The sequence below is a fragment of the Leucoraja erinacea genome, chromosome 22 (assembly GCF_028641065.1).
Source record: "Leucoraja erinacea ecotype New England chromosome 22, Leri_hhj_1, whole genome shotgun sequence".
Classification (NCBI taxonomy): Eukaryota; Metazoa; Chordata; class Chondrichthyes; order Rajiformes; family Rajidae; genus Leucoraja; species Leucoraja erinaceus.
In genome coordinates, this window is record NC_073398.1 from 12,284,173 (window position 1) to 12,416,012 (window position 131,840).

A 131,840-nucleotide genomic window follows, 5' to 3' on the forward strand; every position below is an offset into this window, starting at 1 on the left:
CCATAAATTTACAATTCTTTGAATTTGCACAATTCTGTTCCTCATAATACTATCTGAAAGGAAATTAATATTTCCTGTATCATTTGTAAGTGGCCAACAGGAGACCACTTGCTGGGTATGCTGCTCAATGGCAGCGCCAAACAAGACCAACCCTTATATATCTGCACATAATCCGTATCGCTTTATTGCATGCATATCCATGTGCCAATCCAAAAGTCTCTTAAATACCACTAATGTATCTGCCTCCACCATCAACCCCGGCAGTGTGTTCCAGGGATTCACCATTTTTCAGAAATTTCCCAATGAGTTAGTACGTAAATCCTTTTCACCCCTTTTATGTCTTACACTTTTAATAAGGGATATATTTTAATAAAGCTCTTTCCAAATCTATTGACCTCCCTCTCCCTCTCTCTCCCCTCTCCCTCTCCCTCTCCCTCTCCCTCTCCCTCTCCCTTCCCCATTTGGATCAACTTCTTACGTTTTTCCTATAATTATACAGTGTCCAGTTATGGACTCTGAGAATCACCATTGAACATTATATTTTGTCAAATATGCCTTAAAGAGAGCTTGGTGTGTCCTCATAGCTCCAGCAACCATGGTTTGATCCAGACCTTCTTTGCTGTTTTATGAACATGTGGGTCACCATAGCTTATTTCTACATCCCAAAATATAATTGCCCCAGTGTAGAGTGATAAAGTGACTAATGAGCTGTGCCTATTTGTCACAGAGTATGTGCTGCTATGGCAGACTAGTATTTTTAAAAACTTGATTTTCAAATAATGAGTTTTTAATATTACAAAAAGATTAATTATTTTTCAAAAAACAATTTATTAACAGCACTTTTTAGTTTTCAGCAATGTTAGAATAGATTATAGGAAAATTAAGGGGGAATGGGAAACATTGGGCTGAATGGCGTGATAATGTTGCATAGAAATATGAAATATAAAACAATAAAAAATCATTCTTTGTGCCTTTAAAAAAACTGGAGTACAGGTCCACCACCGATTTTCTGGTAACTGGTGGTCTGGCACCTTCTTTAATCCAGACCAAATTACAAGAGCCTATTTGAAATCCATCGTGGAAGTCCCCCCGATAAAATGGCAGCGAGGCCGGGTGAGACGACCGATCTCAACCACATTGGGACTTCCATGGCCGATTGGCGATCACTGGAACGAGATAATCCGGAATGGTTTTGGAACCAAGGGTGCTGGAAAATCGGCGGTGGACCTGTATTACTGTGCAATTGTGTACACATGATTCATAAAGGTAAACCAAAGATATATGGATTTCATCACAATTTAATTTTGGTGAACTTCCTCATTTCATTCAAATTTGCCTGGGAGTTGTTGAGCTATAAAAGAGATCAATAAGAAGACTGCCACAGAAGGCTCAGTGTGCTGAAACCATGAAGCACCCAATACTTTGCCTATCCTGGTTATTGGTCCTCCTTAAAGGTAGGCTATTTTCCAATTATACTTCTATTTTTGTATTGTATACATTAACAAATTAGATGGCAATGGAGTTAACATTGTTAGTAAATTTGCAGATGACATCAAAATTGGTGGTATAGTGGAAAGTGAGGAAGGGTATCTAAGTTTACAACATGATTTCAATCAGTTAAGTAAGGAAGCCAAAGAATGGCAAAAATAATTTAACTCAGCTAAGTGTTAGGTGTTACACTTTGTAATGTCAAACCAGAACATGGTGAGGCCTAAAAGAGTTTTGCAGAACAGAGAGATCTGGGAATAAAGGTGCATGATTCCGTACAAATGGTGTCATGTGGATAGTATGGTAAAGAAGGCAATTGGTACACTTTCCTAGTTTTGGGTGCAATGGTTGTAACATCATGATGCATATGTGCAATTTGATGGTGAGAGCACAGACTACAGATGCGCCCCTACTTATATAAGGATTACATCCTATGGACCCTTACTTATGTCAGATGTTACAAAAGTCGGAAACAGAAGCACTACAGCAAATGTGTAAATTTACTATTCAGCGCGGAGATCACATAGGAGCATCCATGAGAATAAATGATTGGCTTGCAGAAACGGCTGGATGCGACAGCAATAGAGCTCTGCAACCGAGACTATTGAAACTCGCAACTCAGAAATAAAACAGTGGTTGTTTAGTAAAATTGTTTAGTAAGTGTGAGTTTATGTAAGTCGCCTTTTACGTGTCAGGGAGTGCCTGTACTTTGTGCAGTTCTCGTCACCATGCTACAGGAAGGATGCCATTGAATTAGAAAACGTGCAGGAAACATACACCAGGATGTTGCCGAGCCTTGCAGCCTTGTGTTATAGAGCGAGATTGAATACAAGGGTGGCACAGTGGTAGAGTGCTCCCTTACATTGCCAGGGACCTGGGTATGACCCTGGCTATGACCCTGGCTATGGGTGCTGTCTATGCAGAGTTTGTATGTTCTCGGCATGATCTGTGTATGTTTTCTCTGGTATCTCTGGTATCCTCAAACACACCAAAGACATACAGGTTTGTAGATCGATTGGCTTGGCATAATTGTAAATTGTCCCTTGTGTGTGTAGGATAGTGTTAATGTTGGGAGATTGGTGGTCGGCTTATACTCGGTGGGCCGAAGGGCCTGTTTCCACGCTGTATTTCAAAACTAAACTAAACTGGGACTTTTTTCTTCAGAGTGTAGGATGCTGAGGGGTGATCTTATTAAGGTGTACAAGATAATGAGTGGCATGGATAAGGTGAATGCTCAGTCTTTTTTCCTCAGAGTATTCAAAAACTAGAGTGCATAGGCTTAAGGTGAATGGGGAAGTATTTAGGAGGGAGCTCAGGGGTAACCTTTTCACCCAGACAGTAGTCTGGATCTGGAGTGAGCTGCTAGAGGAAGCAGTGAGAAACAGGTACAATTTTGACTTTTAAAATAAATTTGGACTGATATATGGTTAGGAAGAGATAAAGGATAAATAACAGTGCAACTCAAGAACAGGCTCTTCAACTCACAATGTCTGTGCCAAACATGACGCCAAGCATGATCTACATGTACAACCTCTTTCTTAGACGTAGTTCCTCCCACACTGTTCTGGTGACATTCTGAGTACATGTCCTGCAAATTTCATCCTGCGTACCTCTATGTCCTGGCTGAGAGACTTTTTTGCAGGGAAATTGCATATAAAATGAGCGACAATGCGCAATGAAAGGTCTCTGGGCCATATGCATTCTATGATCTTTGGTTTAATCAGTGTTGTGGGAGAACGGTATGTGGGTGTTTCTGTGTGAGAGGCAAGGTAGAGATAATAGATTTTAATGTTCCCTCATGGATCAGAAGCAACTTTGATTTAAAGCAAATCATGATGTACATGAGCCATTCTCATGATGTACATGTCATAAAAGCAATTATATTTGCCTTTTTTTTGCCTATAAGATATGAACATAAGCCATAAATATATGCCATATATTTATATATTATAAACACGTATATATGTAATATATATACGATACACACACGTATATAAATGTGATATTAATGTATATAATTATATAACATGCACATTTCCCTAGTTTCTTATATATACACACACACATATATTCATTATATATAAATGAGGCGTATATACATGTGTGATATATATGTATATAAATATATAACACACACATATATATATTTCTCTAGTTTCTTTCTTGTGATCTCTAATTTTGTTGAACCTTTTTTTCTTTCTTTCATTCAATCTCTTTTTTTCTTCAATTCCAAGACTTTAGTCGACACAACAAATGATACAACAGATCAAGTCATAAACAAAAAGAAATTACATTATATCAAGTGTCATTATAATACAACATTACAATAATTGTTCACAATACTCTCAACCCCACGCGGTGACCAGCGCCCACGGGAAAATCTCCAAAGTCCCCGTGAACACGGCATGTTCCCTCTCCAGGGACACACGTGCACGGATGTAGGCCCGAAAGAGGGGCAGGCAGCCGACTCTTGCCTGACCATCAACCGCCTGCTGCCTGGACCCGCGTATGGCTATCTTGGCCAGGCCCAGGAGTAAACCAACAGGTAAGTCCCCCTCCCCCCCACTTGGCTCTCCCCACACCCTGCCTTGTGTCCAAACACAAGAATCGTAGGACTAAAATGCAACCAGAACTTTAGGAACAACCCCTTCAGAAATTGGTACATGTGCAGTAGCCTCTCACATTCCATATAAACGTGGAACACGGTCTCTTCCTCGCCACAGAAAATACAAGCAGCGGACGAGCCCGTGAACCGACTCAAAAGTTTGTTACATGCCCCCGCTCTGTGCAGCACTCTCCACCCCAGGTCCCCAATGTAAAGGGGGACAACTCCCTTGTAGAGGGACCCCTACTGGGGACCTTCCCCGCCTTCAGGTGTGTCGGGACGGGAAACGAAGGCAAGGAGGTGCAGAATGTGCAGGAACATTCTGTACAGTGAGCGTCTCTTCGTGTCACAAAATGGCACGCTAATCATCTCAGAAATGCGGCTCAGGTTGTGTGGAGCCGGTGCCTGAGATATATCCCGGAACCGAGGCCCGATGAGCAGATCTGATGAAGCGGGTAAGAGCTCATTCAAAACCACTCTAGGCGCGCGCCTTTCCTCGACACCCTCCATGACTGGGTGAAGACCGGCCACTCCTGCAGCCGCAACATCCCGCTCCCCTCGTGGAGCAACATGCTGGCTGAAAACAACCAGATTCCTTACTCTTAACACATCCCGAGGACTGGCCGCCCTCCTCTAACGGGAGATTCAGGACAGCTGCGGAAACCCAGTGCTTCCTATTTCCCCAAAAGAAGTCCACCAGTTTCTTCTGTAGAGCATTTACAAAAATGGAAGGCGGGACAAGAGTAGCCAGCCGGTACCATAACATGGAGGCCACCAGCTGGTTTATGACCAACACCCTCCACTGAAAAGAAAGAACTCCAAGCAGGCCTGACCAGCACCCCAGCCTGGCAACCACTTTTGTCTCCAACTCCTGCCAGTTTGCCGGTCAAGCATCCTCAGTGGGACTCAGGTACACTCTCAGATAGAGGAGGTGCGTGGTGCTCCACGCAAACATTGCCATCTCCTCTGACAGGGAGTCCACCTGCCACTGACCCACTAAAAGTCCAGAGCACTTGCTCCAATTAATCCTGGCAGAAGATGCAGCCGAGAAAATCTTCTGGCAATCACGCATCCTCCGCAGGTCACCAGGATCGGTGAACATAAGGAGTACATCATCGGCATACGCCGAAAGAACCACCTCCACTCCCGGGCCCGGTAGGGCCAGGCCTGTCAACCTCCTCCGAAGGAGACACAGGAACGGCTCCACACAGACCGAGTACAACTGACCTGACATGGGGCACCCCTGACGGACCCCCTCCCAAAATGAAAGGGAGCCAACAACGCACCATTAATCTTCACAAGGCACTCCACTGTAGCATACAAAAGGCGGACCCGGGCCACAAAATGCGGTCCAAATCCAAACGCTTGCAACGTCCCGAAAAGGTATTCATGCTCTACCCTATCAAAAGCCTTCTCCTGATCAAGAGACAGAAAAGCAGCTGACTGACCAGTACCCTGTGCTAGATGAATCAGGTCCCTAACCAGGTGGATGTTATCCTGGATGGACCGGCCAGGGACTGTATTGGACTGGTCATGGTGAATCAATTGAGACAGCACGGAGCCCAGGCGATTTGCCATCGCCCGTGCAAAAACTTTATGTTCTGTGCATAGGAGAGAGACCGGGCGCCAGTTTTTCAACAAGCGGAGTTCCCCCTTCTTGGGCAGCAGGACAACAACTGCTCTACACCATGAGAGGGGCATCTCCCCGGTCGCCAGGCTCTCCCCCAGAACCAACATGTAATCACCCCCCCAGGATACCCCAGAAGGCTCTTACAAACTCTACCGTCAGCCCATCCAGCCCGGGGGACTTACCCCTCCTGAGCTGATGCAATGCACGAGTCAACTCCAAAGATAAAGGGCCATCAAGAAGATCGGCCACCTCCCTATCTACAATCGGTAGACCCTCCCACAGGTCCTGCTGAGCTTCCCCGCTGACTCCACCTGCGGAGAACAGGGATCCATAAAAGGACTTGACCAAGGCACTAATCCTCTCTGGATCCGTGACAGAGGAGCCATCATCTGCGAGCAGCTCTACGAGCTGCTTACGGGCTCCCCGCCCCTTCTCCAGAGAGAAAAAGAAAGGCGAAGCTCGATCCAGATCGTGCAGCATCTGGACCCGCGCCCTCACGTAAGCGCCTCGGGACCGCTCAAGTTGCAGGTTCCTCAAGGCTTCCTTCTCCTGAAACACACCCCATTCGCAAGAGTCACCTCCAACCTGACCCAGGCGAGAATCTGCGTCCATCAGCTCCTTCTCAAACCTCTCGACCACTGAGTCACACTACCCGGTCGACCCCCACGTGTATTCCTTACAAAAAAGATGTGAGCTTTCCCCACATCCCACCACTGCCTTAGGGAAGAGAAGCACCTCTGCCTCTCTCTCCACCTCACCCAAAACCGACTGAATGACTCCCGGAAACACCGATCCTCCAGCAGTCGGTTGATAAAGTGCCAGTACGCAGACCCGGCCCGAGCGTGCGCTGGATTAAAATCCACACGCACCAGACAGTGGTCGGAGCACGGCACCAGCTGCATTGAGGTCGCTGAGACACGGGAAACAAACGCTCGGGAGATATATATTCGATCAATGCGGGAACCCCCACCCTCGGACCTCTGCGAAAAAGCAGTGGAATCTGGGTTGAGGCCCCGCCATGCATCAACCAACTCAAAAGAATCAATCAACCCTCTCAGCTTCTTCGCTACAGCAGGGGCACACTGAGTACCAGAACGATCTCGCACCTCAAGTGTGCAGTTAAAGTCCCTCCCAAGGAAGGCACAGTCTCCCCGATCAATAGTGCTCAACAGAGCACTCAACACCTGAAGTAGGCCGGCCTGCATCGTGCCGGAGCTGGGGGCATACACGTTAATGAAATGCAACGGCATGCCGTCCAGGCTCACGGGCAGATGGAGCAAACGTCCTGGCACAACTTCTTGCACTTTTATAACATTGGGCAGGAAATTCTGAGCCAACAGAATGGCCACCCCACTCGAATTTGAGCTAAGATGACTCATAGAGACCTCATCTTCTCACTCCAATCTCCAGGTGGGTTCATCACTGACAACAGTATGCGTCTCCAGCAGAAAACACACTGCAAATTTCCCCTCCCTAAGGACCGATAAAAGCTGGAATCTGCGAAAACTCGCTCTACTCCCATTTAAGTTTAATGCAGCTAACGTGAATGCACTGGCACACTAAATTGAAACCCTCACACTTCTCCTCGTGGCTCTGTAGCCCTCTCTCTTAGGAACTCCAAAAAGTCCCTAAGCTGGCCCTGCTCAGAGTCAGGATGATCACTATCCTTGGTGGCAAGGATAGCCTCGAGAGTTTTAACTAATCCGGCAGATCAGCCCACCGTCTCTTAACAGCATCAATCTTTGTCCTGCTGGTACGGCTTGTTTTTAGAAACTCCCGCATCAGAAGTCGAAAGACCAGAGCTCTCTGGAATTTCACTAACTCCTCCACACAAACTGGCCCCATCACTCTTCCCCCTCCTCCGGCATGACACCACCCCCAGGAGCAATGCCGGGGAAGGATCCCGAAGCCCCTATCCACATCACGCAGCCCACTGACTGGCTGGGCTCCTGCGCTCTGCCCTCACCCTCTACATCTGGGCCTGGGGAAGAAAAAACAAGAGGCACCCCCAGGGTCTGTGGTAAACTGACACCCCGAGAATCTGAAAGAGGATCGCTGCCTGAAATAGCTCCGACCTCCACAGCACCTAAAGCACCCCCTCCACTGGCAACACCCAGAGGCTCTCCACTTGCTTTTTTACTCTCCCCTGCCAACTCAGCCGGCAGTACAGTACACACCTCAGCACCTCCATTGGCTCTAATATTGAGCACAGATTGGTACACCATTCCCCCCGACCACCCACCCCCCCACCTCGGGCTGACTCTGCTCATCCCCTGTCTCAGGGTCCACACTATCAGGCGAGCTTACCCCTCCCTCTAGCGTGCCAACACCCTCAGTAGGCCTCTGAAACGAGGGGACCTCCTCTGACCCAGAGGACACACCCCCAGGGGAGCTAAGCTCAACACGCGATGAGATAACTCCCTCAGAGGGCTCCTGAGACGAAAGGACATCCCCCCGCCCAGAGGACACAACTCCAGAGGGGTCTACCCTATCACCTGATCTTGTGGTACCCTCGGGAGATCCCTGAAGTGGAGGCTCAACCTCCAACCCAGAAGACGTCATTTCCTGACCTCCAACCACATCGGTGGTGGAACGTCTGGAAAAATACACCCCCCTAACTTTGGACCCACGTCCTTGCTCTTCCTCGCCAGGCCCAATCCTCCTTTTTGTCCCACTAGCATGCGGCGGTGTGGTGACCTCCATAAGGAAAGGGTCTTCCTCTTCCACACTACCCCCAGCCACTTTACCACCCGCACGTTTTGCCTTCCCTCCCCCGTCAGAGCCACCTCAGCTCCTTGCTGCGCCACGGCAGTTGCACTCTGGACCTCACTGAAGCTGACAGGTGCCCCTTAGGTGATCTCCGCACTCGGCAGTTGCACACCCGCCTGCTTTTGACTCGCTTGGGTGATCTTTTTCTGCTTTTTCTTCTTCTTCTGCTGTCCCATTTCTCTCCACCCTCCCCCTGTGCCTCACCTTTCCCCAACTCCAACGCATGGTTCTAGGGAGACACCTACACCTCAAAGCTCCCCTCATCACATTCCCCCACCCCCACCTTCACAAACACCCTCTTGAAACTGAGAATCCCTTTTTCCTCCGGGTGCATGAGCCTAAAGCACTTAGACCACACCTCCCCAATCTGAGACAGGTACGGAATGAGTGTCGCATCCGGAATACATGTAGGGCAACTCCGCAGGAGAACCTATCTCACCCTGGACACCCCTGCGTCCACCTGTATATGGACCCCCCCCCACTGAAATCCCCCTCTCCAACACTGTGGCCACATCCTCCCGGGTCTTCAATATCATCTCAACCTTTCCACTCTCGAACTCGGAAGAGACAATAGCCCCCCTCCCAAGAAGGGCATTCATAGCCTTCGTAATTACTCCCTTGGACATCTGGGGCCCAATTTGAACCGAGATACCAAAACTGTCCCAGTCCAAGTCAACATGAGGCTCATATTCAGATGGCCTCGTTTCCGCTGCTGATGTCACCACTGCGTAACTCCTCTCCATCAGCCGAGCACCCCGCCATCGCCATCCGGACAGAGGCAAAAACCAGCTCCTGGCACCCCAGCAGCTCAGCAAATTAATTCCCAGGGACAGTCACAGTCCAAAGCAATCCTCTCCCCTCTCTCCCCCCCCCTCCTCCCCCTCACCCCCTCACCCCCTCTCCCCCTCTCTCCCTCTCTCCCTCCCTCCCTCCCTCTCCCGTACCATAGTTTAGTCTTGAATTTAACATATATTTGAGGGAAATCTAACATATATTTGTGTGAAATGAGTTGCCGTATTTCCCGGCCATGAAGACGCACCAACATTTGAGTTGCTACATTTTGAAAAAAAGGCTGGCGGGACAGGATTGAGGGTTTGCTTTAGTTCAGTGGTCGGCACCCTTTTTTGCATAGGGGCCAGTACCCTCCGGGACTAGCTGCAGTTCCCAGGTCGCTTGTGAGCCCCGGTTCTAGCTGCAGTTTCGCTGTCCAGTCCCAGTGGTCGCTCGCAGCCACCCGAGCTGCTGAGTGAGTTTTTAAATGTGAATATCTCATAACAACACATTTGTTGGTTAGCAGTATATTGCATCAATCCATTCAATTATAAATAATTTTTCATTAAAATTCATAAGCAAGGATAACATTTTTTATTTCTGTCATTCATGGTAAGATTTACATAATTTACATCGTTTTATGTGTGAGATATACAGGGTTGCAGTGTTTCACATATCAGCTAACCAATGAAAGTGATGTAAATTTCAACGTATTTCGAACAATAATACCCCCACCCCTGCTTACCCCATAGGACAAAATGTCCAACGTATATACAATAATACATAAATCGTCATTTACATTATTTTGTGAGGCTAACAAATCACAATTTCCTGCTTTAAAGGCTTTGATGCAGATGGGAGTTTCTCATTCTTCCTCTTGAGTATCCTGCATTGGGAAGACAGACATTTCGGTGGGTTAGGGATGTCAAAGAGCTTTGGAACTGCATTCCAATTTATCCTATTCTTGGTCTGCTTGTTGGAAAACTGGTCAAGTTCGAAGTGTTCAGAACAAAGACTGCAGTTCTTTGACAAGTACTCCATAGTTCGGTGTAGGAGGTCTTGTCGATGAGTATTCTGGACCCACTATCGACATCTGAAATGACAGTAAAATATCATATAGAATTAACTTATAAGAACAAATTTGATTATAACTACATACCTGTAGAAAGGATGATATCACTTAAATGCAATTGTTTTCAGGGGTGGGGAGAGATGTATATTGAAAATGCATTTTTTCTCTAATAGGTCAATTTATCTTAAATGTAGAAGCGCTTACATTAGCATGCATGCCTTACAACAAGAACAAAACCAAAAACATACAGCAGTGTAAAAATTGATACCTTTATTATTGTTTAAGAAGGAACTGCAGATGCTGGAAAATCGAAGGTAGACAAAAATGCTGGAGAAATTCTCACATTTTAGTTTACCTTTATTATTGTGTCTAGATCCATACAAGTTAAAGTTTCTAATAACTTGCTCATGTACTAAAAAATGAGGTCTTATATAATATAATACATTGTTGGGATCATAAGAATAGAATTGTATATGTTAAAGTCATCATACATTGGGAAGGAAATTAAGGCTTTAATGTGTGCTCCTCGTGGCATGTCGTTGTTCCCTATAACACCATTTATCATGTATTTTAAACATCATTTCAAAGCGGCTTAAACACAAGCCGATTCGGGACCTCCGCGGCTTGGAGGTCCCAAATCGACGGCTTCCTACCGGAGACCAGGGCTTCATGGTGTTATAGGGCGTGGTCCAGCGGTCAGAGCTCTTCACCGGCGAGGAATCCCATACTCCGCGAGGGAAGGTCCACACTGCGCCCGTGGCTGTAAGCGCCACAGACCGCGGCTTCAGGATGTTATAGTCTGCAGGCCAGCAATCAGAGCAATTCTTCTGACGATCTGAGCTATAGGAAGAGATCGGGCAGGCTACACGACAGAAAGTAATAATTTTTTTCTTACCTTTTCGTCTTTAGTGGGGAACCTGAAGAAAGACAGGTCGGGTCGCTTACATTGGCGATTCGAGCACTTTATAGCTGACCAGCACGCTACGCTTGTAGATGTGGAACCCATGAACAAAACCGATTAAAAAAATCGTGATATATATTTGATTCCCGAAATAGTGCGAAAAAATGACCCATGACCAACTACGGCTTTTTCGCCTAGTGGTCTATCTTGCTCTGTATCTTTGGCTAATACCCTCTAATCCAGGTATCGTTCTGGTAAACCTTTTCCGCTCCCTTTCCAAAACTTCTAGGGTAGGAACAGGAAGATAGGTCCGATGGTGTATGGATGAAGAGTTGGTGCAGGGGGCAGGGATTCACATTTGTGGATCATTGGGATTTTTTCTGGGGCAGAGGTGACCTGTACAAGAACTACGGGTTGCACCTGAACTGGAGCGGAACCAATATCCACCAGATAGGTTCTTTATTTATTTATTCCTTCTTACATCTGGGCATTAATGACAATACACATATTGTCCATTCCCAATTGCATTTGAGAAGGTAATGGTAAAGCAGCCTTTTCAGAAGCTGTAATCCACAGGTAAAGATGCTCCAACAGTACTAATCAGAATAGAGTTCCATCATATGTCCCATCATAATATTATTGTAGCCTTCATGAATATCCTCCATCTCCACTGTACTAAACTTATTGCAGGTGCCCTTCCCTTTCAGTCCCTTCCTCTATGACTAAAGGTTCTAAGACATTAAATATTTTGCAAACGATCCAATTAATAATAAAGCTTTTATCAACATTGTTGAAAATGATTTTGCAAGTCTAACTTTTAAATGATTGCTAAGTTTAAATGAGTGTTTTGAAAATCCTATATTTTACTTTCACAGATATATCTGCGCAGATAGCTAATTCAGACAAAGGTATGCAAACTCCTTCTGAAGTTTATTCTTTTCCAGGACTTTAAATAGTGGAAGTTATTATCTGACACTAATCAGTAACTTTTTTTATGCCTGATATTTTTATCTTCATGTAAAGCATTTTGAGAAGTGTATGTTATTAGAGATCATAGAGTTGTAGAGTAATACAATGTGTGAAGATCACCCCCTCATCCTTCTGCGCTCCATGGAATGAGACCCAGCTTACTTAACTTCCCCCTATAGCTCACAACCTCTAGTTCTGGCAACATCCTCGTAAATCTTTTCTGAACTCTTTCAAGCTTGACAATACCTTTCCTGTAACATAGTGCCCAGAACTGAACACAATATTCTAAATGCGGTCTCACCAACACCTTATACAACTGCAACATGACCTCCCAACTTCTATATTCAATACTCTGACTGATGAAGGCCAAAGTGCCAAAAGCCTTTTTGACCACCTTATCTACTTGTGACTCGACCTTCAAGGAACCATGCACTTGTACTCCTAGAACCCTCTGCTCCACAACACTACCCAGAGGCCTAACATTCACCGTGTAGGTCCTGTCCCTGTTTGATGTCCCAAAATGCAACACCTCACACTTCTCTGTATTAAATTCCATCAAACATTCCTCGACCCACCTGGCCGATCGATCCCGATCCTGCTGCAATCTTTCACAACCATCTTCACTATCTGCAAAACCACTCACTTTTATATCATCAGCAAACCTGCTAATCTTGCCATGTATCTTGCCATGACTAACAGTAATGGGCCCAGCACCGAACCATGAGCACACCACTAGTCACAGGCCTCCAGTCCGAGAAGCAACCTTCCACTATCACCCTCTGCTTCCTTTCATGAAGCCAATCTGCTATACATTCAGCAATCTCTCCTTGGATCCCATGCGATCTAACCTTCCGGAGCATCCTACCATGCGGAACCTTGTCAAATGCCTTACTGAAATCCATGTAGATAACATCTACAACTCTGCCCTAATCGACCTATTGGTCATGTTTTCAAAGAAATCAATCAGATTTGTGAGACACAACCTCCCATGTACAAAATCATGTTGACTATCCCTAATCCGCCCTTGCCCATCCAAATGCCTTTATAATCTATCCCTCAGAATATTCTCTAGTAACTTTCCAACTGCAGATGTTAAGCTCACCGGCCTATAGTTCCCAGGATTTTCCCTGCAACCCTTCTTAAAAAGAGGCACAACATTTGCCACCTTCCAGTCTTCCGGCACCTCTCCAGTATTTAAGGACGATTCATAAATTTCAAGCAGGGCTCCCTGAAACTCCCTCTAAAGTTTATTATTTTTCAGGACCTTATATTGTGGGAGTTATTACCTTCTAACAATCATCAGTAACTATTTTAATGCCTGATATCTATTATTTTCTTTGTCATGTAAAGCACTTTGAGAAATGTATGTTTTTAGAGGTGTCATGTAGATATACTATAGGTTGCAGTCACGGTTTTCTTTCTGTGATTTACATTTGATTATCCCATATTTAAAAAAAAAAGTATTACAGAGTTAGTATTGTAGATGAACAAAGATGATATGTTAATTATTTTTTTGTTTATTTATCCATGGTTATTTATTGTTAATAATAATAATAATACATTTTATTTATGGGCGCCTTTCAAGAGTCTCAAGGCCACCTTACAAAAATAAGCAAGTAGAGGAAAAATATGTAAGAGGAATGAAATAAATAGTAGAGACATGACTAGTACACAAAATTAAAGACAGAATTCAATTCAAAACACAATATGATGCAATTCATGCACAGATGAAAAGGGAGGGGGACGTGGGGCTAAGGATAGGCAGAGGTGAAGAGATGCGTCTTGAGGCGAGACTGGAAGATGGTGAGGGACGCGGAATTGCGGATCAGTTGGGGGAGGGAGTTCCAGAGCCTGGGAGCTGCCCTGGAGAAGGCTCTGTCCCCAAAACTGCGGAGGTTGGACTTGTGGATGGAGAGGAGACCGGCTGATGTGGATCTGAGGGACCGTGAGGGTTGGTAGGGGGAGAGGAGGTCAGTGAGATATGGGGGGGCCATATGGTGGAGGGCTTTGTAGGTGAGGATCAGGATTTTGTAGGTGATCCGGTGGGAGATGGGAAGCCAGTGAAGTTGTTTGAGGACTGGAGTGATGTGATGCCAGGATTTGGTGTGGGTGATGAGTCGGGCGGCTGCATTCTGGACCAGTTGGAGTCGGTTGATGTAGGTGGAGCTGATGCCAAGGAGAAGTGAGTTGCAATAGTCCAATCGGGAGGAGATGAAGGCATGGATGCGTCTTTCAGCAGCGGGAGGTGTGAGAGAGGGTCTGAGTTTGGCGATGTTGCGGAGATGAAAGGAGGAGGTTTTAATGACATGGCGGATGTGAGGCTCAAGGGAGAGGGTGGAATCAAAGATCACGCCAAGGTTGCTGTCCTGGGGCGATGGGGAGACAGTGGTGCCGTTGATGGTGAGAGTGGGGTTATTGATTTTGAGTGTGGATTGTTGTTATCAGTGTTCCTATTCCATATGTTTAGATGCTATGTGGAAAAAAACAACGTGGACCAGATTTATTGTTAGTAATTATTTCTTCTCTGCTACCTTTCATTAGATGCCATTAAAATTGAAATAGACACAAAATGCTGTAGTAACTCAGCAAGACAGTCAGCATCTCTGGAGAGAAGGAATGGGTGACGTTTCAGGGCGAGACCCATCTTCTGAAGGGTCTGTAGAAAGATCTCGTTCCTCCAGAAATATTAGAAACATTGCCAATCGGACTGAACCAATTCCGCAACTTATTCATGAAAATTATGTTAATAAGTTTAATCTTTTGATCGTTCCACCTACAACCTGGGATACATTTAAATGTCAAAATTGAAACCTTTTAATAGCAGGTCTTCCTTTACATGTTGACAATTTCATCTATTTGCCTCAACATATCCCTTCACTACATTTAGGCACATCTACTTATCTCCTGAACATAATTATGTTACTTGTGACTCTTGAATTGTGAGCAAACTAAATAGGAATATTCCTAATTGATATCAAATATTGCATATTACTTGAATAATAAAAAACTCTTACTTTTAAAATGTTCCATCCAATTATTATCCTGTTCAATATGTCTTTCCTCACTGTTAGTTTTTCACTACAATATTCTTCTAAATTAATGAATATGATCTGATTCAAAATATTTATGATGCAGTAAAAATTAATAGCCGTTTAAAAATTACAACTTACCAAGAATTGTGGACAATAAGCGTATGTGCTTCATGTGGAAGTTAGTTAATAATAGTAATGCCATGGATTCTGAAATTACACTGAGACATTATTATAAAATGTAAATTAATATTTCCTGACGTTTGTCCCATCATTATTTTAACTAGTGGGTTAACCCCATTAATTTAGGTTATGGATGTTGTTGTTAAAGCTTATTACATATGTATTTCTAACTCCAATGAAATTACTTTGAAATAGAATGGGTCTCTAAGCCAAATCCAGAAACTGCTCTCACTGCTTTGTTACCAAATTGGAAATACCGTGAGTATATTTTTCCTCTCTTGTTGTGATTTTTGAATATCCAAAGATATCATCGATAACATTGCATCATATTGAATAGGTTTCTGTTGTTTTAGTGCAAAGTTATTATTTCCTTTTTTTCAGGTACTTGTACAACATGGGGGAATGGAGCAGTTAGAAGATTTGATGATAATTTCTACCATTTTACTTCAAATTGCTACTTCGTTTTGAGTTCCAATTGCCAAGACCCAAGTAATCTGAACGTGAAGATCCTCCGAGGAAAATCTGGCCATCTGCGACATATTTTCATTGAAATAGAAAGTGTTATGATTGTTGTAAATGAAGGGAATATTACAGTTAAGGATCAACAGTAAGTTATGTTTAATATTTTTGCTGATGCGTTTTCAAGGTTACTTTCAGATCATCTTATTTAATGTCCATCTGCCCTTAAATTCTGACCCTCCCTACATTGATGCTGCATTTGAAATGTTGCATGGAGTTCTGGTCACCCCTTTACAGGAAAGATGTGGAGGGTTTGGAAAGGGTGCAGAAGACGCTTACCAGAATGCTGCACGGATTGATGGGTTTCATCTACAGTGAGCGGTGGGATACTTGGATTGTTTTTGTTGGAACATCAGAGGTTGAGGGGAGACATGATAGAAGTATATAAAACTATGAAATGCAAGGATTGGGTGGACAGTCAGACCCTTTTTCCCAGCGTGGAAATATCCAACACTAGATGACATAGGTATAAATTGAGAAGGGAAATGTTTAATGGAGATGTGTGGGACGAGTTTTTTCCACAGACATTGGTGGTGGCTTGGAACGTATTGCCAGGGGGGTTGGTGGAGGCAGATATGATAATAGTGTTTAAGAGGCTTTTAAATAGGCACATGGAAGTACAGGGAGTAAAGGGATATGGATCATGTACAGGCAGATGATATCATTCTAACTAGGCATCATGGTCGGCATAACCATTTTGGGCTGAGGGGACCATGCCTGTACTGCAATTTTTCTATTTTGTTCTAATATCAATGTTAGCATTGTTGGACCATAACTACTTTCGTAATATTGGTTGAGAAATACATATTGACCTGGGACAATCCCTTCTGCTTTTGTCATGTGACAATTTTTTCACGTTTAAAGCCAGACTAGGCATTATTTCAAAATGAAAGCCGATCAATGGGATCTTCAACTATACACCGCTCATATGGTACTAATGCTCAAGTTTCAGGAGGAAATTCTAAGCCCTTAACACAGGGGGAAGAGTCCTTCCATCAATTGTAAACTATTTGATAAATGCTGGAGTAACTCAACAGGACATGCCGCACCTCTGGAGAGAATGAATGGGTGACATTTCGGTTTGAGACCCTTCTTCAGACTGATGTCGGGGAAGAGGGAGATACATTGATAAGGAAGTGTAAGGTGTGAAAACAGGACAAAGGGAATCAAGATTAAGGGAAATGTAGAATAGATGATCAGTGTTAGCTCGATGAAGGTCACATCAAAGCAAACAAAGATAAACTGTAGTCGGACACAGTTGGACTGGTCGGAGAACTGGGAAAGGGGTGGGATGGAGAGAGATGGAAAGCAAGGGAGAGCTGCTTGAAGTTAGAGAAGTCAATGGTCATATCACTGGGGTATAAGCTGCCCAAGCAAAATATAAGGTGCTGTTCCTTCACGTTGCGCTGGGCCTCACTCTTTCAATGGAAGAGGCCCTGGACAGAAAGGTCCGTGCGGGAGTGGGTGGGGGCGTTAGTGTTTAGCAATCGTGAGATCAGGTAGGTTTAGGCAGACAGAACAGAGGTGTTCAGCAAAACAATCGCCAAGCCTGCGCTTGGTCTTGCCGATATATAGGAGTCCACACCTGGAAAAGCGGATATAGTAGATGAGGTTGGAGGAGGTGCAAGTAAATCTCTGCCCCACCTGAAAAGACTGTTGGGATACTTGGATGGAGTCAAGGAGGAAGGTATAGGAACAGGTATTGCATCTCCTGTGGTTGCAGGGGAAAGTACCTGGAGAGTGGGCAGTTTGGGTGGGAAGGGACGAGTTAACCAGAGAGCTGCGGAGGGAACGGTCTCTGTGGAAAGTGGAAAGGGTTGGAGGTGGGAAGTGGTGGCATCCAGTTGGAAGTGGCAAAAATGTTGGAGGATTATGTGTTGTATGTGATGGCTGATGGGGTGGAAGGTGAGGATTAGGGGGACTCTGTCTCTGTTGAGACTGGGGGAGCAAAAGCAGAGCTGCAGGATATTGAGGAGACCCTAGTGAGTGCCTCATCTATGATGGAAGAAGGAAACGAGGACATCTCCAATGTCCTGGTGTGGAACATCTCTTCCTGGGTGCAGATGTGGCCTAGATGGAGGAATTGTGAGTAGGTAATAGCGTCTTTGCAGGAAGCAGGATGGGAAAAAGTATAGTCGAGATAGTTGTGGGTGTCAATGGGTTTGGAATAGACATTAGTCAATAGTCTATTTCCTGCGATGGAAACTGTGAGATCAAGAAACACTAGGGAGATGTCGGAGATGGCCCAAGTTTATCTTTATTGACAGTAAAATTGTTTTGGCTATGAGAACTAAAGCACTTTTCATTTGATAATTTTTTACATTTTATAGCATAACAGTGCCATACGATGACAAGATAATCAGCGTTCAGCAATATGGGACTTACATAAAATTTTCAAATAGGAAGCAGACTATGTTTGTACTATGGAACTTAAAAGATGAATTATCGGTAAGTAATGTTCAGTCATTCCCTTCTTTTTGAGTTTGAATGTACATTCAAAATTGTAGATTAAGTTTCAGTCATTTGCATTGCTTCTGGAAATCAGAATTTCATTCCTGATGACTGGTAATCTACCCAAGTAAATACTGGTCTGGAAATTCAAGTGTTACAATATCCTCAATCTCTGCGAATAATATTTTAAGTAACATTACTGCTTTAAGCCTGCATCTTCACCCCTATACCATGTAAACAAGCAAAGTGTTCATTCAGATGTATTCAAGTACTTATATCACCTTACCTGGTATTTATAAATTTGTTGACATAGTTGTAGAACATAGGCTAATATGGCACCAGAAAAGCCCTTCGGCACGCAATGACTGTGCCGAAGGCGATGCCAAGACTATTACTTGCCTACCTGCACATAATCCATATCGCTCCATTCCCTGCAGATCAATATACCTATCCAAAAGTCTTATCTGCCATTAATATTTCTGCTTCAACCATATACTCATCAAACAAAAACTTGCCCCGCACATCTCCTTTAAACTTTGCCCCTCTCACCTTAAAGTTATCCTCTCATGTATTTGATTTTCCCATCCAGGGAAAAAATATTCTGACTGTCTACTCTATCTATGCCTCTCATCATTTTATATGCTCATAGACATAGAGTCACACAGCTTGGAAGCAGGCTCTTAAGCACAGCTTGTGCATGCAAACCAAGGTGCTCCATCTACACTGGACCCACTTGCCTGCGTTTGGCCCATAATCCCTCGAAACGTTTCCATCCATGTACCCGTCCAAATGTCTTTAAAATGTTGTTATAGTTTCTACCTCAACTACCTTCTCTGGCACTCATTCCATATATCCACCACTCTCTGTGTAAAAAAGAGTCCTATTAAATCTTTCCCTTCCTTAAAACCTATGTCCTCTGGTTCTGATTCCCCTATTCTGGGTAAAAAACTCTATGCATCTACCCCATCTATCCCCCTCATGATCTTATAAATCTGTACAGGATCACCTTTTGTGCTCCCTCACTCCAAGGAATACAGCCTTAGCCTTCCCAATCTCTCCCTGTAGTTTAGTCCATCAACTCCTCGCAACATCCCCATACGCGTATCTTCACTATATTCTTTCCAGCCTAACAACATCTTTCCTATAACAGGGTGACTAAAACTGCGCACAAAACTATAAATGTAGCCTCACCTATCTATTGTACAACTATAAGATGACCTTCCAACTTCTATACTTAAAACCTTGACTGATGAAGACCAATGTGCTGAAAGCCTTCTGACCACTGTATCTACCTGTGACACAACCTTCAAGTACCTGCGCTCCCCGATCTCTTTGCTATAAAATAGTCTCCAGAGCCTTACCATTTATTGTGAAGGTCCTGCACTGGTTAGACTTCCCAAAAAGTTGCACCTCACATTTATCTGCATTAAACTCCATCATCTGCCCACTTACCCAATTAATCAAGATCCTGCTGTAATCTTTGATAACCATGTTTGCTATTTACAATACCATCCACTCTAGTATCATCTGCAAAATTACTAATCATGCCTTATACATTCTCATCCAAATTGTTGATACAAACTACAAAACAATAATGGGCCCAGCGTTGATCCTTGAGGCACATCACCAGTCAAGGGCCTCTAGTCTGAAAAACTACCTTCTACCATCACCCTCTGCTTCCTTCCATGAAGCCCAATTTTCCATCCGGTCAGCAAGCTCTCCTTTGATCAATGAGGTCTTGCCCTAACCTCTGGCATTCCAGCAAAAACAATCCAAGTCTGTCCAACCTCTCCCTGTAGGTGATGTCCCCTAATTCAGGCATCATTCTGGTAAACTTCTTCTGCACCCTTTCCAAAGCCTCCATATCTTTCTTGGAATGGGGCTACCAGATCTGCACACTATACTACAAATGCGGGGTAACCAATGTCCTGTAAAGATTTCCAGACTGTTATACTATGATATACTAACAATGTTACAAAATTTTGAGATTTAAAAAATCAAGTCTTTAATTTATCCCACCAGATAAAGCATAAAAAGAAGTTTAATTTGATGCCTAATTTACTTTCATATCTTCAGTATTAAAAACGTTATGGCCATTTTCATACTCGGAAATTGGCATCTTGTTCCCTATTGCTTTTTCATTGACAACACAAAAGCTGTGATCGAGAACATTTAAAAGCCGATAACTTTCTTAAAATTTAAGAGAACTGAAAGAAATGATCAGTTATTTTAGATTGAAGCATTCTGAAACAAATATGAAACAATCTTACTTAAATGACTTGAAATTAAAGCATATAATTAGTTAGTTACCTAATTGTAGCTAATTACAAAATTCAATTACTAGATCTAAACATCTATCCATTTCTTAAGAATAGATTAACATTTTTAAATAGCCTAAGTGTACAAATAACATTCACACAATAATTCAGAATATAACATAATTTTAAAATCTCATTGTCATGGGTTAATAGGCCAAATGGAAGGAATTTAATGTTTAATACCTGTAAATTAATGGCCATTTCAATCAACTTGCGAATGGGATTTTCTGGAATGGGACCATTTGGAATGTTGAGGTTGCGGTGAATTTATACCCCCATATCCACTGCCTGTTCGTTTGGGGACTAAATCACCGTTTCGCAACTTAAAATGTGAATTAAATACATCTTAAGAAACACGTTTATACATAAAAATAAACTACTTTCTTTTACCTGGTCCTCCATAAAATCCATCCCCGTTTTCGGCATTCACGGCTTCAGAAGGTGATTTTAAAATCATTCCAGCAATTAACTTGTCGGGTGAATTGTTTTAAAAAACACACAGAACGATTCTTTAACAACATCTTGCACTCCAACAAAATATAATTCAGGACCAGGTCGGGAAAAAACCCCGTTTTAACCCCGCCCCCCCTCAAACGCGCCAAAATCGCGCACACAGACAGAGGCAGAATTGCAGCACCGCTGAAGGTAAGTTTTGTAACATACCTAGATATACTCCCGATCTCTGAAAGCAAGCATACCATAGGCCTTCTTTACCACTCTATCTACTTGTTCTGTCACTTTCAGTGAGTTACGGACTTGAACCTCAAGATTGTTCCTTGTATCAATGCTGTTCAGGGACATGCCTTGAATTGTACATTTTCTCCTTACATTTGACTTCCCAAAGTGCAACATTTTCCCTCGCTTGAATTAAACGGCATCTGACATTTCTCTGGCCATTTCTGTAGCCGATGTATATCCCTCAAACAGAAGTGTTGCCAGCACATATATCTGCGGAACTCTACTGCTCACAGATTTCTAGCCTCAATATTGGCCTTCCACCACCATCAGTAAGCCGAATTTATACAACCAAGTCACTATTAATCCCATGTGTCTTAATCGTCTGGATCAGTCTACTGTCGGGAACTTTTTCAAATATCTTATTTAAATTCTACGTAGACCACATCTATCCCCCTACCCTGATTGTACCCCTGTACTCCTACCCTGAGTTGCCACTTCAAAAACTCAATCATCTTAATAAGACACAACCTGCATGTAGAAAGCCATGCTGACTGTTGCAAATGAACCTATTCTCTTCCACATGGGAGAAAATCCTATTCCAAAAAATCCGCTCCAATAGTTGACGTGAGGTGACGTGAGGCTCATCGACCCATGATTCCCTGGAATCTCTACCTCCCTTTTTTAAATAAGGCTATTGTTGACAGTGTGGAATAATATATTTCTTTGAATTTTGGAGACATGGAAGTAGATTTGAAGTTTGATATTCCATCATTTAACACAAACCTTTCTGATGATAATGGCCCATGTGTGATAAGCAAATGTAATAAGATCCAAAAGCAGTAACATTTTTCCTGAAGAATCATCAAACATTTTACTTTACATTTGCTATTCAGGAGACCTAAATTAATCTTGCAGTTTGACGGTGATGGAATTGAAATAAAAGCAGAAAATGTTAGCACTACTTGCCAAGTCTGGCAACATCTGTGAAGAGAAAATAAGTCAATATCATTCATTCTGTTTCTCTCTTCACAGATGTAACCTAACCTGTTGAGTATTTCTCCTTTTGTTTCAAATTTCCAGCCTCCGCAATATTCCACTTTTGTGTGATTGAAAAGAGATATTTGTTTTTTTTTTTTAATTTCAATTTCAGTTCCATAAAAAATAGATTAGAAAATAAAATATCAATGTTTGCAGTTATTTGACTGTTTTGTATTTCAATAACCAATAGAATACTAGACTAAGTGGGATCCGTTGGGTCCCATGTTCACACGGGAGGGTTGGTCCCCCGACGCAATATTCCACCTCTCCACCAATTCCAGTATTGGTGGCCAGTGGGGGGGGGGGAGGGGGGGGTGCTTTCTGGAGCGCTGGTATGGGTGTTGTTGGCTGCAGTGACTACTGGTCTCCAGAGGGCTAGTGTGAACATTGTTGGCCAAATGGATTCTTGGGGTGGCAGCTCAGTCCCTCAAGCCTGATGTGCTGGTAGCTCACTCACGGCTGGTGGGCTGGCAGTTGACTCACAGTTATTCCTTGAAATTCCATTTCAAGCAGAGTGTTAGGCCACCAAATTCAAATCCATTTTCCTACCATTTCAAGCAGGGTGCAAGGCTATCAAATTCAAGTGCAGTTTCTTACCTCTTCGAGCAGGGTGCAAGGCCACAAAATTCAAGTGCAGTTTCATACCACTTCAAGCAGGGTGCAAGGCAGTGCCTTTTCACGTCAACCCAAATCCCCCAAACAACCATTTGCAGGCAGTGCCTTTTCACTTCAACCCAAACCCCCCAAACAACCATTTGCATGCAGTGCCTTTTTACTTCAACCCAAACCTCCCAAACAACCATTTGCAGGCAGTGCCTTTTTACTTCAACCCAAACCCCCCAAACAACCATTTGTAGGCAGTGCCTTTTTACTTCAACCCATACCCCCCAAACAACCATTTGCAGGCAGTGCCTTTTTACTTGCAACAAACCAACAATATTTTCATTTTCAAACAACATTAAGGGCACTCACAGTTGAGTAGACATGTGTTCAGTGTTATTCAGAGCTCAGAGAGATGGCTTCTTCTATCTTGCAGAGACTGAGTGAGGCACACCACTTCCTGTTTTTATAGTCCCTTCCCCTGCATGGGCAGCAGAGAGAATGGCAATTTAAAAAAAAACATTAATATGTCTCTGATTTTTCATTGATGGGAAAAATCCTCTGGTCCAGGAAGGCAGAGGGGGGCTCTGAGCGAGGTGGCAAAAAATGACGGCCATAGGTGGCGGCGTTCTCTCGGAAATCTCATCACAGTGGGCCAAAAGCGGTCAAGATCAGACTTTTAGTAATATAGATAACTAAAATGTTAATTTATCAAAATTAACATCAAGGAGACAAGTGCTGGAATCTTGAGCAAATGACAAAGTGCTGCAGGAACAGTGGGGAGAACCTGGGGAGCGGATAGTTAGACAATGTTTTTTCAGACTGAATGTAGTATTGGGGAGAAGCCTGGAAATTAGTGGCAGCATGGGACAAAACCTGGCAATTGATCAGTGGAAGGTGCACATAAATGCTGGAGAAACTCAGCGGGTGCAGCAGCATCTATGGAGCGAAAGAAATAGGCGATGTTTCGGGCCGAAACCCTTCTTCAGACTGATGGGGGGTGGGGGGGAGAAGGAAGGAAAAAGGGAGGAGGAGGAGCCCGAGGGCGGAGGTATGGGAGGAGCCAGCTCGAGGGTTAAGGAAGGGTGAGGAGACAGCAAGGGCTAGGGGAGTAGGGGATGGTGTCTTTACAGGGGGCAGGGTGGGAAGACATGTAGTCTAGATAGCCATGTGAGTCAGTTGGTTTGTAGTGTATATCGGTCAGAAGTTTGTCCCCTGCAATGGAGATGGTGAGGATACAGGTGAAGGGAGTTTCAAGGACTTCAAGGTAGAACTGCAATTGACACACCTCATTTTACATGAAGACTCTTAGTTCATCTTTCTGGAGCAATAAGCTGTTAACCCTGAACTCAGTCTTTCGGGTTTGTATGTTCCGTACTTTCCATACAACTGAGAAATCTGGGTAACGTATTCCAAACAGGAGCAGAGATCGATCATCTTCCACCATTGAACTTTCAGAAAAATTATTTGTCAATAAAAATCAAGAGATTATGAACATAAAGACATTGAAACTAGCAGGCTTTGTTGACTGGTATATGTGGAAAACAGATCTCAAAACAGCGTGTCGTAAACCTTGCTCTCTGGCCCATGGCACACCAAAGCTCTAACACAGCAACAAGATCAAATACTCAAAATAACTCGCTCTCAATAGCTCAGGGGTCACAGTTAGTGCAGTCAGGGTGGGGCGGCAAAGAAAACCCAGGCACCAGACCAGAAGTGAGCTAGAAAGTAGAATATTCTCCAGTCTGAAATCAATGAGGAGAATATAAATAACTAGCGATTTTGAGATTGACGAGATGGTGCTGAGGTGCTTGAAAAATATTAAGGTGGATTAATCCCTTGTGTCTGATGGGATCTATCCCAGGTTATTGAAGGGGGCAAAAGAGGATATTGCTGGGGTCTTGAGAAGGATCTTTGTTTCCTCTCTAGCCATGGGTGACATCCTGGAAGTCCATTGTTCAAGAAAGGAATTAGAGAGAATCCAGGGAAGTATAGGCTGGCGAGCCTCACATTAGTGGTAGAAACTATTGAAGACAATTCTTTGAGATAGAATGTACTCCCATTTGGAAGACAATGAGCTAATTAGGGACAGCCAGCATGGCTTTGTACATGTCAGGTCATGTCTCACTAACTTGATTGAGCTTTTTGAGGAGGTAACAAAAGAATTTGATGTAGATAGGCAGTAGATAGTTTTTTTTATACATGGATTTTAGTAAGACTTTTGATAATATCCCTCAGGATTCATGGTGACTTGGTTGTATGGATTCAGAACTGGATTATTCATAGAAGTCAGCGGGCTGTGGTGGAAGGTAGATTCTAGCTGGAGTACCGCAGGGATTTGTGCTGGAATCGCTGCTGTTTGTGATATATATTGATGACCTAGATGTAAATATAGATGGTTTAGTGAGTAAGTTTGCTGATGACACAAAAATTGGAACATTTTGGATTTGGAAGATAGTGAGGAATGCTGTCAGAAGATACAGCGGGATATAGATCAGCTGGAGAAATGGGAGGAGAAATGGTAGTTGAAATTTAACCTGAGCAAGTACGAGGTGTTCCACTTTCAAAGGTTGAAAGTAAGGAGAGAGTATACAATAGCAATAACAGCAAAATCCTTAACAGTATTGAAGTGCAGAGGGATCTTGGATTAAGTTCATAGCTCACTAAAGGTGGTAGAACATGTAAATAGGTTGGTACAGAAGGATATGGTATGCTTGCGTATGTGTGCTATGCAAGGGATATTGAATATAAGAGTCAGGAAGTCATGATGCAGCTCTATAGGCCTTTGGCTAGGCCGCATGTGGAATATTGGGTGCAGTTCTGGTTGCCCCAATATAGGAAGGATGTGGAAGTTGTGGAGAGGGTGTAGAGGAAGTTTACCAGCACGCTGCCTGGATTAGTGAGTTTCAGCTATAGAGATAGGCTGGATAGATTTGGATTTTTTTACTCCTGAACATTCGAGGTTGAGGGGAGACTTGAAAGAAGTATATACAATTATGAGTGGCATAAATAGGGTAGACAATCAGATTATTTTCCCCAGGGTGGAAAATCCAACAGTAGAAGGCATAGCTATAAGGTGAGAGTGAGAAAGTTTTATGGGGATATGCAGGACATGTTTTTTATACAGAGTGTGGTGGGGGCCTGAAACACATAGCCAGAGGTGGTGCTGGAAGCATGTACCATAGTGGTATTTAAGTCTTTTAGATAGGCATGTGGAAGTGCAGGGAATAGAGGGGTATGGATAATGTACAGGCAGATAAAATCAGTTTGACTAGGCATCATGGTCAGCACAAACATTGTTCTATGTAGAGTATCACACAATATGAATGCTTCAATTTTATGCAATATTCTACTACATTGTATGCATAGGACAGATGTTAAAACCATTCCATCTGATTTAGAAAGCTGTACAAACCATTGTTACAAACATTTCCTTTCCTGACAGTGACAGTCATTGCTAGAGATAACAGGAAGACAACACTTTCAATAAATGTTACTGCTGATAACAAATTATTTCCATTACATTGTATTCTTGTATTCTTGTATTCAAATTTTATTGTCGTTGCCTCACTTTGAGACAACGAAATGAATTTCCCGTACAGCAGTATCGTTAAAAAAAATCACAAGAAAAATAATAAAAATAAATAATAAATAAATAATAAAACATATTAAAAAAAATAAAATTGAAATTGAATTAAAAATTTAACAAAAGCACAAACACAAAAAGTCCACAACACAACATAACATAAATGGCACCCAGGTGAGGACGGCACCATAGTCCAGCCAGCCTCCCCTCCGTGTCCATCCGTAGTCGGGGCCTTCCGAGCACCTGCAGTCGCCGCCCCGGGTGGCCCGATGTTCAGGCCCTCACGCCGGGCTGGTGGAACGCTGACGCCGAGCCCCGACGGTGAGCATCCTCCTCCTCAGCGGCCCGGACCTTCTGATCAGCCGCCTCCCGCTGCCGGAGTCTGCCGCTCCTGAGTCCACAGGTCGAGCTGGGCAGAGTCACAGGACCCCGCGCTGTCCATCAGCGCCGCCCGCGTTGGGAGCTCTGCAAACCGCAGCTCCTTGATGTTGGTGCAGCAGGTCCAGCACTCCGGGCTCCAGACGGCGACCCCCGGTAAGGCATCGCCAGCCCCGCGATGTTCCAGCGCTGTCCCGCCGCTGCTGGAGCTCCGGTCGATCCCGGCAGGAAAGGCCGCGCCAATCCAGGTAGGTAGGCCGCTGTGGGGGGGGGGGGGGGGGAGGACGCGACTCGAATAATAGTCGCGTCCTCACCAGGAAGCGGCTGAAGGACGGTATCCCCCGCACCGTGCCCTCTTCCCCCCACATAAAGACACCAAAAAAACACAAAAAAAACAAAAAAAAAACATATCACATAAAACTGCGAAACTATAAATATTTCCATGAATTATATAGTACACTAGTTATAGTTAGACTTAACTATAGTTATTATTGCCTTTATTCAGGTCAATCTTCATTCTCGATATAATGCGAAGTTATGTGGTCTCTGTGGCAATTTTCCTGCAGGCCAAAAATTTGATGCCGTGCGTAAGTGAAATTCTAATTGGATATCAGATAGAACAATTAAATCATTAAATCTCAGTAATCATTCATATTTCATTGGATTGGCAAATATTATGTAAGCTATTCTACAAACTAATGAAAAAATGAAACTTACTTTCTCTCTGCAATGTTTTTTTGTTTAGTCACTGTCTTTCAATATCAGTTGAGTGCTTCAAATGACCCCTGTGAGACCATCATTTCAGAGAAAACAAAATGCGCAAAGGCTCAAGTAAGTTACATACTTTAAAAAGGAAAATGCAATACGCTCTGAGGAAAGCCTTGGGGGAATTACTAGATTTCTCATTTTCGAGGGGTTTAAAACTAATAAGGATATATAGATACATTTAAGTTGCACTCAGAACTGCTCTCCATAAGTATATATCTATAATCGTGCATATTACTTTGTACTTGGTGCCAAAATATTTCAGGTAATGTGTTTTTTCATTATCATTATCGATAACTATTATATTTGAAACTTTAAAATGTAAACATATATTTCTAATACAAGAATCTTCCATTAGAACAATTCCTCAATATTTAAATTACAAGCAATTAATTTATAGAAACCTTTAACTACAAAATGGATTAGACAGCAGCTGATTCATCCAAGAATTTGCCCATGGCCCATTTCTTCAACCCGCACAATTCGATGCTTCTTTCCACAAACTAATAATATTTCTGGTGCCTTTCACATGGCGGTTTGTTGGAGAGTATAGCAGGAAGCATTAATACATAGTCATTTTATCGTGACCAAAGCCGAATTTTGAAAGAGATTCATTTTGCCAGCTTGATGTTTGGAGGTATGCAATTGTTGGCTGGTTGAGGTGGTTGGCATTAATATAAATATTGTGTCAAACCTGAGGAATTTCTGGATACAAAATATTCAATTTCAAGAATTCTGGTGGTTAACAATTGTCAAATGCAAGGGAGGATAATCACAAACAGCACCATTATAATTAGGAGCATATGCTTCTTGTGCAGACCCCCCCCCCAAAAAAAAAACCAAAAAAAAAACCCATTACAGCCAGCAAATGGTCATTATGAATGACCCTTTAAATAGTGACATTGCATTTTTGGCAGATTACTTTGTAACTACCAGCGTAAAGGATTCGTGAGTGGCTAAATATGTATGCAACAAAAGGAAAATAAGGTAGATAAAGGTGGTAGTTCATGCAGGAATCAATAAAAGATGAGACAACTTTCACAGAAATATGTTGAAGTATTAGGAAAATAATGTAAATTATGTTAATTTATGGATTATTCCTAATATCACATGCTGGGGCATTTGCTAAGAATAAGGTTGTGTCTGTCTTCAGAAAGAAGACAAGGGATAAATTATGGAAGTAAAAGAAACATAAGTGTGACACCAATGTCTCCATTTGTGTAGTGAATGGATAGAGAAGAAAGTAAACAGATTACATATAGCAGAAAGGAAGGATCAGGAATTTGATCTGGAAAGAAGGAAATGAATAATTTAATATACAAACAAGAAAAGGCAATTTTAATATCAAACATCCATGAGGAAACTAGCAGAACTGGATGCATTGCCTGTTGGATTTTAATATCCGTAATAGGGAAAATAGCCTATTTAATATTCTCATATCCCTAGTAAGTGAGTATTAAACCAATGTGTGCTGCATGATATTATAGCTATTTGTCTGATTAGTAATATGAACATTATTTAAAATGTTACTAATTGCTAGAACTAGGAAATGCAGTATAGGGTGCTTTTACTCCCCTTTCCATCCCCATTCTGTTCTTTCTGTTCTGGGCCTCCTCCATTGCCAGGTTGAGGCCACACACAAATTGGAGGAATGGCACCTCATATTTTGCTATGAATTCACGAGTAAGAAAGGGTGAAAGAGTAAATTAGGGTGCACGGAATCAAGGGATATGGGGAGAAAGCAGGAACAGGGTACTATTTTTTGATGGTCAGCCATGATCATATTGAATGGCGGTGCTGGCTCAAAGATTGAATGGCCTACTCCTGCACTTAATTTCTATGTTTCTATGTATCCCTCTAGGGTTCAGACCAGTCTCTAGCCAAAAATTGGTCTATCAGGGAACTTCCTCCCCTGCGCTCATCTGTTGCTGACCCTGATTTGACCTGTGTTTTTCTTTCTTGCTTCCAGTTTTTTTTTCTCTCCCACTTTCCTTACTACAATTAGTCTGAATCAAAATGTTAAGCTGTTTCATTTAGGAGTGTTGGTTAGATTGCTCAGCATGTCATGCAAAATGGATAGAATTTGCCAGAGATGCTCAATCCATCGTCTGTCACCTATGCATTTTCTCCAGAGATGCTGCCTGACATGCTGAGTTACTCCAGCATTTTGTGCCTATCTTTGTTATAAACCAGCATTTATTTATTTTTATTACATTAATGATGAATTGAATGTTGTTGGGAAATTGTATCCATTTTGCATGATGCTGAGCAACCTAAGCAACACTCCCAAATGCAACAGCTTCATAAAAGATTAATTATTAATTTTACTAAATAAATTTTACTCCATGTAAATAATGTTGGCATAAATCTGTTGCAGTAACAACTGTTGGAAAAACAGGGAAGCTGCTAACTGTGGAGTTGAAGATGTGCAATAAGAGTGCAATAATTGTAGATATTTAATAATGAGTAAGAAAACATCCTTTGTAAAGAACATTAGAAATCCTATAGCTGCCTCACAGCTGGCATGGTCATTTATTACAATACTAGAGAGAGATGGAGAGGATTCAGCCATTTCCATTTATGTTGACACAAACTGAAGAAAAAAGTAGACAAAAAGTTGTGTATGGGCAATAGAAGTACATGAAGCTAAATTACCAAACTTAACCATATTGTACCTGGTACATGTTGCGCCCAAAATATGCCTCCTGTTTTAATCCTATGGGGGAGAATAATGTGGTGTGGGGAGAATAAAACTAGTATTAATGTATGATTAGCATAAATGGGTGCTTGATAGTTGCCACAGACATGGTGGGCCAAAGAGCTTGATTTAATGCTGTTCTTGTGGCCAAAGCAGTTTACATTAAGGACACAATCTCCAGCTACTGAAACATAAATCCATTCATGGCTAAAGAGATAAGGGATAACTTTATTAAAAAATATATAGGTAACTGGAAAAAACAGCCTAGAAACTGCCCACCAGGACAATACAATCAGCAACAAAATGTGATATAGAAATTTTACGCATGAAGAAATTTGGAAAGGAAAGCCAAAGAGATTTTCTGCATTTTGTGCAAAAAGAATGGTCAGGAACAATGTAGATATGTTGCAAATTGATAAAAGTGGCATGCCAAACATGCCAAAAAAACAAATACTGAAATTAGAAATTGGCTTCATCAAAATCATCTTCAGGATGGTGAAGTATCCAATGGACTGAAAAAGTGCCTGCTTTCCTGGCTCCTAAAGTTTCCTACCTGGATTTTAAAACATGAATATTACAGATGTCTTGACTTTAATCTATCTATGTCATCTTGATTGAGGAACTATTCAATTTGTTTATTAAAATGACTAAGGACTTTATGGCCCACTGAGTCCAGCCGGTCACACTAGTTCCATATTCTCCCATTTGCTCATCCATTCCCTGCACGCTAGGAACAATTTATGGAGGCCAATTAACCTACACAACTCGCACATATTTGGGATGTGGGAGGAAACTGTTCCAGGAGACAAAGGTAAAAATGTTGAAATTTCCTCATAATTGGCAATTAATTTTCAATGTGGGATTATTAGATTTTTGTTACCCAGAGGTATTATACAATGTAAATTTATGGGGAAATTCCACTGTTCAACCAATACATCACTGGCAAAATAAGCTTAAAGATAAATATTTCCATGTTACATTCATGCCTATCAGTTTCCTCCTCTCCCATAAACATTTGATATCCGCTTCAAATTGGCCGCATTCATATTGGACACAAATCAGAAGATATTCTAGGTTTCCTATCACTCCTTTGGATTCATCACCTTTAATTAGTTTTGATAGAACGGTTTTCCATATGTATGCATCTTCAGTTATTTCCTGAAATAAACATATTTCAGAGATGAGAATTTTTAAGGTGAGGGGGGAAGGATTTAATAGGAACCTGAAGGGCAATATTTGTACACAAAGGGTGGTGGGTATATAGAACGAGCTATCAGAGGAGGTAGTTGAGTCAGCTCCTATCATGTTTAAAAGACAATTGGACAGGTACATAGATAGGATAGGTTTAGAAGGATATGGGTCAAATGCAAGTGGGTGAGACTATTGTAGTTGGGGCTTGGAGGTTGGCATGGGCAAGTTGGGCCAAAGCACCTGTTTCCATGACTATGAGATTTCGGGTACCATTTGACACTCCTCAGGATTTATGACCACAAGATATGAATAGTGATAGTACTTAGGGTTAACTTTTTAAACCATGCAACCTATTTGAAGAGGGCAGTGCATTGTTTTCTGATACTGTTTGCAATGTTCATTATTGTGACTCTCCTCTTTTAATGTTCAGGACTGTAAAAAGTTACAGAACTATTTCCAGAAATGCACTACCAGCGACATTTTAAGGAAATATATGCAAATTTGTCTGAAGGATGTTTGCTCTCAGGAAGCTGGACAAATTAACATTGTATGCAATACTTTTGAAGAAACAGCACGCCAGTGTGCAACAGCAACTTATAGTCAATGGCAAAATTGGCGGAATGATTTAAAATGTGGTAAGTTACCTCAGCTGACTGGTATATTAACTTTAACTAAACTCTTTCAAATATCTGTGGATTTGCTATTTTTATTTTAATCTTCCTGAATAAGCTGACAAATAAGAATGTTATGATCATCTTTTAGTGCTGGACTATAGTTCAATTTATAAAATCAATTCTCTTTTTTTTTCCAGCACCACCTAGTTGCCCAGAGAATCAAGTTTATAAAGAGTATGGATCCTCCTGCATTCCAACCTGTACTGACCCAGATCCCCAAAGTCAATGTGATAAATGTGTGAATACATGTGATTGTCCAGAAGGTATGTTTGGGTATTAAATGGGTGAATTAAATAAAATGTAATCTATCTATATACTTTTAAAACTCTGTGTGGGTGTGTGTGTATGTGTGTGTGTGTGTCAGATGCAGCCTTTGATTCCTAGGTCCACCAAACCCACACGCTGAAACTCCGTGATTTCTTCCATTTCGCTAGCTAATTCACTTTTACATTCACTCATGCACTCCTCAAAACATTTAGACATTTTTATGTACACATTTAAAAATAAAATCCTCCCCCCACTCACTCATTTTGTCGCCGCCTGCTGGCCACCCACCATAACTCAGTACTCGAGGTCTGAAGCGCTCTGCTCGAAAAACGCCGACATTTTTCCATACTGCTGGTGCCCGGCCTGGCTCTGCCACGCTGCTTCAAGCCAAACATCGGAAGTTCAACCACTGCTTTTCGCCCTCGGGCGAAAAGCAGTGGGGGAACAGCCAGCGTGACAGAGCCGGCGTGTCAGAAGCGCCGAGGATGCGAGGCCTCACAGTCTCTGATGGGGCCGCTTTCACAGATTTTACCGTCAGCGGCACGGACAACTTCGGATCCAGTAGCAGAGTGGCTCCGTTAATGCATTCATCCCACAGTGAGTTCAGTTCGGTAACAACACCCCCCCTCCTCTCCCCCCTCCCCGTACTCGGGGTCTGAAGCACGTTCGGGGACCAGACCCAACGGGTCAGCACTTGCTCTAGTATACATTTAAAACTGTGTGTGTGTGTGGGGGGGTCATTTTGCCTTTGAAATGTATCTCCTCGAAAACTAGACGCAAAAACTTGTGAGATTTTTACATATTTCGGTAGGGATTTAACATGATTTGAGAAACCATTCCTCTCTAAATTTGGTCAATTATTACCCAAGATTTTGAATAAAATTGTTCACAAAACTCACTTTTTAAAATAGAATTGCCGCTTGCCAGCTGCTGACATCACAATGCCCACATGCCCACCAATCAAGCCCCACCTGCCCCCTGGCCCCGCCCACTGCCGCTGTGCATTAATGCAGCTGCTGTCAACGCGCATGCGCAGTTTTCCACGAGGTACATTATTCCACGCCCCCCCCCCCCACCGTTCTTTGAAAGATCGAGAAAGTTCTGCAACAAAGATCCTATAGCCAGTGGCGGACTGGGTCTAAAATATATGGTTTGTCAGGAGACAAAGGGCCCACTTGATATAGGGGGCCCACTTCATCAGGGGCCCACTTGCCATTGGGCAAGCTGACACTCTGGCTGGTTCGCCACTGCCTATAGCTCCGCTTTAGGACCTTTATTCTGCAAATCATGAGCTCAGAGGCGCCCACACGCTGAAGAACTTTTCTCGCTGCCAGTGCAGCTTGTGTAGCCATGCACCTTCCCCTCCCCCGCCCGCTCAGCTGCTGGTTTCCAGACAGTCAGGCCGCCGCGCACTCACTCGCCCCGCTCTCCCCCCCCTCCTCCTCTTCTCACCTCCTCCCCTCTCCTCCCTCCCTCTCCCTCTCCCCTCACCTCTCTACCGGTCACAGGGGATGATCTCCACTCCGTGTCCGCAGCGCAACCGTAATGCTGGTGGAAGCCACAATCGGCCGGTCCTCCACTGCTTTAGGCAGCTCAGCAAAGAGCCTATAGCGCGCTATAGGATCCTATAGGAGCTTTGGTCCTCAGATCGGGCCCCCTTGACCTGCCGCCCCCCCGCCCGCCCCTCTCCTCTCTCCCCCCCCTCCTCCTCTCTCTCCCCCTCTCTCCCCCTATCTCTCCCCCCTCTCTCTCTCTCCCCCCTCCTCTCTCTCTCTCTCCCCCTTCCTCTCCCCTGTTCCCCTACAGCCTCCCCTACCCCCTCCCTTCACCCTCATCCCCTCCCCCCTACCTTCCCCATCCCCTACCCTTCCCCCCTCTCCCTCCCTTATCCCCTCTCAGCCCCCCTCTCTTCCTCTCTCTCTCCTCCCCCCTCTCTCTCTCCCTTCCTTCCCCCTCACCCACCCTCCCTCTCCTCCTCCCCTCCACCCCCCTCCCCCTCTGTCTCTTGCCCCTCTATCTCTGTCCCTGCCTCTCTCTCTCTCTCTCTCTCCCCCCCTTTCTCTCTCTCTCTCTCTCCCCCCCCCTCACTCTCTACCCCCCCCTCCCCCCCCCCCCCCCCCCCCCCCCCCCCCCCCCCCCCCACGGGTCTGCACTTGGTTTAGTGACATCTTAAATTTCTGGCAACTGCACAGGGAAAAAAATCCCAAAACAATGCTGTGTCTGTGACATGCAGAGTATAGGGATTACTGGAACTCAGTAATATAAAAATGCATATAACACTGCAAAGATTAGTGGGAAGCATGAGGATTGGGAAGCTTTTAGAAAAATGATAGAAGGTAACTAAAAAGGAAATATGGGGAGAAAAAATGAAATATGAAAGTAAGCTAGCCAATAATAGGATATTAAGAGGATTGAGGATATTAAAAGTCTCTTCAGATATATAAAAGAGTAAGAAAGAAGCAATAGTGGACATTGGAATTTAGCTGGAAAAGTGATAATAGGGAATAAAGAAATGGCAGAGCAATTGATTAACCTTTTCCCATGTATCGTCACTGTGGAAGACACCAACAACATGCTTGAAATTCGAGAGTCAGGGGGTGGGAGTTAGTGGAGTGGCTATTACTAAGGAGAAGGTGCTTAGGAAGCTGAAGGTGGGTAAGTCATCCGGACCGAATGGACTGCATCCCAGGGTTCTGAAAGAGATGGTTGCAGAGATTGTGGAGGCATTCGTTGTGATCTTTCAAGAGTCAGGTGTGTTTCCATACGAATAGAACATTGCACATAATACTTTGTTATTCAAGAAGGGAGCAAAGCAGAAGAGTCGGTTAGCCTGACTTTAGTAGTTGGTAAGATGTTAGAGTCCATTATAAAGGATGAAGTTTCTAAGTACTTTAAGCTCATGATAAAATAGGCCGAAGATAGCATGGTTTTGTGTAGGGGAGATCTTGCCTGACAAACCAATTGAAAATGTTTGAGGAAGTAAATATCAGGATAGGCAAAGGAGAGTCAGTGGATGTTCAGAAGACCTTTGATAAGGTGTTGCATGTGAGGCTGCTAAAGATGATGAGAGCCTGTGGTATCGGGGAAGATACTAGCATGGATAATAGGTTGGCTGGATGGCACATGGCAAAGAGTAGTAAAAAAGGGGGCTTTTCGTGGTTGGCTGCCAATGACCAGTGGTGTTCCGCAGGAGTTGTGCTCCGGCCACTAGGTTGTAAATCAATTATTTGAATGAGGGAATGGAAGGCTTTGTGGCTATGTTTGAGATGATATGAAGGTAAGTAGAGGGGTAGGTAGTGTAGAGAAAGCAGGGACCCTGCAGAAGGCTGAGAAGTGACATATGGAGTACAGTGTAGCAAAGTATGGATTCATGCATTTTGGTAGGAGGAATAACGTGATAGACTATTTTCTAAATGGGGAGAGAATTCAGTAATCGGAGGTGCAAAGGGACTTGGGAGTGCTGGTGCAGGATTCTCAAAAAGTTAATTTGCAAGTCGAATCAGTAGTAAGGAAGGCAAATGCAATGCTAGCATTTATTTCACGAGGACTAGAATATAAAAACAGGGCTGTAATGCTGAGGCTTTATAGGGGAGACCATCAGACCACAGTTGGAGTATTGGACCCACATTTGAGGAAGGATGTGCTAGCGGTGGAGTGGGTCCAGAGGAGGTTACAAACAGGATCCCAGGGATTATTGGGTTTACATATGATGGTCGATTGACGGCACTGAGCCTGTACTCACTGGAATTTCGAAAGATATGGGGGAATTTCATTGAAACTTACTGAATAGTGAAGGGCCTGGATTGAGTGGACATGGAGAGGACGTTTCCACTTGTGGGAGATATGTTTCCTCCAAGACCAAAAGCCATATCTTTGGAATAAAAGGATGGACTTTTAGAAAGGAGAGGAGGAGGCATTTCTTTAGTCAGAGAGTGGTAAATCTGTGGAATTCATTGCCACAGAAGGCTGTGGAGCCCCAGTCAATTAATATTTTTCAGGTGGAGATTGATAGGTTCTTGTTAGCACGGGTCAGGGGATATGGGAAGGCAGGAAAATGGGGTTGGGAGGGTTGCGAGAAAAACATTTTTCACACAGAGAAAAACATTTTTCACACAGGAGAAAAACATTTTTCACACAGAGAGTGGTGAATCTCTGGAATTCTCTGCCACAGAATGTAGCTGAGGCCAATTCATTGGCTATATTTAAGAGGGAGTTAGATGTGGCCCTTGTGGCTAAAGGGGTCAGGGGGTATGGAGAGAAGGCAGGTACAGGATACTGAGTTGGATGATCAGCCATGATCATATTGAATGGCGGTGCAGGCTCGAAGGGCCGAATGGCCTACTCTGCACCTATTTTCTATGTTTCTAAGTAAAGATAGATCAGACATGATTGAATGGTGGAGTAGACTTGATGGGCTGAATGGCCTAATTTCTGCTTAAGAACTTGTGAACTTATGACTGCTGATTGGAATTTTGGTGTCACTCTTCCAGACGGAAGAGTGGTGTCCTGCAACATGGTCAGCCAATCTATTATTTTTTTTATCTATAGCCAATCTACTGATACATCCTGGTTTCTTGCACTAACACATTATTATTTAACAGAGCAATCATCTACTTTTTCTTGGTTCCTAGAGTTTCCTAAATGTTCTATATTCTACAAAATTCAGGTCAATCTATGTCATCTTCCTTAACTATCAAATCATCTTAATTATTTCATGTCAATTCATCAGTATTGTTTCAAATTCTACATGAATACTGATACAGAGACTTTGATCCTTTTGTCATTTTGTTATAACTTAAATCCTTGTCTATAGATTTATTCTTGGATTCGTCTTCGCTTCCCTTCATGTTAATTTCTTTTTCATGAAAAAAATATACTGGCCAAACTTATCAGATGTCACAGCATACATCACAATCAGTATAAACAGGATGATAAAATACTCTTGTGAATCTATACTTTCACTAACGTAACAAATATTGCGTTAGGCAAAAATGAATTAATCTTTCTATCTATATAGCAGGTTGATATAAAAGAGAAATAAAGTTTAAGAAATCCTGGTGAAGCTACATAACTTTAGCATGAAATCTCCAAAGATATGTTTTTAAAAATGCTATTGATTTCAGATGTGCCTTTTGTTCATCGATATTTCATAAATATGATGTCTTGCATTTACAGCATCAAAGTGCCTATTCACCATAATAAGTGATATAATTGTAACTCTCAGATATTGATTTATAACCTCTCTTTGGCAATCAAAATAATCATTTAATATTTTAATTGGAGATTTAATTATTTTTCAAAACAGTCAAACACATCCAAATGTGTATCTTTAAATCATCGACATGTACTTTTTAAGTGTTTATTTTTTAGGAATGGTTCTTGATGATATAAGAAACACTAAAAGATGCATTCAGAAAAAAGAGTGCCCCTGTACATGTGGTGAGAAAATTTATTTGAATGGGGAACTAAAACTTGACAACTGCCAGCTATGGTAATGATAACAAGTTTGAATCATGTATATTTTATTGATTCAGTTTTAATTGTTTAATCGAATAAATGTAGTTATACATGTATTTTTTCTTTTTGCTTCCAGCACCTGCAAAAGTGGGGAATGGATATGCTACAAATTAAAATGCCCTCAAATATGTAAATTTGAAGAAGGAAACCATATTACAACATTTGATCAGAAAAGCTATCAGATGATGGGTGATTGTACATATGTTGCTGCTGTTGTACGTGACTTTTACTCTTTCTTTGCAATGATCATTGGTAATTAATAATAGCCCTGAGGCCTTGTCTATTTCTGAAATTTGAATTTGAAATTGTTCTCTAGGCTTCTTCTTGGATAATAACTGTTGAGATGCATCCATGCCAAGAAGGTCATCAACAGATTTGTTTAGACAGTGTTACGTTCATAGGAAATAAGGCAAGTCTTTTACTATTGCTTCTTTACAAAATTGCTTCACATCTGCATTGAATTTCATAAATAATGCAAAGCAATATCAATTTTTCCATAGATTGGCACATATAATATCAAAAAGACTGGTGTTGTTTCCTCTAATGGAATTCCAGTTACACTACCATTGATTGAAGGTAAGATAAATCATTTTATAGCCTTAGAATTATGGAAATAAATTGCCCAACGTGAATGATATTATTTTTTGTTTTTACAGATCAGATAACTATCTTTCATCAGTCCTCGCAATTCATTCAAATAGCAATAAACAATGGAATCAAAATGCAACTAAACATTAATTCTGTAAGACAACTTTATATCACTTTACCTGATGATGCAAAGGGAACTGTGAGAGGTATGATTACAATTTAATTCAATTAAAAATAATGACATAACATTACAATAGAATAATTAAATCTAAACTAATTATTTGATACCACTTTTGCAGAAGCACAATGCTGTCTTAATCAAACATTGTGATTCAGTTGAACCATAATTCCCAAAAATAAATGATTAGACGGTATAGAAAAAGTGTTCATGTGATAACTTGCTATTATTCCATTATTCAGAGAAAACAATGAACAATGATGTACAATGAATGAGAGTCCCCCTTTTCTATGATAACAGTAAAATCAATAGAGCTAAAAGCAAGAACAGAATAAGCGGGGTCATCACTGTGAATTTCCACAGCCAAGACATTCCCCTCACAAATTATGTTGCAAAGTATCTATAAAAGCCATCACCAATATAACTTTGTTATAATGGACCACTTTGCTGTCCTTATATATGAGTGATGGGAAATCTCTATTACCTAAACTGGGCAATAGTTAAGTATGATTAACATTCAGAATTGTTTGAATGAATAGAAGGTCAATGTTTTACCATGTTTACACTTCATGGATAGCAAGAAAAGCAGCGTCTGAATGTTGAATAAGCCATTGTTAGCCAATTATCTTAAGGGGTGCCTAATCCAGAACTGAATTGCAGAGTAGTATATTTACAAAGGAGACATTGAGTTGCTATTCCACTCCCAACTACACTTCCCGCCAAGTTGCATTGATTATGCTACAGAATTAGCCTGTACTGAACAAAACAAAAAATGCCGAGGACGTTCCTGCTCCGTGAAATAGTAACTCAGTTTCTCTTTCCATAAAGCATGCCTTACCTGCTGAGTATTTCCACCGTTTTCTGCTTCTTAGCTGCCCAATAGCATGCAAGAATTGTTTTTAATTTCCATCTTAAATGTATATAGCCTTTTGTGGGGAAAAGTGGCTCTGGCTTCTTTCTATGAAGTGTTTTAGTTTTCATGAAGACCCAAACTACACTCAATGCACATGCAATGGAGAGCAGGTGGAGAGCTACTCACTCTGATGTCTTGTATTTTCTTTTTTTACAGGATTGTGTGGCAACTTCAATGGAAAGGTAGATGATGAATTTCTATCAGTAGAAAACATTTTCGAACCAACGGCTCTTTCATTCAGTCATTCTTGGAGAACTGACGCATGTGGCAATGCAATGGTCCCGGCCCCTGCCTGCATCAGTTCAGAAAATGGTGATACATTATTTAAAAATACCTTTTGCTACACAGTATTTTTTTAATGTGATTTAAAAAATATATTGAGTATGGAAACAGGCCATTCGGCCCAACTTGCAAATGCTGACCAAGATCTCCCATCTAAACTAGTCTCACCAGCCTGCATTTGGCCCATATTCCTCTGAACCTTTCCTATCCATGCACCTGTCCAACTTTCATTTAAGTGTTGTTATAGTTCCTGACTCAACTACCTCCTCTGACACCATGTTCTATATACTTATTATCTGTGTGGAGAAATTTGCCCCTCAGGTTCCTAGTGAATCCTCTGCTCTCATCTTAAACCTATGTCCCCTGGTTCTTGATTCCCCTACTCTGGGTAAAAGACTCCATATAATTACCTAATCTATGCCGCTCATGATCTTGTGCACCTCTATAAGATCACCGCCAATTCTGTAGAAGGACTTGGACAGGTTGGAAAAGTGGACAAAGAAGTGACAAATTGAATACCATATGGTCATGCACTTTGGTAAAAGGAATAAAGGCATAGATTCTTTTCTAAATGGGGAGAGGATTGAGAAACAGGGACCTGGGAGTGCCGGTGCAAGATACATACAGTATAATGTAAAAAGTGCACACCCAATGCCAAATCTTGCGGAACACCACTAGTCACCAGCCACCAACCATGAAAGGCCCCCTTTACTCCCAGCAGTCTACCTGCATATTGAAATCCCCCATGACTACTGTAACATTGCTTTACTTGCATGCCTTTTCCATCTCCTGAAGTAATTTGTAGTGTACATCATGGCCACTATTTGGGAGGCTATAAATAACTCCAATTGGGGTCTTTTTACTTTAGCAGGTTTTTCACTATACCTACAAGGATTCTATATCTTTTGATCATATATTATTTCTTGATAAAGATTAGATTTTATTCCTTACCAACAGAGCCACCCCATCCCCTCTTCCCAACTGCCAGTCGTTTTGATTGGATATGTATTTGTAGATATTCAGCTCCCATCTCTGATCCTCTTTCAGCCACGACTCTGTGACACTAACAGCAACATCTGGATTATGCATGCAGGCAGTTAAATATGGAAATCCAAAAAGTTGCTGACACTAATATCTTACTGCTCCAAACTGTGCATAAATACAAGTAAATTCATTTCCTTGGTTAAGATACTGAACTGCTTGCACTGTGAAATTCCCTAAAATTGATTTGTTGCATGATGTGCAATTGACTTTTTTAATGGTCATGTACATTTTAGAGTCATAGAGTCATTCTGCATGGAAACAGTCCCTTTGGCCAAGTTGTACACGCCGAAAAACCTAGTTCCATTTGCCCTTTCTTGTCCATGTGCCTGTGCAAATATCTTTTAAATGTCGTTATTGCACCTGCTTCCTCTGGCAGCTTGTTCCATATAAGATCACCACTTGTTCCTTATACCCTGTGTGATAGCCCCTTGGGTTTAATTTGTCCCCTCTCACTTTAAACCTACACCCTCTAGTTCTTGATTATCCTATCACCCTATCTATTCTCCTCATGATTTTATATACCTCTATCTCAACCTTCTGAACTCAGAATAAAGTCCTAGCATGCCTAACCTCACCATATAGCTTAGGGCAACCGCCTCATAAATCTTCTTTGCATTCTTTCCAGCTCAAAGGCATAATTCCTATGTCTTTGTAAAAGAATACAATACTTATCTGTGGCCTTACTAATGTCTTGTCTAACTGTAACATCCCAACTTTCATCTTCAATTACCTCACTGATGAAGGTCAACATGACATAAGCCTTCTTCACTATCTACTGGCGGCACCACTTTCAGGATTCTTTGTACTCCTAGATCCCTCTGCTCTACAACACTCCCAGGGGGGCCTATCATTCACTGTTCTGGCAGCAGGGCTTTGGGAATGCACTGCCTGAGGCTTACTCAGGCGGTAAGGATCTTCCACCCAAGGTTGCCACTAACTTGCTCAGATTCAGATTCAGATTCAACTTTATTGTCATTGTGCAGTGTACAGTACAGAGACAATGAAATGCAGTTAGCATATCCCTAGAAGAGTGACATAAATATGAGCAATAAATAAATCTATTTACGTGCAAACAGTCATAATATTTGTTTTCCTGGTGGGAGGAGTGTCCGGGGGGGGGGGGCAATTGGCAATCACCGAGGTACAGTGTTGAGTAGTGCAACAGCCGCAGGGAAGAAGCTGTTCCTGGACCTGCTGGTCCAGCAACGGAGAGACCTGTAGCACGTCCCGGATGGTAGCTTAAGAAATAAAGGTAAACAATATGAACACAGATAAGGCGTTGTAAAATGCATGCTGCAGGACATACCCAGCAGGTTGAATGATGCTAATGGAGCGGGGAAAACTGCACCAATATCATGCCTGCTCTGTTAATAATAGAAAAAAAAATTAGCAGCAGCAGTAAAATTTGATATTAAGTTTGAAAAGCTGTAATACTGTGTATGCACAGATGAAGCTGAGACGGTGTTCCTCTAGCCTACTTTTGGCTTTGTTAGAATAGTATAAGGGGCATATCGGAAGACCTGCATGTGAATTGCTGTTTCACCTTGGGTGGTTGTTCGGGCAAGTGGATGAGGTAGAAAGAGAGTGGAGGTGGAAATGCAGGTGTTGCATAGGAAGGTGCTAGAGGAAGGGAGCAGTTTCAAAACTGTGGAGCATGGTTACTGTGTCACTTGATTTTTCTGTAGTTTCCAAATTATATACAAAAACAACATGAACATCTGTAAAAATGAAACCCATTTGCTAACCGGGGACAACCTGTATGAGAAGAGTTGAGAGGGGGGCTATGCGCGATTGAAACAAATACTGCTTCACATATCCTACAAACGGACAGATGTGGCCCTGTTTGCCCTTATGTGTGTTTGGACTAACATTTTAATGTTGCTGAATTAAATGGTAATACATTCTTGTAAATTATAATTTTATCCTTACATCTGCTTGACAGAAATATATGCGATGGAATATTGCGCCCGGTTAAAAGATTCCCAGTCTGTTTTCTCTAAGTGTCATTCTACAGTGGATTTCAGAAACTACTATGAGGTAATGGTTTAGTTTAATCTTTTCCAAGTTAATTTCATTATATTAACATTATTTTGTACAGCATATGCAGTTTATTGTGTTTCCAAAGAGGGTTACTGGCTATCAGCCAGTCGAGACACACAGGTGTCAGACTTCTGCAGCTGTGCGTAATGAAGGACGAAGACAGGTTCACACATAATTTAAATGTAAATTATGTATTTTATTTTTCTAGTTCAGTGTCAGAGGAGCAGTGGGAGATTTGAACCTCTGAGATTTCAAAAGTCAGCAGTTGGATTGGTTGGGTGATCAAAATTGACATATTGAGCAGCCAATAAAAGGTGTAGTGTAGTGTCCGTATTGGGGGAGAGACTTTGATGCAAGAGGCTGAGCAGTGGGGGACAGGAGGTAAAGGTACAGACTGATGTTTCCTGCATGTGTTTGTTGTGTCTTTAAATTTTGGTTTTAGCGCAGCAGTGATGACAGGTAGAATGGTGCAATGTTCCACCTGCATGATGTGGGAAGTCAGGGAAACTGCTGGTGTCACTGAAGACTAAACACGTGGAAATTGTGCCCAGGTGCAGCTCATTGCAGGCCACGTTAGGGAACTGGAGCTGTAGCTAGATGACCTCAGGATCATCCAGGAAATGAGAACTTCATAGAGAGAAATAAAAATTGTTCATGCCTACTGTACAGGAAGAGAGTAGGTGAGTGACCAGGAGGAAAGGGAACCGGCAGAGAGTGCAGGTTATCTCGGCCTATTCATCACCAAAACAGATATACCTTTTTGGATACTGTTGGGGGGCATTGCCAGTAAGGGCTGAGCAGCAGTAGCAGTCAGGTCTGTAGCACCAAGCCTGGCTGTGGCACAGCAGGAAAGGGTACTGTCAGGTAGAGCAAATGTGGTCTGAGACTCGTCGGGTAGGGCGACAGACTAGAGATTCCGTGGCAGCAATCGAGATTCTGGGAGGGTGTGTGCCTCCCTGGTGCCAGAGTCCAGGATGTCTCGGAGTGGCTTCATGACATTCTCAAGGCAGGGTAAGCAGCCAGAGTCATTGTGCATGTTGGCACAAATGACTCAAGCAAGAAAAGTGATGAGGTCCTGCAAAATGGCTATTGGGCAAAAAGGTTAAAAGGCAGGCCCACCAGGGTAGTGATCTCTGGATTAGACCTGGGGCCACGTACTGGTGAGGATAGGAATGGAAATATAAAACAGATGAATGCTTGGCTGAGGAGATGCTGCAAAGTGCAGGGATTCAGCTTTTTAAACAATTAGGTTCTGTTGTGCAGCACAAGTGACCTACACAAGAGGGATGGGTCGCACCTGAACTGGTGAGGAACTGGCAGGCTGGTTTGCCAGTGCTACAGGGGTGGGTTTAGACGAGAGGCAAGATTCAGTGCATGACTGAGGCAGGTGAAAGGCTGGAAGTCTGTATGATACAAGATGCAAATAATTCATTAGCCAAGAATATAAGAGCATACCAGGAATTTGATTTGCCATACAGTCATACCAAAAAAGCAGCAAGACACACAATTACATACAAATTAACATAAACATCCACCTCAACGTACTGTGATTGAGGGCAATAACGTATTATCTTCCTCCCTCTTTTTCTCCCGTGGACGGGGAAGTCGAACCATCCGCAGTCGAGGCGATCGAAGCTCCTGCAGACGGCAATCGAAGCTCCCGCGTCGGGGCAATCAAATCTTCCACGTCGGGACAGTTGAAGCTCCTGCGGCTTGGAGCTCCTGAAGTCAGTCCCTAACCAATGGAACGCGAGCTCCACGATGTTAAGTCCACAGGCTCCCATGGTTGGAGCTCCCGAAGTCGATCCCCAGCAAGAGGCTACCAGCTCCACGATGTTAGGCTGCAGTGCGGATGGAGATACGATACGGAAAAAGTCACATCTCTGTCGAAGAAAGAGATAATTTAAAGACGTTTCCCCACCCCCCACTAAAGCTACACAAAAACAAAAAACTAAAAACAACAAAAAAAAGAAAAGGACAAGGCAGACTGTTAGCGAGGCTGCCATCGAGTGGCACCACCCACTATGGAAGATGATATTAAAAAGTTAAATGGTTGGTATAGGCAGGAGCAGGTCTGTGAGCGACGAAGGACTGTAGGATTAAGTTGCAATTATTTTAACGGGAGAGGCCCGACAGGCAAGGCGAATGAAGTCAGGGCGTTGATAGGTACCTGTGACTGGGACATTATAGCCGTTTCGGAAACCCGGTGAAGAGAGGTACAGGACTGGCAGCTTAATGTTCCTGGGCACAGGTGCTACAGGAGAGATAGCTGAGTTTTAGATAGAACTGGATATGAGCAAAGTACTCAATGAGTATTTATCCGTTGTTTTTACTGTGGGGAAAGACACGAAGACCGGGGAACCTGGGATAGTTAATGGAGATGTCTTGAAGACAGTCCATATTACGGTCAAGGTGGTACGGGATGTCCTAAGGGAAAAGAAGGTCGATATATCTCTTGGCCTGATCAGATATATACAAAGACACTGTGGGAAGCTAGAGAAGAAATTGCAGGTGCTCTGTCTGAGATATACGAATCATCATTAGACACAGGCGAGGTGCCTGAACATTGAATTCTCCAAATTTAGGTAGCCTTCATTGTAATCATGGAGACATAAGTAGGCCCAAGCACAGAGAACACAGTAAGGAGTAAGTTAAACTCAAAAAAGGTTTTTACTAGAATCATGATAAGCAAGAGTGCAAGGCTTTGCATGGGAGCATCCAAGATTGAGAAAAGACTGAGATAAACATCAGCACCTAAATAGGGATCGCAATTGGTCGACACTAGACAATAGGTGGAGGAGTAGGCCATTCAGCCCTTCCAGCAAGCACCGCCGTTCACTGTGATCATGGCTAATCATCCACAATCAGTCCCCGTTCCTGCCTTCTCCCCATATCCCTTGAGAGCTCTATCTAACTGCCTCTTGAAAGCATCCAGAGAATCAGTCTCCACTGCCTTCTGATGCAGAGAATTCCACAGATTCACAACTCTCTGGATGAAAACGTTTTTCCTCATCTCTGTTCTAAATGGCCTACCCCATATATTTAAACTGTGGTCCCTGGTTCTGGACTTCCCCAACATCGGGAACATGTTTCCAGCCTCTAGCACAGTGGTTCCCAACCTTTTTTTGGCCATGCCCCACCTAATCACCTCTAAAATCCTGATCCCCCCCCATGTGGTGATATATCATTCTTATCATTTAAAAAGTGAACTCCGTTTCAGCTGAAGAAGCTTAAAAAGCCAATACCTTGGTTTAAACAAGTTTCAAAAGAACATGGCATCCATGAAAAAGAAAAATGAAATAAACAAAAGACAGTTAATGTTCTGAGCAAGAAATTGTAAAAAATTGTAAAAAAAAAAGAAAAAAACATTAGGTGGTATTAAAATAATAATAATGATAAATATGATCATAAAAGCGTATTCACAGGTAATAAAGAGAGAGAAAATTTCTATATTAGAATATTGAAATATTTGTGGATTGTCTCATACGAAAAATCGAAAATTTGGACCCAGACCTCCTCAGTCGCGCTCAATTGCGCCCCTTAAAAATCAAATTGCCCCCCTGTGGGGCGTACGTTGGGAACCACTGCTCTAGCATGTCCAATCCCTTAATAATTTTATATGTTTCAATAAGATCCCTTCTCATCTTTTTAAATTCCAGTGTATACAAGCCCAGAATTTGTGGAATTCCTTGCCACAGAGGGCAGTGGAGGCCAAGTCACTGGATGGATTTAAGAGAGAGTTAGATAGAGCTCTAGGAGCTAGTGGAATCAAGGGATATGTGGAGAAGGCAGGCACGGGTTATTGATTGGGGACGATCAGCCATGATCACAATGAATGGCGGTGCTGGCTCCAAAGGCTGAATGGCCTCCTCCTGCACCTATTTTCTATTTTTCAGTCGCTCCATTCTTTCAACATATGACAGTCCAGCCAAACTGGGAATTAACCTTGTGAACCTGCACTGCACTCCATCAATAGCAAGAATGTCCTTCCTCAAGTTTGGAGACCAAAACTGCATTCAATACTCCAGTAACAAATAATAATGACACACAATTATACAAAAGACAACACAGTTTATGCCACCCTCAGTGGTCAGCAGAAGGATTAGCAGGTACTGTGACAGGACCCTCCCTTCTTGGAATGGTAGTTGACATTCCACCTGGTATCTCTGGTTTGCGCTGGTATGAATCTCTAATACGATTAGGATGCAGGAAGTCGCAAACATGGACCCATGAGTACTCATCAGGACCATACCCCTCCAGTCCATCAGGTACTGGGGGTGACTCCTAAAATAGCGAGAATCAATGAGGTGCTGACCAATATATATGCAGGTTGACCATTGTAATGCTCCGGTGAAGGTAGGTGGGGCACTCTGTTGGGATGGGGAACAGAAACAGTGAAGTTGAGTGATATCATGGAAGCTGCGACTGGTGTGGAATTCACCTGTGACTAGCTCTGCTGGAAACCTTTGATCAAAGACTGCAAGTTGAAGAGAATGTTAAGAAGCAGCTGATCAATGCTCCTTTGTAGGTCAGAGCAGAACAGAGGTGGTTAATCTCTGTGTAGGAAGGAACTGCAGATGCTGGTTTACGCTGGTTAGACACAAAATGTAGGAGTAACTCAGCGGGTCAGGCAGGAACTCTGGAGAAAAGGAATAGGTGACATTTCGAGGCAAGACTCTTCTTCAGACTTCAGGCTTGTTAATCTCTGTTGGATCCATGTTTAGCTCAGTCTTGCTGTAACAATATTGAGAGGTTAATATTTCCATATGAGACTTGGCTGAGATGATCTATGAGATGTTAATGGACATATTTGTCTGGATTAATTTCATTGTATTTATATTTTTAATGACTCAGAATCTCTGTTATATCTGTTTTATATCTATAACCTGCAGAACATCCTTCCAAATGCTGCTGTTGCTTTACTTTTAAGACTTTCTATAAACTTTTCTCAACCAAGCTTCTTGTCACACAAGCTAATATTTCCATTTGCTCAGAATTAGCGTTTGATTCTGCTTCTGGAATTAAATTTGCGCTTCTGTTGCTCCATAATCTTTTGATGACCTCATCAATGCATGAAATTGGTATTAAAATTATCTTTATGAAAATCATCAATCAAGTGTAGAACTTAATAAAATTGAAATGTTTCCATTTGTCATGGTTTACATGCATTTTAAACATTAAAATAAGTCAAGTCTAATTATTCAATTATTCCTGCTGTTATCCTGCTTTAACACTTGGTAAGACTGTAATCTTTGTTGCCCCTCAGAAAACCAGGCGGCTCATGCTCGTGAGCATTATTTAGACAACATTCACAAAGGGCTGATAGGCAGCATTTGTGACACATAGCAGATAATAACAGTCACCAGCTAGGAAGGGTGTAATAACCTGCCTTGAGATTCAGTTGCACAACTACTGCTGAGTCCATCACCGGCAGTAATCTGGGGTCATAATTGACCATCAGCTCAATTGCATCAACCAAGTTCATACTGTGGCAACAAGAATAAATTAGAGACCTGGATATTCTGGGGTGAGTGGATATTCTTGGGTGAGTCTCCACATTGCCTAGATGAATACAGGTCCAAGAACTTCAAGCTCAACACAAATCACTTCACATGATTGATATATCTTCAGCGTGCTAAACATTAATTCTCCATCACTCCATCATGGTTATCAATAGTAATATGCAATTCAGTTATTCGCTTATATTATATGCTGATGAATTTTGTAGCATTGGCCATAGGACCTGTAGTTCAAGACGGTGGCTCATTACCAGCTTCTCCAAGTCAATTCTTAGTGCATAATACATGCAAATCTTGTCAGTGAAGCCCAAGTTCCTAAAATGAATGTTTAATAATTTTTATAGATATGCAGGCAAAGGAAAATGGTAACACAAGCTTAACAAAAATAATTTGCTTTCATTTGTACATTTCCTCAGATGTGCATAGCTGCCTCATGTAACTGCCTGAACATTGACGAATGTATCTGTGCATCATTCGAAGCATATGCTCATGAATGTGCTGCAAGAGGTGCACTTGTGCTTAACTGGAGAACGGATATTTGCAGTAAGTATTCACATATATAAACATTAATTGTCGGAAGACAACATAAACAATGTTGCATAGTAATTATAAATAGTCAGAGTCCCCACTGAGGAAGAAGCACAGGGTTAGAGTTGCTGCCTGAGGCACCAGAGACCCAGGTTTTATCCTGACTCCAGGTGCTGTCTACGTTCTCCCTGTGACTATGTGGGTTTTCTCTGGGTACTCTGGTTTCCTCCCACATTCCAAAGACATGCAGGTTTGTAGTTGACATTTAAATTCAACTCAAGGTTATCGGGCTGTGATTGGAAACCCTCTTTGAGAGAGGAGGATGGGCAATCATGAAGAATGATAACACTGGAAGTTTAATTTAGTTTAGAGATATAGCATGGAAACAGGCCCACTGAGACCGCACTGATCAATGACCACCCATACACTAGTTCTATCCTACACACTAGGAACAATTTACAGAAGCCAATTAACCTACAAACCTGCATATCTTTGGAATAGAGGAGGAAACTTGAGCAGCCGGAGGAAACCCTCGGGACAGCACACAAAGAAAATCTTGTGCAGCAGTGTTGAGTTTCTTGAACAAGCCCTTTTATTCAGGCCTTTAACAGCATAGACAATAGACAATAGACAATAGGTGCAGGAGTAGGCCATTCGGCCCTTCGATCCAGCACCGCCATTCAATGTGACCATGGCTGATCATCCCCAATCAGTACCCCGTTCCTGCCTTCTCCCCATATCCCCTGACTCCGCTATTTTTAAGAACCCTATCTAGCTCTCTCTTGAAACCATCCAGAGAATCTGCCTCCACCGCCCTCTGAGGCAGAGAATTCCACAGACTCACCACTCTCTGTGAGAAAAAGTGTTTCCTCGTTCCATATTCCCAGGAAGCACTTTGAGTGAAGGCTCAAAGATACTTCAGTCACTCAAACAATTTTGAGAAATATACAGAATTTGCATTACATTTTACATTTTCACAACAAATCATCAGTAATCTATTTTTATTTGTAGTCTCTGATACTTGTTTTATCCCTGTGAGAGTTGTCCCTATCAACCTAACAGCAATTGTTTTCATTTCCTCTATAAAAATTATGGCTTTATGTCATGACACCTTTTATCTTTGATCAATTTTCTTGCCTTCAGCCAGTGTTACAAACAACCTATTTATTTTTGCTCCAGGGAGCTATGGTTTACAATCTAAACACTTCCCTAATCTAATTATTGACAGAGCATCACATAAAACTTAACTTTACTGAATTGGCATAGATTCCCATAACAGGGCCCTTAGTCCACCTAGGCCTACCAATCCCCTTGTTGCTAAACACTTTAATCCCCCCTCCCATTCCCACACTAACCTCTATCCTGGGTCTCCTCAACTGCTAGTGAGGCCCAACGTAAATTGGAGGAATAACACCTCGCCTTGGGGAGCGGTATGAATTATGATATCTTTAACTTCAAGTAATCCTTCTCTCGCTGTCCCTCCCCCATCCTAGTTCTCTGACTAGTATCAATGTCCTCCTGATTAAATATTACTGCTTGTATGGCTCGTTGTTACCTTCTCCTCAGCTAATAAAGCACCATTCAACATTTCCTTGATCATCCTGTCCTTTGATCTGTGTTTCACACTTGCCCTTCCAGATCTCTATGTCTCCCTCTCACCTGACTCCGAGTCTGACGAAGGGTCTCGACTCAAAACGTCACCCATTCCTTCTCTACAGACATGCTGCCTGTCCCACTGAGTTAGACAATAAACAACGGGCAATAGGTGCAGACATAGGCCATTCGGCCCTTCGAGCCAGCACCGCCATTCAATTTGATCAAGGCTGATCATCCACAATCAGTACCCGGTTCCTGCCTTCTCTCCATATCCCTTGACTCAGCTATCTTTCAGAGCTTTGTCTTGCTCTCTCTTGAAAGCATCCAGAGAGCCTGCCTCCACCATCCTCTGAGGTAGAGAATTCCACATACTAGAATAGAATAGAATAGAATAGAATAGAATACCTTTATTGTCATTCAGACCTTACGGTCTGAACGAAATTTCGTGCCTGCAGTCATATATACAATCATACAATAATAAACACCAATAAACACAAATTAACACCCACCACAGTGTATCCTCCAAGCACTGCGGTGAAGGCAAAAATCTTAGGGCTGCAGTCTCTTCCCTCCTCTTCCCCCTCTGCGCTGAGGCGATTACCCACCGGGCGATAGCACAAACAGTCCCGCGGCTCACCGAACCCCGCAAACGGGCTGGCTCAAACACCGCGGCCGGGGTGGTCGAAGCTGCCGCCCTCCAGTTTGGCGGACGCAGCCGCTGGCCCACGGCTGAACCCCGGACTCAGGTCACCACCGCCAGAACGCCATCCCAGCCACTGGAGTACAGTTCCAGCCCCGAGCCGGATCGCCCTCACGTGAGTGCCGTTCCTCCCTCGAGCGAGCTGGGCCGCTCCGACGGGAGCGCCGTACCTCCCTTGAGCTGGGCCGCTCCGATGGGAGTGGCGTTTCACCTTCGGGCTGGGCCACCTCGACGGGAGCGCCACAGCCCCTCGCAGGAGAGTCTCAGCCCCTCGCCAGGCCGCCCTCACGGGAGCGTCACAGCCCCTCAAGGGAGCGCCGTTCCAGCCCCGAGCTGGGCCGCCCTCACGGGAGAGAGCCCAGGGCAAGTCCTGACTGGCTGCCTCCGGAGTCTCGAGGTCGCCAGCTCCACCAATAGGCCTCAGCGCAGATGGAGGCAGAGAAGGGGGATATGACAAAAAAGTCGCATTTCCCTGAAGGGAGGGACAGCAAGCCCCGTTTCAACCCCCACACATAAACACAACCTAAAAACCAAAAACTTAACTAGACAAAACGAAAAAAACAACACAAAAAAGTAAAAACAAATGGACTGCAGGCGAGCCGCAGCCGTTCATCAGCGCCGCCACTTCCGGTGTGCCACTCACAACTCTCTGTGTGAAAACGTTTTTCCTCACCTCCGTTCTAAATGGCTTACCCCTTATTCTTAAACTGTTGCCCCTGGTTCTGGACTCCCCCATGTTCCCTGCCTCTAGCATGTCCAAACCCTTAATAATCTTATATATTTCAATAAGATCCCTTCTCATTCTTCTAAATTCCAGAGTATACAAGCTCAGCCTCTTCATTCTATCAACATATGACAATCCCGCCATCCCGGGAATTAACCTGGTGAACCTACGTTGCACTCCCTCAACAGCAAGAATGTCCTTCCTCAAATTGGGAGACCAACACTGCACACAATACTCCAGCGTTTTGTGTCTACCTCCTTGGGTTGACTTTTTGACAAACATTTCACATTTTCTTATGATTCTTGGAGATTCCTTTTCCAAATATTAACTTAGAAAATCAGAAAATAAAGTGGAGTTGGGAAAGACCAAGGATCAGCAACCATTGGTGGGTTTAATTATCGGCCCCTAGTTACTTCAATGGATCGTATAAATCAAGAAATTAGAGGTGCATTTAACCAGAGTATTCAAATAAGTAGGAATAACATAGAAGATAAATTAATGAAGTATAAAATAGATTGCTTTCTAGGTTAGTATATTGAAGAAATAATGAGGGAACAAGCTAGTTTTGATGTAGTATTGCTTAATGGAAGAGAAATAACAAATTATCTGATACACAAAGGCCGTTTTTATGGAATGTTGATCAGAATATAGAATTTTATACAGGAATTTAAATTCAAGATCTTAAATCTGATTAAAGTAAAGGACATAGTCATAAGGCATGAGACTGATAGGTTAAATAATGGCATTAAAATGTGTGACAGTAAGTAAGAATGAATGAATTAATTAGTTTATTATTTACAAGTAATGGATACATCTTTAAAGCGAATAAAAAACAGACAAAATGATCGTGGTGTGGCTAACAAGACATTAAAGATAGCATTAGATCAAAAGAAGCACACCAACGCATCTACTAGTACACCAATGCCTCTACTTCCTCAGAAGGCTTACGAAGTTCGACTTGTCCCCAACAACTAGGGTTGCCAACTTTCTCACTCCTAAATAGGGGACAAAAAGGTGGCTGTAGACGGGGCATGTAAGGGTCAATAAGGGACTGGTGTAGACAAGGCATGTTGGTCGGTGTGGGCACATTGGGCTGAAGGGCCTCTTTCCACACTGTGTGACTGTATCCCAGGACTTATTCGATGGAATGGGAGGGAATGCAAGGGTTGGGAGGGGACATGGAGGGGGAGGGGGATGAGGGGGGAGAGGGACAGGGGGAGGGAGAGTGGTGGGGAGGGGAAGGGAGGAAGAGGGAGAGGAAAGGGGAGGGGATGGGGAGGGGGGAGGGAGATGGGACAGTGCAGTGAGAGGCACGATGGAGAGGAGGGGAGGAGAGTGGAGGAGAGAGGCTATTGAGGGACGGGGTGAGGGGGCGGAGTGAGAAAGGAGAGGGAACGGAGATGGGAGGGGATGGAGAGGGGACGGTGGAGAGGAGGGGGTAGTGGGAGAAGGGATGGGAGGGGAGGGGATGGGACAGGTCAATGAGGGCGCGTTGGGTAGGAAGAGTAGAGTGGAGGAAGGGAGATGTAGAGGGAGTGGAGCAGGGGACAGGAGGGGATGTAGTGGGAGGGGGACAGTACAGGACATTGACGGAGAGAGGGACTGGGTTGAGGGGAGAGGGTTACAGAGACGGGGAGAGGGGGCGGGAGGGGAGGGGACATTGAGGGGGAGGGGAAGGGACATTGAGGGAACGGGACATTGAGGTGGAGGGGAGGGGGGGACATAGAGAGGGAAGGGACATTGAGGGGGTGGGACATGGAGGGGAGGGGAGGGGGAACTGGAAAGGAGGGGGACTGGACAGGATGGGGGATGGGGTTTAAGAGATGGGGCAAAATATAGCGTACAACTGATGCGCATAAGGGGGCCTGTGATTGGATGACAGGCGAATCACTCCTGCGTGGCATCAACAGCACATGCAACACGCACGCACGCTGTTGTATCAGATCTAGGATCTGTCTGTAAGCGTGCCCTCTGATGACTACAGAGTGGTACAGTCAAATACGGGACAAGGGCGGTCCCGTATGGGACAAACCAATTTAGCCAAACATACGGGGTGTCCTGCCTAATACAAGACAGTTGACAACCCTACCAACAACTCACTAACTTCTACAGATACACCATAGAAAGCATTTTATCGGGATGTATAATAGCTAGGTTGGGGATCAGCTCCGTCCAAGAACACAAGAAATTGCAGCAAATTATGGATGCAGCCCAGACCATCACACAAACCTGCCTTTTTATACCTCATGCTGCCTCGTCAAGGTCAGCCACTTAATCAAGGGTGAGTCGCACCCTTGCCACTCCCTCTTCTCTCCTCTCCCATCAGGCAAAAGGTATAGAAGTGTGAGAATGCATACCTCCAGATCCAGGGACAGTTTCTTTACAACTGTTGGCAGCAACTGAATCATCCTACCACAACTAGAGAGCAGTTCTGAACTACGATCTACCTCATTGGTGTCCCTCAGACTATCTTTGATCGGACTTTAATGACTTTAACTGCACTAAACATTATTCCCTTACAATGCAACTATACACTGTAACTGACTCGATTATAATCATGGATTGTCTTTCCACTGACGGGTTAGCATGCAACAAAAGTTTTTCACCCTGCCTCGGTACACGCGCCAATAAGCTAAATTGAACTGAGAAATTATAATGTTGTCTAAAAACATAATAACTATGAGGATCAGGATGATTTAAGATGTCAGTAATGTGGCATTTATAAAGGAGAGAAAGTACAATGTGAGTTATTTATCAAGATTATCTTCAACCAATTATTTGTAGTATAACTCCTATTTTTTTGATGCATTTGTGATTTGTTTCTAGGAATAAATTGTCCCAAAAGCCAGGTGTTTCTGTATAATAGCAAAGCCTGCAACCAGAGCTGTAAATCATTATTTAAGTATGATGCTACCTGTAATATTCAAGACGTACCAGTTGAAGGTTGTGGATGCCCGGAAGCAATGTATATGGACGAATCTGGAAACTGTGTTAATAAGTCACACTGTCCATGTTATGTTGGTGATGCAGCTATAAAACATGGCCACAGTACAACTATTCAGGATACCATATGGTATGCACATTTCTGCACTCAAACAAATTAGATATACATTTGTAGATGTAATAAATATAACATTTAAATGTTATTTTTTCATTACCCAGCTTTTGTACAAGTGGAGTACTTAGCTGCAGCCTTCCAGACAGTGAAAAACCCACAGAAGAAGGTAATGTTCTTTAATTTCTTTCAGAATTATTGGTACAATGGTTCAGCTCAAAGTTAATTAAAGTCCTTTTTTTCAGATTGTACTGGGAAAGTGTTTAAGAATTGCAGTGATTCTCAAGGAAATCATCATGCCAAGAAATGCCAATCTTTAAACATACCCGGTGTAAGTAAAATTCAAATATAGGTACAGCACCGATTTTCCAGCACCCTTGGTTCCAGAGCCTTTATCCGTTTTGCTAGACCCAAGGAATAAACATGATAATGAAACAACAATACGTCTCTGGCCCAATAATTATACGCCTCCTGTGTCTCTAAAGCACCATGGACTGCTAGAAACTTAAATAAAACAAATATTAAATGTAAATTAAATCTACAACAAAACTTGCATTTCTTCTGAGGCGTTGATTAACAAGTTACCTTCGGAAGTCCCAATGAAGGTCAGATTGGTAGCCGTGGGTTTGAGGCACTGCTTTCCCGAAAGGACTATCGGGCCGACCCCAACCCCCCCCCCCCCCCCCCCCCCCCCCCGACCTAAGATTTGCATTTCTCGTATGTGAGGTTCGCGGAGATTTCGGATAACACATTTTTCAGACTCACTTAAAGGGTTGGCGGAGCAATTCGAACAGTACTGCAATGCCTAGGCTGCCAAGGGGCGAGATACCGGCTCCCAAAGTTGGCCTCAAAAGCTGGCTATGAGAACGGTTTAGCGGGCTGGAGTTCCAAAGGCCCGGCCGCAGAGGGCAAATTTGACCCGTTAATCAGAAACTTGAATTTCCTGTATGGGGGGATTCACAGGGACCGATTTTTTTTCAAGTTGCAATGTTGGTCTTGGAGGTGCAGTCCAGCTGGGGTAGAGGCCCAGGCGGGTCAAATAAGTGCCGGATCGCAGTGCCCGTAGGGCAGAAACTTGAGTACGCAGTGCCCGTAGGGCAGAGCCGTGGAAACTTGAACCTGGGATGAGGTTATAGGCATCACCTGGCCTAGGTGCCATATTTTTCCAAAGTCTTCCGAACACCCATACCGCTGAGTTAACGACGCCCATGGTGAATTTCACTAAATCGATCGCAATGCAGTCGAGATCGTTCGTGTCATCTGGCCAAGGCACCACATTTTCTGAGGGACTTCTGGGGGTAATTTCCAGTTTGCACTCGTAATTTTGTTAGGATTAAAGGAGGTGCCGGTTGCTGGATAATCTGTGATGCACTTGTATTACCTTTTAATATCTTATAGTTTACAACATCAATGTTTTAAATAATGTTTTAAACTCATAGTTTCAGACTTTAAACCCTGGATTTGGCCATTGACATGTAATTCTTTAGGGTGCTATTTAAGGTTTTCTTATAGTTTGACTAGTTTTGAATGGTATAGACATCCAATTACTTTGACTCCATTTCAATGGCATACTTTCGACCTTGAGATTCAACCATCACTCAAAATAATCTGTGATTTAAAATAAAATCTTTGGATGGACCACTCAGTCTTTTAACTTAATTAACTGATTAGATCAGTGTGTCTACATTTGTGGATTAGATCAGATGGAAATGTTTCTGTTTTGGTGATACTACCACTTTTATAGACTTAATATTGTTCAGGGATATTTTGATAAAATATTACCAATCCAGTCCTAAACAGTTGGATTAAATTATTTATAAAACTAAGATCCTGTTTCTTTCTGGCAGGACTTTCTCACAACAATGCAAATATTGTAAATGGTGCATGATTAGAGGACAGCTGGGGCAATAAGTTCCAGAACCTTTTATAAGACTATGTAATAAAAATAAAATGTGGCATAGTCACTGTGAAATTGTGAGCTGAATATACATAAATTACATTAATAATAACATTTTCTTCCAATATTGTAATTAATAGTGCTTAAATAATAAATATCACCCATTCATTCTTTAAGCCTGATGTCTGTGTCCCTGGCTGTGTGTGCCCTAATGGTCAAGTGGAAGATATAAATGGAACTTGCATTGCTCCTGAAAAATGCCCCTGTTTATACAGTGATATCTATCATGACACTGGTACTACAATCCAAGTGGATTGCAACACATGGTGAGTTTAAATTGGCAAATAATAAATTAATCAATATCTGCAGAGCATCATAAACTCCTCTGACTGCATTATTTTTTATTTTAGCACGTGCAAAGGTGGATCATGGAATTGCAGTCAAAATAAATGTACAAAGACTTGCCTCACTCTTGGGGAAGGCCATTATTCAACGTTTGATGGACTTAGCTACTTCTTTGATAGCAATTGTGAATTCATTTTTGTTCAGGTGAGTCTTAACACTGAAATTGTGCTCGCGTTGCAGTGACCTTATTACACATTCCTGGTCAAATTAATTTGATACATTTTCTGCACATTAATGCAATTTAGCATATAAATTTCATGAAACAATTTTGCAGTAATGGGTTTTAAATCTACTTAAAAGATTGTAAGCTGGTCTGCATTTGATTTCCACAATCATCTCTGATGGTGCAGTTCATATTTGGAAGAATTGTATAGATAATTACACTTGCACTTTGTTGACTAAGTTCCCAGCCACTTACATTCTCATAACATTTTCAATAGAAGATCTAAAAACAGTATCTCTCTTTCACGTAAGCACTTTGCAACCTTCCATATTCAATACTGAGATCAAATATTACCTATCATAAGCATTTCTCCACACCGCTAACTCTTAGATTGCTGCCTACACATTAAACTCTAACATGATGTCTTCACCTCCTCCACATCGGACTTTTACATTTTTTCTTCTTTTTTTTCTTTGTACCATCATCACCTTTGCTATTTAATCTTGTATGTGTCTATTCTTTCATATGTGTTCCCTTTTGTGTTCGGTCTTTCCCATGCCCTGCCTTTGGACTTGTTTACAACCTCTTACATGTGCAAGTTTAGCAACTTTTGATAGACCATCAACAAATGATAACTTTGTTTCTCTCTCATTAGTTGTTGTTTGAACACATTCAAGATTTACTGTTATTCTTATTGAACGAGTGGAGTTGATTATATTTCAATCTCATTTGATATCTAGAGCTATCCAGATGAACCTGATGCATTTCAAATATTAATAGAAAGTGTTGCTTGTGGACAGACTGGATTTACATGTTCAAGAGTGATCACCATTTTAATTGAGGCAAGTATTTGCAAATGATATAAACAGGTATCAAGGCTGTAGAATAATGATGGCGAAAGAACACTTGAACAATATAAAGTTAAAAGCAAAATGAGCCTTCATATCATGGACCAGCTTGTGTCAGATGGTCTGGAGAACTCAAGAATCCTGGCTCTTTTCTGGATCCCAGTCTGACGAGGTCCAGTAAGCTAATTTGCAGCATGGACATATAATCAATGCCCGCACTTGTTTCGTAATCTGCAAACAACAGTCAGCTATATTTAAAATATATAAGTCTGAAGAAAGGTCCTGAACTGAAATGTAACCACCTAACCCATCAATGTTCCTCAGGGATGCTGCCTGGCCTGCCGAGTTACTCCAACACTCTGTTGGGCTATATTTGAAAATATATATTTGACTAGACTAAGTGGGACCCTTTGGGTCCCAGCATCACGCGGGAGGGCTGGTCCACAACGCAATATTCCACCTCTCCACCAATTCCAATACCGCTCGCCAGTGTGGTGGGGGGGGGGGGGGGGCTCTGTTGTGCTAGTATGGGTGTTGCGGGCCGAAGGTACTGGTTTCCAGAGGGCTAGTATAGACATTGGGGGCCGCATGGATGCTTGGGCAGGCATCCAACTGTTGCAACAATTTTTAAAGCCAAGCCAAGGCAAACAATTGGGCTGCAGCCACCCGAGAACCAAAATTCATTTTGTGAACATAAACTTGTTAAAAAGGCGAGGCAAACAATTGGGCTGCAGCCACCCGACAACCAAAATTAATTTTGTGAACACAAACTTGTTAAAAAAGGCGAGGCAAACAATTGGGCTGCAGGCACCCGACAACCAAATTTCATTTTGTGAACACAAACTTATTAAAAAGGGCTGCAGCCACTTTACAGCCGCTTCGAGGGGACTCACCGTGGAGTAGACGTGCCTTCAGTGTTATTCGCAGCTCAGAGAGCCGTGAGCCATGACCCTCTCGTTTCCTGGTTCTGGCAGAGACTGAGTGAGGCACGACACTTCCTGGTTTAATAGTCCCTCCCTCTGCCGCCAGCGGGGGCAGCAGAGAGAATGGGGAATTTTGAAAAAACATTAATATATCTCTAATTTTTCATCGACGGAAAAAATCCTCTGCACTCATACGGCGAAGGGGGGCTCTGAGTGAGGTGGCCAAAAATGTCAGCGGTAGGTGGCGGCGTTCTCTTGGAAATGCAGCACAGTTGGCCAAAAGCGGTCAAGATCAGAGATTTAGTAATATAGATATGAAGAATACAAGAACCATAATTGATTTTCTTTCATCAAAATCATTCTTGCAGGGAATAGAATTGAAACTACTTGATGGCAAAGTGCAAGTCTCATACTCCAATCAAGATGTTTGCACAGATCGTATTTATTCACTGCACATGGTGGGACTCTATTTTATTCTTGAATTTCACTCAGGAATAACTGTGATTTGGGACAAGCACACTCGAATTTCTGTAACACTGGCTACAAAATGGCAGGTAAGCAAATGTCAATTTTCTTTGTGCTTTCCTGTAGCAATAAATAAAAATTACTTTCATAAACTGCGAGGTCCTTACATTTCAATTGGGATACTTACAGATTATTTAATATAATTTATTTTAAAAAGTAACAGGGTACCAATGTTTTTCCCTGAACGCTTTGCCAGTGCAGAGATGTTGAAGATAACTCCTAGGTTTAATCCAGAGCTACGTGCCAGTGAGGGTATAAATAGAAGAAAGAACAGATGGATGCGTAGCTGAGGTGTTGTTGCATGGGGCAGGGATTCATATTTTTGAACCATTGTTAACATATGAGTTAACATATGAGGAGTGTTTGATGGCACTGGGACTGTAAGATGGTGTTTAGAAGATGAGGGGGGACCTTATTGAAACTTACTTAATAGTGAAAGGCTTGGATGGAGTGGATGTGGAGAGGATGTTTCCATTAGTGGGAGCCTATGACCCTATGATAAGTGTAATTGTTTGTAAATAACAGTTGCCTGCAGTATGAAGTATCTGTGCTTCAGCGACAACATAAAGTTCGTTAAATCAAAATATTGCCTATTCCAATTGGTAATTGTTTTTAATATTATGAACCATTATTACAGAACAAAGTATTTGGACTCTGTGCAAATTACAATTCTCGTATTGAAGATGATCAAATGACAAAATCAAAAACTTTGGTGACTGATCCTGTGGAATTTGCAAAAAGCTGGAAATCTTCAAGGCCATGCAAAATATTTGTAGAGGATGCTGCTTCTTGTTACAAAAATCCATATTGTTTAGCATGGGCTGCAAGAAAATGTACTATCATTACAGGGGACATTTTTAACGCCTGCCATAAAATGGTAAGTGTCTATAAGGATGGTGACTTTATATGAAGAACACAAAAAAGTTTAAAATAATTAATAAAGCTTCTTGTAAAACATTCATGTGTTTTCTGATGCTGTGATCTACAGGTTGATCCAACTCCATTTTACAAAATGTGTGTTAAAGAAACTTGTACTGACTGTCAGGGAGGGAAATGTTTGGGTTTCTGCTCTGCAGTAGCAATGTATGCGGAGACTTGTAACAAAGCTGGCATCTGCGTTGACTGGAGAACTCCAGATGTGTGTCGTAAGTAGAACATTTCTAATAATGCAAAGCAAGAATCAATTTAAGGAGAAAATAAATGTACTTCCAGTTGCTAAATCAGGCAGATATGAAAATCAACTTTTTTTATATCCAGCTTGCTGGAAATATTTACGTAGGTATATTATCTCTTCCATCAAGTCATATTTTTTTGTTTCTGCAGCTGTGACGGTTCCATTGAAACTTGAAAAATCTTGAAAAACTTGAAAAAAAAATCACAATAAAAAAATCCAAAACAAAATAATCTTTATACATTCTCTGTGTTACCTTCAATATTTCTAGTGTCATACCCAGAATAATTGACAATGGAGATGAGGAGGAATTTATTTAGCCTGAGATTTATGACATTGTGGAATTAATTGCCACAGACTTAGCTTTTACAGATCGTAAAAGCTAAGATATTGAGTATTTTTAAGGTGGAGATTGATCAGGAAGTGCATCAAATGTTACAGGGAGAAGGCAGGAGAATGGGGTTAAGAGGGAAAAATAGATCAGCCATGATTGAATGGCAAAATAGATTAGATTAGCTGAATGGTCTAATTCTGTTCCAATGTCTTACGATCTTGTGCAGATCTATATACCTACATTTCCTGCACATCCAAAAGCTTTTTCGAAAAACCTCCAAAATGCCAGTGTTGTATCTGCTTCCACCACCACCCTGACAAGGCATTCCAATCACCCACCACTCAGTGTAATAAAAACCTGTCCTGCACATTCCTTTAAACTCACCTTAAAATACTGCCTTCAAGTCTTTCACATGTCCACCCTGGGAAATGGTTCTGACTGTCTCCTTAATCTATGCCTCCCATAATTTTATAAACTTCTATCAAGTCTCCCTTTGATAACAGACAATAGGTGTAGGAGTAGGCCATTCGGCCCTTCGAGCCAGCACCGCCATTCAATGTGATCATGGCTGATCATCCCCAATCAGTACACCCATTCCTGCCTTCTCCCCATATCCCCTGTCTCCGCTATCTTTCAGAGCCCTATCTAGCTTTCTCTTGAACATATCCAGAGAACTGGCCTCCACCGCCCTCTGAGGCAGAGAATTCCACAGACTCACAACTCTCCGTGTGAAAAAATGTTTTCTCATCACTGTTCTAAATGGCTTACCCCTTATTCTTAAATTGTGGCCCCTGGTTCTGGACTCCCCCAACATCGGGAACATGTTTACAAACCCTTTATAATCTTATATGTTTCAATAAGATCGTCTCTCATCCTTCTAAATTCCAGAGTATACAAGCCCAGCCGCTCCATTTTCTCAGCATGTGACAGTTCCACCATCCTGGGAATTAACCTTGTAAACCTACGCTGCACTCCCTCAATAGCAAGAACGTCTCCTCAAATTAGGGGACCAAAATTGCACACAATACTCCAGGTGTGGTCTCACTAGGGTCCTGTACAACTGCAGAAGGACCTCTTTGCTCCTATACTCACTCCTCTTGTTAGAAGGCCAACATGCCATTCGCTTTCTTCACTGCCTGCAGGCTTACTTTCATTAACTGATGAACAAGTACACCCAGGTTTCGTTGCACCTCTCCTTTTACTAATCTGACACCATTCAGAAAATAATCTTTCCTGTTCTTGCCACCAAAGTGGATAACCTCACATTTATCTACAATACACTGCATCTGCCATGCATCTGCCCACTCAGCCAACCTGTCCAAGTCACCCTGCATTCTCATAGCATCCTCCTCACAGTTCACACTGCCACCCAGCTTTGTGTCTGGGTTGTACTGATTGGGGCCAATCTTGAGGTTGGCTGGATGTCTGTAACCAGTCGTGTTCTGCAGAGATCTGTTCTCAGGCCTCTGTTGTTTGTTACTGGGATGTTACTTTTCATGCTTAGCAAGTTTGTAGATTACACCAAATCGGTGGAGGTGCAGACAGCGAGGAAGGCTGTTAAAGGATACAATGGGATATAGATCATTTATGGAAATGGATGCAGAAATGACTGGGGGAATTTAATCTGAGCAACTGTGAGGTGTGGCACTTTGGGAGGTTGTTTGAAAGGGTAAAGTATAAAGTATACAGATAATAGCAAGTCTCTTAACAGCATTGATGTACAGAACCATAGCTCCCTGAAAGTGGCAACATAGGTATATCGTAAAAAAAAAGGCATATGATATGCTTATCTTTGTCAGTGGAATCATTAAGTCCTTGCTCCTAAACTCAAATCCTCTCACAAGGAAGGCCAATATGCCATTTGCTTTCTTCACTGCCTGCTGTACCTGCATGCTTACTTTGACTGACTGATGTACAAGTACACCCAGGTCTCGTTGCACCTCTCCTTTTCTTAATCTGACACCATTCAGAAAATAATCTTTCCTGTTCTTGCCACCAAAGTGGATAACCTCACATTTATCCACATTATACTGCATCTGCCATGCATCTGCCCACTCACCCAGCCTATCCAAGTCATGCCTCATAGCATCCTCCTCGCAGCTCACACTGCCACCCAGCTTTGTGTCATCCGCAAATTTGGAGATGTTCCATTTAATTCCCTCGTCTAAATCGTTAATATATTGTAAATAACTGTGGTCCCAGCACCGAGCCTTACGGCACCCCACTAGTCACTGCCTGCCATTCTGAAAAGGACCCGTTAATTCCTACTCTTTGCTTCCTGTCTGCCAACCAGTTCTCCATCCATGTCAATACACTACTCCCAATACTATGTGCTCTAATTTTGCGCACTAATCGCTTGCGTGGGACCTTGTCAAAGGCTTTTTGAAAGTCCAGATACACCTCATCCACTGGCTCTCCCTTGTCCATTGTATTTGTTACATTCTCAAAATATTCCAGAGGATTAGTCAAGCATGATTTCCCCTTCGTAAATCCATGCTGACTCTGACCAATCCTGTCCCTGCTTTCCAAGTGCGCTGTTATAACATCTTTAACAATTTACTCAAGCTTCCTGCCCACTACTGATGTATGGCTAACTGTTCTATAATTCCCCGTTTTCTCTCTCCGTCCTTTGTTAAAAAGTGGAATTACATTGGCTACCCTCCAGTCCACAGGAACTGACCCAGAGTCGAGAGAACATTGGAAAATGATCATGATCATCAATTCATCCACAATTTCTAGGGCGACGTCCTTGAGGACTCTGGGTTGCAGACCATCAGGCCCTGGGGACTTATGTGCATTCAGACCCAACGGTTTACCTAACACTATTTCCTAACTAATGTGGATTCCCTTCAGTTCCTCGCTCCAACTAGATCCTTGATTTATAGATAAATCACTGAAACTGCTGTAAACACATTGCTCCCCTGCTCAGCAGATCCACTCAATTCAAGCTCCTTGCTTATTGTTTTCAAAGCTGTTCCTCACTCTACTTTATGAACATTTTAATCATTTACTAGACCAAGTGCAGACCCATTGGCAGGAGGATAAATGTACGGTATTGTTTTTTTAATTCATGTGATTACAATAATTTACAAGAACCCTTTGTGATATTCAATAAATATTGATTCATTCATTTAATATTGCAGCTATATACTGTGACTATTATAATCGAGATGATGAATGCAGTTGGCAGTACAAACCTTGTGGAACAGAAATTACAAAAACTTGCAGCGATCATTCAATTGACAAGAAGTTCTCTCCAATTCTTGAAGGTTTCAAATTTCTGTTCTTGTGAATGGTTTAATTATAAATATATAGCCTGCTTAATGGGAATATATATGCTAAGCACAAAATGTATTAATAATGAGATTACAAAGCTTGCTTTATATTGACAATTATTTTAATAATCTACGTTTTACTTGCAATATTAATTGTTGTAAGCATTGAAGTGCAAACATTTATTAAAATCATCTGCACCATATGAACAAGATAATACCTGGACTAACCTTGGTGACTATGTTAGCCATTGATGGAAATTTAACATATACCATTTTTTAATTGGTGAACTGCAGTAACTCAAGCCTCCACTGGAAGGTACACATTCACTTGAGTCAAATCAGATTGGATTTGACTAGATAATTCAGTCTCAGGTCTATCAGCCTCCTTCCTGTAACCATGTTAAACTGGAATGGATGTGTTAATTGTTCTGGTCTTCACAATCATGCAGCCAAGTGGCAAGGCATATAAAACTTTGGCAGCAAACTGACCTCACCCAGTGTAAAATTAAGCCCCTATTCCCTGAACATCCTGATAGTCCTTGACAGGAAGCAAGGTGGGGGCAAAGCTTAACTCTTAGTTAAGCATCCATTCCTGCAGGCAGCTGGATCTGGTAAAATTCAGGCACGGTCTCATAAATGACAAGCTCATAAATGACAAAAGTGCCAAGCAGTGATCATTCAAACAACTGCCCTTGATATTCAATGTCATTATCATCTTTGGAGTTATTTATTTTCCAGAACTTCAATTGAATCAACTAAATAAATATCCTGGCTGGGTGTGCAGTGGGAGATAGAAGTAGTAGATGCTGTTTTTTATAATTTTCAGAATCATTTGTTAAGTAGGGGGAGGAAAGAACGAGAAAAAGAATGGTTGGAGGGCCAGGGATGATCTGAGTAGAATAAAGGACAAGTTTTATTTCAGATATAAATGCACTCTATACATTTGGGGCACAGCATTGTCGTCATTCCCTGATCCATCATATCCTTACATTTGTTAGCAATATTTACAATATTTCAATGTATCACTGTTGTTTTATCCCCAAACATGACAGAAGTGAAGCATGTGAAATCTTATTATATAGGATCTAGCCCCTTTATATCCAGTGATGTGACACACATGGCCTTTGCAGTGGTTTCAATTTGTACTTTAACGGGCACTCCTGCACCTTGAATATGCCCGTAAGCAGCAGCATTCAGATGTAGATACTTCCTTGCACTGGAAACCCCACAGGTTTTATGCAGACTAAATTGCATCTTTCACCGAGTTAATGATCTTCTATGTGTCGTCAATGTTTGTCTCAATATGTGTCCTTGCATTCTTTTAGAAGGATGAGGGGTCCTCATTGAAACTTACTGAATAGTGGAAGACCTGGATAGAGTGCATGTGGAGAGGATGTTTCCACTAGTGGGAGGGTCTAGGACCAGAGGTCATAGCCTCAGAATAAAAGGACGTCCATTAGAAAAGAGATAAGGAGGAATTTATTTAGTCTGAAGTTGGTGAATCTGTGGAACTCATTGCCACAGAAGGCTGTGGAGAACGCCAATGGATAATTTTAAGGCAGAGATAGATAGATTCTTGATTAGCACGGGTGGCATGGGTTATGGGGAGAAAGTAGGAGAATGGGGTTGAAATTGAAAGCCAAGATTGAATGGTGGAGAAGACCTTAAGGGTAAATGGCCCAATTCTGCTACTATCACCTAGGAACTTATGAAACAATCCATGGAGCTTTGTTACGAAATTGCAGGGCTGTCTGCACCACAACCGCCTTGAGAGCATGTGTGGTGGGTCTGAGAGTTCAGCTGTGCATGAAGATTCTACTAGGGAGTGACATTTTCACAACTGGCCAAATGATGCCTTGATGCTTATCTGGTCATGAAGGATTCTGCCAAATCAAGTCACAAAGTACAGAAGTAACACAGCGGGTCAGAAAGCATCCTTGGAGAAAATGAATAGGTGACATTTCAGATCGGGCCTCTTTTTCAGACTGATCAGCATGGACATGTGGGTTGAAGGCCTGTTTCCCGCTGTACAGCTCAATTACTCTATAACTAAATGGAACATTCTATGACAACAAAGCTAAACCCGTCCTTTGTGACACTAGAGATAGATTGATGCTCAATATGAGGCGACACTCTACCTATCTTGATGCTTGATGCAGTCATACCCATAGATAGGCATCCGAATGAGAGAAATTTTCAGTCCATTTTTCCATCCTGTCTCTGGAGATATGTTCATCACATTGTTATGGACACAATCTGTTTTGGAACTCTGCAGAGCAAAGAACAAAATGCTGAAGCCCGAAGGGTCAATGATCCCATAAGCATAGGGGTAGAGGTTTGTGTCTACTTCCACATTTAGAATTATAATTTCCTCTTAAAGCCTTGACACTGGACCCAAAGTATTCTCATTTCATGCAGGAGGGTCCCTGCAATGAGGATGTTTCAGTTTCTATTTTATAGGCATCCTCTGAAACCATTTCATCAAAACATTTTGTAGGTTGGGCCTGTCATGATAGCTCTCACTTGGTGTTTTTGAAATATTATCCTGAAAGTGATCAGGTAACCATTTTAATCAGTGCACATTCAATGAAAAGCCAGGGTTTAGGTTTTGTTAGCAAATATTTACTGTGAATTGAAGACATTAATATGCTGAATATGACTAAAGCACAGCCTCAAAAACTGACCTACTGAAAAAGCTGAATCAGACACGTTGCACCTCCAGTGTTGGTGTAAACATGCCTAATTCTGCATTTTTTACTGCTGTAGATTAAAATACAAATAAATATATGCAGCTTGGGAATATGCAATCTTTGCACATATTCCACATACATAGGATGGCAGATGCAGGTCTATCTGTATATTGTTACTTGTTTATCTGATGTACAGAGGGATCTTTGGGTCCAAGTCCATAACTCCCTAAAAGTGGCAACACAAGTGGATAGAGTGGTAAATAAGGCATATGTTATTCTTGATTTTGTTTGTCATTTTGTATCAGAGTCAGGAAGTCATGATGCAGCTCCAGTGGACTTTGGTTATACCTCATTTGGAGTATTGTGTGCAGTTCTCATTGTCCCATTACAGGAAGGAAGTGGAGGCTTAGGAAGGTGTAGTTTACCAGAATGATTCCTGGATTAGGGAGTATTAGCTACAGTGAGAGATTGGTCAGGAGGTTTTCCCTGGAATGCCGAAGGTTGTGGGGATGCCTAATAATATTATATCAAATTATGAGATGCGTAGATAGGGTAGGCAATCAGGAGATATAATCAAACACTAAAGGGCATAGCTTAAAAGTGAGAAGAACAAAAATTAAAGGAGACGTGCAGGACAATTTTTTTAACAGAGGGTTGTTTCAGAAAGTACTGCAAATGCTGGAAAAATCGAAGGTAGACAAAAATGCTGGTGGAATTTAGCGGGTGAGGCAGCATCTATGGAGCGAAGGAATAGGTGACGTTTCTGGTCGAGACCCTTCTTCAGACTGATGTGGGGGGAGGGGGGATGGGAAGAAGAAAGGAAGAGGAGGAGACAGTGGGCTGTGGGAGAGCTGGGAAGGGGAGGGGAAGGAGGGAAAAAGCAAGGACTACCTGTGGAAAAGTCAATGTTCATATCACTGGGGTGAAAAATACCCAAGCAAAATATGAGGTGCTCCTCCTCCAATAGTCGGATACGGAATGGGAGGGGGCTTTGAAGTGATGAGCCACCGGGAGATCAGGATGGTTAATACGAACTGTGCGGAGGTATTGGGCGAAGCAATCGCCAAGCCTGTGCTTAGTCCCACCGATGTAGAGCAGTTTACACCTAGAGCAGTGGATGCAATAGATGAGGTTGGAGGAGGTGCAGGTGAACCTCTGCCTCACCTGGAAAGACTGCTTGGGTCCTTGGATGGAGTCGAGGGGGGGAGGTAGTGACAATTGTAGCATTTCCTGCGGTTGCAAGGGAAAGTACCAGGGGAGGGGTGGGTTGAATGGGAAGGGACGAACTGACCAGGGAGTTACGGAGGAGCGTTCTCTGCGGAAAGCCAAAATGGGAGGAGATGGGAAGATGTGGCCAGTGGTGGGATCCCGTTGAAAGTGGCGAACATGTCGGAGGATTATCTGTTGTATGTGACGGCTGGTAGGGTGGAAGGTGAGGACAAGAGGGACTTATTATGAGTGGGGGGATGGGAAGTGAGAGCGGAGCTACGGGATATAGAGGAGACCCAGGTGAGAGCCTCATCTATAATCGAAGAGGGGAACCCCTGTTCCCTAAAGAATGAGGACATCTCCGATGCCCTGGTTTGGAACACCTCATCCTGGGTGCAGATGTGGCGCAGACACAGAGGAATTGGGAGTAGGGGATAGAGTCCTTACAGGAAGCAAGTTGGGAAGAAGTGTAGTTCAGATAGCCATGGGAGTCAGTGGGTGTGTAGTGGATGTCGGTCAGTAGTCTGTTACCCACGATGGAGATAGGGAGGTCAAGAAACGGTAGGGAGATGTCGGAAATGGTCCAGGTGAATTTGAGTGCCGGATGGAAGTTAATGGTGAAATGGATGAAGTCAGTGAGTTCTGCATGGGTGCAGGAGGTAGCACCAATCCAATCATCAATGTAGCTACCTCCTGCACCCATAATTGGAGTCTGCAGGCATTGGAAACTAGGATGAGGATGTGCAGCTGAGCTGAATGCATGTTTGGTAAGTTCGTAACAGGCTATAGTACAACAGAGCCCGAAATATATTTTAGAAGTGTGTTTCCAGTGTAATTTTCTGAATGTGCACCAGGATTCAATTTAAGATCCAGAAACAAAGAACTGCAGATTCAAAACGACACAAAGTGCTGATAGACGATGTTTTGGGTCAGCGTGCGATACAAATGTTTGAAACATACATGTGTATGTTTCGCCTATTCATATTACAAAATTATAACCAGGATCCTGTGTATATCAGGGGATACTGAGTTGCATGTAACAAACCACTTTCTAGTTTTAAGAGATGTTCATCTGAGGACATTCTGGAAAGCTCACCTAAACGGATGATAACAGATGCTACCTTCTTCACCCTGTAGCTATCTCCTTTAAAACAGCCTACTTAATCCGCTGAAAAGTCATAGCACAGTTCAAATAGTTAGACATCATGATTATTATGTATGTAAATTACTTTTAATTACTTCCACTGCCAGTTTGATGCCTAAGAAAATATGCATATAGCTATTTAAAATATTTGAGAATGGGGAATACTTCAACTGCTCCCCCTTGTGCTTCCCAAACATGTTGGTAAATTAATTCACCATCGGTAGTAGGTAGAAAACAGCTTAATCAAGCAAATTGTGGAACCTGGCCATGTGTAGGATATCATTTGTCTTTTAAAGTACAATAAAATGAAAAAAAGTGAGAAGTTTGCCAGCATATTTTTTTTTTTAATTTTCAGGATGCTATGCAAAATGTCCAGATGATGTTCCTTATCTGGATGAAAATACAATGAAGTGTGTTGACTTAGCTAATTGTACTTGTTATTTTAATGGTATATTATTGCAACCAAATGAAGAAATAATGACAGAATGTGGACAAAGGTAAAATATTAGTTTAAATCTATTTTGTTATCAATTTCTAAAAATAATATGTATCTCCAATTTTACATGCTGAAACAAATGTATAATCAACTTGGTTTTCACTGGCCAGAGAAGCTATATTAACCAAAACATTTTTCTATCTTATAGAAATCATTCAGGCTTTCCTGAAATCATCCTCAACAATTGCTTGAGAAATATCTCCATTTGTCCCTTGAATACATTCATAACAATTAGAAATGCTTCAGGTACATGATTAACCATCAGTTGCCTTCGCTGGTTAAAATATCCCCCTGATATTGAACAGAGTCATTTAACTAGAGTCACTCTGATCTAGAAGTAATCAGGGCATTGAACCAAATATCTCTGAAACACTTTTGATGCTGTTTGCAAAAGTCTTCATGAAACCAATTCAAAATAAATGTTAGGTACACAAAAAAAAGCTGGAGAAACTCAGCGGGTGCAGCAGCATCTATGGAGCGAAGGAAATAGGCAATGTTTCGGGCCAAAACCCTTCTTCAGACTGATCGGGGGCGGGGGTGGGCGGGGACAAGAAAGGACAAAGGAGGAGGAGCCCGAAGGCTGGGGGATGGGAGGAGACAGCAGGGGGACTGAGGAAGGGGAGGAGACAGCAAGGACTAACAAAATTGGCAGAATTCGATGTTCATGCCCCCAGGATGCAGACTCCCCAAACGGAATATGAGGTGCTGTTCCTCCAATTTCCGGTGCTGCTCGCTGTGGCCATGGAGGAGACCCAGGACAGAGAGGTCGGAGACGGAGTGGGAGGGGGAGTTGAAGTGCTGAGCCACCGGGAGGTCAGCTTGGTTATTGCGGACCGTGCAGAAGTGTTCGGCGAAACGATCGCCCAACCTCCGCTTGGTCTCACCGATATAGATCTGCTGACATCTAGAGCACCGGACGCAATAGATGAGGTTGGAAGAGATGCAGGTAAACCTCTGTCGCACCTGGAACGATTGCTTGGGTCCTTGAATGGAGTCGAGGGGGGAGGTAAAGGGACAAATGTTGCATCTCTTGCGGTTGCAAGGGAAAGTGCCCGGGGAGGGGGTGGTACGAGAGGGAAGGGAAGAATTGACAAGGGAGTTATGGAGGGAGTGGTCTTTGCGGAAGGCAGATATGGGGGGAGATGGGACGATGTGGCGAGTGGTGGGGTCACGTTGGAGGTGGCGAAACTGACGGAGGGTTACTTTTTGTATGTGACGGCCGGTGGGGTGAAAGGTGAGGACTAGGGGGACTCGGCCCTTGTTCCGAGTGGGGGGATGGGGAGAGAGAGCAGTGTTGTGGGGTATGGAAGAGACCCTGGTGCGAGTCTCATTTATGGTGGAGGAGGGGAACCCCCGTTCCCTGAATAATGAGGACATTTCAGATGTCCTGGTGTGGAACGCCTCATCCGTGGAGCAGATGCGGCGTAGACGGAGGAATTGGGAGTAGGGGATGGAGTCCCTACAGGAAGCAGGGTGGGAAGAAGTGTAGTCCAGATAGCCATGGGAGTCAGTGGGTTTATAGTGTATGTCGGTTAGAAGTCTATCACCTGCAATGGAGATAGTGAGGTCAAGGAATGGTAGGGAAGTGTCGGAAATGGTCCAGGTGTATTTGAGTGCCGGATGGAAGTTAGTGGTGAAGTGGATGAAGTCAGTCAGTTGTGTGCGGGTGCAGGAGGTGGCACCAAAGCAGTCGTCGATGTAGCGGAGGTAGAGGTCGGGGATGGGGCCCTGGTATGTATTGAACAAGGATTGCTTGACGTAACCGACAAATCGGCAGGCATAGCTGGGGCCCATACGTGTGCCCATAGCTATGCCTTGTATTTGTAGGAAATGGGAGGAGTCAAACGTGAAGTTATTGAGGGTAAGGACCAGCTCCGCTAGGCGGAGGAGAGTGTCAGTGGCTGGGTATAGGTTGCTTCTCTGGTCGAGGAAGAACCGGAGGGCTTTGAGACCATCGTGGTGGGGGATGGAGGTGTAGAGTGACTGGACGTCCATGGTGAAGATGAGGGGGTGAGGGCCTAGAGAATGGAATGCGCGGAGGCGGCGGAGAGTGTCTGAGGTGTCTTGAACATAGGTATGGAGGGATTTAACCAAGGGTGATAGGATGGAGTCAAGGTATTTGGAAATGAGTTCGGTGGGGCACGAACAGGCAGAGACAATGGGTCTTCCGGGATAGTCAGGTTTGTGGATTTTAGGTAGAAGGTAAAATCGGGCTGTGCGGGGCTGGGGAACGATGAGGTTGGAGGCTCGGTCGTTACAGCACCTCATATTCCGTTTGGGGAGTCTGCATCCTGTGGGCATGAACATCGAATTCTCCCAATTTTGTTAGTCCTTGCTGTCTCCTCCCCTTCCTCAGTCCCCCTGCTGTCTCCTCCCATCCCCCAGCCTTCGGGCTCCTCCTCCTTTGTCCTTTCTTGTCCCCGCCCCCCCCCGCCCCCGATCAGTCTGAAGAAGGGTTTCGGCCCGAAACGTTGCCTATTTCCTTCGCTCCATAGATGTTGCTGCACCCGCTGAGTTTCTCCAGCTTTTTTTTTTGTGTACCTTCGATTCTCCAGCATCTGCAGTTCCTTCTTAAACTCAAAATAAATGTTGTTTCTTTAGAAAACTTTCCCAATAGTTTCTGCACTTTGCCCATGGTTTGTTTTTAGGATGATTGAGCTAATGTAGAGCAAATTTATTCTGTAATCTTTTGAAAGTGCCATCAAAGCATCAAATACTGTATACAATACCAATATCAACATAACATCAGCATATTTGTGCTCATAAGCATATTTCAATAATTTATTGCTGATGTTAACAAAATCAGCAATAATAATTAAAGTGATTGTAAATTTGAATGTTTCACATATTTTGTATTTTGCAGCAAGTGTCATAATGGAACAATTGAATTCAGTAAGTAACAGTTTTGTTAATTATTTAATGATCATTTAATGATTTTGTTAGATTCCAGGATAGTGTGTTGTCTCCCTGGGGTCAAGTGGGAAGGTGAGCAGCCTGATGTTGTGCACATTGGTAGGAAAAGGAACGAGTTCCTGTAGAGTAAATATAGGGAGTTAGACAAAAGTTAAAAATGTAATCTCTGGATTACTCCCTGTGCCAAGTGCTATTGTGGGAGTGCAGCACAGGTTCACGAGGTTAATTACCGGGATGGCGGGATAGAGTAGGAGGATATGACAGAAGATGTTTTGGCTGAGGAAATGATGCAATAGACAGTAATTGCAGGAGTAGGCTATTTGGCCCTTCGAGCCCACACCACCATTCACTGTGATCATGGCTGATCATCCACAATCAGTACCCCGTTCTTGCCTTCTCCTCATATCCCTAGACTACGCTATCTTCAAGAGCGCTATATAACTCTCTATTGAAAGCATCCAGAGAATTGGCCTCCACTGCCTTCTGAGGCAGATAATTCTACAGATGAACAACTCTGCGGGTGAAAAAGTTTGTCCTCGTCTCAGTTCTAAATGGCTTACCCCTTATTCTTAAACTGTGGCCCCTGGTTCTGGACTCCCTCAACATCGGGAACATGTTTCCTGCCTCTAGTGTGTCCAATCCCTCAATAATCTTATATGTTTCAATAAGAGACCCTCTCATCCTTCTAAATTCCAGTGTATACAAGCTCATCGCTCCATTCTTTCAACATATGACAGTCCCGCCATCCCGGCAATTAACCTCATGAACCTGTGCTGCACTCCCACAATAGCAAGAATGTCCTTCCTCAAATTTGGAAACTGAAACTGCACACAATACTCCAGGTATGGTCTCACTAGGGCCCTGTACAACAGCCGAAGGGCCTCTTTGCTCGTATACTCAACTCCTCTCGTTATGAAGGCCAAGATGCCATTCATTAGTTTTCTTCACTGCCTGCTGTACCTGCATGCTTACTTTCAGTGACTGAAGAAACAAGGACACCCAAATCTTGTTGTACTTCCTCTTTTCCTAACTTGACACCATTTAGATAATAATCTGCCATCCTGTTTTTTTGCCACCAAAGTAGATAACCACATTTATCCACATTAAACTGCATCTGCCATGCATCTTCCCCCTCTCCCAACCTGTCCAAGTCACCCTGCATCCTCATAGCATCCTCCTCACAGCTCACACTGCCACCCAGCTTTGTGTCATCTGCAAATTTGCTAATGTTACTTTTAATCCCTTCATCTAACTCATTAATGTATTTTGCAAATAGTAGCGGGGCCAGCACCGAGCCTTGCGGAACCCCACACATTTTGCCCACCTTTCTGAAAGGGACCCGTTAACCCCTAATCTTTGATTCCTGTCTGCAAAACAATTTTCTATCCATGTCAGTACCCTCCTACCTCCAATACCATGTGCTCTAATTTTGCCGACAAACCTCCTATGTGAGATCTTATCAAAGGCTGTCTGATAGTCCAGGTACACTACATCCACTGGCTCTCCCTTATCCATTTTCCTAGTTACAACCTCAAAATTTTCCAGAAGAATAGTCTAGCATGATTTCCCCTTTGTAAATCCATGCTGACTCGGACAGATCCTGTTACTGCTATCCAAATGTGCCGCTATTTCATCTTTTATAATTGAGTCCAACATCTTCACCAACGCCAATGTCAGGTCAACCTGTCTATAATTCTTTGTTTTCTGTCTCCCTTCTTTCTTAAAAAGTGGGATAACATTAGCTACCCTCCAATCCACAGGAACTGATCCTGAATCTATAGAACATTAGAAAATGATCACCAATGCGTCCACAATTTCTAGAGCCACTTCTTTAAGTACCCTGGGATGCAGACCATCAGGCCCTGGGGATTTATCAACCTTCCGTCCCATCAGTCTACCCCAAACCATTTCCTTCTGAATGTGAATTTCCTTCAGTTCCTCCATCACCCTTGGTCCTCTGGCCACGAGTACATCTGGGATGATTGTTTGTGTCATCCTTAGTGAAGACAGATCCAAAGTACCTGTTCAACTCGTCAGCCATTTCCTAGTTCCCCATAATAAATTCAACTGTTTCTGATTTCTAGGGACATTTGGCTTAACTAATTTTTTCCCCTTCAAATACCTATAGAAGTTTTCACTATCCTCCTTTTTTTTCTTGGCGGATTTACCTTCGTACCTCCTCTTTTCTCCCTGTATTGCCTTTTTAGTTATCTTCTTTTGCTCTTTAAATGTACTCAAGTCCTCTGTCTTCCCACTCATCTCTGCTATGCTTTCTTCTCTTTTATTTGTATACTGTCCTTGACTTCCTTTGTCGGCCACACAGTCGCCTCTTACTCCCCTTAGAATCTTCCTCTTTGGAATGAACTGATCCTGCACCTTCTGTATTATTCCCAGAAATACCTGCAATTGTTGTTCCACTGTCATCCCTGCTCAGGTCTCTTTCCAGTCAACTTTGGCCAGCTCCTCCCTCATGCCTCCATAGTCCCCTTTGCTCAACTGTAATACTGACACTTCCGATTTTCCCTTCTCCCTCTTAAATTGTAGATTAAAACTTATTATATTATGGTCACTACCTCCTCATGGCTCCTTCACATTGAGTTCCCCTATCAAATCCAGAATTGCCTTCTCCCTGGTAGGCTCCAGTACATGCTGCTTTAAGAATCCATCTCGGAAACACTCCACAAACTCCCTTTCTTGGAGTCCAGTACCAATCTGATTTTCCCAGTCTTACCTGCAGGGGCCAGGATTGTGATTTTTAGACCTTTGGGATCTATTTTGGGGTGAAGGTGACCTGTACAAGAAGAATGAATTGTACCTGAACTGAAAGGGTCCAATATCACTCAGGAGAGTTTAAAATTGATTGGCAGGGGGATGGGATCTAAAACAATGGTGAGATAGATGGGAGGCTGGAAGTCGATACAGAAACACATAACCCAATAAACCTTTCCTATCATGTACCTGACTAAATGACTTTTAAATGTCGTTATTAAACCCGCTTCAACTATTTTTCTGGCAGGACATTTCATATTCCCAGTACCCTTTGTGTTAAAAAAGATGCTGCTCAGTTTCCTATGAAATCATTCCCCTCCCACTTTAATCCTATGGCCTCCAGTGCTAGATTCCCCTACCTTGGGAAAAAGATGATATGCATTCACCCTATTTATGCCCCTCATGATTTTATACCCCTCTTTCACATCATCCCTCAGTCTCTTGTGCTCACGGAATAATTTTCTTGCCAGTGCAACCTCTCCCGAAAGCTCAGTCCTTCAAAATCCTTGTGATATCCTTGTAATTTTTCTCAGCACTCTTTCCAGCTTAATGACATCTTCCTATAGCAAGGTGACCAAAACTAAATACAGTATTCCTAGAGTGGCCTCACCAACTTTGCGTACAATGGTAACGTCGGAACTTCTTTAATGAATTCCCTGACTGCTGAAGGCCAGCATGTCAAAAGCATGTCAGGTACTAGGCACTAGTTTGACTTCCTTTAATGCAAGAATGCATTTCTCCCTGTATTGCCCAGCTGATCACGAATGCACTGTCATTCTTGATAATCATCCTCACCGTCTACAATTAAACTTATTTTAGTGTCATCTGCAAACTTACCAATCATCCCTTGTACATTCTCATCCAAATCGTTGGTGTGATGGATAAAACATTGGCTTCATGGAAGGAAGCCGAGGGTGATGGTGGCAGATTGCTGGAGGCCTGTGACTAGTGGTATGCCTTAAGGTTCGGTATTTGTCATCTACATCAATGATTTGGATGAAAACATACATGGCAAGATTAGCAAGTTTGCTGATGATACAAAAGTAGGTGGTTTTGCAGGCAGTGGAAGATGGTTGTGAAAAATTGTAGCAGGATCTTGATCGATGGCGAGAAATGTGAGGGACATGATGGCCAGTGTGGGCCAGTGGGCTGAAGGGCCTGTTTCCACAATGTATCACTCTAATAATCTATAGATGAAAAACCGCATAGGCCATCCCTGAGGCACCCATCCCTGAGGCACATCAATTTTCATATGACTCCAGTCCAAATGATAACCCTTACTCTCACCTCTCACAACCACCATTCTCTGCTTCCTTTCATTAAGCTCATTCTGTATCCAGTTAACAAGCTCTTCCTACATCCCATATGATCACTGAGGACAAATGGAATGGCTATCCAAGCACTTCTTTCTTTCTCACCACGTAGGGATACAAGAGATTTTTCCAGGTTCAGCATTGATTCATTTGCATTTCCTGAGCATTTTGCATGCGATGTTCACAATGTGTTCTCCTCTAACTGCACAAACAAAACACAGGTTGAGTGTTTACCTTGCCGAGCACCTGCAGTAGTGGGAGTGGCCATGAGCTTCTGGTTACTTGCTACATCACCATCCGACCCAAACTCTGACCTGTCTGTTGGTCGACACCTGCACTGTTCAGAGGCCCAAAGTAAGCTGTGTCTGGGCACTTCTGATCTCTGGAAATACTGGAATTTTCTTCAGGCAATTCTCCAACTTTAGGGAATTGACTTTCTTTTTGTCTCTATCATCTTATCAATTTCACTCTGACATCATTTTGAGTCAGATTTCATTTTTCTAATATACAGTCTGAAATGCTGGACATATCCTATAGCATTGCTATGAGCAGCACATTACAGAGACAAATAATCAAATTCTCTTTCAAAATGTGTGAATTACTGCTGCATAAAATCACTACATTTCAGAGATTTTCCTTTTTTTCTACCCAACCTTACTCCACCTTCTCTACTGCAGAAAATTAATTTGTTTTCTGTGTTTCCTATTTCTGATGAATGGATCTGACTGGTATTGTTAACTGTTTCCCTTTCTACAGATGCTGCCTGCTCTGCTAAGTAATTCCATCTTTAGCTATTTTTATTTCAATTTACTAATATCGATATTTTTTTGATTTTCATGATTGTTAGTATGACTGACAAGTTATCAGAAATAGGATTAGGAATATTAGCTACAGGGAGAAATCGAATATACTTGGACTGTTTTCTCTGGAACTGCACAGGTCGCATTGAGACCTGGTGGAAGTATACTCAATTAGATAGGGTAAACAGTCGGAACCGTTTTCCAAGGATATAAAAATCAAATAATAGAGGGCTTAAGGGCCTGTCCCACTTAAGCGATTTTTCAGCAGACTGCCGGCGACTGCCAAGTTCGCGGCACTCGCCTGAAAAACTGGAAACTGGAATGGCGACTGTCAGAGTGGAACACACACACACACACACACACACACACACACACACACACACACACACACACACACACACACACACACACACACACACACACACACACACACACACACACACACACACACACACACACACGCAAAGGGTGGGGGCCAAGGAAAGCGGGGGATTGCTGTCTGAATGTCTGAAATTCACACGGTACAAAGCCACGGTGATACAGACACACACCGGGATGAACACGAAGGTTAAGATGGCTAGCACAGTGTACGGCAAGTCCTTTAAAAGAGGGGGGGGGGGGCAGAAGGGGGAAATGGCGTGGAGACACTTTTAAGAAGCCAGACAACATTTAATAAGCCAGATATACACAGCTGTGAAGTTTGACGGGCATTTAACATTACTGGTCGGTTATCCTTGGTTCTGAAAACTCGTGCTTACTTTTTTTTTCTCCAATGAGCCAATGAAAATGCCTGGTCAGCAAAGGCGATGAAGTAAAACTACCTACGACTACCTTGACTACCCATTTGCACTACATGGCAACCCTACTACAACTGCACCTGCTACTACATGATTATCCATTTTCTCCATGGTGACTAATATTTGGTTGCAGAAATTTTTTTAACATGTTGAAAAATTTGCGGCGACCATACTGATGCCGCGACTAGTTCCCCGAATGCGGGAACTCCTCGTGACCATGAAGGGGACTCACCAGAGACCACCAGCGAACATGTGGTGACCATGAGGCGAGTCTCCTGCACTCGCCTAAAAAGTCACCAAAGTGGGACAGGCCTTTTAGCTTTAAGGTGAGAAGAGTAAAGTTCAAAGGAAGTCAGCCGGGCAAGTTTTTTGTTTTACACAGAGGATGGTGAGCGCCTGGAGTGCATTGCTGGGGATGGTGGTGGAGGTAGATAAGATAGTGACATTTAAGAGACGTTTGGATAGGCACATGGATGTGCAGCGAATGGAGAAATATGGATTATGTGCAAATAAGATGTTGGCATTATTATGGCATTATGTTCAATGTAGACATTGTGGGCACAAATGTTGTACCATTCTGTGTTCAATTTATTTTGACTATGCACATCATGGGAGGGATGTGGTCAGTGGTTTCAGCAATAAATTTTCATCAGAGCCAATTAATGTCAGAAGTAAATAATTAAAGTGTGAAACTTGAATAATGAATCAATTCATTCTATTTGCAGCAACATTTGTTTCTTTGTAACCATATTATGCCACAAAGTAATACAAGAGCCTCTCTTCAGTCCGAAGAAAGGTCCCGATCAAAAATGCCACTTTATCCATGTTCTCCTGATGATGCTGTCTAACACGCTGTTTTTAATTTTTATGAATAATTTGCAATAATTTCTCTAATCTACAGAGTCAACAACTACTGAAGCAACAACGACAACTGCTGTAACGACACCCTGTGAGTAATATTCCGGTTTTCAAACAATCAAATATACAAACAATAATAGTGCAAAGTCAAAGATAATGTCTCTAGTCTATAGATTTCAGAGCCTATTTGGAGATTGTAGTGTTCAATAGTTTGATGGTTGTTAGGAAGATACTGCCCCTGAACCTTGATGTTACGGTTTTCAGGCTTTGAAACCTTCATTCTGATGGCAGGAATGAAATGAGAGCGTGGCTGGGTGGCATGCGTATCTGATGATACCGGTTGCCTTTTTGAGGCAGCGACTCTTGTAGATCCCTTACACAGTGGGAAAGTCAGTACCCTCTGATGGACTGGGCAGTGTTCACCAATTTTTACAATCTTATTATTTTTTGGACGACCGAGCTGCTGAACCAGGCTGTGATGCAACCAGTCAATATGCTCTCTACTGCATTGCCTTGATTTTTAAGCAAAAGGATGATGAGATGCAGCTGGGCCAACCTAATATCAGCTAATTGAATACAGTTGTTGCTCCTTTGACTGTGGCATCGGCTCAATACGGAGCTCAGTCCAGGCTACTTGTGTTTATCCAGTGATAACGTTTTTATCAAATATATTTCAGCATGATGGAGAAAAATTAGAAAATGTACATTTGAAGATGTGGAACATGAGGTAGATGTGAGTTGGCAGGGATTGTCACTGCAATAGGGTTTAACGAACACCACAGTCATAGAGTGACACAACATGGAAACAGGCCCTTCGGCCAAACTTGCCCAGCTCCACGTCTCACCTGCCTGCTTTTAGCCCTTATCCCTCCAAACCTGGCCTACCATGTACCTGTCTGACTGTTTCTTACACGTTAGGATAGTTCCTGCCTCAACTACCTCCTCTGGCAGCTTGTTCCACCACCCTTTGTGTGAAAAAGACCCTCGGATTCCTATTTGTTTAAGAAAGAACTGCAGATGCTGGAAAAATCGAAGATAAACAAAAATTCTGGAGAAACTTAGCGGCTTAGGCAGAATCTATGTAGCGAAGGAGTAGGCAACGTTTTGGGTCGAGACCTTTGTTCAGACTGATGTCGGGGGAGGGGGGGGCGGGAAATAGAAAGGAAGAGGCAGAGACAGTAGGCTGGGGGAGGGTTGGGAAGGGGAGGGGAAGGATGGAGAAAGCAAGGACTACCTGAAATTTGAGGTCAATGTTCATACCGCTGGGGTGTAAACTACCCAAGGTAAATATGAGATGCTACTCCTCCATTTTGTGGTGGGACTCACTCTGGCCATGGAGGAGGCCCAGGACAGAATGGTCGGGTTCGGAATGGGAGGGGGAGTTGAAGTGCTGAGCCACCGGGAGCAGTTGACACCTGGAACAGTGGATGCAATAGATGAGGTTGGAGGAGGAGCAGGTGAACCTCTGCCTCACCTGGAAAGACTGCTTGGGTCCTTGGATGGTGTCGAAGGGGGAGGTAAAGCAACAAGTGTACCATTTTCTGCGGTTGCAAGGGAATGTACCGGGGACGGAGTGGTTTGGGTGGGAAGCGACAAATTAACCAGGGAGTTACGGAGGGAACAGTCTCTGGGGAAAGCAGAAAGGGGAGGAGATGGGAAGATGTGGCCAGTGGTGGGATCCCGTTAGAGGTGGTGACAATGTTGGAGGATTATATGTTGTTGTTACCTTATGCCAGAAAGTAATCAGAAGCAGATACATTGCATTACATGAATAAGATGGTGTAGCGGCAGATTTTTATATTGTTCAAGAGATTACTCCCTCTAGCCACGAAAGTAGACTACATGATTAAGGAGAATGTCGTTATATGCATGTAAGCTTTCCGTGAGACCTTCAGAGCTTCTTCACAAGATGAATCTTCATAACACAGTCTTTTGATTAATAGTTTCTTTATTGTTGAAGAAAAACAATAAGGTACATCCAAACTTCTTCCGACTCGTACACTATAATCTTCGTCAAACTCCAGCATATTGCATTAAAGGTTAGAAAACTCCTCGTGTCTCTGTTACACTTCGCAAGGTCAAATGGTATGCCTTTCTCATGCAAGTCCCAAACTAAACTAAAACCTAAGCTTCTGCGCAAGAAACTTAGCTCCAAAGACGCCCTAGAATACGTCATACATCCCACCCACATAATAACGGGCAGTCTAAAATTTAAAGACACATGCTATAATTAATGACACACAAAGCAAGCCAAATGACCACTACAGATGGTAACATAATATCAGGCAAAATGGTGAATGAACTCATTCCACTAAGGCTGGAAGATTCGCCATTTCATTGTGGATGGACAAAAATGTTAGGGAAACTCAGCGGATGAGACAGCATCTCTGGAGAGAAGGAATAGGTGACGTTTCGACCCTTTCATTGTGAATATGTGATAGATTGCGTGATCACAAATAAACGTTTTACTCACTTTTCATCGTTATAATTTTTTTTATGCTTTCTCAGATCTGAGAACACAACCTACTGAAAAAATAGGCTAACTACAATTATACAATGTCAACAATCTTGGAGAAAACAGGCTGTGTGGGCAAATAGGATGAGCTCAGCTGGGGCATCTGGGTCTGCAGCTAAGAGTTTGGATGAAGGGCCTGATTCTCTGCTGTATGCCCATGACACCACATTTTTCAATTGGTCTTTCATATCAAAATATGTTAAAGTCAGCAATGAAATAGTGATTGAGGAAACATACAGCAAATACTCGGCATGCTCTTACAAGGTTAGAAAATGGAGAATGGTGACATTTTGAAGTGGCTGTTCAGTTTCTTTGTACGAACTCCAGAGATTGTTTCAGGTGAAGGCATTTCAGGACAATGAATAAAAGTTAGAGAATTGGGAAAAGTTAGTGATGACACATATGGAGATGTGGAATCTGTGGTAAGTGTGGTGCAGCAGGAACTGTCACTACAATGGAATTTAAAGGAAGAGTGACAACATGATGCAGAGGGTGAATGTGCAAAATAAAAGGAAGTGGCAGTGGGTGGGTAAAGGTGTAAATAGCTGTTGCGATGTGCTTACATAAATGAAAAACAGATTAATTTACTGAAATGACAGGGAGATAAACTGACTACTCGCTTGTTGCGATCTTTTCTCTGCGGCATCGTGTGCTTATTAATTTCATGTGTTGAAAGGAAAGAACCTGCTGAAAGTTTGAGGAAGCAATTTGAATTTCCTATGAATAATTTTTGCTCTTGGTATCCTCCAGCCACCGCTGGGCCATCTACAACTGCAGGGACCGGCAGCACTCCAGCCCCAAGCACATCCCCGACTTGTAAGTAGCAGATCTTCCCAAGTTTGTCTCAAGTGTAAAACCAAGTAGTTGATTTAAAGGTGAAGGTGTATTGAGGTCATGGGATCTAGGTTCATTGCTGAATATTGGAATATTTGTGTCTGTTGAAATTCTATGAAAGTCAGTAATGAAATAGGAAATTAAATTTGGAAAACTGGCCATGTTCTAACTAGATAAGCAAAATTAGATCAATGTCATTTCTGAATCGACTGGCCAGCATGCCTTGCCCAAGAGCCATTGATCAAGTTTTAGATCAAATTATTTTCAACATGATGATGAATAGATGAAGATGACACATTTAGAGACATGGAACATTTGCAAAATGTGGAGGGATTGTCATGACTAAAGGCTATAAAGGTGTTGCGACTTCATCAGAGACTGGGTTGATTGTGCAAGATAAAATAGTGCTAGTGGATGGTTAATGGAGCCAAGGGCTGTTGCAAAGGACTTACACAATCGAGAAGCAGGCTCATTTCCTGAAATGCTAAAAGTATGGGTTGTCTTTCAGCCTAACATAATCTTTTCCCTACTTTGCCAAGCACAGACACTCTTCCTTTTCCTCCATGTTGAAAGGACCATGCCGATATATATTTTTTAAATTCTTTGAATTCCTTTGAATCATTAATGCTTCTTGATATCCTTTCTTCATCACAGCACCAAGTACAACTTCAGTGACGGGAACCACTACACTTCCTGGCCCAACTACATGTGAGTCTGAGTTCATGATTAATTTATCTTGTATGTAAAGCCAACTTTTCAATGTGCTGGTTAATGGCCCTGTCCCACTGTATGAGTTCATTCCAGCTCTCCCAAGTTAAAGAAAAAATCAAACTCGTGGTAAGCATGTAGAATGAACATAGCGGGTACGTCGGAGCTTGGGGACGTCTCTTAACGGCTCGTAACGCTAACGGCAGATACTCGGGAAGACCCGCTAATGGCAGGTAAGCTCTGGAAGACTCGTGAAGATTTTTCAACATGTTCAAATATGTCCACGAGAGTCCCGAGTACTTATGAGTGGCCATTACCATTAATCTCCGAATTCGAAACAGGGCAAATTCGGGCAGAATTCTTGAATGAATTTGTACAGTGGGGAAGGGCTTTTGGGTGTAATCTGGTAATAATTTCTAGGATACAAATCAGAATAATGAAATATATATGCATCAAGCATGCCTCATTTGATAACAGCCCATTCATTAAAACACCATTCACTGAAAGTGTTATTCTGTCCTCTGCTTGAATTAATGTGCAATAGCTCCATCTTTTGGACCTTTATTGTGAAATGGCCATTGCATATAGGAAGTAGGAAGCAGGAAGCAGGAAGTAGTCTCCTGTCTTTGTGTGTCTGTCATGTTTTTAACATCAGAAGCAGTCCTTTCCAATCCTAGCTTGATATGTCTAAGAAAGCAATGGCTTTTTCACTCGTTTTTCAATGATAAGAATGTGTCAGCACTGGAAATTCATTAAACTTGAGAGCTGAGATGCTAACTTCCTGACTCGCGTTTCGTTATTGAATCGAGTTTGTCAATCTACGTTCTTCTGTTAACAGACACATAGGTTGGACAGTTACAGTGAAAAAGCCAGGAGAACAATGAGTGAAGCAAGCAACTGCAATAAAGCTGCAAAAATAAAAAATACAAATGATCATGATGACAAAGCATTGCAACCCAGTTCAAGCTCACGATTCACCTCCTCCTCTAGATCTTCAAGTAGTGCAACCACTAAAGCTCGTGCAACGGCTGAGGCTGCACATGCACGAGCATCATATATTAAGAGAGAGCTGGCCATAAAAAAAAGAGAGAGCAAGACTAGAGGCAAAGAAAGCAGGAGTAGAGGCAACTTTAGAGGCCTTACATTTGAAGCAAGAGGCTGCTGCTGCTCTAGCACAAGTTGAAGCTTTGGAGGCAGCTGCAGAAGTGGAAGATGGAGAATGTCACAGCCAATGTCAGTCACACTTACAGCAAGTCATAAAGCAACGAACAGGAGGCTATGTACAGGAACAGACAGAAAAGGCTAACTGTCGACGCTATCACCTGTTCACCTGGCAGACCATGCAACAATGAGGACTCACCATCACCAGCAAAAAATGAGGTCACCCAGGTGACTCATTCACGCTACAATGATGGTAACCAACACCCTCCGGTCTACAGAGCTGAAACCAAGAAAGCGTCAAGGCATCATGCTTCCCCATCTCGTATTCACTAACCTGGCCAAAGCCCTTCTTGCAAAGCCTCCCTTGCTGAAGAGGAACTTCTATTAGGCCATATAGCTTATGATGAACACTCTTTAAATCGTAAACAAAACCTTGCACCTGAGACAGGACTTACTAGTATGATCGACTTCGCTGAGTACTAAGCAAGAAGAGAACTCGTGACCAGTGGGCTCACTGAGTTTGATGATACACCTGAGAGCTTCAGAGCATGGCAATCATCCTTTATTAATGCCATTCGCAGCTTAGATCTCACCGCCAGTGAAGAGCTAGATTTCTTAGTAAGGTGGTTAGGCAAAGAATCGTCAGAGAATGTCAGAAGAATTCGCTCAGCGCATGTTACTGACCCATATGCTGCTCTTCAGCCGGTATGGGACAGGCTCCTGTATTGTTACAGAGGTAATAGAGAGTTCTCTATTCAAAAGGTTGGATAGCTTCCCCCGCATAACCAGTAAGGATTACACCAAACTTTGAGACTCACGGAGATTTGCTTATGGAGTTGCAGTCCGCTAAAGAAGATGGATACCTACCTAGTTTGACTTACTTGGACATGGCCCGTGGCATCAACACAATTGTGGAGAAACTCCACCATGGCCTCCAGGAAAAATGGATCTCGCTGGGTTCAAGGTACAAAGAGGAGCACAGTGCCTGCTTCCCACCATTCTCCTTCTTTGCGTAGCTCATCTGTAGAGAGGCAAGAACTAGAAACAACCCAAGTTTTGCCTTTTCAAGTAATGTCAGTAGCCCTGCCAAGTATGAGCCTACCCAGAGACCGGATAATTTAACCCCATATACGTACACAAGACTGACATCGCTACAACAGTTGATGCCAATACAGACAAAACAACGCACAGCAATGATCCGGCGAAGAATTGCCCCATCCACGGCAAACCTCATTCCCTCGCCAAATGTAGAGGTTTTGGAGCTAAGCCCATAGAGGAACGTAACACCTACCTTAAGGAGAACAGCATATGCTTCAGGTGTTGCTCCTCGTCTTCCCACTTCGCCAAAGACTGTATGAAAGTGCTCAAGTGCAGAGAATGCAAAAGCAACCACCACAGCACAGCAATGCATCCAGGCCCTGCCCCCTGGACCTCTAAGCCCTCCGCTCAAGAGCCAGAGCCTACAACACAAGAGAACGAAGGTCTCAACCCTCCAACCACTATCACTTCCCATTGCACTGAGGTATGTGGCCTTTCAGCTCGTTCTTGCTCCAAGATATGCCTGGTAAAGGTATACACATGAAGGCAGCCTGGAAGCTCTATCACAGTGTATGCAATTCTTGATGATCAGAGTAATCGCTCTTTAGCGAGGTCAAGTTTCTTTGATCAGTTTGGGATTGAAAGTGACCCATCCCCTTACTCACTGAAAACTTGTGCAGGAGTGATGGAGATGACAGGAAGAAAAGCAGATGGCTTCCAGGTTGAGGCTGTGAACGGAGGGATAGTTATTGATCTTCCTCCACTCATCGAGTTGATGAAATTCTGGATAATAGGACAGAGATACCAATACCGGAGGCAGCACGTCAACACACTCCGGTTGCAGCTCATGTACCAGAACTAGATCCAAATGCTCAGATTCTACTCTTGCTTGGAAGAGATATCCTCAGAGTACACAACGTGAGGCAACAAATCAATGGGCCAGGCAACACTCCCTTTGCACAAAGACTGGGCTTAGGCTGGGTCCTCATAGGTGATGTTTGCCTTGGGATATGCACAACCCAAGCATCAGCACCGTAAAGACGCACATCGTGGACAATGGTCGACCCTCATTCCTCCCAGAGCCAAATATATCTCAGAGAGACAGTGAACCACGGCGGGGAGTCAATACGTTGTGATGTGTTTCCTTCACCTACAAGTGTCTCTGCTGACAAAGCAGCTGTAGATAAGATTGGCAGCTCAGTATTCATGAGGAATGATGATAAGTCTGCTCCATCCTTTGAAGGCAGTGCCTTTCTAAAGGCTATGGAGGAAGAGTGCCATAAAGATGACACCAACAGCTGGGTGGCGTCTCTACCTTTCAGAGTACCCAGACATCCTCTTCCCAATAATTGGGATCAGACCCTCTCTTGTCTTGACTCTTTAAAGTGCACCTTGAACAAAGGGCCTGCAATGAAAGAACAGTTCATTGCCTTCATGGGAAAGGTGTTTGAGAACAACCACGCTGAACGAGCACCCCCACTGAAAGTTGGAGAGGAATGCTGGTATCTGCCAATCTTCGGAGTTTACCATTCTCAGAAACTAGACCAGATCAGGGTGGTCATCGACTCCAGTGGACAGCATGGTGGAATATCCCTCAACAACATTCTGCTTACCGGCCCAGATTTGAATAACTCCCTCCTTGGAGTGCTGATCCGCTTGCGAAAGGAACCAGGTAGCCATAACAGCCGACATTCAGCAGAAGTTCTATTGTTTTGTAGTGAGAAAAGACCACAGGAATTACCTAAGGTTTTTTATGTCACAGGGCCAACGACATGTCAAAGGACATTGTTGAGTATCGGATGCGTGTGCTCGTCTTTGGGAACAGTCCCTCTCCTGCCATCGATATCTATGGGCTAAGACATGCTGCTCAGGAATATGAGAATGAGTACAGATCTGATACACGTCACTTTGTGGAGAGACATTTTTACGTAGATGATGGGCTCATCTCTCTGCCCACAGAGTCAAAGGCCATCAATCTGCTGAAACGAGTTCAAACATGTCTTGCTCAGTCAAACCTGACGCTGCACAAAATCGCATCAAACAATGCTGCAGTCATGAAAGCCTTCCCCACTAAAGACCTGAAAAAAGGTATAAAGGATCTTTCCTTAACTGATGAAGCTTTACCAATGCAAAGAAGCCCCGGACTGTACTGGGTAATGGAGTCTGACACATTCACCTTTAAAACCATTCACTTGACGTGGAGTTTTAACCACAGTGAACAGCCTTTTTGATCCTCTTGGTTTGATGGAACCAGTGACCACCAGATACGAGGAAGGGCACTACTTGTCTGGCCTCTTCTCTGATGTCTTCTTGTCCTACGTAGCTGAGTAAGATGGCCAAAATCACAGCCTTAAGTGACAGCGTTTTTTCTAAAATCAATATACAGAACAACAGGAAGTGGTCAAGATCAGACTTTTAGTAATATAGATCATTTCTTATACTATTTTACCTGTGGGGCACAACCCCACTGAAGGAATGGGCATTACTACAACTGCAGCAAAAAAACACAATCTGAGTGAACACGATGTGATATATGTATTTCCAGACATTCTTTGACATCCATAAATACATTAGTGATTTGGAAAACAAATGTCAAATATTGCCCAAGCATCTTTTGCCCAAGTGCCAAAGATAATGTTTCAGGTTACAGGCATTCAGGGTATTGCGCAAAAGTTAGTGATGCTACATTTGGAGATGTGGAATCTGTGGTAAGTGTGGTGCAGCAGGAATTGTCACTACAATGGAATTAAAACGAAGAGTGGCAACCTGATGCAGAGGGTGAATGTGCAAAATACAAGGAACAGGCGTGGGTTAAGGTGTTGCGATGAGCTTACATAATTGAAAACCAGATTCATTTATTGATATGACAGATAAACTGACTAATTGCTTGTCGTAATCTTTTCTCTGTGGCATTGTGTGCGTATTAACGTAATTTTCTTATATGTTGATAGGAAAGATCATGCTGAAAGTTTGAGGAATAGGGTTGAATTTCCTTTCAATAATTTTTGCTCCTTGGTATCCTCCAGCCACCGCTGGGCCACCAACAACTGCAGTAGCACTCCAGCAGATCTTCCCAAGTTTGTCTCAAGTGTAAAACCAAGTAATTGATGTAAAGGTATAGGGGTATTGGTCATGGGATCTATGTTCATTGCTGAATATTGGAATATTTGTGTCTGCAAAGAAAAAGGAAATTAAATTGGGAATACTGGGCATGTTCTGACTAGGTAAGCAAAATGAGATCAATGTCATTTCTGAATTGACTGGCCAGCATGCTTTGCCCAAGAGCCATTGATCAAATTTTAAGATCAAATTATTTTCAACATGATGATGAATAGACGAAGATGACACATTTAGAGACATGGAACATATGCAAAATGTGGAGGGATTGTCACAACTATAGGGTATAAAGGAGCTGCAACTTCATCAGAGACTGTTGCAAAAGACTTACACAATCGAGAATCAGGCTCATTTCCTGAAATGATAAAAGTATGGGTTGTCTTTCAGCATTAAATAATCTTTTCTCTGCTGCGCCAAGCACAGACACTCTTCCTTTTCCTCCATGTTGAAAGGACCATGCCGATAGTTAGTTTTGAAATGTGTTGAATTCCTTTGAATAATTAATGCTTCCTGATATCCTTTCTTCATCACAGCACCAAGTACAACTTCAGTGACGGGAACCACTACACTTCCTGGCCCAACCACTTGTGAGTCTGAGTTCATAATATTTATCTTGTATGTAAAGCCAACTTTTAAATGTACTGGTTAAGGTGTATTCAGGAAATAATATCTAGGATACAAATCAGAATAATGAAATGTATATAAATCAAGCATGCCTCCTCTGAAAACAGCCCATTGGTTAAAACACTATTCAATGAAAGTGTGCTTACAATGTGTGAAATGATGCAGTCCAGTGTCAATTGATGGCCTTAATCAGGAAATTGATGACAAATATCATTAACAGTATATCTCCGCTCTTGAGATGGATTTTGTTAATGGTGAAAGTTCATATTGGCTTGAGTGCCCATTTCGCCCCCAGGACAGTCATTACAGACCCAAAACATTGCGATAAAACGTGTGAATACAGCAACAGGAAAAATGATGGATTTATTTGCTCCACTCGACCTCACTTGAGAATATTGTATATTTCAATGAGACCATGTTATGATTATCATGCATAGAAAAATAGTAAGATTAAACGAGAACTTACCAGTTTGAAGTTTGATCTGTATTTTATGAGGAGTTACGATGAGGGATTTCGTGAAGAACCCCGCTTCCACGCATGCGTATAATTCTTCAAAGCAGCGGTGTGAGGTCACAGGAACCTATAATGATCTAACATAGTAAGATTATCAAAGAGATACCAGTTTTTGATATGATCATAAGAGGGTGGGAGCGGAGGGCACGAAATCCCTCATCGTAACTCCTCATAAAATACAGATCAAACTTCAAACTGGTAAGTTCTCGTTTAATCTTACTATTTTACTTCGGAGTCACGTGAGTGACTTCGTGAAGATTTCAAAGCTCTGTGACCTCATGCCGTGGAACGAGTCCATGCTTCACAACTGCCTTGGGTATTGGGAGAGAGCATCATTAGTAATTTTAAAACACAATTATACAAAGAGTTGTGTGGTATAATGAAAAAATTATATAACATTTTTTTAAATTTGAGAATCATAGCCCTGTAACCTTTCGGGCAATTATTTTGTTGGACATAAAATGTCTTCTTAATACAAATGATGGCTCCAAAATTTAACTGGTTTATTATAAAAACCTGTGGAAAAACCCTTTTTGAATGACCATCCTGCCATTCTGAGGATTTGGTCTGTGGGTACCTGTACAAATTTTTGCTGCGGATGTTGCTGCAGCCCTGGTGGAATGAGAGTTAAAACATTAGTGTCATTTTTAGGACCTATTTGAGCCACCTAATATAGTTTGAGTCGTGACCCTTTCATGCGGTTTCTTTTAAGAGATAAACAACTCCATTTTCTGACCTCGAATGTTCTTAGTATATTCCATATATTGTTAGATGTGTCTTGCTATACACAGTCGGTTGCCATATGGGTGTACCATAAATTCAAACACTTGACCCGAGGAAACCCGATCTGTTTTCTTTTATTAAATCCTGTATGACAACACCAGTTTCTCGGTGAGATGATCAGGGAGTCCAGGCTCAGTTTGCTAAATGGCTGGACTTGTTGTGCGGTAAATAACACCATGAGCATAACCATCTTCCTGGTCTGTTACTGAAGTGACAACGCTGTTATGAGCTACAAGCTCCTCAGCATGTTGAGAAACGACACCCACGTCCCAGATTTCGGAGTACCTGGTTTTCTTACCAGGGGTGCGTTCCCACCGCGTGCCGCTCCGTTCCTTGTGATAGGTAATTGGAGAGTGCACCTGTGGCACTATTGATGGCACTGTAGCTCCATCGATTATCATAATGGAGGCTTGTTAAAATTCCAATACGGCCAGAATGTTCTTGGCCTTTTGGTCGAGGTTGTTGTCCAAGCAGTATATGCCCCATTTCTTGATGTGTCCAAAGGTGCTTCTTCCGTGTTGACAGTCTTAGTGCAGATGAGATGAGATTCATCGTCCTGTCTGACAGCCCAATGCCATGCAGTGGGTCTTTTAGACTCTATAAACCCATAATCCATAGTCTTATGGCATGGATGACTGCCCGCAGTCACTGGATAAATTAATAATTTTTGGCTATGTTCATTAGGGAACATGGTTCTAAACCATCCCCTGTATGACCGAATACCATGATTTAGAAGGTCAGTCGGAACTCTGAGAATTCCAGATGCCGAGTAGATGAATTATCCCTAGTACCCCATTGATGGGGCCGAACGGGGGAAAAACATCACCCTATGGTTTTGTTACATAACAATGCCAAGCTGGTTTTAGAATTTTAGTAAATAATATTGGAGCTAATAATTACCCCTATTGTAAGCTCTATTGCCAAAGTTCCTCTTTTAAGTCAATGCCTGCCATATAGAACCCCGCAGCTGACACCAAGTCTTATCAAGAATAAGAGTATCCATCTTAAAATGAATATCTAGAACAAATGTGCTTAGGGTTAAAATCAATGATAATCCTGCAACCCTACTCTATTTTATTTTTAATAAATATGTTTGATACAATTCTAATGTTCCATGAAAAGTATGCTCAATCACATCTTTTGTGTACAATTTTTGTAGGCCATGTGGGTTTTATGTAAGGACAAAATGCCCTTCTGGTGTATGTTGTACTGTGGTTATTGGGATGAGTAAATCTTATCAGATAACCCTGAATACTGCTGAGATTATATGAATCTGTAGTGATTATATACCATACATAACTGTAGTGTTGTAACCTCCCCTACCATCGTAGGTCCCTATTTTAAACAGAAGAAACCCCACCCACCTACCTCCATGGTTACCGGTGGTTGCGTTATTTCCTTGTTTTTTTTTTTTTGTTTTTTTTTTTTTGAAAAAAGGAGGTTCTGGTTTGATATCTCTTGTTCGGGGTTGTGTGGGAGGTTGAGGTTTCCGCATCTTCCAGGGTGGCCGCCCTGGCCCTACCCTAAAAAAGGATCCTGCGGGTTATTGATTTCTAGCACTGCCACTGGTATGAGCCACATTTTTTATGGCGTTGCCTGTGGCCGGTATCATGCTCCAAAATAGGCCCTTGCGCTGGCCTTGATGAGCCCCAGTGTCTTGGCTTTGTCCACTCACGTTTCTTTGTTTGCAAACGGTAGCATTTTTTGGGGTCCCAGTGCTGGCTGAATGGCCGCCTTCCACGTGTAGTTCAGGTCATATTGCATATTACTAAACAGAGCTAGTGCGTCTTGATGGTCTTTGGTTACCTACGTTTAGTCCAGGGTGCGGGTGTATTCTATGATGCCTTCCGTCAATCCCTTTAAGGTTCTCTGGATCTTGAGGTCCTGTTCCTGATGTTCGTCCCCATATGCTGCCAAATGCATTGGTTTACACTGGGCACCTGTAATGCCTCACCGATGCCAGGTGGCAGATGTCTGGCCAGTGTCTGTAAATTTTTCCCTGTTGGCGTTTGTGGCCAGACATATAGTAATACTATTGCCATCCTGGATCCAAGTCTACCCATGTTTGACTTGGTTAAAGTAATCAGCCACCATGTCCAGCAGAGTCCCTGCTGTGTTAGGATCATGGGACGCTGTATTACCAGGCTCTGGCCCATCAGGGTCCTGCCTACTCTTTTTTATAGAGTTAGAGATCTCTAGGGTCCCGCACGGGGTACCCATGTGGGCTTAACTGCTGCCCACTTGTCTTTTGTTCTGCGGACCCCTCTTGCAAGTCAACCCAGAACTGACCCACAGTGCTCCCCTCTGATGGGGTAGAAGCATTGTGCAGCCCTCAAAAAGGTACTGCTGTGGGTTTATCACGTTGGAGCAAGGCTCCATACACCGCTTCTTCCCGCTCTAGCCCTCTCGGGCGCTGGTTGCCGGCGGTTTTATGCAAAGTCGGACCCTCTGAGTCCACTACCTTGTTTGATTTGTGTCTAGCCTTACCGCTCGGCCGCATGGAGCTAGCCCGTGCGGGGCCGACATCGGGCACAGCTGATCCCACTACGGATGATCCAAGTGCCGCTGGCTGCTGCTGGCTGCCTGCTGTTCCACGGTCCTCCTTCTCCAGTATTGTCCTTCCTTCTGTGGAGTGGATATGGCCGGTGTGGAGGATAACTGGCACAGCTGCTTCTATCTATTCCTTTAAACCCGGCACCAACGCTCTCAGCGCTCCTGGCTGCTCCTTTATCTTAGACCCCTGGGACCCACCCCCGTACTGACGGTACTGGTCCCTTCCGGTCGTTGCAGCCGGTCAACCCCACTGTAATGCCCTCAATTCTGGGCACTCCTACTTATATGGTCCTTAGCTAAGGGACATATAAGACATTAAAACTGATGATAACAGCTACTATAGATTCTATTAATATATGGTCCCTAGATAAGGGACGTATCAGATATTAAACTGATAAGAACAGATACTACACTTAATCTTAGCCAAAAAGCCTAGAAGCGATCATTGTAACTAAAAAACCCCGCTGGGACCGACCCTGGTACTCACATACTGGTCCCTTGTAGTAGAGTGCAGCCAGTCAACTGCAAAGTCCTTTGCTGCTGAGAAATGAATGTTTTCACCGTGCTGGAGCGAAGTTGGGCACAGGTGTTTTCCTCCTCCGGGAATCGATGTGCCCATGCTGCTCCTGCCGCTGCCAGTGCCCCTGCAGCTGTCAGTGCTCCTGCAGCTGCCGGCTGCCACTGCTGCTGCCGCTGCCGCTGCCAGTGCTCGTGCAGCTATCAGTACTCCTGCAGCTGCCGGTACTCCTGCAGCTGCCGGCTGCCACTGCTGCTGCCGCTGCCGCTGCCGACTGCCGCTGCTGCTGCCACTCCTCCGCGGTTCTCCCGCCGGCCTTCTGCAGCTTACATGGACCCGGTCCATGTCTGCACCTAGAAGGTAAGTGGAAGGAAACGCAGGGTCTCTTACCTGCTGTTCCCGACTTTCCTTCTCCCGCTGGTGACCGTCGTTCCCTCCGTTGCGGGTTCGAGCCGCTCGGACCGACCCCGGTATCCACGGGCCTGGTCCTTCGCGGCAGTTCCGCAGCCGGTAAAACCCGGCTGTTCCTATTCCGGTGCCTACCTTTTGGAGAAGGTTTTCGTCCCCAACGTCCCGTTCCTACTCCATCAGTGCCTCTGCACTCGCTGAGTGTTTCGAGCCCCGGTACCGCTGGTCCATGCTGTCTATCCCGCAGCCTCTGCGCTGGCTGCTAGCGACTGGTCCCAAGCCAGTCTCGCTTGAGACTGGCATACGGACCTCTTTACTTTGCTTCCCGCCCGGCCGAGAGGTGAATTTTGCCGGTGCGGGAGCAAAGTCGGGCACAGGTTGTTCCCCTCCAGGGAAACTCGTGCTGTTGCTGCTGCCGGCTGCTCGCCCTCCACGGGTCTCCCCGCCAGCTTTCCGCAGCCACCTAAAAGTAAGTAGTAAAAAAGGGAAACGCAGAGTCTCTTACCTGCTGTTCCCGACTTTCAAATTCTCCCGCTTGGGGAACGCCGTTCCCCCTGTGTGACTCGTTGCAATGCGTGTAGCGATATGACACGCATGCGTGGAAGCGGGGTTCTTCACGAAGTCACTCACGTGACTCCGAAGTAAAATGATAGTCTCTCACTCAATTATATTTATTATACTTTCTTATACTATTTGCCCTGTGAAGGAACAGGCATTACTACAACTGCAGCAAAAACCACAACCCGAGTGAACACGATGTGATATATGTATTTCCAGATCGAATTCTTTGACATCCAGCAATACCTTATTGATTTGGAAAACAAAGAAATTAGAAAAGCTAAAAGAAGATATGAGGTTGCTTTGGCAAGTAAGGTGAAAGTAAATCCAAACGGTTTCTACAGCTATATTAATAGCAAAAGGATAACGAGGGATAACATTGGTCCAGTGGAGAGACATAGTGGGCAGCTATCTGCAGAGCCAAAAGAGATGGGGGAGATATTGAACAATTTATTTTCTTCGGTATTCACCAAGGAGAAGGATATTGAATTATGTGAGGTAAGGGAAACGAGTAGAGTAGCTATGGATACTATGAGTTTCAAAGTAAAAGAAGTACTGACACTTTTGAAAAATATAAAAGTGGATAAGTCTCCAGGTCCTGACAGGCTATTCCCTAGGACATTGAGGGAAGTTAGTGTAGAAATACCCGGGGCTATGACAGAAATATTTCAAATGTCATTAGAAACGGGAATAGTCCCCGAGGATTGGCGTACTGCGCATGTTGTTCCATTGTTTAAAAAGGGTTCTAAGAGTAAACCTAGCAATTATAGACCTGTTAGTTTGACTTCAGTGGTGGGCAAATTAATGGAAAAGATACTTAGAGATAATATATATAAGCATCTGGATAAACAGGGTCTGATTAGGAACAGTCAACATGGATTTGTGCCTGGAAGGTCATGTTTGACTAATCTTCTTGAATTTTTTGAAGAAGTTACTAGGGAAATTGACGAGGGTAAAGCAGTGGATGTTGTCTATATGGACTTTAGTAAGGCCTTTGACAAGGTTCCTCATGGAAGGTTGGTTAAGAAGGCTAAACTGTTGGGTATAAATGCAGGAATAGCAAGATGGATTCAACAGTGGCTGAATGGGAGAAGCCAGAGGGTAATGGTGGATGGCTGTTTGTCGGGTTGGAGGCAGGTGACTAGTGGGGTGCCTCAGGGATCTGTGTTGGGTCCTTTGTTGTTTGTCATGTACATCAATGATCTGGATGAAGGGGTGGTAAATTGGATTAGTAAGTATGCAGATGATACCAAGATAGGGGGTGTTGTGGATAATGAAGAGGATTTCCAAAGTCTACAGAGTGATTTAGGCCATTTGGAAAAATGGGCTGAAAGATGGCAGATGGAGTTTAATGCTGATAAATGTGAGGTGCTACACCTTGGCAGGACAAATCAAAATAGGACGTACATGGTAAATGGTAGGGAATTGAAGAATACAGTTGAACAGAGGGACCTGGGAATAACCGTGCATAGTTCCTTGAAGGTGGAATCTCATATAGATAGGGTGGTAAAGAAAGCTTTTGGTATGCTAGCCTTTATAAATCAGAGCATTCAGTATAGAAGCTGGGATGTAATGTTAGAATTGTACAAGGCATTGGTGAGACCAAATCTGGAGTATGGTGTACAATTTTGGTCGCCCAATTATAGGAAGGATGTCAGCAAAATCGAGAGAGTACAGAGGAGATTTACTAGAATGTTGCCTGGGTTTCAACAACTAAGTTACAGAGATAGGTTGAATAAGTTAGGTCTTTATTCTCTGGAGTGCAGAAGGTTAAGGGGGGACTTGATAGAGGTCTTTAAAATGATGAGAGGGATAGACAGAGTTGATGTGGCCAAGCTTTTCCCTTTGAGAATAGGGAAGATTCAAACAAGAGGACATGACTTCAGAATTAAGGGACAGAAGTTTAGGGGTAACATGAGGGGGAACTTATTTACTCAGAGAGTGGTAGCGGTGTGGAATGAGCTTCCAGTGGAAGTGGTGGCGGCAGGTTCGTTGGTATCATTTAAAAATAAATTGGATAGGCATATGGATGAGAAGGAAATGGAGGATTATGGTATGAGTGCAGGCAGGTGGGACTAAGGGAAAAAAGTTGTTCGGCACGGACTTGTAGGGCCGAGATGGCCTGTTTCCGTGCTGTAATTGTTATATGGTTATATGGTTAAATGTAAAATAGTGAGCAAATTCTGTATAATCTTTATTCAGAAACGGTACTCATATTATAATCTAAGAAGATTATTTAATATTATATATTCCAAGAGAATTTTTAATGAAGATCTAGCAATAATCTCACTTGACGCTGAAAAAGCATTTGATCAGGTCGAATGGCCTTATTTATTTTCGGTGATGGAAAAGATGCAGCTAGGGGAGAAATTCTGTACATGGATAAAACTGTTATATACAAATCCCACGGCTAGAATATTTACTAACCAAAGGTTGTCATCTAAATTTAGCCTATCTAGAGGTTGTAGACAAGGATGCCCGTTATCTCCATTATTATTTGCGCTTGCTATTGAGCCACTGGCAGAAAGAGTTAGGGGGCATCCGGAAATACATGGGTATAACACAAAGGACACAGTGAATAAAATTTCTCTATACGCAGATGACGTATTAATTTACATTACAAAACCAGAAATCAGTATCCCAAACTTATTAAAGCTAATAACCCAATTTGGTTCACTTTCAGGATACAGAATAAATTGGAATAAAAGTGAAATTATGCCAATAAGGGAACATAACAAACAGATAATACAACAATTTCCATTTAAAATAGTAAATGAAAAATTTAAATATCTAGGTATTTATGTAACTAAGATATATACATCATTATTTAAAGCAAATTTCCCCCCATTACTGAACAAACTACATAAGAATATTCAATACTGGAAAACACTTCCCATCTCAATGGTTGGCAAAATTAATGCCATAAAAATGATTTTTTTTACCGCAAATATTATCTTTTTCAGACGATTCCGATATATCTGGCAAAAAACTTTAAAAAAAAATTGGACTCTATTGTTAATGATTTTATCTGGGATTATAAGAATCATTGGATAAACAAAAGATACTTGTGTAAATCAAAAATAAATGGAGGCTTGGTTTTACCTAACTTTTTGTTTTATTTCTGGGCAGTTAATATTAAAAATATGAATTTCTGGTTGGAAGAAATAGATCATCAACCAGACTGGTTAAAAATGGAAAAGGAAGAGTGTCTACCTTTTGATATCGGTTCGATATTATTTGCTACGTCTAAATTAAACAAAAAAAATTATAGGGAAAACCCTATAATATTTAGTGCTATACGAATTTGGAAACAATTAAAAAAGACAATAAAATTAGATAATTTATCACTTTTTCTTCCAATTGTGAATAATCCTTTGTTTAAGCCCTCATGGTTGGACGGGGGTTTTACACAATGGAAGAAATATGGAATTAAAAATATGGGACAACTTTACAAGGAAGGCACTTTTCTGACATTTCAGGAGTTGCAACAGACTTATGGACTTCGAGGAAATGATTATTTCAGATATCTTCAACTTAGAGATTATGTAAAATCGAACTCTCAAAATTTTCGAATTAGAAACTCAGAAATTCTTGATGAATGTTGGAACAAACATCCTAATACAGAAAAATTAATATCTTATATATATAATATCTTATTAGACAGTGACATTCCTTCGACAGACTTACACAGACAAACATGGGAAAAAGAATTAAATCAAGTAATAACGAAAGATACTTGGGAAGAAAGTTTGCAACACATACATCAGTGTTCACTAAACGCCAGACATTCTCTAATACAATTTAAAGTAATACATAGGTTACATTATTCAAAAACAAAACTACATAAAATGTTTCAACATATTTCACCTATATGTGATAAATGTCAACATTTAGAAGCTACATTATCTCATATGTTTGCAAACTGTATAAAAATTAAAAAATTCTGGGTAAATATTTTTAGTATAATATCTAAAGTAACCAACACACAATTGGACCCAGATCCAAAATTAATAATACTCGGAATATTAGAATTAAATCAAACATTTAGAATAACACAAAGAAACTTTATTGATTATAGTTTAATAACAGGAAAAAAATTAATTCTAAAATTTTGGAAAGGCCCTACGGCCCCCACAATCAAAATGTGGATTATAGAAATGACGGAGACCTTAAACGTGGAAAGAATCAGATTTTCCCTGTTGGACAAACAGGAATTATTCGTTGGAACATGGTCTACTTTTATTGATTACTTAAAGGGTCAGAATAGTTCAGCACGGGAACCTGAATAGCACTCGGGCTAAAGAATGGATGAAATGCTATACTCTGAAATGTACGAACATATCTCGAACAATGTTTTTCCATTCTTCTTTAACTATATTTTTCCTTTTTTTTTTTTTTTTTTTTTTGTTTTTTTGCTTTTGTTTTTCTTTCCTTTCTTTTCTGCCTTTACTTCATCTATCTCTTTAGTTCTATCTAGTTTTTTTTTTAAAAATGAAGAAAAAGGCAAAAAGTATTGGAGACAATGTAATAATAACTGACAATATTATCAATTTAAAAATGTAAGACAGTAATGATGTAATAGGTTATGTACCTATCTCCAATAAAAAATATTTAAAAAAAAAAATAATAATAATCTTTTCTCTGCTGCGCCAATCACAGACACTTTTCCTTTTCCTCCATGCCGATGGTTAGTTTTGAAATGTGTTGAATTCCTTTGAATAATTAATGCTTCCTGATATCCTTCTTCATCACAGCACCAAGTACAACTTCAGTGACGGGAACCACTACACTTCCTGTCCCAACAACCTGTGAGTCTGAGTTCATAATGTTTATCTTGTATGTAAAGCCAACTTTTCAATATACTGGTTAAGGTGTATTCAGGAAATAATTTCTAGGATACAAATCAAAATAATGAAATGAATATACATCAAGCATGCCTCCTCTGAAAACAGCCCATTGGTTAAAACACTATTCAATGAAAGTATGCTTATAATGTGTGAAATGATGCAGTCCAATTGTCAATTGATGGCCTTAAGGGGTTGGACAGGCTAGATGCAGGAGGATTGTTCCTGATGTTAGGGAAGTCCAGGACAAGGGGTCACAGCTTAAGGATAAGGGGGAAATCCTTTAAAACCGAGATGAGAAGAACTTTTTTCACACAGAGAGTGGTGAATCTCTGGAACTCTCTGCCACAGAGGGTAGTTGAGGCCAGTTCATTGGCTATATTTAAGAGGGAGTTAGATGTGGCCCTTGTGGCTAAGGGGATCAGGGGGTATGGAGAGAAGGCAGGTACAGGATACTGAGTTGGATGATCAGCCATGATCATATTGAATGGCGGTGCAGGCTCGAAGGGCCGAATGGCCTACTCCTGCACCTAATTTCGATGTTTCTATGTTTCTATGTTAATCAGGAAATTGATGACAAATATCATTAACAGCATCTCCGCTCTCGAGGGGGATGTTAATGGTGAAACTACAAATTGGATTGTGTGCCCATTTCGCCCCCAGGACAGTCATTACAGGTCCAAAACATTGCGATAAAAAGTGTGAATATAGCAACAGGAAAAATTATGGATTTATTCGCTCCACTCGACCTCACTTGAGAATATTGTATATTTCAATGAGACCATGTTATGATTATCATGCATACAAAAATGACAGTCTCTCACTCAATTATAGTTATTATCATTTCTTATACTATTTGACTTGTGAAGGAACAGGCATTACTACAACTGCAGTAAAAACCACAACCCGAGTGAAAACAATGTGATATATGTATTTCCAGATCAAAATCTTTGACATCCAGCAATACATTATTGATTTGGAAAACAAATGTAAAATACTGAGCAAATTCTGACAAGGTTAGAAAATGGAGAACATGGACATTTCTGAGGTGGCAATGCAGCATCTTTTACCCAAGTGCCAAAGATAATGTTTCAGGTTACAGGCATTCATGGTAAAGGGCAAAAGTTAGTGATGCCACATTTGGAGATGTGGAATCTGTGGTAAGAGTGGTGCAGCAGGAATTGTCACTACAATAGAATTTAAAGGAATAGTTACAACATGATGCAGTGGGTGAATGCGCAAAATACAAGGAGGTGGATGAGCATGGGTAAAGGTGTAAATAGCTGTTTTGTTGGGCTTACATAATTGAAAAACAGATTCATTTACTGAAATGACAAAAATATAAACTGACTACTCAACTGTCGCGATCTTTTATCTGCGAGGTTGAGTGCTTATTAATTTCAATTCCATATGTGTTGAAAGGAAAGATCCTGCGGAATGTTTGACGAAGTAGGTTGAATTTTCTTTGAATCATTTTTGCTCTTTTGTATCCTCTAGCCACCGCTGGGCCATCAACAACTGCAGGGACCGGCAGCACTCCTGCCCCAAGTACATCCCTGACTAGTAAGTAGCAGATCTTCCCAAGTTTGCCTCCAGTGTAAAACCAAGTAATTGACATAAGCAGTTGCGATTTCATCAGAGACTGGGTTGGATGTGCAAGATAAAAGCGAGTGCGAGTGGATGGTTAATGGAGCCAAGGGCTGTTGCAAAGGACTTAAACAATGGAGAAGCAGGCTCATTTCCTGAAATGATAAAAGTATGGGTTGTCTTTCTGCCTTAAATAATCTTTTCTCTGCTGCGCCAAGCACAGACACTCCTCCTTTCACTCCATGTTGAAAGGACCATGCCGATAGTTATTTTTGAAATGTGTTGAATTCCTTTGAATGATTAATGCTTCCTGATATCCTTTCTTCATCACAGCACCAAGTACAACTTCAGTGACGGGAACCACTACACTTCCTGGCCCAACCACCTGTGAGTCTGAGTTCATAATATTTATTGTGTATGTAAAGTCAGCCTTTCAATGTACTGGTTAAGGTGTATTCAAGAAATAATTTCTAGGATACAAATCAGTATAATTAAATGTATATACATCAAGCATGCCTCCTCTGAAAACAGCCCATTGGTTAAAACACTATTCAATGAAAGTGTGCTTACAATGTGTGCAATGATGCAGTCCAGTGTCAATTGATGGCCTTAATCAGGAAATTGATAACAAATATCATTAACAGCATCTCCGCTCTTGAGACGGATGTTAATGGTGAATCTACCAATTGGCTTGAGTGCCCATTTCGCCCCCAGTTCAGTCATTACAGGCCCAAAACATTGCGATAAAAAGTGTCAATACAGCAACAGGAAAAATGATGGATTTATTCGCTCCACTCGACCCCACTTGAGAATATTGTATATTTCAATGAGACCATGTTATGATTATCATGCATACAAAAATGACAGTCTCTCACTCAATGATAGTTATTATCATTTCTTATACTATTTGACCTGTGAAGGAACAGGCATTACTACAACTGCAGCAAAAACCACAACCCGAGTGAACACGATGTGATATATGTATTTCCAGATCAAATTCTTTGACATCCAGCAATACATTATTGATTTGGAAAAGAAATGTAAAATACTGAGCAAATTCTGACGAGGTTAGAAAATGGAGAACATGAACATTTCTGAGGTGGCTATGCAGCATCTTTTGCCCAAGTGCCAAATATAATGTTTCAGGTTACAGGCATTCATGGTAAAGGGCAAAAGTTAGTGATGCCACATTTGGAGATGTGGAATCTGTGGTAAGAGTGGTGCAGCAGGAATTGTCACTACAATAGAATTTAAAGGAATAGTTACAACATGATGCAGTGGGTGAATGCGCAAAATACAAGGAGGTGGATGAGCATGGGTAAACGTGTAAATAGCTGTTTTGATGGGCTTACATAATTGAAAAACAGATTCATTTACTGAAATGACAAAAATATAAACTGACTACTCAACTGTCGCGATCTTTTATCTGCGAGGTTGAGTGCTTATTAAATTCAATTCCATATGTGTTGAAAGGAAAGATCCTGCGGAATGTTTGACGAAGTAGGTTGAATTTTCTTTGAATCATTTTTGCACTTTGGTATCCTCTAGCCACCGCTGGGCCATCAACAACTGCAGGGACCGGCAGCACTCCAGCCCCAAGTACATCCCCGACAAGTAAGTAGCAGATCTTCCCAAGTTTGCCTCAAGTGTCAAACCAAGTAATTGACGTAAGCAGTTGCGACCTCATCAGAGACTAGGTTGGATGTGCAAGATAAAAGCGAGTGCGAGTGGATGGTTAATGGAGCCAAGGGCTGTTGCAAAGGACTTAAACAATCGAGAAGCAGGCTCATTTCCTGAAATGATAAAAGTATGGGTTGTCTTTCTGCCTTAAATAATCTTTTCTCTGCTGCGCCAAGCACAGACACTCCTCCTTTCACTCGGAAGGAAAGGAACAGGCATTACTACAACTGCAGCAAAAACCGCAACCCGAGTGAACACTATGTGATATATGTATTTCCAGATCAAATTCTTTGACATCCAGCAATACATTATTGATTTGGAAAACAAAGAAATTAGAAAAGCTAAAAGAAGATATGAGGTTGCTTTGGCAAGTAACGTGAAAGTAAATCAAAACGTTTTCTACAGCTATATTAATAGCAAAAGGATAACGAGGGATAACATTGGTCCATTGGAGAGACATAGTGGGCAGCTATCTGCAGAGCCAAAAGAGATGGGGGAGATATTGAACAATTTATTTTCTTCGGTATTCACCAAGGAGAAGGATATTGAATTATGTGAGGTAAGGGAAACGAGTATAGTAGCTATGGATACTATGAGTTTCAAAGTAAAAGAAGTACTGACACTTTTGAAAAATATAAAAGTGGATAAGTCTCCAGGTCCTGACAGGATATTCCCTAGGACATTGAGGGAAGTTAGTGTAGAAATAGCTGGGGCTATGACAGATATATTTCAAATGTCATTAGAAACGCGAATAGTCCCCGAGGATTGGCGTACTGCGCATGTTGTTCCATTGTTTAAAAAGGGTTCTAAGAGTAAACCTAGCAATTATAGACCTGTTAGTTTGACTTCAGTGGTGGGCAAATTAATGGAAAAGATACTTAGAGATAATATATATATAAGCATCTGGATAAACAGGGTCTGATTAGGAACAGTCAACATGGATTTGTGCCTGGAAGGTCATGTTTGACTAATCTTCTTGAATTTTTTGAAGAGGTTACTAGGGAAATTGACGAGGGTAAAGCAGTGGATGTTGTCTATATGGACTTTAGTAAGGCCTTTGACAAGGTTCCTCATGGAAGGTTGGTTAAGAAGGTTAAACTGTTGGGTATAAATGCAGGAATAGCAAGATGGATTCAACAGTGGCTGAATGGGAGAAGCCAGAGGGTAATGGTGGATGGCTGTTTGTCGGGTTGGAGGCAGGTGACTAGTGGTGTGCCTCAGGGATCTGTGTTGGGTCCTTTGTTGTTTGTCATGTACATCAATGATCTGGATGAAGGGATGGTAAATTGGATTAGTAAGTATGCAGATGATACCAAGATAGGGGGTGTTGTGGATAATGAAGAGGATTTCCAAAGTCTACAGAGTGATTTAGGCCATTTGGAAAAATGGGCTGAAGGATGGCAGATGGAGTTTAATGCTGATAAATGTGAGGTGCTACACCTTGGCAGGACAAATCAAAAAAGGACGTACATGGTAAATGGTAGGGAATTGAAGAATACAGTTGAACAGAGGGATCTAGGAATAACCGTGCATAGTTCCTTGAAGGTGGAATCTCATATAGATAGGGTGGTAAAGAAAGCTTTTGGTATGCTAGCCTTTATAAATCAGAGCATTCAGTATAGAAGCTGGGATGTAATGTTAGAATTGTACAAGGCATTGGTGAGACCAAATCTGGAGTATGGTGTACAATTTTGCTCGCCCAATTATAGGAAGGATGCCAACAAATTCGAGAGAGTACAGAGGAGATTTACTAGAATGTTGCCTGGGTTTCAACAACTAAGTTACAGAGATAGGTTGACTAAGTTAGGTCTTTATTCTCTGGAGCGCAGAAGGTTAAGGGGGGACTTTATAGAGGTCTTTAAAATGATGAGAGGGATAGACAAAGTTGATGTGGACAAGCTTTTCCCTTTGAGAATAGGGAAGATTCAAACAAGAGGACATGACTTCAGAAGAGGGGGAACTTCTTTACTCAGAGAATGGTAATGGTGTGGAATGAGCTTCCAGTGGAAGTGGTGGCGGCAGGTTCGTTGGTATCATTTAAAAATAAATTGGATAGGCATATGGATGAGAAGGAAATGGAGGATTATGGTATGAGTGCAGGCAGGTGGGGCTAATGGAAAAAAGTAGTTCGGCACGGACTTGTAGGGCTGAGATGGCCTGTTTCCGTGTTGTAATTGTTATATGGTTATATGGCTAAATCTAAAATACTGAGGAAATTCTGATGAGGTTAGAAAATGGAGAACATGGACATTTCTGAGGTGGCTATGCAGCATCTTTTGACCAAGTGCCAAAGATAATATTTCAGGTTACAGGCATTCATGGTAAAGGGCAAAAGTTAGTGATGCCCCATTTGGAGATGTGGAAGCTGTGGTAAGAGTGGTGCAGCAGGAATTGTCACTACAATAGAATTTAAAGGAATAGTGACAACAGGATGCAGTGGGTGAATGTGCAAAATACAAGGAGGTGGATGAGCATGGGTAAAGGTGTAAATAGCTGTTTTGATGGGCTTACGTAATTGAAAAATAGATTAATTTACTGAAAGACAAAAATATAAACTGACTGCTCACCTGTCGCAATCTTTTCTCTGCGAGGTCGAGTTCTTATTAATTTTAATTTCATATGTGTTGAATGGAAAGATCCTGCTGAAAGTTTGACAAAGTAGGTTGAATTTTCTTTGAATCATTTTTGCTCTTTTGTATCCTCTAGCCACCGCTGGGCCATCAACAACTGCAGGGACCGGCAGCACTCCAGCCCCAAGTACATCCCTGACTAGTAAGTAGCAGATCTTCCCAAGTTTGCCTCCAATGTATAACCAAGTAATTGACATAAGCAGTTGCGTCTTCATCAGAGACTGGGTTGGTTGTGCAAGATAAATGCGAGTGCAAGTGGATGGTTAATGGAGCCAAGGGCTGTTGCAAAGGACTTACACAATCGAGAAGCTGGCTCATTTCCTGAAATGTTAAAAGTATGGGTTGTCTTTCTGCCTTAAATAATCTTTTCTCTGCTGCGCCAAGCACAGACACTCTTCCTTTTCCTCCATGTTGAAAGGATCATGCCGATAGTTAGTTTTGAAATGTGTTGAATTCCTTTGAATAATTAATGCTTCCTGATATCCTTTCTTCATCACAGCACCAAGTACAACTTCAGTGACGGGAACCACTACACTTCCTGGCCCAACCACCTGTGAGTCTGAGTTCATAATATTTATCTTGTATGTAAAGCCAACTTTTCAATGTACTGGTTCAGGTGTATTCAGGAAATAATATCTAGGATACAAATCAGAATAATGAAATGTATATACATCAAGCATGCCTCCTCTGAAAACAAGCCCATTGGTTAAAACACTATTCAATGAAAGTGTGCTTACAATGTGTGAAATGATGCAGTCCAGTGTCAATTGATGGCCTTAATCAGGAAATTGATGACAAATATCATTAACAGCATCTCCGCTCTTGAGGCGGATGTTAATGGTGAAACTACAAATTGGCTTGAGTGCCCATTTCGCCCCCAGGACAGTCATTACAGGCCCAAAACATTGCGATAAAAAGTGTGAATACAGAAACGGGAAAAATGATGGATTTATTCGCTCCACTCGACCTCACTTGAGAATATTGTATATTTCAATGAGACCATGTTATGATTATCATGCATACAAAAATGACACTCTCACTCAATTATAGTTATTATTATTTCTTATACAATTTGACCTGTGAAGGAACAGGCATTACTACAACTGCAGCAAAAACCGCAACCCGAGTGAACACGATGTGATATATGTATTTCCAGGTCATATTCTTTGACATCCAGCAATACATTATTGATTTGGAAAACAAATGTGAAATACTGAGCAAATTCTGACGAGGTTAGAAAATGGAGAACATGGACATTTCTGAGGTGGCTATGCAGCATCTTTTGCCCAAGTGCCAAAGATAATGTTTCAGGTTACAGGCATTCATGGTAAAGGGCAAAAGTTAGTGATGCCACATTTGGATATGTGGAATCTGTGGTAAGAGTGGTGCAGCAGGAATTGTCACTACAATAAAATTTGAAGGAATAGTGAGAACATGATGCAGTGGGTGAATGCGCAAAATACAAGGAGGTGGATGAGCGTGGGTAAAGGTGTAAATAGCTGTTTTGATGGGCTTACATAATTAAAAAACAGATTTGTTTACTGAAATGACAAAAATATAAACTGACCACTCACCTGTCACGATCTTTTCTCTGCGAAGTCGAGTTCTTATTAATTTCAATTTCAAATGTGTTGAAAGGAAAGATCCTGCTGAAAGTTTGACGAAGTAGGTTGAATTTTCTTTGAATCATTTTTGCTCTTTGGTATCCTCTAGCCACCACTGGGCCATCAACAACTGCAGGGACCGGCAGCACTCCAACCCCAAGTACATCCGCAACTAGTAAGTGGCAGACCTTCCCACATTTGCCTCAAGTGTAAAACCAAGTAATTGATGTAATGGTGCAGGTGTTTTCATGTCATGAGATTCAGGTTCACTGCTGAATATTGGAATATTTGTGTCTGCTGAAATTCCATGAAAGTCAGCAATGAAATAGGAAGTTAAATTGAGAATACTGGCCATGTTCTGACTAGATAAGCAAAATGAGATCAATGCCATTTCTGAATTGACTGGCCAGCATGCTGTACCGAAGAGCCATTGATCAAGTTTTAAATCAAATTCTTTTCAACGATGATGAATAGATGAAGATGACACATTTAGAGACATGGAACATATGCAAAATGTGAAGGTATTGTCACAACTACAGGGTTTTAAGGAATTGCGACTTCATCAGAGACTGGGTTGGTTGTGCAAGATAAAAGAAAGTGCAAGTGGATGGTTAATGGAGCCAAGGGTTGTCACAAAGTACACAATCGAGAAGCAGGCTCATTTCCTGAAATGATCAAAGCATGGGTTGTCTTTCAGCCTTAAATAATCTTTTCTCTGCTGCGCCAAGCACAGACACTCTTCCTTTTCCTCCATGTTGAAAGGACCATGCCGATAGTTATTTTTGAAATCTGTTGAATTCCTTTGAATAATTAATGCTTCCTGATATCCTTTCTTCATCACAGCACCAAGTACAACTTCAGTCACGGGAACCACTACACTTCCTGGCACAACCACCTGTGAGTCTGAGTTCATAATATTTATCTTGTATGTAAAGCCAACTTTTCAATGTACTGGTTAAGGTGTATTCAGGAAATAATATCTAGGATACAAATCAGAATAATGAAATGTATATACATCAAGCATACCTCCTCTGAAAACAGCCAATTGGTTAAAACACCATTCAATGAAAGTGTGTTTTCAATGTGTGAAATGATGCAGTCCAGTGTCAATTGATGTCATAAATCAGGAAATTGATGACAAATATCATTAAGAGTATATCTCCGCTCTTGAGACGGATGTTGTTAATGGTGAAACTACAAATTTACTTGAGTGCCCATTTCGCCCCCAGTTCAGTCATTACAGGCCCAAAACATTGCGATAAAAAGTGTGAATACAGCAACAGGCATAATGATGGATTAATTCGCTCCACTCGACCTCACTTGAGAATAGTGTATATTTCATTGAGACCATGTTATGATTATCATGCATAGAAAAATGACACTCTCACTCAATTATATTGATTATCATTTCTTATACTATTTGACTTGTGAAGGAATGGGCATTACTACAACTGCAGCAAAAACCACAATCCAAGTGAACACGATGTGATATATGTATTCCCAGATCAAATTCTTTGACATCCAGCAATACATTATTGATTTGGAAAACAAATATAAAATACTGAGCAAATTCTGACGAGGTTAGAAAATGGAGAACATGGACATTTCTGAGGTGGCTGTGCAGCATCATTTGCCCAAGTGCCAAAGATAATGTTTCAGGTTACAGGCATTCACGGTAAAGGGCAAAGGTTAGTGATGCCACATTTGGAGATGTGGAATCTGTGGTAAGTGTGGTGCAGCAGGAATTGTCACTACAATAAAATTTAAAGGAATAGTGACAACATGATGCAGTTGGTGAATGCGCAAAATACAAGGAGGTGGATGAGCGTGGGTAAAGGTGTAAATAGCTGTTTTGATGGGCTTACATAATTGAGAAACAGATTCATTTACTGAAATGACAAAAATATAAACTGACTACTCACCTGTCGCGATCTTTTCTCTGCGAGGTCGAGTTCTTATTAATTTCAATTTCATATGTGTTGAAAGGAAAGATCCTGCTGAAAGTTTGACGAAGTAGGTTGAATTTTCTATAAATCATTTTTGCACTTTGGTATCCTCTAGCCACCGCTGGGCCATCAACAACTGCAGGGACCGGCAGCACACCAACCCCAAGTACATCCGCGACTAGTAAGTGGCAGACCTTCCCACGTTTGCCTCAAGTGTAAAACCAAGTAATTGATGTAAAGGTGCAGGTGTTTTCAGGTCATGAGATTCAGGTTCACTGCAGAATATTGGAATATTTGTGTCTGCTGAAATTCCATGAAAGTCAGCAATGAAATAGGAAGTTAAATTGAGAATACTGGCCATGTTCTGACTAGATAAGCAAAATGAGATCAATGTCATTTCTGAATTGACTGGCCAGCATGCTTTGCCAAAGAGCCATTGATCAAGTTTTAAATCAAATTCTTTTCAAAGATGATGAATAGATGAAGATGACACATTTAGAGACATGGAACATATGGAAAATGTGAAGGTATTGTCACAACTACAGGGTTTTAAGGAATTGCGACTTCATCAGAGACTGGGTTGGTTGTGCAAGATAAAAGAAAGTGCAAGTGGATGGTTAATGGAGCCAAGGGCTGTTGGAAAGGACTTACACAATCAAGAAGCAGGCTCATTTCCTGAAATGATAAAAGTATGGGTTGTCTTTCAGCCTTAAATAATCTTTTCTCTGCTGCGCCAAGCACAGACACTCTTCCTTTTCCTCCATGTTGAAAGGACCATGCCGATAGTTATTTTTGAAATCTGTTGAATTCCTTTGAATAATTAATGCTTCCTGATATCCTTTCTTCATCACAGCACCAAGTACAACTTCAGTGACGGGAACCACTACACTTCCTGGCCCAACCACCTGTGAGTCTGAGTTCATAATATTTATCTTGTATGTAAAGCCAACTTTTCAATGTACTGGTTAAGGTGTATTCAGGAAATAATATCCTAGGATACAAATCAGAATAATGAAATGTATATACATCAAGCATGCCTCCTCTGAAAACAGCCCATTGGTTAAAACACTATTCAATGAAAGTGTGTTTTCAATGTGTGAAATGATGCAGTCCAGTGTCAATTGATGGCCCTTAATCAGGAAATTGATGACAAATATCATTAACAGCATCTCCGCTCTTGAGACGGGATGTTGTTAATGGTAAACTACAAATTGGCTTGAGTGCCCATTTAGCCCCAGGGTCAGTCATTACAGGCCCAAAATATTGCGATAAAAAGTGTGAATACAGCAACAAGAATAATGATGGATTAATTCACTGCACTCAACCTCACTTGAGAATATTGTATATTTCATTGAGACCAAGTAGAAGATCTTAAATTGTGCAGCAAGAATTGTCACTAAATAGAATTTAAAGGAATAGTTATGATTATCAGCTTATAGAAAAGGAGTGACAATCTCTCACTCAATTATATTGATTATCATTTCTTATACTATTTGACCTGTGAAGTGAAGAGAACAGGCATTACTACAACTGCAGAAAAAAAACCACAACCCGAGTGAACACGATGTGATATATGTATTTCCAGATCAAATTCTTTGACATCCAGCAATACATTCTTGATTTGGAAAACAAATGTAAAATACTGTGCTAATTCTGACGAGGTTAGAAAATGGAGAACATGAACATTTCTGAGGTGGCAATGCAGCATCTTTTATGGGTACCCAAGTGCCAAAGATAATGTTTCAGGTTACAGGCATTCACTGTAAATGGCAAAAGTTATTGATGCCACATTTGGAGATGTGGAATCTGTGCTAAGTGTGGTGCAGTGTCACTACAATGGAATTTAAACGAATAATGACAACATGATGCAGTTGGTGAATGCGCAAAATACAAGGAGGTGGATGAGCGTGGGTAAAGGTGTAAATAGCTGTTTTGATGGGCTTACATAATTGAGAAACAGATTCATTTACTGAAATGACAAAAATATAAACTGACTATTCACCTGTCGCGATATTTTCTCTGCGAGGTCGAGTTCTTATTAATTTCAATTTCAAATGTGTTGAAAGGAAAGATCCTGCTGAAAGTTTGACGAAGTAGGTTGAATTTTCTTTGAATCATTTTTGCTCTTTGGTATCCTCTAGCCACCACTGGGCCATCAACAACTGCAGGGACCGGCAGCACTCCAACCCCAAGTACATCCGCAACTAGTAAGTGGCAGACCTTCCCACATTTGCCTCAAGTGTAAAACCAAGTAATTGATGTAATGGTGCAGGTGTTTTCATGTCATGAGATTCAGGTTCACTGCTGAATATTGGAATATTTGTGTCTGCTGAAATTCCATGAAAGTCAGCAATGAAATAGGAAGTTAAATTGAGAATACTGGCCATGTTCTGACTAGATAAGCAAAATGAGATCAATGCCATTCTGAATTGACTGGCCAGCATGCTTTATTGATGGAAGAGCCATTGATCAAGTTTTAAATCAAATTCTTTTCAACGATGATGAATAGCTGAAGATGCCACATTTAGAGACATGGAACATATGCAAAATGGGTGAAGGTATTGTCACAACTACAGGGTTTTAAGGAATGCAGCGACTTCATCAGAGACTGGGTTGATTGTGCAAGATAAAAGAAAGTGCAAGTGGATGGTTAATGGAGCCAAGGGCTGTCACAAAGTACACAATCGAGAAGCAGGCTCATTTCCTGAAATGATCAAAGCATGGGTTGTCTTTCAGCCTTAAATAATCTTTGCTCTGCTGCGCCAAGCACAGACACTCTTCCTTTTCCTCCATTTTGAAAGGACCATGCCGATAGTTATTTTTGAAATCTGTTGAATTCCTTTGAATAATTAATGCTTCCTGATATCCTTTCTTCATCACAGCACCAAGTACAACTTCAGTGACGGGAACCACTACACTTCCTGGCCCAACCACCTGTGAGTCTGTGTTCATAATATTTATCTTCTATGTAAAGCCAACATTTCAATGTACTGGTTAAGGTGTATTCAGGTCATAATTTCTAGGATACTAATCAGAATAATGAAATGTATATACATCAAGCATACCTCCTCTGAAAACAGCCGATTGGTTAAAACACTATTCAATGAAAGTGTGTTTTCAATGTGTGAAATGATGCAGTCCAGTGTCAATTGATGGCCATAATCAGGAAATTGATGACAAATATCATTAAATATGTAATTCTGACGAGGTTAAAAAAAACTGGAGAACATGGACATTTCTTTTCTCTGCGAATAGGCATTTCGCAGCATCTTTTAATTTCAAGTGCCAAAGATAATGTTTCAGGTTACAGGCAGTTTCACTGGTAAAGGGCAAAAGTTAGTGATGCCACATTTGGAGATGTGGAATCTGTGGTAAGAGTGGTGCAGCAGGAATTGTCACTACAATAGAATTTAAAGGAATAGTGACAACATGANGCAGTTGGTGAATGCGCAAAATACAAGGAGGTGGATGAGCGTGGGTAAAGGTGTAAATAGCTGTTTTGATGGGATTACATAATTGAAAAATAGATTGCTGAATTTACTGAAAGACAAAAAAAATGATAAAAGTGACTACTCACCTGTCGCAATCTTTTCTCTGCGAGGTCGAGTTCTTTTTAATTTCAATTTCATATGTGTTGAAAGGAAAGATCCTGCTGAAAGTTTGACGAAGTAGGTTGAATTTTCTTTGAATCATTTTTGCTCTTTGGTATCCTCTAGCCACCGCTGGGCCATCAACAACTGCAGGGACCGGCAGCACTCCAAGTGTCAAGTACATCCCCGACAAGTAAGTAGCAGATGCTTCCCAGAGTTTGCCTCAAGTGTAAAACCAAGTAAAGTGATGTAATGGTGCCAAGGGTTGTCAAGGACTTACACAATCGAGAAGCAGGCTCATTTCCTGAAATGATAAAAGTATGGGTGTGTCTTTCAGCCTTAAATAATCTTTTCTCTGCTGCGCCAAGCACAGACACTCTTCCTTTTCCTCCATGTTGAAAGGACCATGCCGATAGTTCATTTTTGAAATCTGTTGAATTCCTTTGAATAATTAATGCTTCCTGATATCCTTTCTTCATCACAGCACCAAGTACAACGATCAGTAACGGGAACCACTACACTTCCTGGCACAACCACCTGTGAGTCTGAGTTCATAATATTTATCTTGTATGTAAAGCCACTTTTCAATGTACTGGTTTGAGGTGTATTCAGGTAATAATTTCAGGTCATAATTTGCAAGGATCATGAATAATGAAATGTATATACATCAAGCATACCTCCTCTGAAAACAGCCAATTGGTTAAAACACCATTCAATGAAAGTGTGTTTTCAATGTGTGAAATGATGCAGTCCAGTGTCAATTGATGGCATTAATCAGGAAATTGATGACAAATATCATTAACATATCTCCGCTCTTGAGACGGATGTTGTTAATGGTGAAACTACAAATTTGCTTGAGTGCCCATTTCGCCCCAGGGTCAGTCATTACAGGCCCAAAACATTGCGATAAAAAAGTGTGAATACAGCAACAGGCATAATGATGGATTAATTCGCTCACTCAACCTCACTTGAGAATAACCACTATATTTCATTGAGACCATGTTGATGATTATCATCTTCTATGAAAAAATGACAATCTCTCACTCAATTATATTGATTATCATTTCTTATACTATTTGACTTGTGAAGGAATGGGCATTTCTACAACTTCAGCAAAAACCACAATCCAACTGAACACGATGTGATATATGTATTTCCAGATCAAATTCTTTGACATCCAGCTATACATTATTGATTTGGAAAAGAAATGTAAAATACTGAGCAAATTCTGACAAGGTTAGAAAATGGAGAACATGGACATTTCTGAGGTGGCAATGCAGCATCTTTTACCCAAGTGCCAAAGATAATGTTTCAGGTTACAGGCATTCACTGTAAATGGCAAAAGTTATTGATGCCACATTTGGAGATGTGGAATCTGTGCTAAGTGTGGTGCAGTGTCACTACAATGGAATTTAAACGAATAATGACAACATGATGCAGTTGGTGAATGCGCAAAATACAAGGAGGTGGATGAGCGTGGGTAAAGGTGTAAATAGCTGTTTTGATGGGCTTACATAATTGAAAAATAGATTCATTTACTGAAATGACAAAAATATAAACTGACTACTCACCTGTCGCGATCTTTTCTCTGCGAGGTCGAGTTCTTATTAATTTCAATTTCATATGTGTGAAAGGAAAGATCCTGCTGAAAGTTTGACGAAGTAGGTTGAATTTTCTTTGAATCATTTTTGCTCTTTGGTATCCTCTAGCCACCGCTGGGCCATCAACAACTGCAGGGACCGGCAGCACACCAACCCCAAGTACATCCGCGACTAGTAAGTGGCAGACCTTCCCACGTTTGCCTCAAGTGTAAAACCAAGTAATTGATGTAAAGGTGCAGGTGTTTTCAAGTCATGAGATTCAGGTTCACTGCTGAATATTGGAATATTTGTGTCTGCTGAAATTACCATGAAAGTCAGCAATGAAATAGGAAGTTAAATTGAGAATACTGGCCATGTTCTGACTAGATAAGCAAAATGAGATCAATGTCATTTCTCCAATTGACTGGCCATGCCGATAGTTTTTTTGAAATGAGCCATTGATCAAGTTTTAAATCAAATTATTTTCAACGATGATGAATAGAGAACCAAGACACATTTAGAGACATGAACATATGGCCCAACCACTGTGGTATTGTCACAACTATTTATTTTTAAGGAATTGCGACTTCATCAGAGACTGGGTTGGTTGTGCAAGATAAAAGAAAGTGCAAGTGGATGGTTAATGGAGCCAAGGGCTGTCACAAAGGACTTACACAATCAAGAAGCAAAAAATTTCCTGAAATGATAAAAGTATGGGTTGTCTTTCAGCCTTAAATAATCTTTTCTCTGCTGCGCCAAGCACAGACACTCTTCCTTTTCCTCCTCCATGAAAGGGAAAGGATTTTTGAAATCTGTTGCCGATAGTTATTTTTCCTGAAATCCGCTCTTTGAGGCCTTTGTTAATGGTTAAACTACAAATATCCTTTCTTCCCATTTCAGCACCAAGTACAACTTCAGTGACGGGAACCCTACACTTCCTGCGATAACCACCTGTGAGTCTGAGTTCATAAAAATTATGGATTTATATGTAAAGCCAACATTTTGAGAATATTGTTAAGGTGTATTCAGGTCATAATTTCTAGGATACTAATCAGAATAATGAAATGTGTATACATCAAGCATACCTCCTCTGAAAACAGCCGATTGGTTAAAACACTATTCAATGAAAGTGTGTTTTCAATGTGTGAAATGATGCAGTCCAGTGTCAATTGATGGCCTTAATCAGGAAATTGATGACAAATATCATTAACTGACGAGGTTAAAAAATGGAGAACTTCACAAGTACACTTGTGTACCCAAGTGCCAAAGATAATGTTTCAGGTTACAGTCATTCACTGTAAATGGCAAAAGATTATTGATGCCACATTTGGAGATGTGGAATCTGTGGAAAGTGTGGTGCAGCAGTAATTGTCACTACAATAGATTTTAAAGGAATAGTGACAACATGATGCAGTGGGTGATTGCGCAAAATACAAGGAGGTGGATGAGCGTGGGTAAAGGTGTAAAAATAGCTGTTTTGATGGGATTACATAATTGAAAAATAGATTCATTTACTGAAATGACAAAAATATAAACTGACTACTCACCTGTCGCGATCTTTTCTCTGCGAGGTTGAGTTCTTATTAATTTCAATTTCATATGTGTTGAAAGGAAAGATCCTGCTGAAAATTTGACGAAGTAGGTTGAATTTTCTTTGAATCATTTTTGCACTTTGGTATCCTTTAGCCACCGCTGGGCCATCAACAACTGCAGGGACCGGCAGCACTCCAGCCCCAAGTACATCCCCGACAAGTAAGTAGCAGATCTTCCCAAGTTTGCCTCAAGTGTCAAACCAAGTAATTGACGTAAGCAGTTGCGACCGGGTTGCAAAGGACTTACACAATTAAGAAGCAGGCTCATTTCCTGAAATGATAAAAGTATGGGGTGTCTTTCAGCCTTAAATAATCTTTTCTCTGCTGCGCCAAGCACAGACACTCTTCCTTTTCCTCCAAGTTGAAAGGACCATGCCGATAGTTATTTTTGAAATGTGTTGAATTCCTTTGAATAATTAATGCTTCCTGATATCCTTTCTTCATCACAGCACCAAGTACAACTTCAGTAACGGGAACCACTACACTTCCTGGCCCAACCACTTGTGAGTATGAGTTCATAATATTCATCTTGTATGTAAAGCCTACTTTTCAATGTACTGGTTGAGGTGTATTCAGGTAATAATTTCTAGGATACAAATCAGAATAATGATATGTATATACACCAAGCATGCTTCCTCTGAAAACAGCCCATTCGTTGAAACACTATTCAATGAAAGTATGTTTACAATGTGGGAAATGATGCAGTCCAGTGTCAATTGATTGGCCTTAATCAGGAAATTGATGGCAAATATCATTAACAGCATCTCCGCTCTTGAGACGGATGTTGTTAATGGTAAAACTACAAATTGGCTTGAGTGCCCATTTAGCCCCAGGGTCAGTCATTACAGGCCCAAAATATTGCGATAAAAAGTGTGAATGCAGCAACAAGAATAATGATGGATTCATTCACTGCACTCAACCTCACTTGAGAATATTGTATATTTCATTGAGACCATGTTATGATTATCAGCTTAGAAAAGTGACAATCTCTCACTCAATTATATTGATTATCATTTCTTATACTATTTGACCTGTGAAGGAACAGGCATTACTACAACTGCAGAAAAACCACAACCCGAGTGAACACGATGTGATATATGTATTTCCAGATCAAATTCTTTGACATCCAGCAATACATTCTTGATTTGGAAAACAAATGTAAAATACTGTGCTAATTCTGACGAGGTTAGAAAATGGAGAACATGAACATTTCTGAGGTGGCAATGCAGCATCTTTTACCCAAGTGCCAAAGATAATGTTTCAGGTTACAGGCATTCACTGTAAATGGCAAAAGTTATTGATGCCACATTTGGAGATGTGGAATCTGTGCTAAGTGTGGTGCAGTGTCACTACAATGGAATTTAAAGGACGAGTGACAACATGATGCAGTGGGTGAATGCGCAGAATACAAGGTGGTGGATGTGCGTGGGTAAAAGTGTAAATAGCTTTTTGATGGGCTTACATAATTAAAAAACAGATTTGTTTACTGAAATGACAAAAATATAAACTGACTACTCACCTGTCACGATCTTTTCTCTGCGAAGTCGAGTTCTTATTAATTTCAATTTCAAATGTGTTGAAAGGAAAGATCCTGCTGAAAGTTTGACGAAGTAGGTTGAATTTTCTTTGAATCATTTTTGCTCTTTGGTATCCTCTAGCCACCACTGGGCCATCAACAACTGCAGGGACCGGGAGCACTCCAACCCCAAGTACATCCGCAACTAGTAAGTGGCAGACCTTCCCACATTTGCCTCAAGTGTAAAACCAAGTAATTGATGTAATGGTGCAGGTGTTTTCATGTCATGAGATTCAGGTTCACTGCTGAATATTGGAATATTTGTGTCTGCTGAAATTCCATGAAAGTCAGCAATGAAATAGGAAGTTAAATTGAGAATACTGGCCATGTTCTGACTAGATAAGCAAAATGAGATCAATGCCATTTCTGAATTGACTGGCCAGCATGCTTTACCGAAGAGCCATTGATCAAGTTTTAAATCAAATTCTTTTCAACGATGATGAATAGATGAAGATGACACATTTAGAGACATGGAACATATGCAAAATGTGAAGGTATTGTCACAACTACAGGGTTTTAAGGAATTGCGACTTCATCAGAGACTGGGTTGATTGTGCAAGATAAAAGAAAGTGCAAGTGGATGGTTAATGGAGCCAAGGGCTGTCACAAAGTACACAATCGAGAAGCAGGCTCATTTCCTGAAATGATCAAAGCATGGGTTGTCTTTCAGCCTTAAATAATCTTTTCTCTGCTGCGCCAAGCACAGACACTCTTCCTTTTCCTCCATGTTGAAAGGACCATGCCGATAGTTATTTTTGAAATCTGTTGAATTCCTTTGAATAATTAATGCTTCCTGATATCCTTTCTTCATCACAGCACCAAGTACAACTTCAGTCACGGGAACCACTACACTTCCTGGCACAACCACCTGTGAGTCTGAGTTCATAATATTTATCTTGTATGTAAAGCCAACTTTTCAATGTACTGGTTAAGGTGTATTCAGGTCATAATTTCAGGTCATAATTTCTAGGATACAAATCAGAATAATGAAATGTATATACATCAAGCATACCTCCTCTGAAAACAGCCAATTGGTTAAAACACCATTCAATGAAAGTGTGTTTTCAATGTGTGAAATGATGCAGTCCAGTGTCAATTGATGTCATAAATCAGGAAATTGATGACAAATATCATTAACAGTATATCTCCGCTCTTGAGACGGATGTTGTTAATGGTGAAACTACAAATTTGCTTGAGTGCCCATTTCGCCCCCAGTTCAGACATTACAGGCCCAAAACATTGCGATAAAAAGTGTGAATACAGCAACAGGCATAATGATGGATTAATTCGCTCCACTCGACCTCACTTGAGAATAGTGTATATTTCATTGAGACCATGTTATGATTATCATGCATAGAAAAATGACACTCTCACTCAATTATATTGATTATCATTTCTTATACTATTTGACTTGTGAAGGAATGGGCATTACTACAACTGCAGCAAAAACCACAATCCAAGTGAACACGATGTGATATATGTATTCCCAGATCAAATTCTTTGACATCCAGCAATACATTATTGATTTGGAAAAAAAATGTAAAATACTGAGCAAATTCTGACGAGGTTAGAAAATGGAGAACATGGACATTTCTGAGGTGGCTGTGCAGCATCATTTGCCCAAGTGCCAAAGATAATGTTTCAGGTTACAGGCATTCACTGTAAATGGCAAAAGTTATTGATGCCACATTTGGAGATGTGGAATCTGTGCTAAGTGTGGTGCAGCAGTGTCACTACAATGGAATTTAAAGGAATAGTGACAACATGATGCAGTTGGTGAATGCGCAAAATACAAGGAGGTGGATGAGCGTGGGTAAAGGTGTAAATAGCTGTTTTGATGGGCTTACATAATTGAGAAGCAGATTCATTTACTGAAATGACAAAAATATAAACTGACTACTCACCTGTCGCGATCTTTTCTCTGCGAGGTCGAGTTCTTATTAATTTCAATTTCATGTGTGTTGAAAGGAAAGATCCTGCTGAAAGTTTGACGAAGTAGGTTGAATTTTCTCTAAATCATTTTTGCACTTTGGTATCCTCTAGCCACCGCTGGGCCATCAACAACTGCAGGGACCGGCAGCACACCAACCCCAAGTACATCCGCGACTAGTAAGTGGCAGACCTTCCCACGTTTGCCTCAAGTGTAAAACCAAGTAATTGATGTAAAGGTGCAGGTGTTTTCAAGTCATGAGATTCAGGTTCACTGCTGAATATTGGAATATTTGTGTCTGCTGAAATCCCATGAAAGTCAGCAATGAAATAGGAAGTTAAATTGAGAATACTGGCCATGTTCTGACTAGATAAGCAAAATGAGATCAATGTCATTTCTGAATTGACTGGCCAGCATGCTTTGCCAAAGAGCCATTGATCAAGTTTTAAATCAAATTCTTTTCAACGATGATGAATAGATGAAGATGACACATTTAGAGACATGGAACATATGGAAAATGTGAAGGTATTGTCACAACTACAGGGTTTTAAGGAATTGCGACTTCATCAGAGACTGGGTTGGTTGTGCAAGATAAAAGAAAGTGCAAGTGGATGGTTAATGGAGCCAAGGGCTGTTGCAAAGGACTTACACAATCGAGAAGCAGGCTCATTTCCTGAAATGATAAAAGTATGGGTTGTCTTTCAGCCTTAAATAATCTTTTCTCTGCTGCGCCAAGCACAGACACTCTTCCTTTTCCTCCATGTTGAAAGGACCATGCCGATAGTTATTTTTGAAATGTGTTGAATTCCTTTGTATAATTAATGCTTCCTGATATCCTTTCTTCATCACAGCACCAAGTACAACTTCAGTGACGGGAACCACTACACTTCCTGGCCCAACCACCTGTGAGTCTGAGTTCATAATATTTATCTTCTATGTAAAGCCAACATTTCAATGTACTGGTTAAGGTGTATTCAGGTCATAATTTCTAGGATACTAATCAGAATAATGAAATGTATATACATCAAGCATACCTCCTCTGAAAACAGCCGATTGGTTAAAACACTATTCAATGAAAGTGTGTTTTCAATGTGTGAAATGATGCAGTCCAGTGTCAATTGATGGCCTTAATCAGGAAATTGATGACAAATATCATTAACTGACGAGGTTAAAAAAGGGAGAACGGGGACATTTCTAAGGTGGCTATGCAGCATCTTGTGCCAAAGTGCCAAAGATAATGTTTCAGGTTACAGGCAATCATGGTAAAGGGCAAAAGTTAGTGATGCCACATTTGGAGATGTGGAATCTGTGGTAAGAGTGGTGCAGCAGGAATTGTCACTACAATAGAATTTAAAGGAATAGTGACAACATGATGCAGTGGGTGATTGCGCAATATTGAAGGAGGTGGATGAGTGTGGGTAAAGGTGTAAATAGCTGTTTTGATGGGATTACATAATTGAAAAATAGATTAATTTACTGAAAGACAAAAAAATAAACTGACTACTCACCTGTTGCAATCTTTTCTCTGCGAGGTCGAGTTCTTTTTAATTTTAATTTCATATGTTGAAAGGAAAGATCCTGCTGAAAGTTTGATGAAGTAGGTTGAATTTTCTTTGAATCATTTTTGCTCTTTTGTATCCTCTAGCCACCGCTGGGCCATCAACAACTGCAGGGACCGGCAGCACTCCAGCCCCAAGTACATCCCCGACTAGTAAGTCGCAGATCTTCCCAAGTTTGCCTCCAGTGTAAAACCAAGTAATTAACATAAGCAGTTGCGTCTTCATCAGAGACTGGGTTGGATGTGCAAAATAATAGCGACTGCAAGTGGATGGTTCATGGAGCCAAGGGCTGGAGCAAAGGACTTACGCAATCGAGAAGCAGGCTCATTTCCTGAAATGATAAAAGTATGGGGTGTCTTTCAGTCTTAAATAATCTTTTCTCTGCTGCGCCAATCACAGACACTCTTCCTTTTCCTCCATGTTGAAAGGACCATGCCGATAGTTAGTTTTGAAATGTGTTGAATTCCTTTGAATAATTAAGGCTTCCTGATATCCTTTCTTCATCACAGCACCAAGTACAACTTCAGTGACGGGAACCACTACACTTCCTGGCCCAACCACCTGTGAGTCTGAGTTCATAATATTTATCTTGTATGTAAAGCCATCTTTTCAATGTACTGGTTAAGGTGTATTCAGGAAATAATTTCCAGGATACAAATCAGAATAATGAAATGTATATACATCAAGTATATACATCAATATGGTTAAAACACTATTCAATGAAAGTGTGCTTACAATGTGTGGAACGATGCAGTCCAGTGTCAATTGATGGCCTTATTCAGGAAATTGATGACAAATATCATTAACAGCATCTCCGCTCTTGAGGCGGATGTTAATGGTGAAACTACAAATTGGCTTGAGTGCCCATATCGCCCCCAGGAAAGTCATTACAGGCCCTAAACATTGCGATAAAAAGTGTGAATATAGCAACAGGAAAAATTATGGATTTATTCGCTCCACTCAACCTCACTTGAGAATATTGTATATTTCAATGAGGCCATGTTATGATTATCATCCATACAAAAATGACAGTCCCTCACTCAATTATATTGATTATCATTTCTTATACTATTTGACTTGTGAAGGAATGGGCAGTACTACAACTGCAGCAAAAACCACAACCCGAGTGAACACGATGTGATATATGTATTCCCACATCAAATTCTTTGACATCCAGCTTTTGCCCAAGTGCCCAAGTGCCAAAGATAATGTTTCAGGTTACAGGCATTCACGGTAAAGGGCAAAGGTTAGTGATGCCACATTTGGAGATGTGGAATCTGTGGTAAGTGTGGTGCAGCAGGAATTGTCACTACAATAGATTTTAAAGGAATAGTGACAACATGATGCAGTGGGTGATTGCGCAAAATACAAGGAGGTGGATGAGCGTGGGTAAAGGTGTAAATAGCTGTTTTGATGGGCTTACATAATTGAAAAACAGATTCATTTTCTGAAATGACAAAAATATAAACTGACTACTCACCTGTCGCGATCTTTTCTCTGCGAGGTTGAGTTCTTATTAATTTCAATTTCATATGTGTTGAAAGGAAAGATCCTGCTGAAAATTTGACGAAGTAGGTTGAATTTTCTTTGAATCATTTTTGCACTTTGGTATCCTTTAGCCACCGCTGGGCCATCAACAACTGCAGGGACCGGCAGCACTCCAGCCCCAAGTACATCCCCGACAAGTAAGTAGCAGATCTTCCCAAGTTTGCCTCAAGTGTCAAACCAAGTAATTGTCGTAAGCAGTTGCGACCGGGTTGCAAAGGACTTACACAATTAAGAAGCAGGCTCATTTCCTGAAATGATAAAAGTATGGGGTGTCTTTCAGCCTTAAATAATCTTTTCTCTGCTGCGCCAAGCACAGACACTCTTCCTTTTCCTCCAAGTTGAAAGGACCATGCCGATAGTTATTTTTGAAATGTGTTGAATTCCTTTGAATAATTAATGCTTCCTGATATCCTTTCTTCATCACAGCACCAAGTACAACTTCAGTAACGGGAACCACTACACTTCCTGGCCCAACCACTTGTGAGTATGAGTTCATAATATTCATCTTGTATGTAAAGCCTACTTTTCAATGTACTGGTTGAGGTGTATTCAGGTAATAATTTCTAGGATACAAATCAGAATAATGATATGTATATACACCAAGCATGCTTCCTCTGAAAACAGCCCATTCGTTGAAACACTATTCAATGAAAGTATGTTTACAATGTGGGAAATGATGCAGTCCAGTGTCAATTGATTGGCCTTAATCAGGAAATTGATGGCAAATATCATTAACAGCATCTCCGCTCTTGAGACGGATGTTGTTAATGGTAAAACTACAAATTGGCTTGAGTGCCCATTTAGCCCCAGGGTCAGTCATTACAGGCCCAAAATATTGCGATAAAAAGTGTGAATACAGCAACAAGAATAATGATGGATTCATTCACTGCACTCAACCTCACTTGAGAATATTGTATATTTCATTGAGACCATGTTATGATTATCAGCTTAGAAAAGTGACAATCTCTCACTCAATTATATTGATTATCATTTCTTATACTATTTGACCTGTGAAGGAACAGGCATTACTACAACTGCAGAAAAACCATAATCCGAGTGAACACGATGTGATATATGTATTTCCAGATCAAATTCTTTGACATCCAGCAATACATTCTTGATTTGGAAAACAAATGTAAAATACTGTGCTAATTCTGACGAGGTTAGAAAATGGAGAACATGAACATTTCTGAGGTGGCAATGCAGCATCTTTTACCCAAGTGCCAAAGATAATGTTTCAGGTTACAGGCATTCACTGTAAATGGCAAAAGTTATTGATGCCACATTTGGAGATGTGGAATCTGTGCTAAGTGTGGTGCAGTGTCACTACAATGGAATTTAAAGGACGAGTGACAACATGATGCAGTGGGTGAATGCGCAGAATACAAGGTGGTGGATGTGCGTGGGTAAAAGTGTAAATAGCTTTTTGATGGGCTTACATAATTAAAAAACAGATTTGTTTACTGAAATGACAAAAATATAAACTGACTACTCACCTGTCACGATCTTTTCTCTGCGAAGTCGAGTTCTTATTAATTTCAATTTCAAATGTGTTGAAAGGAAAGATCCTGCTGAAAGTTTGACGAAGTAGGTTGAATTTTCTTTGAATCATTTTTGCTCTTTGGTATCCTCTAGCCACCACTGGGCCATCAACAACTGCAGGGACCGGCAGCACTCCAACCCCAAGTACATCCGCAACTAGTAAGTGGCAGACCTTCCCACATTTGCCTCAAGTGTAAAACCAAGTAATTGATGTAATGGTGCAGGTGTTTTCATGTCATGAGATTCAGGTTCACTGCTGAATATTGGAATATTTGTGTCTGCTGAAATTCCATGAAAGTCAGCAATGAAATAGGAAGTTAAATTGAGAATACTGGCCATGTTCTGACTAGATAAGCAAAATGAGATCAATGCCATTTCTGAATTGACTGGCCAGCATGCTTTACCGAAGAGCCATTGATCAAGTTTTAAATCAAATTCTTTTCAACGATGATGAATAGATGAAGATGACACATTTAGAGACATGGAACATATGCAAAATGTGAAGGTATTGTCACAACTACAGGGTTTTAAGGAATTGCGACTTCATCAGAGACTGGGTTGGTTGTGCAAGATAAAAGAAAGTGCAAGTGGATGGTTAATGGAGCCAAGGGCTGTCACAAAGTACACAATCGAGAAGCAGGCTCATTTCCTGAAATGATCAAAGCATGGGTTGTCTTTCAGCCTTAAATAATCTTTTCTCTGCTGCGCCAAGCACAGACACTCTTCCTTTTCCTCCATGTTGAAAGGACCATGCCGATAGTTATTTTTGAAATCTGTTGAATTCCTTTGAATAATTAATGCTTCCTGATATCCTTTCTTCATCACAGCACCAAGTACAACTTCAGTCACGGGAACCACTACACTTCCTGGCACAACCACCTGTGAGTCTGAGTTCATAATATTTATCTTGTATGTAAAGCCAACTTTTCAATGTACTGGTTAAGGTGTATTCAGGAATAATAATAATCTAGGATACAAATCAGAATAATGAAATGTATATACATCAAGCATACCTCCTCTGAAAACAGCCAATTGGTTAAAACACCATTCAATGAAAGTGTGTTTTCAATGTGTGAAATGATGCAGTCCAGTGTCAATTGATGCCATATATCAGGAAATTGATGACAAATATCATTAACAGTATATCTCCGCTCTTGAGACGGATGTTGTTAATGGTGAAACAACAAATTTGCTTGAGTGCCCATTTCAGTCATTACAGGCCCAAAACATTGCGATAAAAAGTGTGAATTCAGCAACAGGAATAATGATGGATTAATTCGCTCCACTCGACCTCACTTGAGAATAGTGTATATTTCATTGAGACCATGTTATGATTATCATGCATAGAAAAATGACACTCTCACTCAATTATATTGATTATCATTTCTTATACTATTTGACTTGTGAAGGAATGGGCATTACTACAACTGCAGCAAAAACCATTGACAAGTGAACCCGAATGATATATGAAACATGTATTGATTTGGAAACATATGAAATAATACATTATTGATTTGGAAAACAAATGTAAAATACTGAGCAAATTCTGACGAGGTTAGAAAATGGAGAACATGGACTTTTGAGGTGGCTGTGCAGCATCATTTGCCCAAGTGCCAAAGATAATGTTTCAGGTTACAGGCATTCACGGTAAAGGGCAAAGGTTAGTGATGCCACATTTGGAGATGTGGAATCTGTGGTAAGTGTGGTGCAGCAGGAATTGTCACTACAATAAATTTTAAAGGAATAGTGACAACATGATGCAGTTGGTGAATGCGCAAAATACAAGGAGGTGGATGAGCGTGGGTAAAGGTGTAAATAGCTGTTTTGATGGGCTTACATAATTGAAAAACAGATTCATTTACTGAAATGACAAAAATATAAACTGACTACTCACCTGTCGCGATATTTTCTCTGCGAGGTTTAGTTCTTATTAATTTCAATTTCATATGTGTTGAAAGGAAAGATCCTGCTGAAAATTTGACGAAGTAGGTTGAATTTTCTTTGAATCATTTTTGCACTTTGGTATCCTTTAGCCACCGCTGGGCCATCAACAACTGCAGGGACCGGCAGCACTCCAGCCCCAAGTACATCCCCGACAAGTAAGTAGCAGATCTTCCCAAGTTTGCCTCAAGTGTCAAACCAAGTAATTGACGTAAGCAGTTGCGACCGGGTTGCAAAGGACTTACACAATTAAGAAGCAGGCTCATTTCCTGAAATGATAAAAGTATGGGGTGTCTTTCAGCCTTAAATAATCTTTTCTCTGCTGCGCCAAGCACAGACACTTTTCCTTTTCCTCCAAGTTGAAAGGACCATGCCGATAGTTATTTTTGAAATGTGTTGAATTCCTTTGAATAATTAATGCTTCCTGATATCCTTTCTTCATCACAGCACCAAGTACAACTTCAGTAACGGGAACCACTACACTTCCTGGCCCAACCACTTGTGAGTATGAGTTCATAATATTCATCTTGTATGTAAAGCCTACTTTTCAATGTACTGGTTGAGGTGTATTCAGGTAATAATTTCTAGGATACAAATCAGAATAATGATATGTATATACACCAAGCATGCTTCCTCTGAAAACAGCCCATTCGTTGAAACACTATTCAATGAAAGTATGTTTATAATGTGGGAAATGATGCAGTCCAGTGTCAATTGATTGGCCTTAAACAGGAAATTGATGGCAAATATCATTAACAGCATCTCCGCTCTTGAGACGGATGTTGTTAATGGTAAAACTACAAATTGGATTGAGTGCCCATTTAGCCCCAGGGTCAGTCATTACAGGCCCAAAATATTGCGATAAAAAGTGTGAATGCAGCAACAAGAATAATGATGGATTCATTCACTGCACTCAACCTCACTTGAGAATATTGTATATTTCATTGAGACCATGTTATGATTATCAGCTTAGAAAAGTGACAATCTCTCACTCAATTATATTGATTATCATTTCTTATACTATTTGACCTGTGAAGGAACAGGCATTACTACAACTGCAGAAAAACCATAATCCGAGTGAACACGATGTGATATATGTATTTCCAGATCAAATTCTTTGACATCCAGCAATACATTCTTGATTTGGAAAACAAATGTAAAATACTGTGCTAATTCTGACGAGGTTAGAAAATGGAGAACATGAACATTTCTGAGGTGGCAATGCAGCATCTTTTATGGGTACCCAAGTGCCAAAGATAATGTTTCAGGTTACAGGCATTCACTGTAAATGGCAAAAGTTATTGATGCCACATTTGGAGATGTGGAATCTGTGCTAAGTGTGGTGCAGTGTCACTACAATGGAATTTAAAGGAATAGTGACAACATGATGCAGTTGGTGAATGCGCAAAATACAAGGAGGTGGATGAGCGTGGGTAAAGGTGTAAATAGCTGTTTTGATGGGCTTACATAATTGAGAAACAGATTCATTTACTGAAATGACAAAAATATAACCTGTCTACTCACCTGTCGCGATATTTTCTCTGCGAGGTCGAGTTCTTATTAATTTCAATTTCAAATGTGTTGAAAGGAAAGATCCTGCTGAAAGTTTGACGAAGTAGGTTGAATTTTCTTTGAATCATTTTTGCTCTTTGGTATCCTCTAGCCACCACTGGGCCATCAACAACTGCAGGGACCGGCAGCACTCCAACCCCAAGTACATCCGCAACTAGTAAGTGGCAGACCTTCCCACATTTGCCTCAAGTGTAAAACCAAGTAATTGATGTAATGGTGCAGGTGTTTTCATGTCATGAGATTCAGGTTCACTGCTGAATATTGGAATATTTGTGTCTGCTGAAATTCCATGAAAGTCAGCAATGAAATAGGAAGTTAAATTGAGAATACTGGCCATGTTCTGACTAGATAAGCAAAATGAGATCAATGCCATTTCAGAATTGACTGGCCAGCATGCTTTACCGAAGAGCCATTGATCAAGTTTTAAATCAAATTCTTTTCAACGATGATGAATAGATGAAGATGACACATTTAGAGACATGGAACATATGCAAAATGTGAAGGTATTGTCACAATTACAGGGTTTTAAGGAATTGCGACTTCATCAGAGACTGGGTTGATTGTGCAAGATAAAAGAAAGTGCAAGTGGATGGTTAATGGAGCCAAGGGCTGTCACAAAGTACACAATCGAGAAGCAGGCTCATTTCCTGAAATGATCAAAGCATGGGTTGTCTTTCAGCCTTAAATAATCTTTTCTCTGCTGCGCCAAGCACAGACACTGTTCCTTTTCCTCCATGTTGAAAGGACCATGACGATAGTTATTTTTGAAATGTGTTGAATTCCTTTGAATAATTAATGCTTCCTGATATCCTTTCTTCATCACAGCACCAAGTACAACTTCAGTGACGGGAACCACTACACTTCCTGGCCCAACCACCTGTGAGTCTGAGTTCATAATATTTATCTTCTATGTAAAGCCAACATTTCAATGTACTGGTTAAGGTGTATTCAGGTCATAATTTCTAGGATACAAATCAGAATAATGAAATGTATATACATCAAGCATACCTCCTCTGAAAAACCAGCCGATTGGTTTTCAAAACACAGTATTCAATGAAAGTGTGTTTTCAATGTGTGAAATGGTGACAGTCCAGTGTCAATTGATGGCCATAATCAGGAAAAACATGACAAATATCATTAATACTCCACTGACGAGGTTAGTGTAAAATGGAGAACATGGACATTTCTAAGGTGGCTATGCAGCATCTTTTGCCAAAGTGCCAAAGATAATGTTTCAGGTTACAGGCATTCACGGTAAAGGGCAAAGGTTAGTGATGCCACATTTGGAGATGTGGAATCTGTGGTAAGAGTGGTGCAGCAGGAATTGTCACTACAATAGAATTTTAAAGGAATAGTGACAACATGATGCAGTGGGTGATTGCGCAAAATACAAGGAGGTGGATGAGCGTGGGTAAAGGTGTAAATAGCTGTTTTGATGGGCTTACATAATTGAAAAAACAGATTCATTTACTGAAATGACAAAAAAATAAACTGACTACTCACCTGTCGCGATCTTTTCTCTGCGAGGTCGAGTTCTTTTTAATTTCAATTTCATATGTTGAAAGGAAAGATCCTGCTGAAAGTTTGACGAAGTAGGTTGAATTTTCTTTGAATCATTTTTGCTCTTTGGTATCCTCTAGCCACCGCTGGGCCATCAACAACTGCAGGGACCGGCAGCACTCCAGCCCCAAGTACATCCCCGACTAGTAAGTAGCAGATCTTCCCAAGTTTGCCTCAAGTGTAAAACCAAGTTAATTGATGTAAAGGTGCAGGTGTTTTCAAGTCATGAGATTCAGGTTCACTGCTGAATATTGGAATATTTGTGTCAAATCCCATGAAAGTCAGCAATGGGAAGTTAAATTGAGAATACTGGCCATGTTCTGAAAAGCAAAATAATCAATGCGAATTGACTGGCCAGCATGCTTTGCCAAAAGAGCCATTGATCAAGTTTTAAATCAAATTCTTTTCAACGGATGAATAGATGAAGATGACCAGAGACATGGACTGTTGGTATTGTCAAACAACTTTTAAGGAATGCGACTTCATCAGAGACTGAAGATAAAAGAAAGTGCTGGATTTCCTGGGCTGTTGCAAATACACAATCAAGAAGCAGTATTTCCTGAAATGGGTGTCTTTCAGCCTTAAATAATCTTTTCTCTGCTGCGCCAAGCACAGACACTCTTCCTTTTCCTCCATGTTGAAAGGACCATGCCGATAGTTATTTTTGAAATCTGTTGAATTCCTTTGAATAATTAATGCTTCCTGATATCCTTTCTTCATCACAGCACCAAGTACAACTTCAGTGACGGGAACCACTACACTTCCTGGCCCAACCACCTGTGAGTCTGAGTTCATAATATTTATCTTGTATGTAAAGCCAACATTTCAATGTACTGGTTAAGGTGTATTCAGGTCATAATTTCTAGGATACTAATCAGAATAATGAAATGTATATACATCAAGCATACCTCCTCTGAAAACAGCCGATTGGTTAAAACACTATTCAATGAAAGTGTGTTTTCAATGTGTGAAATGATGCAGTCCAGTGTCAATTGATGGCCATAATCAGGAAATTGATGACAAATATCATTAACTGACGAGGTTAAAAAATGGAGAACATGGACATTTCTAAGGTGGCTATGCAGCATCTTTTGCCAAAGTGCCAAAGATAATGTTTCAGGTTACAGGCAATCATGGTAAAGGGCAAAAGTTAGTGATGCCACATTTGGAGATGTGGAATCTGTGGTAAGAGTGGTGCAGCAGGAATTGTCACTACAATAGAATTTAAAGGAATAGTGACAACATGATGCAGTGGGTGATTGCGCAATATTGAAGGAGGTGGATGAGTGTGGGTAAAGGTGTAAATAGCTGTTTTGATGGGATTACATAATTGAAAAATAGATTAATTTACTGAAAGACAAAAAAATAAACTGACTACTCACCTGTTGCAATCTTTTCTCTGCGAGGTCGAGTTCTTTTTAATTTTAATTTCATATGTTGAAAGGAAAGATCCTGCTGAAAGTTTGACGAAGTAGGTTGAATTTTCTTTGAATCATTTTTGCTCTTTTGTATCCTCTAGCCACCGCTGGGCCATCAACAACTGCAGGGACCGGCAGCACTCCAGCCCCAAGTACATCCCCGACTAGTAAGTAGCAGATCTTCCCAAGTTTGCCTCCAGTGTAAAACCAAGTAATTGACATAAGCAGTTGCGTCTTCATCAGAGACTGGGTTGGATGTGCAAAATAATAGCGAGTGCGAGTGGATGGTTAATGGAGCCAAGGGCTGTTGCAAAGAACTTACGCAATCGAGAAGCAGGCTCATTTCCTGAAATAATAAAAGTATGGGGTGTCTTTCAGCCTTAAATAATCTTTTCTCTGCTGCGCCAATCACAGACACTCTTCCTTTTCCTCCATGTTGAAAGGACCATGCCGATAGTTATTTTTGAAATGTGTTGAATTCCTTTGAATAATTAAGGCTTCCTGATATCCTTTCTTCATCACAGCACCAAGTACAACTTCAGTGACGGGAACCACTACACTTCCTGGTCCAACCACCTGTGAGTCTGAGTTCATAATATTTATCTTGTATGTAAAGCCATCTTTTCAATGTACTGGTTAAGGTGTATTCAGGAAATAATTTCTAGGATACAAATCAGAATAATGAAATGTATATACATCAAGCATGCCTCCTCTGAAAACAGCCCATTGGTTAAAACACAATTCAATGAAAGTGTGCTTACAATGTGTGAAACGATGCAGTCCAGTGTCAATTGATGGCCTTATTCAGGAAATTGATGACAAATATCATTAACAGCATCTCCGCTCTTGAGGCGGATGTTAATGGTGAAACTACAAATTGGCTTGAGTGCCCATTTCGCCCCCAGGAAAGTCATTACAGGCCCTAAACATTGCGATAAAAAGTGTGATTACAGCAACAGGAAAAATTATGGATTTATTCGCTCCACTCAACCTCACTTGAGAATATTGTATATTTCA

The 131,840-nt window shown here is 41.7% G+C and overlaps 2 protein-coding genes and 1 pseudogene across 2 annotated transcripts; 2 read left to right on the forward strand and 1 right to left on the reverse strand.

Annotated features, from left to right (window-relative positions):
• The first annotated feature begins 1,398 nt into the window (after window positions 1–1,398).
• LOC129708004 (mucin-5B-like) lies at window positions 1,399–38,662 on the forward strand. Its single transcript, XM_055653561.1, has 12 exons — window positions 1,399–1,454; window positions 12,112–12,144; window positions 15,613–15,675; window positions 15,799–16,024; window positions 18,267–18,384; window positions 27,491–27,572; window positions 27,731–27,816; window positions 32,070–32,274; window positions 32,451–32,576; window positions 37,951–38,071; window positions 38,174–38,312; window positions 38,414–38,662. Exons 1-12 carry the CDS (start codon window positions 1,406–1,408, stop codon window positions 38,555–38,557), a joined length of 1,392 nt encoding a protein of 463 aa, XP_055509536.1. The 5' UTR covers window positions 1,399–1,405; the 3' UTR covers window positions 38,558–38,662.
• On the forward strand, window positions 38,602–85,068 carry LOC129707998 (mucin-19-like). The gene is made up of 20 exons (XM_055653550.1): window positions 38,602–38,673; window positions 38,754–38,891; window positions 39,933–40,088; window positions 43,045–43,139; window positions 49,078–49,204; window positions 55,036–55,282; window positions 55,372–55,433; window positions 55,510–55,595; window positions 57,339–57,487; window positions 57,572–57,710; window positions 58,470–58,571; window positions 59,869–60,054; window positions 60,663–60,902; window positions 61,014–61,170; window positions 64,674–64,799; window positions 70,204–70,345; window positions 73,208–73,236; window positions 79,838–79,885; window positions 83,060–83,125; window positions 83,798–85,068. Exons 2-20 carry the CDS (start codon window positions 38,819–38,821, stop codon window positions 83,887–83,889), a joined length of 2,322 nt encoding a protein of 773 aa, XP_055509525.1. The 5' UTR covers window positions 38,602–38,673; window positions 38,754–38,818; the 3' UTR covers window positions 83,890–85,068.
• An 8,849-nt stretch (window positions 85,069–93,917) lies between these two features.
• On the reverse strand, window positions 93,918–94,084 carry LOC129708071 (U2 spliceosomal RNA; annotated as a pseudogene).
• Between the last annotated feature and the right edge of the window lie 37,756 nt (window positions 94,085–131,840).

Bases quoted from the DNA above. Each gene is read 5' to 3' on its own strand.
- LOC129708004 (XM_055653561.1), top strand. From the start codon at position 1,406: ATGAAGCACCCAATACTTTGCCTATCCTGGTTATTGGTCCTCCTTAAA. The intron at 27,573-27,730 runs GTAAGTGAAATT...TTTTTTGTTTAG, and splicing joins CCAAAAATTTGATGCCGTGC to TCACTGTCTTTCAATATCAG. The intron at 38,072-38,173 runs GTAATGATAACA...TTTTGCTTCCAG, and splicing joins CTTGACAACTGCCAGCTATG to CACCTGCAAAAGTGGGGAAT.
- LOC129707998 (XM_055653550.1), top strand. From the start codon at position 38,819: ATGCAACTAAACATTAATTCTGTAAGACAACTTTATATCACTTTACCT. The intron at 38,892-39,932 runs GTATGATTACAA...CTTTTTTTACAG, and splicing joins TGCAAAGGGAACTGTGAGAG to GATTGTGTGGCAACTTCAAT. The intron at 57,488-57,571 runs GTGAGTTTAAAT...TTTTTATTTTAG, and splicing joins CAAGTGGATTGCAACACATG to CACGTGCAAAGGTGGATCAT.